General features: G+C 38.3%; 3 protein-coding genes and 1 long non-coding RNA gene across 15 annotated transcripts; 1 reads left to right on the top strand and 3 right to left on the bottom strand.

The window, feature by feature from the left end:
• Positions 1-34421: 34421 nt before the first annotated feature.
• LOC125270897 (interleukin-1 receptor type 1) lies at positions 34422-44566 on the bottom strand. Of its 2 annotated transcripts, none has more exons than XM_048194913.1 (11): positions 44402-44566; positions 43838-43970; positions 42742-42961; positions 41937-42099; positions 40425-40584; positions 39235-39291; positions 38926-39043; positions 37718-37854; positions 37497-37637; positions 36122-36280; positions 34422-35024 (listed from the first exon to the last, which is right to left on the bottom strand). In XM_048194913.1, exons 2-11 carry the CDS (start codon positions 43911-43913, stop codon positions 34648-34650), a joined length of 1608 nt encoding a protein of 535 aa, XP_048050870.1. In that variant the 5' UTR covers positions 43914-43970; positions 44402-44566; the 3' UTR covers positions 34422-34647. The 2 variants fall into 2 exon arrangements, with proteins under 2 accessions (XP_048050870.1, XP_048050871.1); XM_048194914.1 differs by lacking the exon at positions 44402-44566 and adding an exon at positions 44052-44328.
• Positions 44567-49288: 4722 nt separating this feature from the next.
• On the bottom strand, positions 49289-97893 carry LOC125270894 (interleukin-1 receptor type 1-like). 5 transcript variants are annotated; one of them, XM_048194904.1, is made up of 11 exons: positions 97537-97893; positions 61188-61259; positions 59150-59402; positions 56562-56742; positions 55063-55234; positions 54069-54131; positions 53533-53677; positions 52841-52986; positions 52125-52268; positions 51827-51991; positions 49289-50439 (listed from the first exon to the last, which is right to left on the bottom strand). In XM_048194904.1, the coding sequence occupies exons 2-11, from the start codon at positions 61255-61257 to the stop codon at positions 50048-50050; spliced, it is 1731 nt and encodes a 576-aa protein (XP_048050861.1). In that variant the 5' UTR covers positions 61258-61259; positions 97537-97893; the 3' UTR covers positions 49289-50047. The 5 variants fall into 5 exon arrangements, with proteins under 5 accessions (XP_048050861.1, XP_048050859.1, XP_048050858.1 ...); XM_048194902.1 differs by lacking the exon at positions 97537-97893 and adding an exon at positions 67142-67657; XM_048194901.1 differs by lacking the exon at positions 97537-97893 and adding an exon at positions 65527-65914.
• LOC125270896 (interleukin-1 receptor type 2-like) lies at positions 67800-97248 on the bottom strand. Of its 7 annotated transcripts, none has more exons than XR_007185492.1 (8): positions 97188-97248; positions 95626-95697; positions 93588-93840; positions 90997-91177; positions 89712-89883; positions 89439-89501; positions 69997-70266; positions 67800-68768 (listed from the first exon to the last, which is right to left on the bottom strand). XR_007185492.1 is itself a non-coding variant. In XM_048194906.1 (8 exons), exons 1-7 carry the CDS (start codon positions 97231-97233, stop codon positions 86298-86300), a joined length of 900 nt encoding a protein of 299 aa, XP_048050863.1. In that variant the 5' UTR covers positions 97234-97248; the 3' UTR covers positions 84327-85248; positions 86280-86297. The 7 variants fall into 7 exon arrangements, 6 of the variants coding, with proteins under 6 accessions (XP_048050867.1, XP_048050869.1, XP_048050863.1 ...); XM_048194906.1 differs by lacking the exons at positions 67800-68768; positions 69997-70266 and adding exons at positions 84327-85248; positions 86280-86410; XM_048194910.1 differs by lacking the exon at positions 69997-70266.
• Positions 97894-118507: 20614 nt separating the features above from the next.
• On the top strand, positions 118508-121334 carry LOC125270893. The gene is made up of 3 exons (XR_007185491.1): positions 118508-118823; positions 120020-120127; positions 120588-121334. It is a non-coding gene; the product is annotated as an uncharacterized LOC125270893 (long non-coding RNA).
• Positions 121335-144179: the final 22845 nt, after the last annotated feature.

Raw genomic sequence — 144179 nt, 5'->3', positions numbered from 1 at the left:
CACATGATGAGATGGGACCTTTACTTGATAGTACATTTTCTCCACATCAGCCATGATAGCGATGTTGTCAAGACGGAAACGGACTAAGACCCCAATTAAGCTGTTTGTAAGATTGGGACATTGAATGAGTTCGGTGTTCAGTGAGGCACCCTGATAAGATGCAGAGCAGTCAAATACCACACGCAAGCTCCCCTTCTTTGGGTGAAACACACCATGGTGTGGAATGTACCACACTTTCCCATTTTCCTGCATCAACTGGTCTTGGGGTACAGGTTCAGCATATCCGCATGATAGGACCATTTCCATGAATGCCCTATACTCATTATGAAAGTCACTACTCCTTTGCAACTTTCTTTTTAAAGACAATGCTCGTTGCTCTGCCATGTGACGGTTGTTTGGCATCATAGGATTATCCTTCTTGAATGGCAAAGGCAATTGATAATGTCCATCCAAAATTTCAACAGAGCTGTCAATAATCTGCATGAATTTGTGGTCTTCTACCGACATTTGTTTCTTCTCCTCAAAAGTCTTTTCTGGGAAATCATGGTTGTATTGCTGAATCAAAAGTTCACTCAGGTTATCAACAGAAATCCGATGTGCATGAACATATTTCTGACCTTGCTTGATGCATGCATCCTCATTGTGGAGTCCATTAAGTCCATTCACCACCCAACCTAGCAGTGTTTTAACAGCAAAGGGTCCATTACCCTGGCTATTGATAATTCTCTAAGGTTCCATCACTTTGGGTGCATTAATCCCAATCAGATGGTCAATCCCAGCATTAATGTTGGGAATATCAACGTCTTGAAGATAAGGCCATTTTCGAATATCTTCTTGTCTAGGGATATGTTCCCTGTTGACTGGAATTTCTTGCTGAGTGTGAACTTCGGGTAACTTTATGAATTCCTTTCCTTCCAAGCTACACACTTCCAGTCCTTTGACTACCAGGCTGTTAACAAATTTCTTTTGCCCCATAGTGCTTAAAAGTATTTGTTGATGTTTCCCATTAGCATTCAAGTTCCTCCCAAGTTGTTCTGTGCAGAATGTTGCGGAGCTCCCTGGGTCAAGGAAAAGCGTATGTCTGAACTACATGATTTGAATTACTCATTTTGACTTGAACTGGTATTATTGCAAGTGCACAGTGTTCATCACTACAATCAGGTGCTTCTGTTTTCAGTGAAACCAACCCGCTGCTCACTGCCCTTTTGTCTGAAGGACCTGCATTACTCTGCTCTTTCGATACGTTTTGAGGTATATGCAAGATAGTGGGATGTAATTTTGAACAAATTGAACAGGTTTGTCTGTTTTTGCAAGTCAAACTCATGTGTCCTTTAGCAAGACAACCAAAGCAGACACCTTTAGTCTTTAGCAGCTCAACTCGTTCGTTATGAGACTTCTTCATCAGCTCTTGACATGACACAATCTCATGCTCACCATTACAGACAGGACAGAGTTTTGATGAACTGTTTTTGGGCACATTGGATACTTGCATTGTGCTCTCTTTGTAGTTCTTTGGTGCAACTGATACTGTTGTGGCGAAACTGCTCCCTCTGCTCTTCTGCATGGAACTCATTGACTTGCTACTGTTAGCAGCTGCTTTTGGTGACCACCTGTTTGAGGAGCCGTCTTGGAGGTTACCAAAGACTGGGTCTTGTAGAATCCTGGCCTGCCTTTCCAGGAAGAGGACAAGATCAGAAAACGTGGCTCTTGCTCCTGTTTGTTCCATGATGTCAAAGGCATGTGATCTCCATTTTTCTTTCACTTTGTAAGGCACCTTGGAGATTAAGAGCCTCAGGTTTAATGGAAGGTTCAGCTCGTCCATGTACCTTAAGGTACGCATTACATTGCAGCATCCACGGAGGAAAAGAGCATAACTGTACAGAGCTTCTCCATTGTCTGATGGGATGTTATTCCAATTTAAGGCTTTATCCATATAAGCATTAGTAATTTTAAATTCATCTCCAAAATGAAGTTCCAATAGCCGTTTTGCCTCTGCATATCCTCTATCTGCATCCATATGAAGGCAACTTCTGACCAGTTCCTTAGGTTGGCCAGAGGTGTATTGCTCAAGGTAATACAGTCTGTCTTGGCTATTGCTGGTGTTTTTCTCAATAGAGTGTTCAAATGCCTGCATAAATGGTCTGAAGTTCAGAGGTTCACCGCTAAACATGGGTAGATGCCTAGTTGGAAGTAATGTCATTTTCTGTTGCTGTGCAATAAGATCAGCAACAGCACCCAGGTTACTGGTATCTGAGCTTAAAGGCGTATGTAAAAAGGAAGTACCTGTAGCTGCTTGACGGGTCGGATTGGCTTGAAAGGTCTGAACAAGCCTTTGCGACCTCCGCGGTCTTGTATCCTGTTAAAACCCTTTGCAATGGTGTTTTGGGAACAGTAGAAATTCTTGCGTACTCCACTGGTGAGAGTTGTGGATGAACATGTTCCTTGGTTCTTTCATAATTGCTCTCCAGATACGCATTCATGCCATTTCCTGGCAATTCTGAAACTTCTGTCGATATGACTTTAGAGTTCATAGATTCAGCATCAATGCTCTGTAACACTCGCACCTTTGCATTAGCTGCAGCCAACTCGGTTTCAAGTTCAATTCTTTCCATTGCATTTTGCACTTTAATTTTTTCCATTTCCAAGGTGTGTTTTTTCTTCAGTCCTTCAGTACGTTGCAATAGAGCTGCCTTTTCAGCTTCAGATTTTAAACTTGCGGAAGACACTGACGAAGATTTTGAGGCAACACTGGCACCAGAACGTGAAGGTTCTACTTTACTGGCATGTGCTGCCACAATGGATATACTGTCAAAAGGAAACACCACAGTTTGGGATTCATAGCTTTGAGCACTCTTCCACATTTCTACCACATTCAAAAATGTTTCAAAAGTTTGCATCTTTGGTTGATACCAATCATCGTCACTTTTCTTTTCCTCGTCCTCATACAACACTTGCACAGATTGATGCACATCTTTAAACTCGTCCAATGCCAAATGGAGCAGTTCAATGCCTGTATCAACAGCTTCAATATCTCCACCTTTTAATAATTCCTTTAATCCATTCATTTGCGTGTACACACGCCAAGTTTTCCTCTGCATGTTGCGCAAAGCTCTTTAAGTTTGTCATCAGCCATTTTTTTGAGAACAAACTTATTTTCCTTTTTCTTTTCAAAAAATTAAACACAGCACAGTTATCTTCAACTCAGTTGATTCTCATGGCTTCGTTTAAGCTGTATATGCATGAACAACAAAATCATGGTCCGCTCCAATAGCAAATCCAGTAACAAACGATAATGCACTCCAATAGTGAACTTGAAAAGGTAAATTCTCAAAAGATCCAAAACTTCAACTCCAAAGTATCAACAAAAAAAAAATATCTTCATTAGAAGTTAAACAAATGCTTCCATGGGTTCCAAACAATTCGACTGTGAAGCAGTGTAAACGGTTGCCAGTTCTTTACTAATGTAGTGGCGGACCACTCTTAGCTGGGACGTATTGCTTAGCTTCTTTGACAAGCTATCCAACTCATAGAAACTTAAATTGTACCTTTTTTGAGACGGGTTCCAGCCGTGGATGAACAGGGCAGGTGAGCAGAGCAAGACAGGCAGCAGACAGGTACGTAGGTTGGTAGTAGCAGACAAAGCATGGACTCCAGTAATCCAACAAACGATTGGTAAGTGGTTGAAAAGGGTGGTGGTTAAAGAAGGCACAACTTAATATAAAAAAATAATGTCCAAATAGTGTTCAACAGCGATTCAATTAATTCAATATAGATTCAAATAGCGATGTAAAGAACTGTATGCTTAATACGTTCCAACAGCTTCCTATGTTCCTTTGTTTGAGAAAGGTGAGAGGCGGCCATCTTTATCTTCAAACATTCTCACCGACTGTCAAAATAAAAGGACCCTAATCCAACAAAACGTACCCATGCTCCAATAGCAAAATAATTTAGATTTACCTAAACTCAAAAATGGCTCCTACAAACTTTTTTAATAGATTTTTTTCCCTGTATTTATTATTGTATGTAGTGCTGTTGTCCTGCATTGGTCTGTGCGAATCCTCCCAATGCTGCAGCAAATGTGCAGAGGATTGGAACTGAAGAGGTCAAACAAAACCAGCCTTTATTTCAGCCGTTATTTGTTCCTGGTCACTTTACAAGTGTTGTTGCTGCTTGCGTTTTTGTTGTTGTCATGATGGCTTTTGAGCTGTGTATAATAAAAGGTTTCTTTTATTCTGATGCAGATTTTCTCATGATGGCCCCGTCACCCCTTTTAAGTGAGGTGGGTTCAGTGAAGCGGCAGAGCAGATCAAGAACTGTGAACTACTTGCAGGACTTCATTCAAAGCCTTGAAGATGAAGGTAACATCATTACTCTTAATTCTTAAATTGCATCAGTTCAACAACCGACTGGGCCATGTGACCCGTTAGAGCAGAGAGGGCTTGCGGAAAGGTGTGATTTAGCAAGACTGAAGATTTGGATCGCTTCACTCTTTTGAATATAAACGTGTTGTAGGAGACCTCCAAAACCATTTTAAAATAGTATATTAGGGGCACTTTAAAAATGTCAGGTATTGTCAGTCCAAGTTGAGATATTAAGTAAGGTTGCAGACAGAGATGTGTGTGTTTCGTAGAAGAAGGGAGCAGCAGTCAGGAGAGCAGGGTTGAAGATGACGGCGAACAGGAGGATAAAACAAACTGCACAAAAGGAGATGCAGAACAAGACAAGATCACCGTCAGCAGTTTCATGCAGTGGATTACAGGTCAGGGGCATGTTCACATTACTTCTGCACAAAGAGAAACACTTAAAATACATGTTGAATTTGATGACTGTCAGCTTCGATGTGGTCAGCACAGTTTGTGTCTCTAGTAAATGCTTGTTCCTGTGCTGTGACCTTGCCTACACACTCCTAGAGACAAACATAGAGTTCCTCTGCATTATGAGGCCGGCTGAGAACAATAGCAGAGAATTTGGTCGGTCATGAAATTGATTCTTACTGTAGTTTACTCACTATACTGTTATGTCGCTAATATTATGTTAAAAGAATAGGGGTGCAGTAGCTTTTGGATATTTGACTGTAGTCTCTCTTTTTTTTTTTTATCATTGACATGTATTACAACAAAACTAGCCAAGATTGCTGCCAAATTGTTCCAAACTCTATTCAGATGTGAAAAAACTACATCAATACACAGTAAGCTTCAGAGCTAAATAAATTCATTATGCAGTTCAGGTCGTTATGCTTGTTTTTGTTTTTTTTGTTTTTATTTATAGACACAGTTTTTAAAGTAGTGAATGTTAATGAGCTGTTCAAAGATTGTTCTACTGGTTTGTTCATACGCTGTTTTAGTTGCAAATGGACATTAATGTCCTTTCGTCTTTGTGTAGATGCTCTTGTTGGCTCGGGGCTCACTGAGGATGAAGAAATCACACCAACATCAGTTCAGATGAGGCGGTAAGGGCAGGTGGACTGATGGAGGGTCTCGTCCATGGCTCTACACCATTTCCAGGATCTGCTGTGGCACTCTGTCACTCACTCAGTACAGAGCCACATCTGTCGCCACACCTCCTGTCACTCACTCAGAGCCACGCCTCCTGTCACTCACTCAGAGCCACGCCTCCTGTCACTCACTCAGTACAGAGCCACACCGGTCGCCACACCTCCTGTCACTCACTCAGAGCCACGCCTCCTGTCACTCACTCAGTACAGAGCCACACCTGTCACCACACCTCCTGTCACTCACTCAGTACAGAGCCACACCTGTCGCCACACCTCCTGTCACTCACTCAGAGCCACGCCTCCTGTCACTCACTCAGTACAGAGCCACACCTGTCGCCACACCTCCTGTCACTCACTCAGAGCCACGCCTCCTGTCGCTCACTCAGTAGAGCCACACCTGTCACCACACCTCCTGTCACTCACTCAGAGCCACGCCTCCTGTCGCTCACTCAGTACAGAGCCACACCTGTCACCACACCTCCTGTCACTCACTCAGAGCCACGCCTCCTGTCGCTCACTCAGTACAGAGCCACACCTGTCACCACACCTCCTGTCACTCACTCAGTACAGACCCACACCTGTCACCACACCTCCTGTCACTCACTCAGAGCCACGCCTCCTGTCGCTCACTTAGTACAGACCCACACCTGTCGCCACACCTCCTGTCACTCACTCAGTACAGAGCCACACCTGTCACCACACCTCCTGTCACTCACTCAGTACAGACCCACACCTGTCACCACACCTCCTGTCACTCACTCAGAGCCACGCCTCCTGTCGCTCACTCAGTACAGACCCACACCTGTCACCACACCTCCTGTCACTCACTCAGAGCCACGCCTCCTGTCGCTCACTCAGTACAGACCCACACCTGTCGCCACACCTCCTGTCACTCACTCAGAGCCACGCCTCCTGTCACTCACTCAGTAGAGCCACACCTGTCACTCACTCAGTACAGAGCCACACCTGTCGCCATACCTCCTGTCACTCACTCAGAGCCACGCCTCCTGTCACTCACTCAGTACAGAGCCACACCTGTCACCACACCTCCTGTCACTCACTCAGTACAGAGCCACACCTGTCACCACGCCTCCTGTCACTCACTCAGTACAGAGCCTCACCTGTCGCCACACCTCCTGTCACTCACTCAGAGCCACGCCTCTTGTCTCTCACTCAGTACAACATAATACGTCACTACTCAGTACAACATAATACGTCACTACTCATAATAACAACTGATATGACAAACTTTAGCACATTTGTCAGCTAAATTCATTCAGTGTTCCCATTAATGACCCAGTGCCAAACTGAAAATTGAAAACATACATAGCCTAAATGCTCTGTAATGTTGCATTTTGCCAACGAACTAAAATTAAAACCGTGATATGGCTTCGTGCCAGGCCCGGCGCCACGAGGGGCAAAAGGGGGCATTTCCCCCTCAGATCTGATTTGTGTCCCCTCAGTTTAAATTTTTCCCCCCATTCACTCCCAATTTTTCCCTTTAACGCGTGCGATCACACCGGTGTGATTAAACTTTCAGTGCGTCACTGCTAAATTCAAACCTGCTTTCGCGCTGCTGGCGCTGAGCCAGAGATGGACGCGCTCTGTGCTTTTCATATTTCACAACTATTCAGTGTTTTCAAACACATCATGTTTATTTGATATTTCAGACATTTAAAAGACATTTAAATTAAGTACTAGGCTATATATAAAAAATACATTTATAGTTTGTTCAATGCAAACTCCAAACACTGATATGAAAGCTGAAATAATCCTTTTGATTAAATTTTTTTTATATTCATATCAGATAGCCTACATTGCGTATGAAACAATAAAGTTCACTCTTTTCTCTTAGTTCACTTACATTTATGTATTTCGGGAAAAATTGATGAATTTACGTGATGTAAATCCGACTGATCCTCTGTTTTATCAACATGATCATTATAAACAACAAAACACATTCACTTTCCACATATTTGACAATCGGAATATATCATATAATTCATGATATAGTTAACAAGTTTTTATTTAAAATATTCACAAAGGAAAAACAAAATAAACGCGATAACCTATACATGTCGTAGTGTGGCTGACGTGTCGGCAACGGGACATTCTAAAACGCTTAACGTGGCTTGTAGCAGTGATATTAACAGACCGAACTCACTAAACATCGTACTAATAAATACTATAGGCCTACAAAAAAATCAGATAAGTCCTGAATGATCTCGTATAGAAAACAGTTACAGAAAACGCTTAAAGTGGCTTAATGTAGCCTATTAAGAAAGACAGTGATATTAACAGAGCAAACTCACTAAACATCATACTAATAAAGTAGCCTAGCCTACAGAAAAGCAGTTGAGCCCAGAATTTGAACGCAACGTGTTTAAATTCAAAAGCATTTTCCTCTGTTGGAAAACATTTAACGTTGCTTAATGTAGCATAGTGATATTAACCCTCAGGGGTCTGAGGCTGATTTGGGGCCTGGAGAAGTTTTGACATGCCCTGACATTTGTGCTTTTTTCAGTTGTTCATAAACATATTAATGGAAAAAGTGTCATTACACTGTATTCAGCACAAACTAGGCTACAATAATATGTAAGGAACATGTATGTACATGTTTGTATTTTTGAAGGAATTTTTGAAGGTTTATGCGTAGTTATTGAAAAAACAAAAACCTTAAGTCACTGAAATAAAGCCAAAAAAAAGTATATTAAATCTGTGTTCACAAGACTTCTGGGTATTGGAGGTTGTAGACTAGAGTTTTTACTTCAAAATTATGTAAAAATTATCATTCCTACTCCTTCATATAAAACAATAGAGAGATTTAAATTTTCTAAAACACCTTTGGTCAAGAAACACAGTATGCGTGGAGGCGTGAATCATCATGAATAATGGGTGATTCTCACCTGAGAAGACAAAAGATCTGCATAAAAGAGCTCTAATGACCTGCATAAATAATGAGGCCTTTCAGTCAGATAGGCTGTGAAAAAACCCTCTGTTGATCATGTCTCAGCTCATCATAATGTAAATCAAACATACAGAAAAAACAGCAATACTGTGAAATATTATTACAATTTAAAATAATGATATCCTATTATTAAAATATAATGCATTTCTATGATACAAAGTGTCTGAACAGTTATGTTACCTCTATGGCATTTCATATAGGCTTTTAGCTTAAAAGCATGCACATTTGGAGAAATATTGATGGATTCTCATGTTTATGTCAATTTTTCTATACAGAGGAGTATTTATTCATTATTTATTGTCGTCACTGTGAACGCTGGATACTGTGTTTACAATTCATACTTGCAGCCGGAGGGCGCTCTGTGCACTTTTAGTCCACAAATGCCAATGCTAAAGAAGAATAGGCAATCCAGGAAATAACTGAACTAACAGAGGACAGAGATCGCTAACTATGGCTATTCAAAACACTTTTCAAGACAATAAATACACGATTGAGACAATGAATGCATGTATTGACTCTGAATTTGCCTCTGAATAGCGCTGGCTCCGTGGGCGTAGCCGCATTAGCGGATAATGAGCTGAATAACGGACTTCTGACATGGCTCTCTTTTCATAAAGATTACATAAACACAGAAGGTTTGTTTTCGATTTGACTTACACGATTTAAAACCTGACATTTCAACGTTTTTTTAGACAGAAGTCTAATTTTTTTTGTGATTAGTATTCACTAAGTTACAGTTCATTTTCTGAGAACTATCAGATTGGAGTTCAGACGAGAGATCACGCATCATGTTAGTTTTCTTTATTTTACAAAAAGCACAGCATTTTGTTGTTACTCTGAGTGTACACAAATAAAAGAAGATATTCCACAGATTAAAATGGTGTATAGCTCTTAATTGTATGTGCAACATTGACAGAGTATTTTGAGTCTCTTTCACACTGGTTAGAAAAAAAACGCGGTGATCACGCCGGCGTGACCGCCGACCCGAGGGAGTTAAAAGATCAAATTCGGCACAAACGGGCGGATCTAGAAAATTATTTATAGGGTGGCAAAGGGGTGGCATGAGGTCTATGAGGGGTGGCAACACCAAAGCAAGCGCCCATGCATAGTTTTTGGAGATTTATGGCCTAACATACACAGTTGTGTTCAAAAACATTGCATTACTTATGCAATTAATATTACACAGGCTACTTTGATGGTATAAATCACGTTTTAGTGCAAGTTAAAGAGCAACAAAACAATTTTTGAGTTTCTGTTATTAACAGAGGTGGGAATGTCACCCAGAACACCCCATCAACTACATACTCTAGCAACACCCCAGCAACTGCATAGCAAGAGCCTAGCAACCACCCAGAATCTCCTAGCAACCACCTAGCAACACTTTAGCAATCACCCAGAACTTCTATATTCTGGCCTAACTGACCAAAGTTTTAACGTTTTTTAAACAAGACTAAGTTGCCTTTATAACAAGCCAGCATAAATTTGTCTTTCAAACTTTTCAGTCTTTATTGATTTTCTTGATTGTTAACGCACAATTCATGAAACAATTTAACATTTTCTCACAACAATAAACACAATCTCAAAACTATACAACAACTTGTACAAACCTCAAACTTCCAGGACAAAATAAAATGTTCTGGTCAAAAACTTATTCTTGTCTGACAAACTTTGGTATCAGATGACACAAAACGTAACTGTTACGTCCCCAGCTAGTCTAGGGTTTAGGGGACAAGTAACAGAATAAGTATGGTGTGATGTGCGGAGGCAGCAAGGTGCAATTCCCAACCCAAGGGCTTTAACAAAGACCAACGGCAACTCAATATCAAAAACAAGTTCATTTATTATACAGATGTGGGAGGATTAAGGCTTCAAGAGGGGGCAAGGCCAAAATAACAAACATAAACCCTCTAACTATTTAGGAAGAAACTAACTAATCTACAAAAGAAAAGAAACCAAAATACAATAATACGCTAACTCCCTAACTAGCTTAAACAAGAGAAAACAAGATATAAAGAAAATGGCACCCACCTCTCTACTAACCCTTCCCCAAATGATTAACAAGATAAACTTAGGTAGAGAAAAACAACAACAAGTATATACAAAAGGAAAGGACTTACAAAACATAAGGGTTTTCTGGTAGCACCAAAGTACAACAAAAAGTGTCAACACAATGACACTAAAGAAAAGAATCAATCAACAAGGTATAAGTAAAAAAAAATAAGGCTTTCTGGGTTGGGAAAAGAAGCCTCACGATGCAGCCTCCACACACACACACACCCAGCTCTGTGCAATGGTGCTGCTTAAATCCCCACAGCTTCCTCTCCTCCTCCAATCACATCAGATCACCAATCATTGGAGTCAGGTGGTAGCCATTACTTCCTGCTTATGGAAGTAGAAAGAGAAAAAAAAAAAAAAAACAACACAAAAACATACGTCCTTGGACGTAACACCCTCACCACAAAAGATTACAGCCAACAGGTTGTAATACAAATTATACAACTGGACAAGTTCTAGACAAAGCGTCTGCAACAACGTTATCAACTCCCTTTTTATGACGGATATCAATGTTGTATTCTTGCATAATAAGAGACCAGCGCATAAGACGTTGGTTGGAATTGGACATTCTCAAAAGAAACACCAGGGGGTTATGATCAGTGTAAACTGTAATGGGACCATTACTTCCACCCAAATACACCTCAAAATGTTGGAGTGCTAACAATAAAGCCAATGCCTCCTTCTCGATCGTACTGTAGTTCTGTTGACTCTTAGAAAACTTCTTAGAGAAAAAAGATACAGGATGTTCAATGCCCACTTGATCTTCCTGGAGCAGAACTGCACCGGCTCCGGTAGCGCTGGCATCCACCTGTAACAATCAAGTGGCTGATGGCTTCAAACTCACTTGCAGACAAATGGGAAAGGCATGTATTCAAGTTAGCCAACACAGCAGAATTCTGTAAACGGGCACACGAAGTTTGAGCATCTTTTGCCAGCAATCCATCTTCCTCGGGGCAATATGCCTGCTTTTACGCTTCCGGTCAGGAGTAGAGATGACATAGTTGGTATTACTTATCTTCCTCTCTACCGTGTAAGGTCCAGAGAACCTTACCTTGCCTTAAGAGTGCGAAGAGGAACCGCTTCTGGGTAACGCGTCGCCGCACACATAATGGTCAGGACATACTGATAACCTGACTTTGACCTAGGCAAGGGCCCTACGCAGTCAAGGATTAATCGCTCAAAAGGCTCACCAAGAACTGGAATCGGATTAAGTGGAGCAGGCTGAACGATTTGGTTTGGATTCCCTGCCAATTGACAAGTAGGACAGGAACGCACAAATTTGGACACAGATGACTTCAGACCCGGCCAAAAGAAATACTTGGAAATTCGATGAAAAGTTTTAGTCACGCCTAAATGGCCCGATAAAGCATTTTCATGAGCTAATTGCAACACTTGTGAACGATACCCAGAGGGTAGAACAATTTGGTGAACCTCTTGCCAATTCAAATCAGAACACTGAGGCTTCCACCTACGCTTCAGTACACCATCCTCCAAAAAGTAAGCTACACCAGCTTCAGGCACTTGCATAATGTCCACTACAGAATCCCTACAAGAGACTAAGGATGGGTCAGAAGTCTGAGCTGCAATCAAATCTTCCTTACAAACCTTTAAAGAAAGGTCTGGTGATGCACTTGATTCAGTAGGTTCTGGAATAATCTCAGGTACAACTCTCAGCTCACACTTTTCAGTCAGGCTGAGAGAAGAAAACAGTGTCAGATAAGTCAACAGTATTTTCAAATTTCTTTGACTGTGCACGGGTCACAACACAGGCAGGAAATACAGCAGAGAATTGGGTAGAGAGATCAGGCAACTTATCAACACTAGGTTGGTGTACTACAATGGGTCTAGGGAAAACCTTACCACCAGCCAGCTCGTTTCCCAGAATAAGACTGACACCATCTACAGGTAACTGTGAACACACTCCCAGAATAACTGGTCCTGTGACAAGGTCAGACTCCAAATACACCCTATGGAGAGGAACATTAACACATCCCATTTCACATCCACGGATTAACACATCACTACCTGTATATGACTCTGGTGAAAAACGTAACATTCCCTCCAGAATTAGTGACTGCATAGCTCCTGTGTCCCGTAAAATTCTGACTTGCTGTGTCTCAGAATCAGGTGAAAGAGAAACTGAGCCAAAGGAAAGAAAAGGCTGGTAAACAATAGCATCATCATTTAACTCTGGTACAGATTGTACTAGTGCTACATTTTTAGGCTTAACAACACTTTTATGTTTCCAAGCCTTACACTCCGAGATTAAGTGACTTGGATCGAGACAATAAAAACAGACCCGCTTGTCCCCTGCACGCTTAGGACTAGATTTACGTCTACCTCCAGCAGACATCTCTGATCTAGCAGAACGAACAGAAGCCTGAAAAGGTTCTGAGCCCTCCATAACTGAAGATTGATCTTTAGCCTGACATACAGAAGAAAACACATTACGATGGGTCAACACAAACTCATCCGCTACAACAGCAGCATCAGATAAGACTTGCACCTTCTGTTCATTCAAGTGAACAACAACATTTTCTGGGACACAATGAGCTAATTGCAACACTTTAGAAGATTTAAAATCTTCTAACAAGATCAACTCCTGGAGCTGCTCAAAAGTAGTAATCTTGCTAGAGAAGCACCACTTTTCAAAAAGTGCCTTTTTCTCTCGTGCAAATTCAACATAAGTTTGTCTGGCTGTTTTTGCGTGTGCTCTAAACGTTTGCAGATAAGCTTCTGGCACCAGCTCATATGCTCGTAACACAGACATTTTTATAGCATCATAATCTAAAGATTGTTCAATAGGTAATGCAGCCGTAACTTCCTGTGCCTTACCTGACAGATTGCATTGAAGTAGTGAAGCCCACATATCCCTAGGCCACCGCAGTTTAGCAGCAACACGTTCAAACGCTATGAAATAGGAGTCCACTTCAGTCTCTCTAAATGGCGGAACCAGTCTAATATATTTACTAACGTCAAAATCAGATTGTGACTCAGAAGATGAATCAGAGGAACTTTGATTAAGGGTCTGAGCAGAATCTGCTATTGGCATTACCGGTGAAGAAACTGAAGGTCTAGCACGAGGTGATGGAATAGGCCTACTACGTAACTTAAGAGCCTCCATCTCATTCCCATGCCGCTCACTATCCCGCGCTCGCTCAGCTTCTATCACTCGAAGCCTGATGCGTTGAGCCTCACATTCCTGACGTTTTAACTCAAGATCTAATTCTTTCAGCTTAATTGACAATATAGCATCAGAACCAGAATCTTTTGAGTCTATGTTGAGAACAGAATCAAAGCCAGCAATCTCTGCAGTCTCAGATTCTTTCCCAACAGCCCCATCTGATGCGGCCAAAATGCCAGCTTCTACCAGCTCCCCAAATAATTCCTCTTTGATAACCTGTTTACTCGCCTCTTTAGGTATGCTAATGTCAAAGAAGTCTGCTATGGAGATTAAATCCTTTTTACGACAACGGTTATATACTTCTACAGTGGGAAGTAAAGTAAACGAGATTAAATCAAACTCCATAACCCAAGCATTAACTTCTCCTCCCACGACAAAGAGCAAAAACAGCCAGGCAAAACAAAGAGAAAAAGGACACTTACCAATTAAAGATCCGATCACCCACCAATGGAGTAACTCAACGCTGTTGCAAACAACAGGATAACAATCTGTTACCACCTATTAGACGAGCCCCCAAATTCTGTTACGTCCCCAGTTAGTCTAGGGTTTAGGGGACAAGTAACAGAATAAGTATGGTGTGATGTGCGGAGGCAGCAAGGTGCAATTCCCAACCCAAGGGCTTTAACAAAGACCAAAGGCAACTCAATATCAAAAACAAGTTCATTTATTATACAGATGTGGGAGGATTAAGGCTTCAAGAGGGGGCAAGGCCAAAATAACAAACATAAACCCTCTAACTATTTAGGAAGAAACTAACTAATCTACAAAAGAAAAGAAACCAAAATACAATAATACGCTAACTCCCTAACTAGCTTAAACAAGAGAAAACAAGATATAAAGAAAATGGCACCCACCTCTCTACTAATCCTTCCCCAAATAATTAACAAGATAAACTTAGGTAGAGAAAAACAATAACAAAAGTATATACAAAAAGAAAGGACTTACAAAACATAAGGGTTTTCTGGTAGCACCAAAGTACAACAAAAAGTGTCACACAATGACACTAAAAAGAATCAATCAACAAGGTATAAGTCAAAAAAAACAAAACAAAAAAACAAACAAACAAACAACTGATAAGGCTTTCTGGGTTGGGAAAAGAAGCCTCACGATGCAGCCTACACCTACACCTACACTTACACTTACACTTACACCTACACCTACCTACACCTACACTTACACCTACACCTACACCTACCTACACCTACACCTACACCTACACACACACACACACACACACACACACACACACACACACACACACACACACACACACACACACACACACACACACACACACACACACACACACACACACACACACACACACACACACACACACACACACACACACACACACACACACACACACACACACCTCTGTGCAATGGTGCTGCTTAAAAACCCACAGCTTCCTCTCCTCCTCCAATCACATAAGATCACCAATCATTGGAGTCAGGTGGCAGCCATTACTTCCTGCTTATGGAAGTAGAAAGGAGAAAAAAAAAAAACAGAGAAAGGGAAAAACAAAAAAAACAAAAAAACAACAACACAAAAACATACGTCCTTGGACGTAACAGTAACAAATACACAGACTACTGCACTGCCCAGTGAACACTAGTGAGATCAATTCATACAGTATAACACTAACAAAAATACCTCTTACTGGGATTCAGGAATTATTTTGCAGCTCAATGTCTACTACACTATACAAAAATACATTTACAGATACAGATACAGTCAAATACAGCAATGAACTTTTGGAGGGATTATTTTTTCTTTTTTCATTTTACTATTATAAATTGATCTTGCAGTAGATGAAAAGCATGAGAAAAATAAGTATGACCTTGGTATGCACCACAATACAGTATACTGTCAACTGCAGTAAAAGTAAAATCAGCATCCTCTGCACATTTGGCCAAATTTCTTTACAGTATATAAAGTACTATAGCAGTGTATTGGTCTTCTGACACAAGAGTATATCCCTAGGCAGTCATTTCTCAGTTCTGCAAAAATACAGTACACATAACACATGGCTACAAAAAAGTTGTCAATCACAACATGGGTAATTGTACAGGTGTAGGCTACAATGCTACAGTTTACTGTAGTGAAATTTCCCTCATCTAAAGTACTGATACATAAACCCATGTAAATGATTCATTCAGCTCTCGCTCAGATTTTGACTGGTGTGTCATCAGTTTTGCTACCAAATGTAGTCATTGTTAAATGTTTTGAGAAATGTGTCTTTGTTTTGAGAACTGAACGAATGGTTTAGGGAAACTGGGCCAACTGAATCACTTATAATGTGTTAGCAAGAAAAGTTAAAATACATTTAGATTCTTACCTAACTCCGCTATTATTTTCTGTGATCGGAGTCTCCTTATTGATTTCATGTTATTGTTTCGTCGGATGACAAAAAGACCTTATCCACGATTAAAGTGGAGCGGGCGATCGGAGAATCATGTCGCCAAAAATTACGAAAATGAATCTCAGACATATTCGGATGGAATTACATTTCTCACAGAACTTCTGAGTTAGCCAGGAAGCAGTAATTTGTGAAAGTGAACTTGGCTGCGCTGTGTTTTTGACTCTTAAAGAACCGGTTCATAAGAGTCATTTGTTACTGAAGCTGACTACACATGGGCACGCTGCGTGCGCGTGCAACCATCATAGTTTATTGAAAGACGTGTTTTGTTGCCATTATTTTGTGTTACGCAGACTTTTATTTAGGACATCACATTGAAGCGCCACTGCTGAAAAGCAGTAATTGAAACACTGCTGACATTTATATTTAATTCTGTGATCATTTTGGGGTGGCAGATGGGGTGGCAAAGCTTTTTCTTAGGGTGGCAGTTGCCACCCCGTGCCACCCCGGTAGATCCGCCCCTGGGCACAAACCAATTTTTCTATACATTATGCATTAATATAGTGTTTACTAAGTTTGGTCTTTTAATGGCACTGTCTTTTTTATGGGAGGAAAACAATAAAATGTGTTGCGTTCATATTCTGGGCTCATCTTGTTTGGTTCGTTAATAGCACTGCGGGGGAATTCAATGCTCTAATGGACACCTTTGTGTCATGGACACCTAGATCATCCACTGTGAAGGCCTCATCAACACGACAGCCAGTGCCACAGTTCCTCAACAAACCGTCCATACCGGCGTGATGAATACGATCCTCAACTGGATGGAACTGAAATAAATACTTTGATTGTTGCGATCCTATCAGACTTATGATAGCAACCTGAATCGTAACAAAGCACTGTTCGCCAGAGGAGAACTGCCCCCCCCCCAGACTAAGCCTGGTTTCTCCCAAGGTTTTTTTCTCCATTTTAACACCTGTTTGCCACCTGATGTCACCTGTTGGAGTTTGGGTTCCTTGCCGCTGTCGCCTTTGGCTTGCTTAGTTGGGGACACTTGACATTCGATATTCAATAGTATTCTTGACATTTATTCAACAGTGCTTCTGATCTGCCTGCACTGACACTATTCTTTAAGAGCTGCTGTGCAGCAAAAATTATGTACCAGTTATCAATGTAAAGCTGCTTTGACACATTCTGCATTGTAAAAAGACTTGACTTGACCTTAATATAGGCTAATATATAATATATATATATATATATATATATATATATATATATATATATATATATATATATATATATATATATAATATATAAGCCCCCTCCAGAATTATGAATGCCCCCCCAGTTTGTGTGTCCTGGTGCTGGCCCTGCTTCGTGCCTTTATAAAACTGCAAAAGACAGTGATTATGTATATAGACCTATTTAATGTTTGTAAACATTCGGGATGCGCGCACATCATGGTTGCAGAAAACCCGGGAGTGATAACCAGTATGACTAGAGAGTTACGACGAAGCGGTTCAAAGTAGTTAAGATTTAGAAACATTATAGAATATTTTGATTTGTTATTTTTTTTAAATGTTGTCGGCATATCACAGCAGCTTCACCCAGCGATAAGCACTGTTATTATTTAAAAAAATTAACATTACCGAGTGGGATACAGCTTACGGATCCGTTTGCCATAGCACCTTGTCAGTGGTTAAATGACGAAACGAAATGGCCAAGCATCCAGTGGCCAGAGATGTATATTTAACTGATTGACACCTCAAGTGTAAAGCCTATACTCAGGAGAAGCTAAAAGCGTATGTCTCTTGACGCATACAACTTTGTTTTTTGTTTTGTTTAAGTCACGAATTAAAAGAATAAAAAGTTAATTTCGAGTTTATATCTCACAATTCTGACTTTTATTTCTCGCAAATCTGAGTTTATATCTCACATTTCTTACAAAGAAAAACAGAATTGTGAGATATACTCGTTATTCTGTCTTTTCTGAATTGCAATTTATCCCGCAATTCTGACTTTTTTCCCCTCAGAATTGTGAAATAAACTCACAATTGCGAGTAATAAAGTCCGAACTGGGAGTAATAAACACGCAAATGCAAGAAAAAAGTCAGAATTGTGAAATTAAAATTGTATAGACTGTTTAAAAGTTATCTATGTGAAATGTTATAGGTTTAAATATTATTTCAATGCTGTAACTGCTATGTATGTATGCCCTCTGAACTGCATGTGAATATTATGTAGACTTACTGTTTACATCAAATTCCTGCTTTAATAGTAGACTAATCCTTGCAGGTGTCATCAGTCCAGTCTGTGAAACGTCTCCGTTTAGCTTCAAAGGACGTTTTCAACGATGGTTTTCTTTAAAAATTAAGACTGTATTTTTTGCATTCCGATTCCAACATCCAGAGGCACAACAAAACATTTTTCTCTTATTCTGTGGATTTTGCACATTTTCCTCCAATTGCTACAGCTATTTTTCTGCAACCACTATGCGCGCGCAGCTGCAAGTGACGTAATTGTGACGTCTGCTCCAAAGTGGTCTATACAGTCTGTCTGTGCTGCTTGTTTTAAAGACAAGTGTGAGACATTCTGTGTGCCGCTCGTGCCATACATCATGTTCTCACGCAGTGAAAAATACGTTTGTCTCTTCCTACTAGTTAAGTTATAGTTTTAATCGCAGAAAGACGTCATCTTTTTTCAAGTTCAAGTCCACCTGACTGCTAACTCCCCTGAGTGACTGCTTTGTCGGACAATATGGTGGATTCTGTGTTTTGATTGGTTAGATAACCTGTCAATCAAACTCATGGCGAAGAAAGAACTGCAGCTACTCCAGAGTGAACGTGGTTGATCCTAAAGTCCGCCTGTAGTCAAATATTTTATCCCTTAAAACTCTTCATTGATCACCAAAATGACATATTTTAAAAAAATTCAAGTGAAAAAATTTCTTCATGCCTTAAAATAGTTAATCCTTGTCTCATTTAATATACACAGATCTATGAATATGCAAATTAGCCCCGCCTCCACTCCCTCAGTCGTTTTCCTCTGTGGACACGCTAATGGATGTTTGACAATTTCGTTGCTTTTAGTGTTCAGATTTAAAAAAAACATTCAGATGAAATCCTGCAGGCAGCCGTGTCTTCTTCGCACATGATACAAATGCACATCCTTGAATGAGCGCAAACTCCCATCATATTTTACTTGCACGTCAAGTTCAGAGAGCTATTCAGTCCATTATAAATTTTAGCCTACCTGATAAGTTCAAGGACACACTGACTGAATATACACACGAATCACGGTCACATGCACACGCTCAGAGCAATACTGTTTGAAATATAGTTTAATAAACAGCTAAAAGGACAAAAACATGCTTTATTGGTTTAGCCTACTTCAAGTCAGCTGTCACTTCACTGAGCGCGAGCCCCTATGTGCTCACACACTTGGCACAGCCCTTGCGACGGCTCTGACATTCATTAATGTGAACTTAGCCAACTTAACCTTTTGCTTGACTACGTTATCAAACAGCTAATAATGTGTTGCTAATGTTACACACACTGTTCCCATTCTTCATCTCAGAGTCAGACAGCCTTCTAACAATCAGTATCCTTACTCTGAACAACTCAGAACATCAGCGGAGAAAGGCATATAGTTCATCATAACATCGTAATAGACTCGCTATATTGATAAATCTACACAATTTTTCATATCCACAGAAAATATACCGGGATCACCTGGCTTCTCTCGAGACTTTCCTGCTTCAGAGCGGTCATAGTTACTAGGCTTGTTTACAGGGATGCCGCTAGCTATTTTGGGCCCTATGAAAGAATATGAGGTTGGGGCCCTACCGCTCCCATTCTGCACCAAACCAGTCAACCTAGCTATCCAAAATCTTTGTCTGCAATTTAATAATCATGACCTATTGCTTTTGACTACTAGGTTTTAGTATTTAGTCAGAAACCTCACATGGCTGGAGCTATAGCCCTAGCAGATGATGATTATTCAAATGTAAATGCAAGAGAAAAATACAGTAATCAAATACATGTTCATACATTCTTATACAAAACCACCTGTTTAGACAAAAACTCAAGAAGTTCCATATTTTAAAGCTCTTTCTAACTTGTACAGTGCCTTAAAATAACAGTTCTTGTAATTAACTATAGCATTTGTTACAATAAGGATATAATTACAGGTAAGACCTTTTTTTCTTTTTGTTATGAAAATAGTTAGAAACTATAGCTACAACATGCCACAGCTTTAATATAAATCTTTAGTGAAAAATCTATTCCCTTAACAGATTATCTATTATATCAGTATAAAATTCTACAACTAGTCAAAATTTGCCACAATAAATACAACAGAACGTGACAAATTCTAGTAAATGTGGTCATCATGAGTTTAAAAAGCTTGCAGGATGATATTTTCCCCTCTTTTCATGTTCGACTTTCTCCGTAGCGTGTTACTGTCCTCAATAGAATTCAAAGGAGTCGCACATTTTATCATCAGCGTCGCATAGGAACGGTTCGTGCAAATCTTAACACTTTTGGAGCGCGCTGGTGAACGCGCTTACTGTGATTCGCGCGCCACTCGTGCAAAATTAAACAATTGGGCTTCAGTCACAGTCATTTTGTGCAGACAATTGATCCGTTCAGTTCGTACAGCTTATAAAAGCTCCGAACGCGAGATGTAAACAATGAATTAATAGCCTGATGATTCTGTTCATCTGGCGCTCGACAACATGTGAGAAGTGGCGGTGCAAGAGAAGTGCATACCAGCCCACATCCCTCATCCTCGACCGCCACCGAGAGGATCTGCAGCATCTTCCCTTCACCACCAAACTCTGAATGTGCCAGAGAGTTCACATTAACTCATAAATGACCATTAAAATGACATCTGATAAACAAGGATGCTTTCATCTATATAGAGATAGTCGTTACAATTAAATAAATTTGATAAACGCAGTATTTAACTGGAAGCGTCCGGTTTGGATCTCAACCCAACAACAGATGGTCATTTGTCACCTGACACTTAATTGTACTGAACATAGTACTGTACTTCAAATCTTAAAAGTATATTTAAAAAAACGTACTTGCAAATAATGTGATATTAATGAAATAAAAGGCCACTTAAGAGTACAGTTGTGTTTCTTAAAAAGTGCATTTTGTAATTTATTTATTTATTTTATTAGTTTATTTAACAGGGACAATGCAGTATAACATTGCTACAATTTCAAGCAGCCGATGCTCCACATACAGGCTTCTAGCCAAAGGCTAATTTGCAGCCCCAGTCCCTGGTTAGGCTTTTTTTTTAACAACAGTTAAAAAAAACTAAACAAAAAATAAAAAATATAACAATAATAAAAAAGCTGAGACTGTGCATGACCATCAGTGTTCACAAACCTGCTGTTGTTTGAACCACTTTTTTAAATTTCTTTGAAAAATGTTTAACTCTGTTTGCATTTTCAGTTCAGCTGGCAGGCTATTCCAGAGCAGTACACCTTGAACTGAAAATGTGAATTGTGCAAATTTTGTTTTCCTTTTTGGTATTGTGCAATTTTGATTAGTTGCACCTCTTGTAGTGATCCCCTTACTCTGTTTTGATATTAATTGGCATATAATTTCTGGAGCAAGATTATGTACACATTTAAACACCATTTTAATAAGAGACAAATTTATTAAATTTTCAAAACTAAGCAAACTATATTTTTGTAAAACATTACAATGATGCCATCTATTTGATTTCTTGTCCAAAATGTTTAGTGTTTGTTTATATAGAGATCTAACAGGTTTGATAGTCAGTTGAGAAACCTGACTCCAGACAATCGCACAATAAGATAAATGTGAGAAGACCATTGCATGCATGTACAATGTAGCTGCTTTTAAAGATATATGTGGTCTAATCATATAAAAACAATTCAGGTTTGTTCTGATTGTTCTACACAGTCTCTTCACATGCACATCAAATTTCAAATGAGAATCTAAAGTAACACCTAAATATTTAAAATTGTTAACTACCTCTATTGTCTTTTGATTGATCTTAATTATAAAATCATTCATTTCCTTCCTCCTAATTGAAAAACACACTGAGACAGTTTTTGAACAATTCAAGGTCAAACAGTTGTTTTGCAGCCACTGTGACACGACAGTCATTTCATTTGTTAATATATCGGCCGCTAAGCGTGGATTCTGTGCTGATACATAAATGACTGTGTCATCTGCATATAGCTGACATTTAGATTCCTTACAACAATTTGGTAAATCATTGACATATAAGGAAAACAACAGTGGACCCAAAATTGACCCTTGAGGGAGAACCATCTCATTGTTTCGTAAAGCTGATCTTGAATTATTTATTTTAACACACTGATCACGAGATTCTAAATATGATCTAAACCAATTTATTGCCTGCTGAGAGAAGCTAAACAAATTTAATTTATTTAAGAGAATTTCATGATTCACAGTATCAAAAGCCTTTTTAAGGTCTAAAAACACTGCACCTACCACATTACCATTATCTAAAGCTCCCTTAATAAATTCTGTGAGAAAGCAGTTTGCCATTTCTGTGGAGTACTTAGGCCTAAAACCAAACTGTTTAGAGTGAAGTAGATTATGCTTTTCCAAATAATTTATAAGTTGTTCAGCTACCAACTTTTCCAAAATTTTTGAAATTGCAGGGAGTATAGAAATTGGTCTATAATTCTGAACCTCATTAACTGTCCCTTCCTTAAAAATTGGGGTTATAATAGAAGTTTTCCAATTTGAGGGGAATTTACTTTCTCTAATAGATAAGTTTATCAAATTTACCAAGGGCTTTAACAGACAAGCACTATATTTCTTAACAAATGCGGTATCCATTCCAAACATATCCTTAGCCCTTGAATTATTCAATTGATTAATAATTTGAAGTATCTTATCTTCATCAATCTCAGAAATATAAAAGGATGAGGAAGTGTCTTTTATTGCATATTGAGGTAGTTGTACAGGTTTAAAACATACAGCAAGTTCTTCCACAGACTCGATAAAATATTTATTAAATTCATTGGCAATTTCAGTGCTATCAGTACTAAGTCTTCCATTAATATTCAGCTCTAACACTGGTTTTCTTTGTATGCCTTCTCGTTTGGAAAGTTTGTTAATACACTTCCAAAGAGATGAGCTATTTCCTCCTGACTCTGCAATCAATTGCTCAAAATATACAGTTTTCGCCTTTCTAATTTCACTAACAACTTTATTTCTTAATGATTTAAAACTTAGGATATCTGTCTGTGTTTTTGTTAGCAAAGACTTTTTCAAAGCAAGATCTCTCTTTTTCATTAGTTGATGGATATCTAAATTTAACCATGGTAGGGATGCACTGTTTTGTCTACATTTTAATGGTTGTGTATACTTTAAAATATTGTTTTCAATAGTTCTCATCATAGTTTCACAGTTTTTGTCCAGGTCATCAATTAGTAATACATCATCCCAATTAATATTTTTTATGTCATTTTCAAATTTTGGAATTTTACTCTTAGGGATACCTACTACTCCTGGTTTAAAAGGTTGACGAAAATTACTCTGCAAACGTTTCTTTGTTAATTTTCTAACAACCAGAATCATGTTATGATCGGACAAACCTGTCAGAAGATTATATATTTTTATTACCCTTTCAGGTTTATTTGTAAATGCCAGATCAATAAGAGTTTTACTTGTTTTTGTTATCCTTGTTGGACCTTTTATTAACTGGTTGAATTTATGTTTAACTGTAATTGATTTCAGTTTATGCTTACTACGTTTGTCCACCCAATTTATTTTAAAATCTCCAAATAAAATAGTTTCAGTACGACAATTTAAAAACTTCAACAATTCCTCTAAATTATAATAAAAAGAAGAATCATGTGAAGGTGGATTATACAAAATCACAACATTAAAATTCATTTTTGGGGACATTATAACATTTAACGCCAAACATTCCAATCCAGCAATATCTAGTTTCACTTCAGCACATTTAAAAGTATCCTTAATATAAATCATGACTCCCCCTCCTCTTCGTGATGGTCTATCCTTTTTATATAACGGCTATAACCAGGAACATCAATCATGCATGTTGGTGTACTGGTAGACAACCAAGTTTCACTCAATGCTAAAAAGTCCAGGTTCGAGTTCATAAGCAGATGCTCAACTTGATCCATCTTTGATATGATACTTCAGATATTCAGGTGCCCCCCTAAAATACCCTTTGGTTTGAGTTTTGAATCCCAAATCACTCTGGCATGGTTTACAGTCTGAAATAATTTAAACTTTTTCTGTTTCTGTGCAGCATGGTTGATGGCTCCTTTTGTCTTTAAGCTTTCAGACAACACATTACTTTGTTCACAGATAAGGGATGGTTTTGACTCACCACAACTCTCTGAATCAAGGACAGCACTAATACAGAGCTCTGATGTTTCAAGCATGGACACATCATGTAAGATATCCAAGGGTAGTTTGGCCAAACACCCAACATCTCCCAGCTTACACCCTGATAGTCCACTGATCTCTGCACCACGGTTTACACCGCAGCCTGGATTACACTCAGTCAATCCACTTACTAGTTTAGCTGTATGTTGGTTTGTTGATGGTCCTGGATTCATCTGTATGTCACCGCTAAGCAGGAGAAGAATCAGTAAAACCTTTGGACCATACCATTTGCTTCTCTTGACATGATGATGACTTTCTTTTCCTTGATGATGATTATTTTGCCAGCAGTTAGAATAAATAATGTGGTATCCTTGGTTTTGGTCCATCAACCATGGGCATGAGTTCGACAAACGTAGTCCGAGTTTCATTTCCAGTAGCACTGAGAGCAAAACCACATGGACTTATCAGGAACCACAAACAAAGCAGCCATTTGCAACAAGACTCGTTATCCCTCTTTCCAATGTTTAAAGTCCATCCTTGGCCGAAGATTTCTTTAGTGTTGATAAGAAATTGTTGAAAAACTCCAAATAAGATCAAAAATGACTGTAAAAAAATATCAAACAAAGGGGCAAGTGTGGAGCCTAACAAACCACCCCTGCACTTGGCGGCCATCTTGGATGTACAATGTTGAAGTACACTTTAAATCATGTTTTGTTGTGTTGACGTAGTACGCTTGTTTTGATGTGTTGGCTAACATACTAACGCACATGTATAAGTACTTGATTATACTTTTAACCATAATTTGATATTGCATTTAAAAGTTAATATACTTTAAATGTACTACATTGCAACTTCAATTCAAATGTGTGAATAACATATTTAAACACACGTTTCAATAGAAATTACAATAACCATATTTAAAAAACAATAGAATTATAAAATTACAAAAAAATAGTAATTTGTATTTGTATTAAATTATAGAATTTTTATCGTAAAGAAGTGGCCAAATATTAAAGATTAAGTAAAGATTTGAATTAAACAAGGATTAGATCTGCTGTAAGGCCGTTAGCGCCCTCTGCAGGCATTTCGATTGTTTTTGATAATACCAAAAATACTTTATTTGAACCAAATATTATTGCCTCATTGTTATTATATATGTATTTTAAGTAATTTTAAAGGCTTAGGTCTATTTTTATGTGTGTGTGTGTGTGTGTGTGTGTGTGTGTGTGGGTGTGTGGGGGTGTGTGTGTGTGTGGGGTGTGTGTGTGTGGGGGTGTGTGTGTGTGTGTGTGTGTGTGGGGGGGGTGTGTGTGGGGGTGTGTGTGGGGTGTGTGTGTGTGTGTGTGTGTGTGTGTGTGTTTGTGTGTGGGTGTGGGTGTGGGTGTGGGTGTGTGTGTGGGTGGGTGTGTGGGGTGTGTGTGTGTGTGGGGGTGTGTGTGTGTGGGGGGTGTGTGTGTGTGTGTGTGTGGGGGGGGGGGTGTGTGTGGGGTGTGTGTGGGGTGTGTGTGTGTGTGTGTGTGTGTGTGTGTGTTTGTGTGTGGGTGTGGGTGTGGGTGTGGGTGTGTGTGTGTGTGGGTGTGTGGGGGTGTGTGTGTGTGTGGGGGTGTGTGTGTGGGGGGTGTGTGTGTGTGTGTGTGTGTGTGGGGGGGGTGTGTGTGGGGTGTGTGTGGGGTGTGTGTGTGTGTGTGTGTGTGTGTGTGTGTGTTTGTGTGTGGGTGTGGGTGTGGGTGTGGGTGTGTGTGTGGGTGGGTGTGTGTGTGTGTGTGGAGGCTGCATCGTGAGGTTTCTTTTCCCAACCCAGAAAGCCTTATCAGTTGTTTTTTTTTTTTTTTTTTTTTTTTTTTTTTGACTTATACCTTGTTGATTGATTCTTTTTAGTGTCATTGTGTGACACTTTTTGTTGTACTTTGGTGCTACCAGAAAACCCTTATGTTTTGTAAGTCCTTTCTTTTTGTATATACTTTTGTTATTGTTTTTCTCTACCTAAGTTTATCTTGTTAATCATTTGGGGAAGGATTAGTAGAGAGGTGGGTGCCATTTTCTTTATATCTTGTTTTCTCTTGTTTAAGCTAGTTAGGGAGTTAGTGTATTATTGTATTTTGGTTTCTTTTCTTTTGTAGATTAGTTAGTTTCTTCCTAAATAGTTAGAGGGTTTATGTTTGTTATTTTGGCCTTGCCCCCTCTTGAAGCCTTAATCCTCCCACATCTGTATAATAAATGAACTTGTTTTTGATATTGAGTTGCCGTTGGTCTTTGTTAAAGCCCTTGGGTTGGGAATTGCACCTTGCTGCCTCCGCACATCACACCATACTTATTCTGTTACTTGTCCCCTAAACCCTAGACTAACTGGGGACGTAACAAAGAGTATTTCACAAAGCATTTTAGCGCTAAAACTAGCTCCTAAATCTGTGAAACGTTAGGAGTAGTCAAGAGGACTCCTAAATCACTAAGAGCAAATCACAAACAGTCCTAATCCACCCAAAGACACTGAACACCATTGAGGCAATAGCAATAGAGCCTTGGGTGCTGAAACTTTTCTTCATAAATGCAATACATTTTGATTTATAGATTTAAATCTACGATGAGACGCAAAAAAAAAAAAAAAAAAAACTTTAACAAATAAATAAATATTGTCTGATTACCTGTGGCAGTGGTTTTCATGAGTTCACACTTACAAATGATTGAATAGAGTAAAAAAATATATATATATATATATAAGCGTATTTGGTGTGCTGTCCAAGGGGATTGAGGGCTCCGAGCTTGGAATTTAGCCCAAACCCAAAGTTATCTCCGTATCCCCAGCCGAGAGTGAGGAGCGGGGTGGAGGAGGGATGCAGAAAACTGTCGAAGTAACTATAGGCGAGTCGACTCTCATCTGTGTATATTCCTCCTCTCGAGCTGATTAGAAAAACTCTTCGAATGTGTTTCTCCCAAACTTTGTTTATAAAACATCATTTGTCGCTTGCAGACATCCAAGAGGTGGACAATTAACTGTATATTCTAGTTTAATTAGTGACACTTAGCCTATTTTAAAACCTTTATGGCAACAATATGGCAACATTTTATTTTGACTCTGGTAACATTTTTATTAAAAAATATTTACTTGAATAAGGCAACATTTGTATTTTAAAACCTTTATTTTAATGTGGAAACATGACACCTTATTCTACAATATTTCTATGATTAAATCGCTGACTCCTCCCCATCAGCCAATCACTGTGTGTTTACTCCATAGCAACGAGATCAACCCCGCCCTTACTCTTAGCTTAAGACTTCAGTCTCTTCCTTAGTAAAAGTTTGTCTCAGCAGCTTTGTGAATAGGTTTTAAGAGAAAACTCTTAGCTAAAAACTTTTACTGCTATTTAGGAGAACTCTTAGTGGTAAGATACAATGTTTTGTGAATACGGCCCCAGGTCTATAACTCTATAAATCCTCTTCTATGGCGAACATTAATAATTTCTTCTACAGCAAGCTTTTCTGAACAAATTACTTTTTATATATTTTTGAAGGGGAAAATAAATCATGTTCATGCAAAACTGTCATGTTTTATATTATTTTTTTTCTTAGAATATAGTATTCTAATAAACCTGCTTCACTTCTTAAAGGTGCCATAGAATTGAAAATTGAATTTACCTTGGCATAGTTGAATAATAAGAGTTCTATACATGGAAATTACATATAGTGTTTCCTCCGTCATGTGTACATCTCGTGCATTATGCAACAGTTGGGATCATTATTATTTACACAGCCAAAATTTGCATATACCAGCCCATGTTCAAGGCAAGCCTCATTCAGAATCGAATGTAAACAAAATACTGACGTGATCTGATGATCAACCTTCAACTTACTCTGCCACCACTCAGCCACCACTTCATGCACCGCTGAAAAAGAGTTTAGTGTCAAACACTCGTTTCTTAGTATGATCGCCTTACAATATACACTATCAATTTAATGCATCCTTGCTGTATACAAGTATTTAAAGTAAAGATAAAGTATGAAATAAAATAAAATAATATAATAAATAATAATATATATATATATGAGCTGGTATATGCAAATTTTGGGGGTGTAAATAATAATGATCCCGACTGTTGCGTTGGGATCTTTACAAACTGTTGTATTTTATATTTGCTATGTATTCCTACAACTTCTTCAGGATTTATGCAATGTTTAAAGGTGTAAAGCATTTAACGCATCAAACAGAGTTTATCATTGACTGAGTTCTGGACTCGCGCCAAAACTCCCGTTTTATTCAACGAATCTCTTAGTTACATCGTGTTTGCACTGTTAGTTGTTTCAGTAGATGAAAGCATTGGTTAGTGTGCAGAAACTGAGTTTCAATGACGAGATCACTGCTTTCATGTGCTCAACAATATGTCTGTGAACGACTACAGTGTTATATAATGTCATATCTAAATATAATCAACACTTTTCACGATTAATTAACCTATAAAGCTGTAATAGTAAAAATGTGCTAAAAAAAGAGAGTAATACTTAACTATTTAATATGTAAAGATGTCAGCCAATCACAGCAGTGGGCGTTTACACTGAAATCTCACACAGACACGCCCCTTAAAACAGAACTCTCAAATCAGAGGATAAAATCAGGGTTTTATTTCTAAATTATGACAATTTTTGATGTGAAAATCATACTTTAATATACTAAATTTGCTTTAACCAACATTAGACAACGCTGCAAAATCAAGCTGTTATATTCATATATTTAATGTCCAACATTCCCAATTTTTCTGATCCATGTCCTTAATTTAATTTCATATGTTGGTAATAATTCAGTGTTTATAAGTCTTTTAAAGAATTTTAACCCAAACTGACTGGGTTTCTAGAGTTTTGTGAAAAAAGTGGTAGACTTAAACACAAAGTGTGTAAAATAAACTGTTAAAAGGATTTGATGAGCACTAGTGATAGTATTTTATTCTGTGTTGTCATCATCATTCAGGTTGGATTTCACCTTTAATGTACTATTTTTTTTTTAACAGAGCAGCTGATATTGGCGCCGATGTTCCAATGGAACGTTCTATTAAGTGTCGTTTCTTGTTAGTGTATATTCTTTGCCGTAGATCTGCTCCGCGATGATTTAGATATGGTGCAGAAAACAAGTCTGACCACCAGATGTCACTAATGAACCATTTTTCGGCACAATTTGATGAAAGCCCCAAATGCTTCAGAAAGCCGGTTTCCCATCACTACATTCTATAATTCTCTCAGATTTCACTTAGTATCTAGAGATTAGATTTTTCACTTTACACTAGACTCAATGGATTTAAACCTTGACGCTGCTGAAATCTTATTTCTAATGACAAAAGAAAAATGCTGCATAACGAGACAAACAACATTCAAACAAACTTCTCACGCTCAATAATTCCAACCTTCAGTAGCTTCTTTACTCCTCAACTTCCATCACAGACTGACAATGCTGTGATAGTCCAGCTAGTGAGCATTAATACTCATGGGCACAACCATTGGCAGACATTCAAGCAACCAACCAACCAGAAATTAAGTTTCCCAAATAAAGAAACCAAGCTTTTAGTAGGCGCCCTAATAAAAAAAAAAAAATGCAACAACATATTTCACCATTGCAAAGCTTTTCAATAATAAAAAATACACTTCAATAAAAAAAAAATCCCATTCAACTCCCACTTTGGGTTTCTCCCACCTCCCATGATGCACCGCAGTGAAGACATAAAGTCCATTTCAGGAGCAGTTCTGGTTTTTCAACTGGCTCCAGCAAGCTGTCATGTGGGTTCTCAAACAGACATGATTTACGATGGAAAAAAAAAAATCAAACAAAAATCTGTTTTAACCAAAATGAACTATTTAAAAATTATGTTAAATTTTTGAAAGAGCAATGACCTGTTAGGACCTGAAAACCGGTTTATGGTTTAGTTAATTTTGTCATTACGATTGTAAAGGCAATATTATGATTAAAATGCTAAAATTTGTTTTATTTCCATATGCTGTTTTTTTAAATGATTGAATCTACATGTGGGAGCTCTCAGAAAACTCCCAGCTTACAAGTAATAATTACAAACTCTACGAGGACGTGAACGCTTTCAAAGAGCTTAGAACAGAAGAGGCGACACTTTGATACTTTTTGGGTAACAGCCACTAGATGGCGCTCCGGTAGCGCGGCCGCCATTATGGGGTTAAAATACTAACTGAAACCAAAGAAACCTTCACATCTTACGCACCCAAAATCGGCGAACAATTTTTTTTAAATTAAGTCACCAGTAAATTGTATGGCTCCCACTGTAAATGTTGTATTGTCTTGTATGTTTTATTTTACCAGTTGTGGAATCCAGCCATTCAACCATATCAATGCGTAATACATGATGCATCGCTGTGGACGTTATTTCTAGAGAGCAAAGGTTTTGTGAAAAAAGTGCAAGACTTAAACACACAAAGTGTATAAAATAAACTGTTAAAAGGATTTGATGATCACTAGTGATAGTATTTTATTCTGTGTTGTCATCATCAGGTTGGATTTCAGCTTTAAGGTACATTTTTTTTTATTTAACAAAGCAGCTGATATTGCCATAGAAACTAGTGGACTGCGACTCGCTTTCACCCCAAAATGGCGGAAATGCAGGGCGGCTGCTGGGCGCCGGTGTTACAATGGAACGTTCTATTGACTGTCGCTTCTTGTTGGTGTATATAGAGGGTATGCACGTGACGTCACCGTCATGACTGCGGTCACGTCCACTGAGTGGCAAAAGACTGAGTGGCAGCATTGGTTTTCAGTGTAAATGCCGCGAAAAACACACAAAACACATCCAAAACGGGAAAGAGCTTGTGATTGACTGTACAAATAGCTTTGACACAAAACCTGAGATATAATATTTAAAGACTGCCGAAAGCAGCAGAAAAAAAGGAGAAATGGATCACTGCAATTCACAGAAACAGCTGGACTCCAGCAGAGAAACATGGATTTGCAGTTATCATTATGTGTCGAATTGTTGGATTTTGAGGTAAAATCATACAGTATATATTGCTGTCACAGACACGCCAGGCTCATCACTCACCCAATCACGACGCACTCCCTCACCAGAGTACTGGGGCACGTTCAAGCTCAAACCGGTGCGCAACGTTTTGCTACGTTTTCGGGGTTGAACGACATGTTTCCTGGAAACGGTGTGCAACGGTGTGAAACAGGTTTGAGATGCGTTTTCTCTTGTTTGGTGGGCGTGTCAGAAATGTCAGCCCAATCAGCGCCAAGATGTATATAAACCACGCGGTATTAAAGAGACAGCTTGCACAATGGGTATTAATGAAACATAAAAATACTATAGGCCTACTTATATATTTTGCTGTTGTATTGTGAAGTGACACTTTAATAAACTATACTCCTCTGATTATATAATGGTAAATATTACAATATCATAGCACAACAACAGTGATCAGGAATAATGATAAGTCTAATACTCACAATAAAAATAATACAGATCAACACAGTCTCGGAGGTAAGAAATGGATTATCCTTCACCTGAAATGTTTGTCTTTTCATCCTGAAATGCAAGGCAAGTGTTGTATCACAGTAATTAGAAGTTTCCACAAATCCTTTCACTGGATTGGGATGTTCTCTTTTATTCTGGACAGCAGGGCAGTGACTGTAATATTGAGTGTATTTTGCAGTATTAAACACCTATTTATACCGACTTCATCAGGCTCCGAAAATTCTTCAAAAAGAACACAAAGAATGTCCTTCTCAGCTGCCATAGTTGCAACTCCTGCGTCATCAGATCAGGGTGTTCAACGCACCTCCGTTTCCGTTTAAAAAACGTTTTGCAACGTTTTGTCGGGGCTGAACGCAGCCCTGATCACGCACACCTGACACTCATCACCATCCCAGTCAGCAGCACTATAGAGGGTATGCACGTGACGTCACCGTCGACCGTTACGACTGCGGTCACGCCCACTGAGTGGCACAAAGACTGAGCGGCAGCATTGGTTTTCAGCGTGAATGCCGCGAAAAACACACAAAACACCTCCAAAACGGGACAGAGCTTTGCGACTGACTGTACAAATAGCTTTTACACAAAACCTGAGTTATATTTAAAGACTGCTGAAAGTAGCAGAAAGAAAAGCAAATGGATCACTGCAATTCACAGAAACAGCTGGACTCCAGCAGAGAAACATGGACTTGCAGGTATCATTTTGTGTCAACTTGTTGGATTTTGAGGTAAAATCATACCGTATATTTTGTATTGTTATATATTATGTTGACAAATCATCAATTAAATATTTTCCATTTTATATTCTGGATTGGGTGTTTTTAAATAAACAACACTGACAAAAACTATACTATAAAACTATATGTTTTAGGGCTGGTTAATATGACGATATAACAATGATATAAGTGATTACTCGGATTTAAACCTACCTATGTTGTAGTTATATAAAATATTCACAGGCAGATTTGCTTTATGTGTTTCCCCGGCGTCAAATCAGGCACATATAAATGTCAGGAAACACGACTCCAGGCTGCATGTCAATATCCATGGATTAGGTTTATTTGACAAGTTGTAAGAAACACTTTCCAGTCCAACCTTTAGTGTAATCGTTTGTTTTACTCGCGTTTTCGCAGTTTCCTCTATTAAATCCAGTCATGCAGTAGCTCTTTTGCCACTCAGTCCAGCTGAGGGAGCGCGTTCCGGCGGGAAAGTGACGTTGATGCTTACTCTCTATAGAGGGTATGCATCGACGCTGGCTTATCCTGTTGAACATGGAGAATGAAGACTGGTAAGCTAATATCTCACTCTCTTTGGAGTTAAACTGTGTGTTCATGACTGTTTGTGTAATTCGTGTTGTTATGTCAAGTTTTTCAGTGTGTAGAATCATGATTCGGATCGCGTGTCAAACCGCCAAACTGCTGAAATCACGTGACTTTGGCGCTCCGAACCGCTGATTCGACACAAAAGATTCATAACGCTCTGAAGCTTCCTGAAGCAGTGTTTTGAAATCGGCCATCACTATAAGTCATTATTTTGTTTTTTTGGTGCACCAAAAATATTCTCGTGGCTTTATAATATTAATATTGAACCACTGTACTCACATGAACTGATTTAAATATGTTTTTAGTACATTAATGGATCTTGAGAGAGGAAATGTCATTGCTGGCTATGCAGGCCTCACTGAGCCATCGGATTTCATCAAAAATATCTTAATTTGTGTTCTGAAGATGAACGAAGGTCTTACGGGTGTGGAACGACATGAGGGAGAGTAATTAATGACATTATTTTCATTTTTGGGTGAACTAACCCTTTAAGATGGATACTGACACAATTTTGTGCAGCCAAAATTATATACCAGTTATCTCTGTAAAGCTGCTTTGACACAAATTGTAAAAAGCGCTATATAAATAAAGGTGACTTGATCTGACTTCACCAGAGCTGCTGTATAGATAAATGAACTAATTTAATAATGATTTTTTCAATGGAAATGAATCAGTGAGCTTCCTTAAGGTGGACTATGACACAGTTTTCTTGTAGAGCTGCTGTGAAGCCAAAACGATTACTTTCCTGCTGTCTCTGTAAAGCTGCTGTGAAACAGATTGTATTGTAAACAGAGCTAAATAAATGAAGGCGACTTGACTTGGAAATCAAGAAAGATGAAAAATAAAAAGCCATGGACAGACATGAAGCAAGCAGAGCAACAACTTCCTGTTTTCTCTTAAGGGCAAAGAAGGTTTGTTACAAGAAAAGTGTGAAACGAACAGTGACGGTGGTAATTTCCAACGGGTGAGGCTGATCTTACATGACATTTAGTGTCAAAACCCCACTGAACTCTGATGAAATTCAATAGTTATATTTTTCATTATTATAATAAAAAATTTTATAAAAATAATTTTCAGCTGCCAAGCAACTAATATAGCTACATAAAACAGATTTTTGAGAAATTATTTAAATTTGCACCATATTAGATTAGGCTATGACATGTAAAAAAAAAAAAAAAAAAAAAAATCAGTGAATGTTTTTATTGCATTGTTTTTTATTTTCTGTAAAAATAATTAACAGTAACTTGTCTGAAACTAACTGTAGTTCAAAATAGAACTAATAAAATTTCACTGTTTTTTAATAAAAATAATTATAATTAATAACTAAAAACAATAACAAATAAAAGAGCCAGTTCTGGCTGTAAAAGTTCTGGCTGTTGTAAACACAAACAGTGCGGCTGCACTAGTTCATCACGCTGCGTTCAGCGCTTCTGAGCTGGAGGCATGTGGTAACGCACGTATTTCCAGAACCTTCTGTTTGCGTGATCTCCGCCGTTCTGCCTCCATCTCAGGATGCCTCTGGTGCGGCAGATGTACCGCAGAGACTCGGGCAGCAGAGCCTCCTCGACGCCGTCCTCCACCTGCACCAGGATGACCTTCAGACCCTGCTTCACCAGAGCGTCATAGAGACCCACTCGCTGCTCGTAGACCGAGGACGATTCTTCCAGTCGCACACCGTACTCTGATACGAGGGGTCTCTTGGTAGGGTCGGTCTGAGACGCCGCGCAGCTCTGTGATGTGAGAACGATGATCAGCCTTCGACTTCGGCTCATTCTGTCAGCCACCACTTCATGCACCGCTGAAAAAGAGTTTAGTGTCAAACACTCGTTTCTTAGTATGACTGCCTTACAATATACACAATATCAATTTAATGCATCCTTGCTGTATAAAAGTATTTAATTTCTTTCCAAAAAAAAAAAAAATTCTAAAAAAAAAAAAAAATCATATAAATGCTGTTCTATTTTATAGAATCCTAGAAAAAAAAGGTAATAAACATATGATATATATATATATATATATATATATAAACTGTTTTCAACACTGATAATAATCATTAATGTTTGTTGAGCAGGAAATAATCATATTAGAATGATTTCTGAAGGATCATGTGACACTGAAGACTGGAGTAATAAATTGTGTAAATTAAACTTTACAATATATTCACATAGAAACACTGTTTTCACTGTATTTGATCAAATAAATGCAGTTTGTTAAGAAGAGACTTTCAAACACATTAAAGCTTTAACAGATCCCTAACTTTTGAACGGCAGTGTATATGACTGACAAACACACACACCACAGTAAGTTTATGAGACTAATCCAAATAGATGGAAATTTTATATGCAATTCAAATCCATAAATCTTAGGCCTACAATTTATTTATTTAATTTGGAGTAGGCCTTCTGCTGCCACTTCCTCTCAGTGTTAGTGTAGTGATGGGTGATGTATTAAATATTCATTGTAAGCAACATTGTGAATATTACAGTGATTTTTTATGCAGTTTTTATTTGAAACATCTCTATTAATGCACATGATTTATTCCAAAACCCCAACATCCCTAAGATGTTCACTGATGTCTCCACATGGAAGTATTCATATATTTCAATATTTTAGTAGATGTATCTGTAGGTAAATATGACTGTTTATGACATGTGGTGCATGACAACGATTAAATATGATTATTTATCTTGTTCATTTAGTGAAAAACAGTGTGAAAACATACATTCATAATTTGAACAGGATTTTATTATTGACTGATTTGATGAAACGATTGAGGGAAATTAAGCTATTTCAGAGCAAATGCATAAATAGACACTCAGACTGAATTCAGTTTTTAGCTATAGAGCGACCAGCCCTTCAGTTTGTGTAGCAGCGTTCACGTGACAGGATGTTTACCTTCCCCAGGAAGCTCATCACGTCCACTGATGAACAGTTTGTAACCATAAAGATCTTCAAGCACCGCAGGAAGGAAACGCAGGGCAAAGGTCATTGCAGAAGATGAGCTGAGCTGATCACCATGGAGATAACTCACATACGCATCATATGACTTTCCATCTTAAATGAAGCATGAGAATAATCAAAACGCAATAAAAAAATAACTAAATTACTATATAATTTGATGAAAAATAATGATGAACAAGCAGTGCTCTGCAGTTTATGTCACTGATTAATTGGCCTTTTTGGAAAATGAAGTTTGTCAAAGAATTCCTGCTAATACTTTACAATAAGGTTCATTAATTAACATGAACTGATAATCAGCTGCACTTCTACCGAATTTTTAATCTTTGTTAAAGTTAATTTCAACATTTACAAATACATCATTAAACAAACAGTGAACTAACATGAACAACTGTATTTTCATGAACTAACGTTAACAAAAAATAGTAAATACAGTAACAAATGTATTGATCATGGTCAGTTCATGTTAATTAACTAATGTTTAACTAATGAACCTTATTGTAAAGTATTACCGATTTTCTTTCGTATCTGATTCATGCTTTTATTGAACAATCATGCAGTTCAAGTTTACATAATTAATGGCTCTATTTGTTGTAATGCCTTACATTTTTGCTGTATTACAGCAGAGATTTTTGTGAAAATCAAATAAGAAAGGAAAAAAAAAAAAAAAAAAACCCCATTCAGGTGCATTATGATCATTTTAAAATGCACTTGTAATAATGATCCCCTGAAGGCGAGCTTGAAGAACACAAGTGCAGTTTATTCATATCAAACATGAAACAAAGACTTACCGACAGCAGATTACAGTGAACAAAGACAGACAAGATACAACGGAAACACGAGGGCTATTTATACAAGACTAATGAAAGCAATCAACAAAGAACCAATCAGAACAAGACATGATCACATGATTGCAAGCTACAAAAGGAGCAAGGGAAGCACACGGAAAACAGGGAACATGATTAAATATTTCACAATAAAAGACATGAAACATTACAGTGCTTAATTGTCATGAAATTAATGCCACGATGCAGAAAAAAATGCAACATATATACCAAAATTAAACTGGTCAGCATTCACTGAGCCTCCTGTTGTTTCAAACCTCTTTGACTTTCTTTCTTTTGCAGAACATAAACAAAGATATTTAGATACTTGTAATATTTATAAGCAGTGCTGACCAGATAATGTTTGGCGTTGCTGTGAAATTCACCCACTTGTATTTCAGAATAAACATTAATGATCGAATCGGTTTGATCACTGGAGTCAGTCTAACTGACCGCATCTCTACAGAAACCAGTCGGTAAACACATACCACTGCGTCCGGCAGCAGACGGACACACACGCCTGTAGGCCAGAACCAGATCGACTCGACCGAGAAACGCCACGGCACCCAGTAAAAAGACAAGAGCCACCAGACCGAAACAGATCCAGAAATTACGCTCCTTCTGACTAGCTGGAGAGAAAAACAGAATGAAGCAGGCTGGAAAAGAGGACAATAATCCATCGTAATATACTATATAAGCTTGAGCTCACCTGGGATGAGTATGACTGTAACAGAATCTGAACCTGCGGAATGTTGAACCATACAGGTGAGATCAGTGTACAGATATTCAGCTGTGACTTCTGAGATGGACAAGACAGCCTGCATGTACTTCCGGCCGTCCTTAAAGCTGGAAAAACGAGACATGCAGAAGCAAAATGGTTTCTAGTCACATCATAGAGAAAACTCTCTCTCGTTATTTACATATAAAGAGCAAACGTTTCTATAAAGAGCATGCTTATAATGATTTTTTTAAGTATTACTATTCTATAAATATATTTATAAAGACCCATACTGCATTATAAGAACAGTTATAGATGCATTTATATTACTTTATAATAACTTATAAGTCATGCATTTGCTTTTTCAGTGTGCATGCTCACAATCCATTATACACTGATTTATGAATGATCAAATCCAGATACGTTGCTGTATCAATTAGTTATTAATAATTATGTCTTTAACAGCTAAAGTTCGCATTAGAGGTCATGAATGGTCATTTTGATTTGTTTAAATCTATGGTATTGCTTATAGCAGTTTGGAATAATACTTTAAAAACTATATTCTATATAACTATATAGTGTTCTGCTAGTACGTAACATTAAATAATATACTTTTTTTTCAACTGTTTGTATTAATTTATTTTTATTTTTTAAATTTTATTCCAGGAATTGTTGTTCATTAGTTACATTTATAAGTAAGCAACTAAATGTATAATGAGCACATCTTCATGATTTCTTAACATTTGCTTTAGGAAAATTGCATCCTGTGTTTTCAGTTTAGGGAAAGCCATCAATGATGCATTCATAATAAGTATTTATAAGAACACAACACTGCTATTAATAACAATATATTCATTAATTTGACAAATAAATCTGAATAAAACGTTATTGCAACTATAATATAATAACATTATAGCAATGCAAGTTACATTCATTGAACCATACGACGGACTAAACAGTACTTATAAATCAGTGTATATGAATTATGATGAACATGCATTGAAAAGGAAAATGCATGACTTATAAGTAATTATAAAACTAATATAAATGTAACTGTTCTTATAATGCAGTATGCCTTAATGAGTCTTTGTAAATATATTTATAGAATATTAATACTTCTAAATAAGTATAAATGGAGCTATAATTCATTATAAGCACGCTCTTCATAGAAAGTGTTACAACATTTCTTCAGTCCTTACGTGATGCTCTGGCTGTAGTTCACATCGAGAGAGTCAGAGTCACTATACCAGTATATCGAAGTCTCTCCCATGTCGTTCTTCCCAGCGAGAGCTTGGCAGCTCAGATTGAAACTTTTACCTGCGGTGACATGAATATTATTACACTTTTCAAAATGATTCGGTTTCACGACTTTCGCTGATATATTTTTGCACAACTCTTTTCACAGATCACAAAAACACATAAATAGCCTTTAGTGAAAACACGAACAAGTGCTTACTCTGTTTCACACGTACCGTAACAGAAGAGTTAAATATGTCATCATCACTCACCAAGTGTTACTGTGAAAGTTTCTTCTTTTGGGAGGAGGATTTCAGGCTTCGTCACCACTGTGAACAACATTAGCCACAAAAACACACACATCACATCAAAGCACAGAACAGCCATCTCTTCACTTCAGCTCTATACTGCCATCTACTGCCATACTGGATATTATTAGGGCGTTTCATTAGTGAACAATCTTTTTATTTCTCATGTCAGGCATCTTTATAACATCGCTAAACTGTTTAAAACCCATCACCTAAAACATCACCTACAGAGATTTAGTGTAACTGAGATATTAATATGGTTTTATTATTGTTTTGAATGACCTTTTTTTATATTTTCCATTTTTATTTTAAAGCTTTAGTAATTTTTTAATAGTTTGGTTTGCCTTTTTTTTTTTAAACATGTCTATTGTTTTTATTAATTTTTACGGCAAGGGTTTTTCATTTTAGTACATCAAGTTAAAGGTGCACTATGAAGGATTTTCAAACAATAAAAATAAAAATCATCACTCTTGATACACTAGAAGTGTGCCTTCTTTCTTTTTGAATTGCCATGGGACGTTTCTGACCTTAGGTCAGCGGGTGTGTCGCTTCAGCCAATAGCGATGCGCAGCACAGGTGAGGGCGGGACTTTATTATCTGTATCTGAAGCTGCACTAGGTTGTTGTGTCTTGACACAAATTTATTTCTCTAATGTTGTTGTTGCCTTATTGACGGCTGTCTGTAACTCGACAGATTACTAGACACTGAAATTAAGTTTTTATGAGCACTATATAATAATAGACATCTAATTATTAATGTAACTGTTCTTCATATAAACAAAAAACGCTATTTCTGCATGATGAACTCTATATTTGCGAAACAGTTCATTTTCCCGCAGGAACAGCATTCTCTTGACTCGTGTGTCAGGGGAAGAACATATTTAACACAAAATATATTTTGAGTGCTGCAGTTTTACTTTAAAACATGATATTATTTCTAAGTCTTCATGTTTATAAAAGAGAACACAACTAATTAAATCCAAAAACATTTCATTCATTCTTTCGTGTCTGTTCCAGCCTAGATAGGCAGCATGTTAAGGCATCATCATGCCTGATGCCAATAATTCAAGCTTTTGGACAAATTCTTCACACAGAAGAAAACACGTCAAATATGAACATAGTCAAATATAAATAGAGTTGTGAACTGTTATTTACCAAAATCTCGAGACCGGAAGTTGATTTCTGTAGTCTGGGCAGCAAAGTAGTTTTGCCCTTCAAAAGTAAAGTTCACAAAGCAAGTGTACTCTCCAGCGCTCTCCGGAGATCTGTTCACCGGGAAAAACTTACTGTACGTCACATTGAGAGGATGGCAGTGCTACAGAGGGAGAAAAAGAAAGAGATTACAGTGAGCATGTTCACACACGCACAGAAACATTCACATGTGAAAGTGAATCCTGTAAATGAGAGGACTGTGTACGTCTGCAACTTCAGAACCCACAATGCTCAACTTGCTGATGACTAAAGCAAAGTTTTCCCGTCTTACAGAAAAAACAACTTGCCTCATGTTTGCTATTTTTGACTAAAGTAATATTAGCCACCCGATGCATTAAAATCAAATGACTTTTAGTCATTTTCAGCAGGCTGGTGTGAGCTGGTTCACTTCAGTTCTGTTTATGCCACACAGATTTCATGTGGTCGCTAGTCTGCCCTCCAAAAGCTTGGAAACGGCCTAGAAAAGTGGGGTTTTGGACAATATTGGCATGATATATTGGCCTTTTTAATTTGTGATAATTTTGCACTGATAAGGGACAACACAAACTAAACATATTTTATTACATAAACAGTTTATACATAGAACAAACTTATCCAGCATTAGCAGCTATCTGACCTGAACTGGGTTCTGATTGGTTCATTGCATTCTAAACCTAATTGTTGAAGCTATTAAGGTGTGCTGACCCAAACTCTATTACAAACCCGGGCCAAGTTTAAACCAGTAACCAGCATCACAGCATGTCTGACTTTGACATCTATATATTGCCATTATTATCATATGTAATCAAAATGAAAATTATTATTGCTGGTCTTCAATGATAATGTCAAGTTACTGTAATGTATTTGCACCAAAAAATTATAAGGATTCATGCTGATATCGTCCAAACCACACTTTGCCAGGGGTGTTTCCAGTGTATAACTGAACTCAGTGTGAACAGAAGAAGAAGAAACGCTTAGACAGGAACCTACACCACATCCTAACCAGGCGCGATCCACACCTGAAGTGACCAATCAGAAGAGTGTGTGGGCGGAGTCTCTCTGCAAGCGCACTGAACTCTCGTATTAAACCACTTTAACATTATTAAAAATACATACTGAGTGACTGAAACAATCTGTCAGAGATCACAGCTTGTTCACAGTTTGAAAGTTTTCATTTATTTCCAAGATCTGAGGTGAGTTACCTATTAACACTTTCAGTGCTGCTGTAAATGATATTCAGACGCACTTTAGATGCCTTTAACATTAAAAAGCACATAATCAATACCTGAGATTATCACTGTCATACTGTGAGCTGTTGCTCCAGCCATGACACTGCAGAAACTGTCTAAACAGAAGTGGCATGTTGCGGCGTGTTCGGTCAGGACACTGTTACAACCGTATTTACCTGTGGCGTGAACATGGCATATGATCGCGGTGATATATGTGTGTCATTTACGGTTCGGCGTCACGTCTTACGTTTCTCCAGGTGACTTGAGCTCCAGGGTCCAACTCAAAGATGTGAGGGAGGAAACATTCAAGTTCCTTTGTGCTCATTACTTCTTGTTGTCTGTTCATAGGGGGGCATGTTTCATTCCGAACGGAGACGGTGTATATTGTTTCCCAGGTATCGTTGCCTTCTCTGCCACGGAGAACACAAGAAGAACAACAGTTGGGATGAAAGAACGGCCGGTATCCTGAACACAAATCATGCGGAGCCAGCGCAAAGTGTTTTTAATTTATGTTAGCATCTTTATGCTCTATGCCTTTAATTTTAATTTTCAATATTTGGTTCAAGGTTTTGTCTCTTAGTATGCAAGAATTATGCTGTATTTCAGTTTGAGTTTGAAGATCATGTCTTTAGGAATTAAATATCCTTGGATTTTCTTTAAATTTACTCTAAAACATAATGTATATTCAAAACTCAAAATCACCTACTGAAAAAAGAGCCTTTATAGAAACTAAACTGCAGAAATGGCTTGTTCTCAACAGACTAAACAATAAACAGCTGAACATGTCAATGATTTCAGAAGGTTCAGAAAGTCAGATGTTTCTGAAGAATCCTTTGTTAGAAACAAGAGGAGGATGTTTTGAATCCTGATTTCACTTTCATTTCAAAAGAGGCTTGTTAATGCCAAGAGTATTAAAATGACAGAATGAGCATTTTCAACTTTATTAAGATTGTAAATGGAAAAAACAACACGGTTTGTGGATAAAAACATTAATAAGTGTGTTCCAGCACGTGTCAAAACCAAATCAACAAAAACTTGAACTGAACCAATACCTTCTGAGGCACGAGTATTGTCCGCTGTGGACGGGCCGAGCCGGGAGGAACCAGAGCACATGGTCTTTAATGGTTATTCCACTGATGTTCTCCAAGCTCTGGCTGGGAACGCGACTCCAGCTCACATTCGGACTATCAGTGATGCATTCAAGTCTAGACGCAAGACCAGCAGTGAAGGCAAAGCTCTTACTCTCTGTCTTAATCTCTTCAAGAGGGAAACCTGGAAGGAAATGTGTTAGTGAGGGATTAAGTAATACATGTGCAGAGGACTGTGTTCAAATTACAGAAGTACTAGTTATTCCACATCATTTCATTTGACCTGTTTAACAATAACAACCATAAATAATTTTTGCAATTATGGTTAGTACATCATTAGACAATGAACATCAGGATTAGGACAAATGACAACACTTGCACACAGGGTTTCCCCGCATTTAAGACATCAGAGCTGTGTTAAACTTTGTCCCGGACAGGCAGAGCTGTGGTTTAAGGTATATGCTGTACACGAACACCTAGTTTTTACGTATGCACATCCTTTATATCTTAAGCAGCCCATACTAATTATCTAAGTAATCTGAAATATGAAAAATATGCATTTCATAAAACCCCAAAATTTTAGTTGTAATTTGTGAAAACACAGTGCGTTTACGTGCGCGTTTATGAAGTCTGACCTTTATACCTTCGTTTCAGAATGTGGTTGAAAGGAAACTAAAACAGGCATAGTCTTTACTGTCTGACCTGATTTCTAACCAATGTAGCATTTTTATCATCAGTTGAGGTTTTAAAAAGATCAGTATTCAACCACATCTGAGGAGAGTCAGACGCGTTTTTAGGTCAGTATGTAAACACTCACTAAACTTATGAACTGGGGAACTTGTAAAACATATATTTCTACATCTATCATGAAAAACTTTGGTAAATGATGCAATTGCTAGTCAAGTTCCGTCCAGTGCGTAGATATGAATCTTCACCTTATTCATTCTTTCGGTTGTTTGAACAGACAAACATGCACGAAGCAAATGACTTCGGACTCGAATGCAACTTTCCTCCTGAAGCCAACAATACCACAGGATTCACTGAAAACAGCGACTCTTACCTGCAACCCACAGGACGGGCAGGAAAATCCACCGCAAATAAAATGTGGAAAAGCTCATTTCTGGTGTTCGTGGCATTTGAGGCAGTTTAGTTTAGTTTCCCAGCAGCGGTCGGACCGGTTCCAACAACAGCGCCTGCGAGACCATTAAGAACAGAGGCAAACTTCAGAAAGAAAGAAAGAAAGAAAGAAAGAAACTTCATTCCTCGTGACTGACATCAGGTCGGGATACGAAACTCGACTACAAAGCCATCTAGCTGTCACATTTCCCGTTTTCTCCTGAGAAACATGACAAACACCTACAGAGAGGCATTCTGGGCGACTTCAACTCTTCACGCTATTTAAAGTCTCATAAATGATCACGGATGAAACCTTCAAAGTGATGCTCAGACACAACAATGACGTGCTGACTGTCGTGTGTTCTGCACGGAGATGTATGACATCATCATGTGAGGATGATCGTCTCAGTAAAGCGGATTTAGTTCGACTACAGAAACAGAAACGAATAGAAATACTTGTTTGTTTCGGCTATAGAGTAAAAACAGAAGAGCAGCAGAAGCGTCTTACCTCGTGTAGAGGATCGTGCAGTTTGACCTCAGCAACGATTTCTCGGAATTTCCTCCAGACTGACACGATTATAGTTTTTCTGCTGAACACTGCGGTTTGACAACTGTGGAGAGTACAGCTTCCCACCGGCCACCGCTGCTCCCGGAAACACGAGCGACGACAGGCGTCAGAGCATCACTGCTCCTCTGCACTACTCTTTCAGGCTCTTTCAGGCTCTTTATATATATATATATATATATATATATATATATATATATATATATATACACATACATACATACATATCATATATACAGTACAGTCCAAAAGTTTATATATATATATATATACAGTACCGTCCAAAAGTTTGGAACCACTAAGATTTTTAATGTTTTTAAAAGAAGTTTCGTCTGCTCACCAAGGCTACATTTATTTAATTAAAAATACAGTAAAAAACAGTAATATTGTGAAATATTATTACAGTTTAAAATAACTGTGTACTATTTAAATATATTTGACAAAGTAATTTATTCCTGTGATCAAAGCTGAATTTTCAGCATCGTTACTCCAGTCTTCAGTGTCACATGATCCTTCAGAAATCATTCTGATATGATGATCTGCTGCTCAATAAACATTTAATGTGTACAATTGTACAAAATATTTGTGTACAATATTTTTTTTTAGGATTATTTGATGAATAGAAAGTTCAAAAGAACAGTGTTTATCTGAAATCTAATCTTTTGTAACATTATATAACGAAAACTGATATATATATATATATCAGTTTATATGATATATATATATCTATCTATCAGTTTTCGTTAAGACAAGTCAAGTCACCTTTATTTAGCCTATATATCACTTCTTACAACATAGATTGTTTAAAAGCAGCTTTACAGTGAAAACAGAATGTTAGTTTCAGAAAATAGTGTCATTGTCCATCTTAACCCTTCAGGGTCTTTTTGCTCCAAATGACTTTTGATAAAAAAAAAGAATAAAAAAAAAGTTATCTTTGTCCAAATGACATGAGACTTTGTATGGTTATCAACACTTACTAGATCTACAACAACAACAAAAATATTTGGAAAGATATCTGTTGTTAGTGTGAAAAAAAAAAAAAGTCACACTCAGGGCCTTCAGAGACCAAAATCAGAAACAACACAGAACAGAAATGAAGTGGCACACTTCCAACAATGCAAAAAAACACCCACAATGCAAAATGATAATGCTCACGCGCAGACACACACACACACACACACACACACACACACACACACACACACACACACAATACATGTGCTTTATTTGCTCATTTTTGGTGTTCAGTTCATTGTATTTTGATGTTCATGTCGTGTTTTTGTTCTCATTGTGTAATATAACTGTTAATTTTGGTTCAGTTACAGTTAATAACTGAAGTGTAGATTAAATTTGTAGAATTATATGAAAAACAGATGTTTGAAATAAATGATAAACTCTAAAAACTTTTCTCTTTGTAACATCTTGGTTTGATTGTAATATTATTGGAAAAAAAAATCTCAGTACAAAAATGCTAAACTTTGACAAAAAGTAAGTTTTATTGTTATAATTGTAATTTCATAATATTTAGATATGAATCCAGCTGAAAATACTTGTAAAGATGTCTTTCAGTCAGTCAAACAGCAAATAGTGGAGCTCTGCAGCATCTACTGGATAAAGTGATCATTTTTTACTTTTAAAACTGCATTTTCCAAAAGATGGACAAAAATCTCACACTAAACCATGTCAAATTATCCATGTTATCCCCATGAATGAAAGTCAGAAATGTGGGTCTTTGATAAAGTGAATTTTACATAAAAAGCTGTTTTTGTATAAAAAAAATAAAAAAATTAATTTAATTATATAAATTTAAAAGATATCATAAATCCTCCAAAAACTGCACAAATGTGGAGGAAAAACATTAATAAACAGAGTAAAATTAAGTTTTTGTTTTTTTAAATTTTTGTTATAAAATTACATTTTGTTGCCTGTGGTCTCTGGAGACCCTGAGTGTGCTTCCCAAACGGGGAGCGGATAAGTGTTAAGTAAGTTCAGGATTGATTCAGTCCAGTTGTAAAAAAAAATTAGTTATTAAATCATAAATCATAATGAAGTGAACATAGGGTGAATTTGAAATCATTTTTCTCACTTGGTTGAGTGGAATATTTTATTTTTTTTAAATGGAGTGAGAATAAAGCAGCCTCTGATGGTACACATGTTCACAGATGGTGTATAATGTGAAGTCTCAGCACTGAACAGAATCCTGTGGAACAGTATCTGGGTCACTCTTTGTGGTTGTCACCTTTTCTGTAAATCTTCTGTGTCATTTCTGTACTTCTTGCGGCCAAACAGAATAGCAAAACAGTGACTGTTCTCAAACAGGGTTAGTTTTGCTATTAGTTCTGGCAAATGGGATGCAAAACAAACAGAGCAATGTTTCAACCTTAAGTGTTACACTTTTGAGAAAGTCAAACTACCAATGGATAAACCCAGTATTTTAAGATTAAAGTGTCCCTATTCTGCTATTTGTTAATGTTGTTTTGGAGTCTCCTTCACATTCATCCGAGGTCAAGGTCTCATAATATCCACTGCAGCATCAGCTCTTTCCTCTCAGTCTCTGAAACGCTTCAAAGAAGAATCCGGTCTCTCTAAACCCCGCCTTTCTGAGAGCTGCTCTGCTCTGATTGGACAGAAACCAAACGCTCATTATCATATCTGAATCTCAGCACACCTTCAGCACGTTAGGGTTAGGATTGGCAGGCAGCCAATGAAGACCATATTCTGGCATTATGCAAATGAGTGACAAACATATGTAGGTTTGAGCAGGAAGTGAGACTGACACCTCGTTTCAGGCAGTTCAGAATGGCTTCTTTCATTTGGGAGACAATGGCCCTGTCCCAAAGAGAACACGTGATCTCCTCCGAGTTCACTCATGTCATGCCGCTTTGACTGCTGGGTAGAAGACTGAACGCAGGGACCGGCGAAGGTGAACATCGAGGGCACGTATCAAAGGGGGCGCTCACGAGCAGTGTTTGGCAAGGTTACTTTTACAAGTAATGCATTACAATACTGTGTTTCTCCCTAAAAATTTAACTAATTGCATTACTTTTTATGTAAAGTAATGTGTCACGTTACTTTTGCTTCACTTTTTCTCATTTGGGCTTGGCTTGTTTGTATGTTTGGTTTTTAATAACAACAAAAAAGTTCTATTTTTGGCAAGGCCCTTTCACACCATAAGTGAAACAAATAATGAAATCCAAATTCACGCCTGTACAGTAGAGGGCGCAGCTCAGACAAGAAAGTTCAGCACTCTTCAAAAATAAAAACAAAGAATTAAACACAAATGCCATGTTTAGCTAATATTAGTATGGTTGAATTGGATCAATGAAGGACAGCAGCAAAGACATTGGTTAATAAAGTGAGATTAAATGCATAAAGTATATTTGTATTATTTAACATTTAATTATTGCAGGTTTGTGTAATATTCTGAGTTCACTGTTTTTATTCATTTTGAGAAATACTGAATCTGTTTTTGTGCTTGTGAGATGAGTAAATGCCTGCTCACATTTAGTCTAGACTACAATAACATCATGTTGACACACAACGCCTCGACACTTACTCACGGTTCCTCCCAACATGACAGGAGAGCTGTCCGTTAATAAACGGGGAAACAAATTAACTTGCATTACTTGTTTGGAAAAGTAACATTTCCTGTAAATTTAAAAGTAATGCATTCCATTCATTTGTTGCTAAAGGAGAGAAAGAATAACAGGTCTAAACTTGTTAAATCATCAAAATCAACAACATGTATGTTAGACCCTATACCGACTAAGCCAGTGGTCTCAAACTGCCGGCCCGCGGGCCATTTACGGCCCGCCCTCCCCCTCTACCCGGCCCGCAACTGATCTCAAAAATAAAACATAATCCGGCCCGCTAAATTATTATTATTCTCGAGTTGCTACCTGTCTGATATGCAAAGAAAAAGTCGCCGTTCTAGGGGCATTCACATATCGCGTCACATAAGCGGCCGCGCCGCATTCTCCTTCTTTCCAATGCGCTTTCGCTCCAGTGGCGTCTGTCGTTGCTATGCAACCATGAGCCGCGCTCTCAATCGCTTCTATTATGAGCGCTCTTGCCTAAATTACAGTAAAAGCACTCGACTTTAAGTCACGAGCGTCGATTTAAACCACCGAAACGCGTCTGATGCAGCCATTAAACGTTACCAATGCTCAAACTGCATCTTGGAGAAATGCGCTGCAGGTGTCTGTCAAGGAACAGAAGAGTGTACAAATGTATTCAGGGATTGTATTTGTTCAGTACAGTGTTGGTCAGTGCAAAATTTTAATGTTATTTAAGCTAACATAAAGTAAGGGAAAATACTTCCACTAAATATTAAAAACTAATAATGTATGTAACAATGAGAGATTTTTATTTTTTGGCAAAATAAAGTTGATTATATATATATATATATATATATATATAGCTCCAGCTTTTTGTTCATTTCTGACCCCTCCATGCCACAAGTGTTGATGGTTTTGTTCCTAAATTACTATATTTTTTTTATTCCATGCACCTTGCTGGATGTGAGAAGTTGCACCAGACTATTGCAATTAATAGTATATTAGTAGTATTATATTAGTAATAGTATTATATAATTATATTACACTCTGTAACAATGAGACACTGCTGTTTACATTTAGTATGGTAAATATTTATAGTATAGGTATAAAGATATTTTAGTAGGCAAATTTGATGTAAATGAGAAATAATGCAAGGGAAAGTAAATTTTCTGAAATGTTGCGCTTTCTTGCGCTTGAATGTTAATATGGCCCTCCTATGAGGTGTCAATCACAGAAACGGCCCCCCGCCAATTTGAGTTTGAGACCCCTGATCTACATTCACAAACAGCTTTATTACACACTGCATGAGAGGGAATATCTGAAAAAGCAGAACAGGGGCACTTAAAAAATGTCTTTCTCTGTCTCTTCATATTCACAGTACATACGCAATTCATACTGTACATTCAAAAAATTTAAAATATTTGGGGTAAAAATCATAAAAGTAAAATAAAAAAACAGAGCAAAAAACACATTACTGCACAACAGATTGTGTGTGAACCTAATTTTGCATTATAAACAGATGAGAGCAGAGTATGTATGCAGCGAAAAATCATAAAAAAATGTGTTTTTATATACATATCTTCTGTATGTACGTTTTTTTTTTGTTTGTTTTTTTGATTTTTTGTATACTTTACAAGCTGACATTGTATTTACAGCTTTTTATTTCGTGTCCACAGAACGACTCACTTTCACGCCCATATAAACCTGAGAACACTGAAGCACATCAGACCCGCTGTCATGTTCGATAGACCTCAGGTTAGATCAACTGGCTTCCAGAAGTAAAAATCAAAATCATTTTCCTCCATAAAATGAAGATAAGCATATATTTATGGCTAGTCCTGTCCTGGCCGAGGATGACAAAAAAATAAAAAATAAAGAGAAAAGATTGATGTCGGAGCTGACTGGTTTTGGCTGCTTATATTTCTGTACTGAAAAAGTGTCCGGTCACTGCTGTACTCTCTAGTGAAGATAAAGATCCAGATGTTTGACTGCATCACTTCAAGAAGCACAGCTCGACCCTGAGGAACCACGTTCAGAAACTAAACCAATTTCTCTCCTTGGCTTTGCCTCTGACAGGCATATGGTAGCGCACCTCCCTCCAGAAGCGTGCCGAAGGGTCGAGAGAGGTCAAACGGTCCTCCAACTTCCCGTCCCAGCCCATCCACCTCTTCCTTCTTTTCCAGGCTTGCAAAGCTCCCTGTTTTTCCTTGAGGAGACGCACAGAGGGAGGCAGCCGGTCGGCCTCACGGATCTCCTCCAGCTCCAGGAGAACGATGCTCATGGAGTCCTCCACGATGGCTCGGTACAGACCCGTCTGCTGCTCGGCCCATTCCTGCGCCTCGGGGCTGCACAGCGAAGACGCCGTGTAGAGCAGCAGAAGCCTGCGACAGCGGCTCAGAGCGTCCTGAACTACGTCCACCACGGCTGGAAAACACGGGAGGGAAGTACGTCATGATGGAAACGAGACACGGTTCACACCACTAAAGACTGGAGCGAGTTATTACACAGCTTTGGACATGAAATAACATGCACCAATGAATTATTTTACTTTTTTGTTTACTCAATTTCTTTTTTATTTTACAGTGAAATATTAAAATGGTAATATTTCTAATTTTGCTTAATATTTTTAGTAATATTCAAGAACAATAATATTAAAAAGTATCATTATCAGCCCCAACCCAGACTACATTATCGTAGGGCTGTCACTAACGATTATTTTGGTAATCGAGTAATCGGTCGATTATTTTGACGATTAATCGAGTAATAATCAGATCTTTTTTGTGGTAATAAAAATAGACCTAATAAAAACCAGTTAAAATTCATATATAATAACAATGAGGCAATCATTTTTGGTTCAAATAAAGTATCAAAAGCAAGTAATCACATGGTTTTATAGAACAACACTGTTCAAATACATGATATAATATACATTATATAAACAATCAACTTATGTGCATTATGTATTATAACTAAAGCCTGCAGAGGGCGCTAGAAGACTTGTGATTTTTATACTTGACAGCAGATCAAATCCTTGATTTAAAGATCTATAATGCTCCTTTCACAAGATGTAATATCAGTCTCTGGTGTCTCCAGAATGTGTCTGTGAAGTTTCAGCTCAAAATCCCCCACAGATCATTTATTATAGCTTGTCAAATTTGCCCCTATTTGGGTGTGAGCAAAAACACGCCGTTTTTGTGTGTGTCCCTTTAAATGCAAATGAGCTGCTGCTCCAGAAGAGGGCGGAGCTTTAACAGCTCAACAACAACAAAGCTGGAGAATCTCACGCAGCCAAAATGACGAAAGTGTTCAGCCTTACATTGTTCAAACCGGAGTCGACACTGATGGAGAGACTCAGGAAGAAGTTACAACTTTTAGACGTTTCTGAATGGTTAGTGGATAAATTGATGTAGTTGCTGTGGAGTTGATTCAACTCATCCACTAGCATGTGCCGTCATGTTCATCTTTTGTGTTGAATTGACCCTCGTTTGTGAAGCAGTCCGGCGTAAAATGACGGCATGACAACAACACTCTACTACAACAACTCTTCCTCTTCTCTAAAGCAGCCCAACATGGCCCCGCCCCCTTTGTTGCGTGTTCTCGGGGGCGGGGTTTATGTAAATTTTAGGGTAAGTGATGTCACTAACATGGGAAGAAGCTCGTTATATCAAAGAATTTTTAAAATCGAGAACTCGAATTTAATCGAGGAATTGTGACAGCCCTACTTTAATGTTTGTATTGATATTCAATTTGCAATTACAAGAACCACCACTGGTTCACATCACAGTGCTGTATTTTGTTGTAAGCGCTTTACCTTCTCCGGGTAGACCGTCCCGGCCCAGGATGAAAAGCTTATAACCGTACAGGCCCTCCAAGACCTGCGGCAGAGTACTCATCACAAACATCTCAGCCTTTTCACTTGAGCCTTCAAGGACTCTCGGATAGGCGATGTAGGCGTCATACTGCTTACCATCTCCATCTACAAGAAACAACCAAAGAAAAAAAAAACATGTTTAGCATGAGGAAGGTGTGAACTCTAGTTAAAGTAACCTGAGCGTTTCCAAGTAACTGTGCGCCACTGCTAACGTGCAACATCCTGTTTGTATGTGTACCTGTGGTTTTGTAGAGGAATGGAAACAGAGTCCGGACGCACAAGACCAGCTCCACCTTGAATATGGTGCACACGAGCACTCCAACCACGAAGAGAAACGCCAGCGAGCCCAGGAGGAGCCCGAGGAGCAAGAGCGGGTTCGGCCCTGTAGATGTGGAGAGAGAGAAGATCATACTGACATACGATCTTCAAAATCATTTGTCATTCTGAAAACACACTATTATTATTGAGAATTTAATAAATAAACAACAAGTGAAAACCATGCCTGTATCTGATATTTACATTGATTTGTTACATAAACTAGTTAATAAAACGGAGAAAATGGCATTCAAAATGTAATTTAAAAATGTAAATAAATTTAATTTAATAATAAAAATATTAAAAACATTAACACGTCGAGTCCCCTTATCTTTATGCAGAATCAACAATAAATGAGGTATAATTATTCATTTAATATGTTCAAAAATATGATTACATTTAAAGTCAACTATTAAAACTTTAGACAAACCGCTACATTTTCCTACAATAAAACCACAATAAAGCTGAAGGTTTGTGGGTTTGTTGTTCACGCACACAAATCTCAGGACTTCACGAGAAACGCCTCCGCTCTTTCCAGCTCAAAGTGAAAATGCTACACAGCAGCAGCAAGATTTTGGACCAATGAAATGTTGATGTTCTCTGTTTATGTCCTTCATCGATTGAGACAGACTGCCGTACCTGTGGGGACGAGGGTCATGTGACCGGTCAGGAGATCTTGGCCGCTGAACACCATACAGCAGAAGTCTGCATAGAAATCTTCCCTCGATACGTCTGACACGGACAGCGTGCGCACGAAAACATAACCGTCCTCCGTCGTGCTTTCACTTCAAGAGGAACACACACGGTCACACTTAAAACTCAAACACACAGTTATATGAATTATTATTCACCGATATAACAACACCAATATTTACCTACATTATTGTTTTAACTTGCTTACAGTCAGTATGCTTTTCCTGACAATAAAGTGTCATCTTTTATATGATCTATTTTCTTTGTGTCTGTTGTGAAGAAACTACATGAGATGATGTCTTCAGGTCCGTGTCGGGCACGACTGAAACCTTTTATCAAAGTAATATCGTATATATAATTGTGACAATTTTGACAGGGAAAAAATCAATGAAAATGTTTTATATATTAAATAATCGTGTGCTAACAGCTATTTTTGTATTATCTAATTGAAATACTTCACAAATAAAAGGTGCTTCGTTTATTTTGAGTATTTTCAGTTTTTTTTCTAGTAGGAACTTTATCAAAAGATTATTCATAATAATACATGCATAAGTCTAGTCTGTATAGTTTCAAGCAACAAATCATACCTTAAATTAAATGTAAAATTACTTTCACAAATAACTACATTCAGTACGCACTTCATGGGTTTCTGATGAACGCGATCCGACGTGTTTTTGGAGATGAAAAACATTTCGGTTTCCAAGGTAACTTTCCACAGCACTTCAACCATGGGAATGCCTTTTCCCGGCACAAAAACAACACAATCCTTCCTTACGGATGAACCTGAAAACAAACACACGGTGTATAATGTCCTGTGACTCTCACACCGAACAGTTTCAGCAGATAAAGTCCTATTAATTAACATTTAAATTACAGTTTAATTAATTAACATTATCTAATTCATTAACTAACATTAAATATCAATGAGCAACACACTTTTCACAGTATTTATTCATCTTTGTTACTGAAAATACAGCCGTTCATTGCTAGTTCTTGTTAAATGCTATTATCAGACACAACTTTAGATTTCAATAATGCATTAGTAAATGCTGAAATTTAGATTTAAGGAAAGCTTTAGAAGTATTGATCATCGTTAGTTCATGTTAACTCAACTAAAGTTCAGAAACGAACACAAAGATGAAGCAGAAATGAAGAGACGAAGCGTCCGGCTCACCGCTCTCGACTCTGATGATCTCATCGACCGGCTCGATCACTCGCGGTTTCTCTAGATATTCATCTGCAATAATAATAATAATAATAAAACAAAACTTTAAAAAAGCAAATTGAGAAAATACTTTAGTTTTAGTTTTTATTAATTAAACTGAGATTAAGTCAACAAAGCATTTTTTGCAGCAGTTGTGCACGAGTTCTTGTTTTTAATATTTATAAAGGATAAAGTTGTTTAAGCAAATGTGATATTAATTTTATACAACAGTTCAATAAACAATAAGTTAATATTAGGTGACTCAGAAAATTGTCTGTTTTTGCTCTATTTCACCAAAGAAAATAATTGCAAATAATGCACATTGTGTTTGTGAACGAATCTTTCTAATGAATCACTGTTTCTCTGATACGGCTCTGGTGATGTTCTCAACAATTTAAACAAGAAAAGAAAACGGGATTAAAGTTTTTCACCTCCAAAAAAAGAAAGCACTTTAAAACGTACTTCTTTTCTCTATTAACATCCTTTCCTGAAGGTTTCGTAAGGAAACACAGAGTGATGGAAAGCATTTTGTCAGATTATGGAGTTAATGCACCTCTTGTGTCATACACTGTATTACCAAAAGTTTTGGGACGCCTGTCTTTACGTGCACATGACCTTTAACGACGTCCCATTCCTAATCCGTAGGGTTTAATATGGAGTTGGCCCTTTGCAGCTATAACAGCCTCAACTCTTCTGGGAAGGCTTTCCACGAGGTTTAGGAGTGTGTTTATGGGAATTTTTATGTACATTTTGAATTTTATACACCTGTGGCCATGGAAGTGATTTGGAGGAGTGTCCCAATACTTTTGGCATTATAGTGTATGTAAGAGTCGATCTGCATTTTGAACTCTGATCACACTAGAGAAGCATTGGAGTGAAGGTGTAAATGCAACCTGGATATGAAATGGTTTAAACAGAGCCTAGATGTACACAAATAACCACACAAAATACCCATAATGCTCACCGTGAACTAAACACTCTATGCTTTCAGCCATTTCACCGACGACTCCATCCAAACTAAAGGTCATTTTGCAGGTGTAGAATCCAGCGTCATCCAGATGTACTTTGCGTATGTTTAGCATATCCTTATCCGTGTTTAGAGCAAACTTCTCATCTTCCGGAAGAGGCTCACAGTTCTGGGAATGAGAGGACAGGACAGCAGACAGAAACAGAGTTCACATTACTCCTTCATTCAGAGGTTAAAGGAGAGATCCAAATACAAATGATGAAATTTGTTGTCATTTTCTGAACTAAAACAACGGCAAACAGATCAACAGATTTTCCAGTGTGGAGAGAGAGCGTGGGTTGCCAGATTGCAAAGATCATGTAATACACTGGGCAGAAATTGTTTCCTTTTAACAGAAAACGTTGGTGTCTTATTCATGGAAAAACAGTCAAGTTTTCATTAGCGAATAAACACTATTTGGCAGAAGCTTTTATTCACTGCGTTGAAAGCGTAAATGTTTTATGGGTTCATGCCGGGAACTGAACCCATGATCTGGTGTTTTCCTTCGGTCTGATCAGCTCAGTTTTTGTCGTCTCTTGCGTTTGTTGTGTTGGTGCATGTGGTTTTGTTTTGACAGGTGGTCATGTGATCCGCTTCACGTTATCAATCATTATCATTCACTGCTCTCACCTGTCATTGGCCGTAATCTCTCGTCTTGAGTTAAATGTTTGTGTTTCTGTGTTGTTTTCTCCTCTCTCTCTCCGTCTAGACTGAATTCACCCTCAGCTCCTGCCCAGACTTACTGATTTAATTATTTTCTGTCGACTGCTTTCGCCCATTACTGTGCAAATGATCTATAAATTCATGGAGGTCTCGTTGTGTCCAGCTGAATCTCGTCCTGAATTACAGTGGAATTGACCGGAAAACAGAACGATCCTAGAATTTCTCTTTCAGAACAAGGATTCATCTGTTCCTTAAACATCTGCCATTTCACTGAAGAACCAGCGTTCCTGCATTTATGAATTTGTATAAAATTTCCATCCATTCAGATCACAGTTTTAATATAAACAAATACTTAATATTTGGTAAATAATAAAACTTATGATGATGCATATTTGTCAGTCAAGCATAAATGAAACTAAATAAATAAAAAAATCAAGGCATAGTTTATTATTAACCACTTACATCTGTTGAGTTGTTTAAATAATCATATTTTAAAAATGCATTTGTTCAAGAACCAGCACTGTGAAAAGTAAATCTATTCAGTTAATTAGTAAGAACGGTTCAATATGGAAACATTATGTAAGATTTTCACATTAATCAGTTTATCTGTTAAAACTGTGTAATCCAAATGAACTGAACTTTTATATACAGTTCAAATGGATACATTTATTTATTCATGGGAATGTTTAGAATGAATCTGAATTTTGTTCAACAGAAAACAACAACATGAGAGGCGAGTAAATGATGGCAGAAGTTTCATTCTTGTGTATGGAGATAAAGGATGTGTTTTCTACCTTGTACCACTGGATGGAGGGATGATCCACGCTCTTGAGATATCTCCTCAGAGGGCAGGAGAGGACGTCGTTCACACGAGCGCTGATCTGCTGGATTCCCCACTGCGGTCGCTCACAGCGTCCTGACGTCATCTCGCTCACCACCAGCACCGCCGTCTGTCTGAAGCACCGGCTCGGAGTCCTGACGAGAAACCACACCATGACCGCTTTAAATCAACATACAAAACTATCGCATGTTATCCTTGTATTCTTCATTACCCTTATATGTATACTGTGACTGAAAGGCTTATTAATACTTTTGTGTTTTCAACGTGTGCACTTCCTCCTCATATCAGAGATGCACAGAATTTAAATATTTTTAAATCATATTTAAAAACTCATTTTTTTTGGGTAGCTTTTTCCTGATTGTCTTGATTTTTATTTTTTGTATGTGTATATATATGTATATGGATAACTTGTATTGCTTTGTGTGTGTTGTATTCTTATTTGCTTGTTTTATGTAAAGCGCCTTGAGAAGCTACTTTATTAAAAAACTAAATTATTGTTATTCATCAGGAGCTCAAGTTCACTGTGTAGCTGGCAGTGTAACTAATGCTGCCCTCTGCTGGCAGTTCAAGCTCTACTTCAGTATTTCTCAGTCTTTTATGTGGCTAGTCGTTCCTCACAGTCCATCAGTAACAGAAAAAGAAGCAAACTCATTGCATTTGCTTTCAGAGAGCAGTTCACTGGAAATCTGTTAAAAAAAGCACCTGAAAGTGTTTCTTTTCTTTCTTTTTTTTGCTGAAACACTTTTGAGTCACTGTGTGTAAACGAAGACAGCGGTGTTTGTAGGTGATGCACTTTTATGTAATGTTTGACCACATTACACACGGGAACAGTCAAGCACATCTTCACCCTTTATTCTCCATTAAACTAACGAGTTGATCATGTTTCTGTCGCTCACGGCGTGTTTAAAGGTCAGGATCTTCAACATCTGTTCAACACTGAACTGAAGCTCTTCTCACCGTCCTGGAAACTCCTCACATCCCGATCTTTCCATCCATTTATTTCTGCAGTCAACAGAGCGCTGAAGCTCGACTGAACCTCACCAAAACATCGAGCTCACGCCGGAAAATCTCAATGTCTTGGCGTTAAAAACAGGCTTCTGGTTCTTCAAGGAAAGCGACAGCTGATATTTCTTCAGCGGCGCGGGAGGCCCTTCACCCCGACTTCAACAGATTCACCACATCCTCTGCTCAGGCTTTTCTAAAAACATTCCACTTCCAGTTGTTTGTGACAATAAACCTCATCCTGCAGCTCGTTTCAACACAGTTACAGTAACTCCAGAGTATACAGAGAGCAAAGTGAACAAAGCAGTGAGTCTCGTTCACTAACCGTGCGTCTGTGTACACAGATCATGATCCATCAACTCTTGCACTAAAATGTATTCTACATTTACAAAAAATAATATAATAATATAATGTCATTTAAATGAATAATTATTATATCAAGTTTCAGACCTTTCCAATGATGTGTGTTTTAAAATAGAGCAGTAAATGTTGTAATATGAAACACGACACCGTCCACTAGAGGGAGAAGCTGCTAAAAAGACTGACAGCACTGTTTCCATGGTAACACAATGTCCAGTTCAAAACAGTTTTCACAGGAGGAAGTTTCAGTGATTCTATGATACATTTGAATGAATCAGTTAAATGAATGACTCATCCAATGAGAAAGTGACTTTAGTTTCATATTTAAAGTACTTTAAAAAAAAAAAATCATATTTCAATATCTAAAATATTATTTTTAAATCATTAATGAAAGTGTTACTTGCAGTGTGCAGTTGTGTTTGTGTGACTTCTGCAGTGCAAACGTGGATTTTACTGATACTGATTTCATTTGATTGGCAACAGGTTATAGTTTCTTATTATTCTGATTGAATTCATTGATTTAATGTAAGAATTTGACATAAAAGACAATGAATACATCTGGTCAGGAGGAAAATTACCTTATAAAGTTAACAATTTCCCTGGAAATCAATTTAGAGGCAAATATCACGCTTAATAAAAAAAGTACATTTCTGTCACCGAACAGAATATGAAGAATATGAACAGCTCAGGAGACAGGACAGGCCTGGACCAGTCAAAACCTGCCAAATATTGTTGAATTATCATTAGCGTCAAAATGTGATCTTCTGTCACACCCTTAATTCCTGCTGTAAGCAGCTGTAGAAGAAATTTCAATGCGATTTTCATGTCAAGAGCTGAGTTACAAGTTACACAAGAGTTGCATACATATAATATATATATAAACAGAAAAATACAGCAGTTTAAAATTACACAAGATGTTTTACATTTACATATGATCAAATACTTTAGCTGGTAAAAGAGAGCTCACTAAATGAAAATGTCCAATAATATATATTTAATTAAAAAACAGCAGAAACGACACCCGGTGAACTCATCAAACCTCCTTCTGAAAGGGAATAAAGCTCTGCTGGGGATTTTAGGATGGATTTCGTGTAATTTATCCCTACTATGAAGAAAACGCTCAATGCCAGTGAACCGGTTTGGTGCATTATGGATAAACATAAAGAACTGGGCTCATACCGGACCACACATGTGTACGTTCCCTGCTGCTCCATGCTGATGTTGGGGAACCACAGCGATTGCTCTCTGACCACGACGCTCGGCTGACCCTCCGTGACCTCGGAGCCGTTCCTCCCCTCCAGCCATGTGACGTTGTACGGCGTTTCTGCGGTATCGAAGAGATACTGGATCTGCAACGGACACTCCAATAGCGGCGATTCCCCCGGAACTGCGAACATCCGTTCAAACGCCTGTCCGAAGTCCTTGCAGGAGTCTGTGGAGAGACACGACGATGACCGGAAGTGACCAAGACAGAACGTACAGAATAATGACCTGTGAAGAAACGAGGCTCTGAGGCCACAATTTTATCATTTTTTAAATCGACAAATTATGTTTCTGTTTTTACAAACCATTTGCTGCTAAAGGGTTAGTTCACCCAAAAATGTAATTTCTGTCATTTATTACTCGCCCTCATGTCGTTCCACACCCGTAAAGACCTTCGTTCATCTTCAGAACACAAATTAAGATATTTTTGATGAAATCTGAGAGACTCGTCCATAGACAGCAATATAATCAACACTTTCAAGGTCCAGAAAGGTACTAAAGACATCGTTAAAACAGTCATGTGACTGCAGTGGTTCAACCTTGATGTCACGAAGAGACGAGAATACTTTTTGTGCGCAAAAACAAAACAAAAATAACCACTTTATTCAACAATCTCTTCTCTTCTGTGTCATTCTCATATGAAAGGTGCCCTTTCCGGACTTTGAATGTGGTAATTTCGTTGCTTTCTATGGGATAAAAAACCTCTCGGATTTCATCAAAAATATCTTAATTTGTGTTCTGAAGATGAATGAAGGTCTTACGGGTGTGGAACGACATGAGGGCGAGTAATAAATGACAGAAATTTCATTTTTAAGTGAACTAACCCTTTAATAAAAGCCTATTACTGGTGTTATTTATTGCTATAACTTTTTGGCTAAGAAATATTTAGCATTTTTTATTTTATTTTATATTATTAGGATGTGTTTAAGATAAGTTTGTACAATATTTGCCTTCATATTTCATGCATATTTTCTGAAAAAATATTTAACAAGTAAGTTGTTTGTTTTACATGTTGATCACTTCAGATGTGGCGCTCTTGGAACAGGACTTTTGGTCACATTTTAGTTTAGGGTCCAATTCTCACTATTAATTAACTACTAATTATGACTTTTGCATCAATAAACCCCTAATTACTGCTCATTAATAGTTAGTAAGGTGGTTGTTAAGTTTAGGTATTGATTGCAGAATAAGGCATTAATATGTACTTTATAAGTACTAATAATCAGCCAATATTCTAGTAATATACATGATAATAAACAACTAGTTAATAATGAGAATCGAACCCTAAACTAAACTTTTTTTAACCAAATGGTTAATAAAGAGAATGTTACCTGGATCATATTGTAGTCACATTTTGAAGTCGACTAGTAAAACATTAAAAAAAAAATGAAATTGGTCAATCGTTCTGAAAAAAATTGAGATTTTTTTTTTTGCCCTATCGCCCAGCCCTGATATAATCAAAATTAAGATATTAACAAAAACTATAACAGCATATCAATGATACTAAAACTGACGTCAACTACGCAGGTGTAAAATAATGCTGAAAAAATTCAAACTGTTTCAAAACGCAGAAAAAATACTTTTCTACAACTTTTTTTTTTCTACAACTGTGTGTTACTAAATGAATTTCAGCAGAAACATTCAGTTCAGAAACATTCGTGGTAAATTTCATCATTCAGCAGCGAGGGAAATATTTTTTTCTAGAAATGAAACTCCAATCAGGTCTAGATATTTATGTCGCTTGTTCAGAAATATAATATACAGATTTGTGACCCACTTTGGGAGGATCAATATTCCTTATGTAGAGAACGTAAAGCCTCAGTACAGCACCATGAACCGTACGAATAATAACTCACAAAAAAGAGTTTATGAGCTACAGTAAATCAAACATCTTTCTATTTCATTTTCAAGCATCAGTGTATCAGTAAAGATAATGAGGGAAACTGATTCTCACCTGAAGGGTCCTCGTTAGATATTACGGCCCGAAGAAAAGCCAGCAGAAAAACGAGGGACAACAGACCCATTTCTGAGACAGAGAGAGTCGAGAATTAATAACCACTAGAATAAATGTGTGACATTCAGAAATGAGCTAAACTACTGAATGTGAACTGAGATAGCAAACACAATACATACTGGTTGAATTTAAGAAATCATAATTAAAATATTCATAACCTGTTATCACAAACACAGATTTAGAACATCACAGTAGATGATATTCATAAACAATATCAAGAGCAATAACTGATCACAGGAAATAATCTGAGCATGAATAGAAAATATGTGCTTAAATATCAGCCTTCAATCACAACTTTAAATTTCCTTGTTATTTGCAATTTCCTGTATATAATCTTAGAGAACCCTATAAATAATATTCAGGCCCTCTTGAGCTTTTATGGTGTTGTTAGTCATGTTTGATGATCTTTGAGCCTCATGTTTACTGGAACACTGGAATCAAAGGTCAACCCTGATCCGGCCCAGGAAAAAAACACCGACATGATATTTTCTCACTATATTTATCAAATGTACTGTATATTCTCGACACAAATACATGTCAAACAGAATTATGTATTGAATCTTGCACTGTCAGATCAAGAAAGCAGCAAATAAAGGTTCAAATGAACAGAGGGTCCGCGCACCTTCATGCTCAGGCCCTGACTACAAAACACACATTTATGAAAATAAGATTGCAAAATCTTGAATTTCTGCTCTCGCTTCCCTCTTCTCCGTCCAGATCCACGGGAACTGCTGACTAAAGCTGAAGCGATCCAGCGTTCGACTGGTTAAAACTGAGCTGTCATTCTTACACAAGAGTTTTTCTTCTTTAAAGAGCAGACGTTCAGAGGAACTTCATGTGCTTGCTCAGCCTAAAAACTGGGAATTTGAGGAATGAAAGTAAGAGAAAAAGGGAACGCTCCACAATTAAACAGGATCTAAGAGTACGTGCCCTAAATTAACCCTGATCTAAACTAACCAGCCAAACCTTCTTCATCCACATCTCTCCTGCACTCATAAATATTTACTTCACCATTAGTCAATTGTTTTTAATGAGCAATGACGTCAACCGAGTCCACTACACAGTGTTTACATCATCCACAATCAATCACAGCTGTTTTGTCCCTTTTTCTAATCAATAAACACTTTTTTAATATGTTCTAGAGGGTGATGACAAGAGGTCAATTTTACATTTTACTTAAGATGACCAGGGGTCTAAAACTTATGATGTTTGTATGATGTAGATTTCATCCTACAGAGTTAAATCAGCTCTGCTCAGAGTGCATATGGTCCCATCTCTACATAGAGTTAAAATAACACTGAAGCAGAGTTAAAGTTAATGAGATAATTAAGCAATTCATTAAGTGATGATTGTGCATTAGTGATGAACGCCTGCTGTTAACAAGCAGAATCACTGAAGAAAAGAGAAACACAAGAACTACAACTGACTTCAGCCACAGCCTTATTAATTGCTTAATTATCTCATTAACTTTAACTCTTCTTCAGTGTTACTTTAACACTATTTAGAGAGGGACCATATGCGCTCTGGGGATTTTGCTGTGTACATTGTAAAAAATATTTGTATGATTTATTTTCACAACATTTTTTTCTTTTGTCAGATCAACTAATTAATGTGGTTCAGATAACATAATATTTTGAGTTTCTGTTGATTAAACCAATCGCCTTCATTGTATTAACTCAAATTTTTAATTTTGAAATTTTGAAATTTTTAATTTCAATGAACTCTATTACTTTTTTAAGTTAAACCAACAGTTCTTTTTACAGTGTAAAAGTGTGAGTACGCACAAAAAAACAGATTCCCTCAGTCAGCGGAAGATGAGCGTACCTGCGTCTCCAGCCGTCTCCTCCGGAAATAACCGATTACAACATTTAGCTTAAACCCTATCCTCATCTGCATATCATTTCCATATGCATATCCACATGATAACATGTTTAACAGAACAAGACATTAGGAAAATATACGGACTATAAATGTCTGTGCCGTCAGAACACATTACTAAAAATCATTCGGTACCCTCGTCATGTTTTAGGATAAATATATCAAAATATCCGTAAAAGCAAAACTGTAGTAAATAATTCTCAGAGACATATGAGAGAAGAGAAGAGTTATTCTCATTCTTTTCCACTGGCTAAATAGTATTTTTAATTGTTTTAAACCACTAATATGTATGCAATTTAGGATGTTTATACAGAATATATTTATTGGAAACAGATCTTATTTATTTCAGTGTAAATACAATTATCTGACGAAACATTTTAAAAATAAAATGTGCAAATCGTACGGTTTCCTTCAAATACAATGGTATTCAAAATCAAATATTGCTAAATTCATATCATTTTCGTTTAACTTCTGGATAATGAGTTCATGTAATTTGAGTGCTTAACTCCAATATTTAAAAGATTCTGTTAATTTCATTACTTCACTCCAGTAAAAGAGTTTGTGGACGTTTTATTTATTATGAATCCAGATATGTGACCCTGGACCACAAAACCAGTCATAAGGGTCATACATCATACAAAGATTTATACATCATCTGAAAGCTGAACAAATAATCTTTCCATTGATGTTTGGTTGTAATGATAGGATAATATTTGCTTGAGATACAACTATTTGAAAATCTGGAATCTGAGGATGCAAAATAATCTAAATATTGAGAAAAACACCTTTAAAGTTGATCAAACGAAGTCCTTAGACACGCATATCCACTTTATATATATTTATATATTTATGGTAGGAATTTTACTAAATATCTTTATGGGACATGATCTTTACTCAATATCATAATGATTTTTGGCATAAAAAAAAAATTATAATTTTGACCCATACGGTGTATTGTTGGCTATTGCTACAAATATACCCATGTGACTTATGACTGGATTTGTGCTCCAAAATGTGTGTGGAAAAGTGTTTACATCAGACGCCTGCAGGTCAATAACACCCTGTGACTGTTGAAGGTGTGTTGCATAATTTGGCGTTGATTCACATAAATATTTGTTATCCGGTTTGACAATTTCTGCTGAGAACTGTAAAAAGTAAAAAGAGCAGCTCTAATGATGGATGAGCAGAATCAACCTGATTGTCAAGTACAGCAAACTGCAGTTTGGGCGGCGCTGGTTTAAAGAAACAACAGTGAAGCGTGTCATCTGTGAAACTCTTTCCAAGTTCAACAGCTTCCTGACAGGGTGAAGCTCAAGTCAACAGCATTTCCATCTCAGAGAAACCCGCCGGAGCTCGTCTGATTCAGTCACACACACGTGAGGACATGCTGTACTACGCAAACGCTTCATTGCACCATCTTCATGTTACACAAGGGGCTTTCTATAAAGCGGCCTTTTCCATCTTGTTTTGGTGTTTTCAAAGCAATTGCCGCAAGATTTGAAACTTTCTGTCACATAAACTGTGTTTAAGATTGCTTAATAAATACAAATAACACGCTTGTATTTGGGATTTTAAAATGTTATTATATCAAAGCCATTTAAAGCCAGAAGATAAATGAACAAAAAGTATGTGCATAAAATGAATTGATTGTGTTAGTGTGTTTGTTTTTCATTCTAATGGAGTCTGCTAATAGTTGAAATGAAGTTTAATGAGGATGTGGAAGAGGTGTATAAGAACTCTGATGACATCAAAACCACAGAGAACGAGTTCATCTTTCCATAACTCCTGTGCTGAGTCAGTTTAATAACTAGAGCCAATCTAATAAACACTGTCAAAGCCACGCATCTACAGTGACTGACCGCTCTACTGTCCATCTTAGAGATCTGAAACGAGTGTGTTTAATGTATTTTTTCATGCAACTCAAATCACAAGCATCAGAAGTGCAGAAAACATGAAACATGTTCCTAAAGCATCCCATGATGCACCTCATGAAGATGATGATGAAGAAGGAACAGAGCTTGAATATAGACAGCTTTTATTTGTTTAAACTGGAATTTTTCCATTCTTTTTTTTTTCCTCATACACATTTCCCATAACTGCATATATGACACATCTTTTTCGGCTTCACTGTAATTCTAATATGTTGGGAAAGGTCGTAATAAGAATGAATAAGCGAGTCCAGACTTCTGAATCCCAGTTGAGATTTTTCCAGATCTAAAAACAGACAGGAATCCGCTGAACAAACATGAACATCAGGTTAAATGGTGAGGATTTGTCCTGACCGCATGTTTACAGAGGAAATCTGGGAAAAGTTCTCAGCAGAACAGAAGTTCGGGCATGGATAACTGAATCAGATGGAGTCAGTCACAGACCGGGATTATAGAGTAAAGTCGAGTCTTACCTACAGTCCTTCCCAAGGCATCATGATTCCCTTCAGTGAGTCTCTCTGTCTGCTCCTGTCATGTTCATTTCTCTCACTTAAAGAGTGTCTTCAGCAGACCCGTGTACCTCAGAAGCGTCGAGCCACTTCTCCATATTCACAGGAAAGGCTCGTTTTGCAATATCCTTCGAGCGTTTGGGAAGCTTCCTCTCCAACGCCTCCGAATTGCGCAATGAATGAACGAGGCGGAGAATGGATTTGATTTGATTTGATGCTGCTTTCACTGAAACTGAACCATTCTGTCACTTTGACTAAAACTGCTTCTTCTTTTTAACAACCTAATGTTTTAAGGGTTGAGGTACTGGAGTTAACTTTAACCTCACATGCGATTCAATCCCGGTCAAATCACCTCCTAGAAATCACGTGTGCAGTTACTGCCTCCGTCCTGCAGGGGCAGCAGAAGCGCTGTCGGGTCAATGAAGTGAACCTGAGCTGGTGTTACAACCTTACAAACAGGTCAACAACAACTGAAGGCTTTGCCAAACCAATCAGACATTGTACAGAGTAAAATACAGCGAATATAAAATACAACGAACAATAGTGCTAACAAATTAACATTTCTGCTAAATGCATTAAAAATACTGGGTTAAAAACAACACAAGTTGGGTTGAAAAAGGACAAACACAGCAATTGGGTTAAATGTTTTATTTAACTCAACTATTGTTTAAAAATCACTAAATGTCTGGATTAAAATAAACCCAAAATATGTTGGAAATTAAAAATCAGACACATAATCACTAGAGGAAACAATAATAATCAAAAGGTGAACATTTATTAATAACTATTTAATAAATGTTAATTGTTTAATTATTTTTTTTAATTAAATGTATCAATAAATGTTAGTTTCCAACATATTTTGGATTCATTTTAATCCAGAAATACAGTAATTTTTAAACAATAGTTGAGTTAAATGAAATTACCCAGCAGGTTGATCAAAACAACCCAATCGCCGAGTTTGTCCATTTTCAACCCAAGTTGTGTTGTTTTACCCAGTATTTTTAGATTGTAGCAACATGTAAAATTTTCACTTATTCATTTGTTTTATTAAAATACTGTAAATATATAATATATAAAATACAATGGACAATAGTGAAAATAAACAAGCAATAAAAAGAAATGAAGTGAAAAATAAAATGTGCAGTAAATCAATAATTCAAAGTGTAAAAGAGAATACTTGAATAAGCAATATTAATAAAACAGAAACTAAACAGATTAAGTAAATATAAAGCAAAGTTTGGTATGTGAGAAAAAAAAGCCTTTTTCTGTAAATAAAAATCCAAATAAAAATAGGAATGTGTTTCAGGAGCAAAAAGAGAAACAGAATTTAGATTCTAGATCATGATGTCTGAGTTCAATGAAAATGTTGAAGTTCTGTTATTATTTGGGGTCAAACTTCACTTTACAGCCTGTAAAATAATAACAGTAGAAGAAGAAACACTAGTTTATCCAGCAGAGTCCTGAATATTATCCAGGATGATCCCTGTGGAATCGAGCTTCAGATACACTGAATGAGGATTTTAGCTGTTCTTGTTCAGCTGAAACGATCTCAATGTAAGAATTGATGTTCTTGACTGACCTTCATCCACTTCTGCTGTTCTTCAGGAGTCTCATGTTTCTTCTGTCGCTCAGAATGTAATCATCAGCAGGGATTCATCAGATCCTGATGCCTGGGAAAAGAGCCTCCCACTTCCTGTTCTTATATAATACAGAAATAAATCATTTTTTCCTTCATATTTTGCCCTCTATCTTTCATCTTCTGCAGGGACACATCATGGCCAAGGACTCTGTTCCTCTTCCCATGATTCCTCACTCTGTGTCTGAACGGCTGTGGGAAAATACTGCTCAAGTCAAACCAGATGACGAAAATATGATCTATTTGCTGATGTTCCCATTAAGTTATAAGAAGAATTGCTGAATGTTCCATTTTAAAGTGTTTTGTTTTATGCAAACATTAAGGAAATGTTACATTTGATCATTCTGCACGTAACATTTAATGTATAAATAATGTTTTTGCACAAATTATTAAAGACCAAATAACTTTGAATGAATGTTCTCTTAATGTTGCTGTGAGAACGTTTGTTCAGAACTTTGAGGGAACCTTGAGAGAACGTTCATGTTCGCTGGGAAGAAGAATAAACGGCAGTCCATCTGCGCTTTATAACACGCTTCTGTTCTGAGTTTCAGGACACTGATGCAACAAAATGTGACAAAATTAGTCATAAAATAAGAATAAATATTTGAGATTTGGTTGTATTTGTCAGATGTAAGTAAATCAGTGATCATGTGACTGTACAGTTCTTCTGCTGAAGCTCTTTAGATCATCTCGAATCATCTCCAGTTCTGCTGAAACACTCATTCTCACATCCATCTTCACTTTCATTCAGATCATCACACTGATTCATTTTGCATTAAACAAGACAGGAATGCCAAACAGAAATGTTTTTAGACCCCAAAATCTGCTACACATAAATTTGATGTGTCCACTAGAGGGCGAAAACCTTCATCTGTCCACTTTAGTGTCGTTCAGTAACTTTGTCTCACTGTCTGCTTGTCTTGATGAACACACATGCTCAGCATTATGATCGGATTAAAACTTGAGTTAAAAACTGGATCAGAAAACAGCAATAGTCCGGTTGAATTGAGAAATGAAGGAATAATATTGTACTTCTTTACTGTTTTTGTGCTTGTATTCAGAGTCACTGTCAGTAAGAATGTAAAACGATGGAAAGTTTATGTGTTATAGTTTATATAAAGTGTTTGTTTTCAAACAAGTAGTTTGATTCAGAGGTTCATCAGAGTCACAGAGTGATGAATCACAATGAAACAGAAAATCTGCTGAGAAATATAATAATAACTGCATCAAGAGTGTGATTGTGTTGAACTGCTTCACTGTGAGTTCAGGAGAATATTACAGAATGACCTGCTTCCACAAGTCAAAAGCTGTTCTGTACGGAGGAATGATCAGATGTTATTTTTGCTCAAACTGGAAACAGAAGCAAGAAGTGGCTTGAGAACGAGTCCATCAGGCTCATGTCTGTCCAGATCTGAACCTACCGTGGATATTTGGTCTCAGATTAAACTCGAATCAACTGGGAGAATCTTTCAGCTGCTCATGAACAGTCTGAAGCCGTTAACATTGAGGGGAAAAACTGACTCTTCTTCTGTAAAAAGCTGTCTGCAGTTTTCTCACACGGCTTACACATCTGAAGAAAACAAAGGAGAGGGTTGTTCAGTGCAGTTATCTTATCTACAGCGTCTGTGCAATTCTTCATCATTTCCTGACCAGCGATTTGTGATTGAAATCAGAGTTGCCAACTGCCTTCAGTTGAAATCAGCTAAAACTGGCCACTAAATGACACACTGACGAGTCTTATTAATGTAAATATAGATCAGTGAGCGAGAATCCAAGAAGTTGCTAGATTATTCTGTAGGCTTTTGTAATAAGTCTCAAAAGCAGCACTGATACAAAGGAGAAGTTTATTCAGCGCTGTGACTTTATCTACAGTGTTTGTGCAATTCTTGATCATTTCCTGACCAGCCATTTGTGATTAAAATGGTTAAGACCATTAAAACACCACTAAATATTTGGCCATTTTTGGCTTGGCCTATTTATTTATTTATTTACCCAGGAGAGAGAGAGAGAGAGAGAGATAGAGAGAGTATATATATATTCACTCTCTTCCAGCACGGTGTTGGTTTGTTTGCGACCACATCTCTGGTGTCTCTTAACCGCTTCTGTGAATCTATACTGCATGTTTATAGGCACTTCTTGGAAATCACCAGAACATAACATATCTTTGCAGAAGTTACGGGAGAGCGATTGCTCAAAAATCACACAAAATTATGCATTTCAGCTCCTTTTCAAATCACACAGAATGTTGAATAAGAACGACAGAAAATGTAAAGAAATTCAACAGTCACACAACAGAGAGATTTCACGAGTCGAACACAGGTTTGCAATGCAACAAATCATTAATTACTATAATTAATACAACAAATAATTAACATTGTTAATTTAAAGGGGTGGTTGATTATGATTTCACTTTTTTAACTTTAGTTAGTGTGTAATGTTGCTGTTTGATCATAAACAACATCTGCAAAGTTATGACGCTCAAAGTTCAATGCAAAGAGAGATATTTTCTTTTACAGAAATCACTTTTTAAACGGCTGGTAGGGACTACAACGAGCTTCTTCCCGGGTTAGTGACATCACAAACCCTAAAATTTACATAAACCCCGCCCCCGAGAACACACAACAAAGGGGGCGGGGCCATGTTGGACTTATATTACATCTTGTGAAAGGAGCATTATAGGTGCTCTTTAAATATACTAAAAATAATACTAAACATTTATTAAAACTGCACTTTTTTCAGTTCAGTTCTGAAAGCCACATAATCCTGATGTAGTGGAAATAATGCTGTTTTTCATTCACCTTCGCAGCAGCTGGACCCTGAGCTCATTTACGCAGGTGAGAGTTGAAGCCAATCCGCCTGTTCATTGTGTCTCCCAAATTCCCATCAGCCGCTCCTGAGCAGATCCGGGGCTTTGGAAAGTCATTCTTCAAGAACAGCGTCTCAATGGTCCAGTCGGCCTCATCTGAACCGCTTGTTTCTCGTTTCCTCAAACGTTCCTGGAAAAATCTGCTACCTTCAAGACTCACCTTTCCATTCTTCCCATTACATCTCAGTGAAATCTCCCAGTCCTTGAGGAGAGAAGCTTTAGAAGTGGACAGAATAAAGTCTCCGTATGTTTTGGTTGAATCAGTAACTACAGTGAGAACTATATTGTTGATTGTTTGCAGCTTCTTTTTGGTATAAGCTGCGTTTTGTAATCAACATACTGTATAACACATGAATATATAGATGTGCTGCAGCGAAACAGATGTGAGTGTTACAGATAGAGTTATTATCCTCAACTACAACTAAAATCATCAAACATTCTTAAAATATTTAAAAAACATTATATTTCAGCTAGTTGCCAAAGCAAAAAGTATTAAAACTAAAACTAAATAAACTAAAACTAACAAATAAAAACAATAATATCTATTCATTTTTTTTTTTGGTTAAAAAACAAAAGCTAATAAAAATGATAATGGAAAAATGCACAACAAAACTACTAACACGGAACATATAAAAATAAAAAAATTACAAAATATTAACAAAAACCATAAATGATAATAAAATAACTGGCAGACAGTTCTGATTTAGTGTGATCAGTCACATGACATTTAATGAACTGTTTCAAAAAATAATAAAATGTTTTTTTTCTACCACTAGAGGGCACAATTTCACAGATTTCTGAGTTCAGTACAAACAAAAAACTAGTGATGCTTTGCAAAGTCTGATTCATTTCCGTGAACCGGATCTTTTCGGACTGTTCGGCTCAATGAACCGTCTCTGCATTTCCTTTCAATCAACCCAGTGTCATGTTATATCAAGGAAACATTCAAATAAAGAAATCTGTGTATAGAAACATTCAAATAAAGTTATCTGTGTGAATTCATTTTGATGATTATTGTCCTTCATTCACTTTAGTTAATGTTTGTGTTCACAGTTTAATTTCTATTCACCTATACGCCTTGGATAAGTTTCCTAAATGTTGTGCACCTACAGTACAAAGTTCTTAATGTATGAAGTATACAGTATAAAACGAGTAATTCATCTGAACTGCTTGATTACTGTCCTTTGATTTAAAATATTGTGGCATTTTGCACTGTCCCAGGAGAAACAGACAAGGAGACGAGAATCCAGTTTGAAAGCACCCAACGGGCTGTGATTTATTTCCTGAACGTTTACAAACTAAAATGCGGGTATCAGGAGGTGTCTTAACTTCCCCAAAAATCATCAAACTCAGAAAGAGCTTGACTAACGTTTCTTCTGCTCGACTAACGTCCAACTCAGTTCTTCTTTTCTCCCCTGAACACCTCCGCCCAACAGCAGGTCAATATTTAAATTGTCATGAACTGTACATAAAAATGTGTGAGTGTAAAGGACGTGGGGCGGTAAGAGCTGTGCGTGTCAAAAATATGTCAAAACGCACATCCTAGTGAGTATTTATGCAGTGTTTCCCACAGGATTTTGTGAGACTGTGGTGGGTGGACATCCGTTCCTCTAGGGGGGTCTGGGGGCATGCCCCCCCGGAGGAAAATTTTGTACATTTTAAATTTAAATGGATAAATCTGGTGCATTCTGAGAGCAAAATTAAGTGACTAGATCAATGAAGAAATTTTTTTCTCTTGTAAACAATTTTGTGCTCTAAAAGTAATTTATTTATTGGTGATGGTAGAACACATTAGTCACGTACACAGCATGTAGTAGGCTAAATGATCGGTCATAAGTGGTCAAACATGTAGAGTACACATTTAAACCATTAAAAATATGTAGCAAAAGAGGTTACTTTTGTTGAATTAAGTTATTAGTGGGAGCCTGTATCTATACATCTGTATTTGTGGAACTAATGGTCACTCTTTGATTTGTTAAACAATCCAGAATGCAGTAAACACCACTTCATTATAGAGAAAAAATAACAATAGAAATATATAATCATAAGCTGACCAATAAATACATAGTAAACTAGGTGAGTAGCCTAATTCAGTAGCAAAAAGCATGCTAGCCTAATTCTTGAAAAAAAAAACTTTGCTCAGTAATTTTATAAATCCAAATGTTAATAAAAAATTTAAAATTACTGTTTGTATTCTTATGAAATGAAAAAAACAATTTATATTAGATTTATATGTAAAGAATTATATGTATTTATATTAATGTAAGATTAAAAGACAATATTTTAAATGTATTGTGCAGATTTTTAATGGGGCAACAAGCTATAGATACGACAGAACAAAATAGGCTATTAATAATCTTTCAGTGTGCAAAACCATTATAATATGAAACGCTTCAAAACAGCAGCAAAAAACCGCTAATGCGCATCCCGGGTGCAGAATGATGTGCTTGAAGCAATATAAAGTTACAACTCGCAGTTGTGCTGCGCATTGAAAAGTTCACGGCACAAAGAGAATCCCTGTGTATATCCGCTCCTACAGTTTATTAATCATATGTTTCTTCTCACTTTTAAATTCCAGTTATTGTGCATGTGACGCCAATTCATAGTCCTTGTGTTGTGCGATCTAACAGACACCCTGTATGTAGCCAGTATAATAACATCGTTCAGAAACGCCAATAAACTCCTGCAAGATATAGTCATTTTATGCAAATCCACAGCCCTTTGTCTATATAGCAAGTATTATAATGGGAATATATCATATTGGAGAGTTTTACCGTGCTGACTGTCGTTACCAAACGCGACGCGCTCTTTGAGTGCTGATTGACAGCTGTAGCTGAGGGAAGACGAGTTTCTGACCGTGAACTTAACGATGTACATATCCTTCTGTCCCTCACATGAAGCTATGGAATGGCTTCAGATGACTTTGAATATAGTGCACGAAAACTTAAAGGTGCCCTAGATTGTTTTTTTACAAGATGTAATATAAGTCTAAGGTGTCTCCTGAATGTGTCTGTGAAGTTTCAGCTCAAAATACCCCATAGATTTTTTTTAATTAATTTTTGTAACTGCCTATTTTGGGGCATCATTAACTATGCACTGATTTACACTGGGCGCGGCCCCTTTAATTCATGCGCTCCCTGCCACACGAGCTCTCGACTATATTATGGTGCATTTACAAAGTTCACACAGCTAATATAACCCTCAAATGGATCTTTACAAGATGTTCGTCATGCATGCTGTATGCATGCTTCGAATTATGTGAGTAAAGTATTTATTTAGATGGTTACGTTTGATTCTGTGTGAGTTTGAGGCTATGCTCTGTGGCTAACGGCTAATGCTACACTGTTGGAGAGATTTATAAAGAATGAAGTTGTGTTTATGAATTATACAGACTGCAAGTGTTTAAAAATGAAAATAGCGACGGCTCTTGTCTCTGTGAATACAGTAAGAAACGATAGTAACTTTAACCAGATTTAACAGTACATTAGCAACATGCTAACGAAACATTTAGAAAGACAATTTACAAATATCACTAAAAATATCATGCTATCATGGATCATGTCAGTTATTATTGCTCCATCTGCCATTTTTCGCTGTTGTTCTTGCTGGCTTACCTTGTCTGATGATTCAGCTGTGCACAGATCCAGACGTTAATACTGCCTTTCCTTGTCTAATGCCTTAAACATGGGCTGGCATTATGCAAATATTGGGGTCGTACATATTAATGATCCCGACTGTTACGTAACAGTCGGTGTTATGTTGAGATCCGCGTGTTTTCCAGAAGTCTTTTAAACAAATGAGATTTACATAAGAAAGAGGAAGCAATGGAGTTTGAAACTCAATGTTTGTCTTTTCCATGTACTGAACTCTTGTTATTCAACTATGCCGAGGTAAATTAAATTTTTGAATCTAGGGCACCTTTAATTGGTGCTAGTCTTGGTGCGCGTACTTATTTTGCTCTATGACTCCCACGTTTGCTATAAAAGAGCTCAATTTTCAGACAGTTATTTAAATATCACTGTCTTTACTAGTGAACAAAACAGTTGAGAAGGAAATCGGATGTGTTCTAGTGTATTGGGTCTGTGCAGCTCTTAAATTGACAGTAGCCTAATGCAGTGGTTCTCAAACCTGTCCTGGGGACCCCTTACCACTGCACATTTTTAATGTCTCCCTCATTAGACACCCAATTCAAGTCTTGCAGTCTCTACTAATGAGCTAATGAGTTGAATCAGGTGTGCTAGATAAGGGAGACATGCAAAACGTGCAGTGGTGGGGGGTCCCCAGGACAGGTTTGAGAACCACTGGCCTAATAAACCAGCTTCTCAGTGATTTTAGTCCCGTCAGAATGGGTAATCTCAGTAATCATTACGGAGAATATCAGTTAAGATTACGACAACTTTTACCTTCTGTAAAAAGGTTCGTAAAAGTTACCTCAGGTAAAACTAATCCCATCCGAATAGGGCTTTTGGACGGCAGTTTGCAGGGAGGGTGGGATTGTATGCTTTAAAGCTAGCAGGCTAAAGTTAGCATTTTCCAATTACACCTTGAGCGGGAGCAGTCTCGGCCGATAGCCGGCTCCTCAGCACACAGAGCGCAACAAAAAGCCAGTGTTGCCACCCGTGCTCCCCCGCAGAAAGCTTCAGGACCAGGGCGGTCGACACAGGCGAAGCCTTCCGGAGGTAGGACGGATCTGAGGACCATCATTATCTCCCGGAAGACTTCAAAGAAGAAGAAGTCCTGACGCCAGGCATCTGTGACTCATGAGGGCAGCCCCCTCCGGGGGGGTTCGGGTATTAAAAAATCTGATGCCAGTTCCCCTTCGGTGCCCTCAGGGGGCCGTTCTGCCAACCCTGCCACCCAGTGTGCGATAGATCTGAAAGACGCATACTTTCATGTACCCATCCACCCTTCTCACAGGAAGTTCCTCAGGTTTGCTTTTGGGGGGCGAAGCTTACCAATACAGGGTTCTTCCTTTTGGCCTATCTCTATCACCCCGCACATTCACGAAGTGCGTGGATGCAGCGCTGGCTCCACTGAGACTCCAGGGCATCCGCGTGCTGAACTATATTGACGATTGGTTGATATTAGCTCAAACAGAACAATTGGCAGTTCAACATCGAGATGAAACATGAAATAGCTTGGGCTGAGGCTCAATGCCAAAAAGAGTGTGCTGGTTCCGAGTCAGACTGCCAACTACCTAGGGGTAATCTGGGATTCTACCATGATGCAGGCACGTCTGTCTCCTGCTCGTGTGAGTTCCATTCTTGGAGCCATGAATGGGGTGAAGTTAGGCCAGTCACTCACTGTAAAACAGTTTCAGAGACTGTTGGGTCTGATGGCAGCTGCGTCCAACGTGATTACTCGATTCTCCATCCCCGGCCAGAAATGTGGAAGCTGTGGGCCTGGCCTCTGAGGGGGCAAGGCTCAAAGAATCTGGTCTCCCAACTGAGGTTGTGGAGACCATTCTTCAATCCAGAGCTCCCTCCACGAGGAAGTTATATATGTATAAATGGAAACTGTTTTCTACATGGTGTAGTCAACGTAATATGAACCCTGTCCAGTCACCTATCAGCCTTGTGCTCCAGTTCCTTCAGGAAAAATTCTCAGAAGGTTTAACCCCTTCAACACTGAAGGTTTATATTGCAGCCATTTCTGCTTATCATGTTCCTGTGGGTGGTTCCTCGTGGGTCGAGACCCCCTGGTCATACGCTTCCTCCATGGTGCACTGAGGCTGAGGCCTGCAGTGCGTACAAGAACTCTGACCAGGGACCTAGCCATAGTGTTACAAGGGCTAGCTGAGGCTCCCTTTGAACCACTAGAAGAAGTGTCAGATAAATTTCTAACACTAAAAACAGTGTCTCTACTGGCAATTTCATCCCTGAAAAGGATAGGAGATCTGCAAGCACTTTCGGTTGCTCCATCATTTGCGCCTGGTATGATCAAGGCTTTCCTGCATACTAGACCTGGCTATGTGCCAAAGGTCCCCACAAGGGTCCCGGGTCCCATTGTACTTCAGGCTTTTTGTCCTCCTCCATTTGAAAATGCGGATCAGGAAAAACGCAATCTGCTTTGCTGCCTTAGGGAAGTACGCTTACTCGGGGGTGTCGGAACGGCCTATTTCGCACTCCGTGGCCCGCCGTTCTTGGACACTCGGCATCGCCCCCTACCGGTTGCGCTCCGTACAGGAACATCCTATCTGTCCAGTTTCGTCTTATTATGCACACCGCGTACGGCCGTTCGTGGACACTCGACGTCGCCCCCTAGCGTTGGCACCCCGTACAGGAACGTCCTTTCTGTCCCCTTTCGGCCTATGCCAGAGGTAAGGGTGAAAATGTACACTTGGCCGCTCATTTAAGAAGGAAATGGGCGTCCATTTGTTGCAGCGCTCCCTCCGACTGACTAGAAGTACAGTGGCAACTTATATGAATAGGGTTTTTCCCACCAACGACCTAAATTCCCTTCACTGCCTTAGGGAAGTGCCCTTACTCTGGGGTGTCGCAACGGCCTATTTTGCACACCGTGGACCGCCATTTGTGGACACTCCGCACCGCCCCCTAGCGTTCGCAATCCGTACAGGAAAGTCCTATATGTCCCCTTTCGGCCTATTTTGCACTCCGTGTATGGCCGTTCGTGGACACTCGACGTCGCCCCCTAGTGTTGGCACCCTGTACAGGAACGTCCTTTCTGTCCCCTTTCGGCCTATGCCAGGGGTAAGGGGAAAAACGTACACTTGGCCGCTCATTTAAGAAGAAAACGGGCGTCCATTTGTTACAACGCTCCCTCCAACTTACTAGAAGTACAATGGCCACTTAAACGAATGTGGTTTTTTCCACCAATGACCTAATTCCCCTTACTTTATGTTAGCTTAAATAACATTAAAATCTTGCACTGAACAACACTGTACTGAACAAATACAAATACAAATTTAAATCGACGCTCGTGACTTAAAGTCGAGTGCTTTTACTGTGATTTAGGCAAGCGCGCTCATAATAGAAGTGACGCGGTTGATAGCGCGGCTCATGGTTGCATAGCAATGACAGACGCCACTGGAGCGAAAGCGCATTGGAAAGAAGAATGCGGCGCGGCCGCTTATGTGACGCGATATGTGAATGCCCCCAGAAATGGTGACTTTTTCTTTGCATATCAGACAGGTAGCAACTACAGAATAATAATAATAATAATTTAGCAGGCCAGATTATGTTTTATTTTTGAGATAAGTTGCGGGCCGGGTAGAGAGGGAGGGCGGGCCGTAAATGTGGCAGTTTGAGACCACTGATTTAAAGGGGACACGCACAGAATCAGATCATTTTTAATCCCACCCCAAAACAGGCAGTTAAAACATGCTATAATAAATGATCTGTGGGGTATTTTGAGCTGAAACTTCACAGACACATTCTAGGGACACCAGAGACCTATTACATCTTGTGAAATAGTGTTTTAGGGAACCTTTAAAGTGTACTTCATCTCTGACCGGACGACTTATGTCTGCTCAATATCCACCGGCACCCACACATGTCTACCCTACAGTCTGTGACAATATCAATGAGTGCTTTTTTTCAGCAACCCAAGCTTTATCATTTCTTGTTTGTTTTGTGTAGGCTATTTATATATATATATATTTATATATATATATATATATATATATATATATATATATATATATATATATATATATATATTTTTTTTTTTTTTTTTTTGAACACCAATAAAAAATGTTACCTTTCAATGGGTTCAGGAGTTTTTTGTATTTACTAATTCGGGGTACATGAGCGCTGAGTGTCCGGTGATCGCCTGGATCTCACAACTCCGACAACGTCAGATCATATTTTAAAATAGGTCCTAGCTTTATCAATAAACCACAGATTTGAGCTTTAAACAACTATTCTTGCCTGAAAAACTCTTAAAACTCCACTTCATTACATAATAACAGTAGTATTTTTAAATTACATGGGTTTTCTCCTCTGCTATTGACACTTGCTTGTAAGTGAAAGATGCATTCTGGGATATCTGGCTGTCTATGGTCACATGTCCACACAAGTCACCTCTCAATGCATCCTCGATGAAAGGGGCGGATCAAGAACACATCCGGGAATTTGAACTGTACTTGGCTAGATGTGAACTTTGAAAAGGATCAGTACTTGGACAGCGACTGGGAGTTTCACAAGTCCACAAGAACACAAGTACAGACAAGAACGCATATTGGGAAACGGCCAGTCACTCCAGTGTTTGCTGGATAAACAGGTGAGGCAGGGGATCATAGTGCGATACATAAACCTCTAAAATCACTACTTAAAATAGGAGTGTGAAGCGAATGCATGTAAACTTTATGAATGAAATGAGCGCAAACCAAATAACCGTGATGCTGTTGCGTCTCTCTGAAATCAGAGCTTGACAAGAGTAATATCGACTATAATAGACTACTACATTATACACATGTTCAATATGTTTATTTAATTGATGTAAACCTTGCACGAATTAATTAAATTTGCACTGGCAGTTTAGTTCGAAACGGTTCGCATGAAAAATCGTTAATATGAAAGCTGTCATGCGAACCCGGGCACGCACATACCGAACCTGAAGGAGATGGTCTGAGTTCGGCGCAGTTCGTGTGAATATGAAAACAACACGGACTCTGGTGCGCACTTGTTCAGGAAGTAAAGTAACCTGCGCATGTATTTTAGCCGATTATGATTACTTTAATAAAACACATAAGAGATGATAGTGTTGATGATTATCTTGGGTTCGAGCAGGAGTGAGCATTTATTTGTATATTGCGAGTGCAATCGAAGCGGCAAATGAATGGAAATCAGCTGTCTCCTCAATAGTCTGTTTGCAATCAGCCGAAAGCCATACATGAGACACACATACAGTAAGCACAAGTGTCGTCTACTAAACTGCACATAATAGCACCAAGTTAATAAAAAACACAATTTATCGATCTGCATTCTGTTTTCTATCATGCGCCGCACGCGTCTGTGATGACGTAAGATGAACGCAAACGCACCAGGTTTTGATAGAATAAATAACCTCTGGACTGAAAATTTAAAAAAATGACCATTACTCCTTTGTATTCCTCCTTGACCAGGAATACTGATGCCTCATACATGTTTTGTCCATGTAATATTCCAATTAGCATATCTGCATGATTGATAAGTGATTACAAGTACAATTATATATTCAAGCAATTGGTTACAAGCATATTTATGCAAAAAATAAGTACAATTTCCCTTAAGTAATTGCATATTTCTCCTTTCTCATATCGATTTACCTAGTGTTGGTGGTTTCTGTGGTTCATAACCATTCTTTTGATTCAAATAAAGAATTAATTCATTAGAACGGTGTGGTACTGTAAAATTACTCAAAACAGGGCTGCCACGTGAGGGCTCAGTACCGCTAACCCCTTTTATTTTTTATTTTATTTTTTATATATTTTTAAAATATTTTTTATAATGCATTTTTTTTTGCCTTTTTTAGATTTTTTAATACTTTTCTTATTTATACATATGTTTTTGAATTTCTTCAGTTGTTTCCTCTTATTCTGGTTTATTTTTTATACTTTTTTGCACTGTGACCTTCACTAGATTTACCATTAGTCGTCTCACTCTTCCTCCCATAGAGTTTGATTATAGTGATTCTCACAATTCCCAACTTGACATGGTCCACAAGCAGGCATGCATGGTAGTCCATATGCCCTGCAACTGCACCGTTGTGTTCGGCAGGCAGTTGTGCAATTACAGTGGATCATCTGCAGGAGTCTTTCTGGGGCAGCAGTCTTACTGGTCATAACTGGCAGGAACCGGTTGTCCACCAGTTTCCATTGCCTGTCCACTGTGTTCGTGTCATGTTCCTTTCCAATCCACACCATGATCTGGAAGTAAACTCTTTGGCAGTGGTATTTGGTAGAGGACTCAATTGGAGGCAGACTGCTGGGGTAACAAATGATTTAGCGGTAATGATTTTCTTGCTAAAATGTTTGTAGCACAAAGAGGCAAGTGAACCAGTACTCTTTCTGCCAAACAACACTGCCATTGCCTTGATCCCATGGTCCTCTATGACATTCCTTGCTTGATGTGGGAGCAGAAACACATTTGCACAGGACTGGATGGTTGATTTTCCATTCACAGGTTTCTGGAATGCTGTCTGTTTGCCAACACTAAAAATGCGTGAAGTTGTATCATGAAGGCGTGAATAAACAGCAACTGGGAACTCAAGTCACTACCCATGACTTGTTTCATCTCACTGATGATGTACACTTTAGTAGCTTTGGACTTGTCTGAATGAAAACAGAGGCCTCTATTGTTCGTCCCAGCATAGTAGAGGAGAAGAATGAGTAAGTCTGTATCCTCCCCTATCAAGGTTGTGGGCTGATGTTCTGAGGCCTTGACTGCAGCTTTTGTCCACGTCTGCATCACCTGATGCATTGATAACAGTGCAGCCCTTCTTCTCCAGCTCCTTGGTCATAAGATTGATAAGTCCTTGTTTGTTTCAAAATCTGAAAAGGAAATCATCCTTTCTTCCCTTGAAGGAAGGACCTTCGCTATAACCATCAAAAACGACTGATGCTTTACCATAATGGCGTAAGGTAAAGTCTGCATATGACTGTGCAATGGCACCATAACTGTCACCCTTTTTCCATGCCAAGCCATGAACCAGGGAGCCACCGTCAAGGACATAATGCTCAGTTGGTGCGATGGAATCCAGGACAGTTTTGTTAGATTTCTTGCTTGAGAACTCAGTGACTGCCTGCACTAGTTGGGGCTTGTTGGCTTTACGGAAGATTTCCTTGCCTTCGAACAGGCTTATTACATCTTGCAGTGAAAACTGTTCAGTTTTCGACATGATCAGGAACCGCTGGAACAGCAAAGCAGGATCAATGGTTTGGTTTTGGGCAACTTTGATGGTGGAGTCATCTGCAAGGATTTTTGCCCGGTTGAAGGATATTCTAAAAACAGGTTTTCCAATCATCTTTTCAATGATCTCATTGCCAACAGTCTCAAACTCATGCACATTCACCTCCTCTTTGGCAACAAAACCAGTTACAATGTTTCTGAGAGATGCGTCTGGAGAGAATGGTGTGCAAATGCTAAGCTTTTCCGTGATCTTCTCTAGATCAGAGTGATCTCTTTTCATCCTTGCTTCTGAGGATTCTCGGTGCTGCTCGCTGGTCGTGTGAGGTCATTGAATTACTGCATAGCGTTGTTGTATTCAGATGTGATGGGTGTAGACATGGTCCACAATGATTGCATTTCTTCAGTCATTCCACTTCCATGGGTTTAGCCTCCACTGATTTTCAAGGATTGCATCAATGTCTGCTCAATGACAAGGTCAGAGCTAAGGCCTGTCCAGCACTGCTTGGTGCGGCGGATCACATGGAAACCCCTGGAAAACTTGTCATGTACATCAGGGTGTCTGGTCTCGAGTTGGCACATTTCTTGGAGGTAGAAATATGCCGATTTCAGGTAGTTGTAGTGCCCAGTGGTGGCAAATATTGGTAGACAGTCCAACATGGTGCACAAAGCAGTTATGAAAATATATTATGTACATTTTGTAACATCTCCAGAGAATGCTTTTTTTTTTTGCTTGCAAATACTCGTGTCTTCAGGGACAAAGTGTAATTACGGTTAAAAGAGAGAGATGTGTCTGAACTAACTGGAACTAACTGAAACACTACTGCCAACCAGCGGGACATTAAAGTGAAAGTGTTTGTTCGAGCTCACAACAGGTTTTGCAAGGGAAAGATAATATCTTAGTGAGGGTATGCAAAAGATTTGAATAAAACATTTTTTTCCTCCCATCCCAAATGTTTTCCACCACCACATCCCTTTACCACATGTCCTAACCAGACGCGATGCGATAAAATTCCAGCGATGAGCTGTTTGACTGTCCACACTAGATGCGACGCGACAATGAGAAGCGAAAAAATCAATCAAAAACCACAGCCAATCAGAAGAGAGTGTGGGCGGGCTCAATGAAATGGGCAAGTACTTAGTAAAATTCATAAATATTACACCATTTAAACTTTATTTAAAGTACACACGGAGTGACTGAACCAATCTTTGTCATAGAATACACTTGTTTGTTCACATTGAGTTGACAGTTTGAACGTTCTTTTGCCCATTTATTTATTTTCAAGATCTGAGGTGAATTAGCCAGTATTGTTTTCATTAGAGCTGGGAACACAGAATGATATTCAAACTCACGCTTTTAATATTAAATAGAGTACATAAACAGTACCTGATATTATCATTGCCATAATTTGTGTTGCTGTTCCAGCTGTGACGTCGCAGAAAAATACACCATGTCCTAACTAGACGTGATGCGCCCCCGCGACAAGCGATAAAGTTTTTGTCCTATTTTAGAATATAATATTTCTATTTCTCCGCAACATCACGGCAACACAAAGTATGGCAATGATAATATCAGGTATTGTTTATGTGCTTTATTTAATGTTAAAAGCATCTAATGTGAGTTTGAAATGCTTATCGCGGGAATCTTATCGCATCGCGTCTGGTTAGGACACGGTGAAAGAAACGTTTTTTAAAATAGAATATTCGCATGTCGCCGTCGCGGCTGGTTAGGACAAAAACTCTGATTAACATGGAAAAGATACCTTTTATATATTTTTAACACGTCAACAACACATTAAATACATGCGAAATACACATATTTAATGTGTTGTTGACGTGTTAAAAATATATAAAAGGTATCTTTTATATATTTGCGTGAAAAATGAGTTTGAACAGGTCAGCGTCATTGGCTGCTGAAAACTTGGGTCAAACCATTTCTGTGAGCTTAAGGGGGTGTACCATTCATTTACTAGGATGCCACCATTTAACATGCTAGATCAGCTTATTCAGCCCTTTTATTTTGTCTTTTTTGTATAACCTATAGAAATAATATATTTAATTTTTATAAAAAAATGATTTAATTTTTCTACTTATGCCTTTTTTTCCTAACTCCCTTACCCTTACTGACAATAAAATGCGGCATTATAAGCTCACTGAATGTGAGTATGCTCTCTCTCATGACCTGCACAGTTTTTTTCTCTGGTGTGTGTTGGGGAGGGACACAAGCTAACTGAAGTGTGTGACTAGAGATGACAGACCTGCTGCACAGTTTTGTTCTAAAGAAATACTGTAGGTTTATGGAATTACATTTGATCCAAAAATAATGAACGTAACTTTTCAAAAAAACTAATAAAAATATAAATTGAAACTGAATAAAATGTCTTTGAAACTTAAAAAAATAAATCGCAGGCAAAATGTTTGACTTTGTTTTTAACACACTGCATGTTTTGCTAACAGTTTTTCTTTCTTTCACTGATCTTTACTTACAAAAGCATTTCCAGAGTTTTCATTTATGCTTGTGAAGTTTTCGTTTACAATCCCAGAGTTTTCGTTTGTCTTTCTGGCACAAACTCTCGCGGGGGCGGGGCCAGCAGTGGTGTGTTTTCATTGGCTACTGAGTTTTTGATTGACAGCTTCTTCTTGACCTGGAAGTGAAGACGTCAGTGTTGTGTTTACAATTACATGTGTGGAGGTGAGTGTCTGTAAGCGGCTTCTTATTTCATTTAAAGATATGAGTTTTGTTTTTGAATTTTATCTGTATTTATCTGCGGCTTCTACTTTGTCGACATAAAATTTTAGAAGCGTGAGAGATCAAACGCGAGAGAAAATGAATGTCTTGAGGTTTAATTGTACATTAAAGGTTATAATACTGAAAATATTGCATAATGTCCAATGTTTTTGGAGAATATTTGATTATTTCTGATGATTCTTCTCTATTGTTGGGTCTGATTAGGTTGTGCTGTTACAATTTAAAGAGAATACTAGTATCATATACATGTATATATTCAGCCGTCAAGAGTAAAGTAATATTAAAGTAGTATTAAAGTAATATTCAGCCGTCTCACTCCAACCAGGTAATCAAGGTTGGCAACCATGGCCATCACTCTACCCATTGTTAGCACATACACCATCACAATTAATGATCACTCAATTCTGAAGGATTCAAACAATATGAAAATAACAGTCGTGGCTTGCTGTAAGACGGTATAGACCTCAAAGGGCATTTCAGTACTCCACACAAAGAATGATCTTGTTGCCATTTTTTATCATTCTATTAATTTTATTTTATTTAGTTAACATTAGCATCTAACATATAAAAGTAGATTTTTAAACAATCATCAAAAGTTTCAATTGTGACTTACATAAAAAAAAAAACAGTTGAATAAATGTAAATGAAAATATGAATCAATTCAAATCAATTTAAATTCTTTATTGTCACTACAGCATACACACATCAAAGTGAAAGTGTTGGATGCAATTATGTTGTGAAAGGAATGACCAGAATCCACAAAACACTAACTGCATATTCATGATATACAGTACATTACTATAAAAATGCACAAGCACCTATTATAGAATACATGTGTCAAATTTATAAAATTCATTTTATTACCATTTTTTAAAACTATAGTGAATAAACTTAATGAATGGAATGAAATGTTCATGTTGTCTGAATACATTTTGGTTTGACTGTATGACTTTCATTCTCCACATAAGCACAAATATCTTTAAGAAAATAGTCCATCTCTGTGAGCCCATAAGTGGACTGTAACCCATACACGTATGATGGTTGGTGGGAAACGATTGTTAATAATTAAAACAGTTTAAATTATTAGTATTTTTCTCATCTATTGTTTCACTTCAGAAGACATTGATTCATCCACTGGGGTCGCATGGATTACGGTGTCTTTAGGACTCGAAGACATGTATGATTTTCCTAAAAATCCTAATTCATGTTTATCTGTAGAAAGAAAGTAATATGCATCATGGACGGCATGAGGGTGAGTAAAATATATGAGATTTTTTTTGGGGTGAACTATCACTTTAACATTCATATGTTGTTGGTATGCTAATCCAAGATCAGTATGGACTAATAAGAATAAAGTACAGCCTCCTGTGTGTTTGTGAACTGTGTCTTGTTTTAATCTAGAGCTCCAAAAAAATTAAAATATTTGCATAATATCAGGTGTCTGAAGATCAAGATCCCAGTCAGTCAAAGGTGATGTGTCTGAACAAAATAAGATTCTTGTCTGATGGGGACAGTGGATCTCTGGGGCTACCACTCCCTCCTCTGGGTCAGCATCAGAATTTTGTTCATGGAAAAGTTGCTCCACTCCCTGGAAAATAAGAAATCAGATGTATTATAATCTAACAATACAAACTGCTTTGAATTCCCACATAACAAATTATGCAGACTTAAAATATTTATTTCATACAAATTATATATAATTTCAGCCGTAATTACTGTCATGTATTAGGTTTTGCATTTGGCCATACAGTACTGTGCAAAAGTCTTAGCTTTGTTGTTTTAGCAATGTTTTAATGACCACCCATGTTTATTTTATGGTCTTTATTACAATGCAAACAGAAAATACAGGAAATATGCACACAAAAAAATCAGAACAAAATGGATTCTATAAGCAAAAATCAGTATTTAACGTGACCTCCTAGACTTCCAGTTTTTTCAAAGGAGAAACTTCTAAACAGATTTTGAAAGTTTTCTTGGCCTTCCAGTCATTTTCCATTCCATTTAGGTTTGAGAGAGCCAGGTTCTCACTATTACTCAAGTGTTAGGAGAGGTCACTAAATACTTGCCACTTCAGCCTGTAGAAGTCTTTTTTCTGTTTTTTAATAATGCTTACAAATTTAAAGTATTTCCTGGTCATGTTCTAATAAGAAGTCTGAAAAAAAATTATATGGTCACTATACCATTGCTAAAACAACATCTAATGGTGTCCTAAGACTTTTGCACAGTACTTTATATGTATTATTAATAAAGACTACCTTTTCCCCTTTAAATATGATCTAATCCAAGGCTGTATTTACAGTACCATAACCAGATCCTGTAATGATTGGGTTAAATCAAGACAACACTGCTGTATAAAGTGGGCTCTAAATGAGCTCTAAAATACCTCTCCATCTGAAAAAGCAAAAGCAAGTAATGTTACTTATATTGATTTTGTAAACGTAAAAAATACTGACTTACCGCGAGTATCCAGATAACGACGATGATTGATGATTAAGAATGATTATATCATTCGTCTGTGCTAGGCCTAAGAAATCATCTCACTATAGTAGCAGCAGCTACAGATGAAATAATAAAGACGCCTATCTTTACATCACTAAAATGAAATAAGAAGCCGCTTACAGACGCTCACTGACGTCTTCACTTCCAGGTCAAGTAGAAGCTGTCAATCAAAAACTCAGTAGCCAATGAGAACACACCACTGCTGGCCCCGCCCCCGTGAGAGATTTGTGCCAGAAAGACGAACGAAAACTCTGGGATTGTAAACGAAAACTTCAGAAGCATAAATGAAAACTCTGGAAATGCTTTTGTAAGTAAATATCAGTGAAAGAAAGAAAATGAACTGTTAGCAAAACATGCAGTGTATTAAAAACAAAGTCAAACATTTTGCCTGCGATTTATTTTTTTAAGTTTCAAAGACATTTTATTCAGTTTCAATTTATATTTTTATTAGTTTTTTTGAAAAGTTACGTTCATTATTTTTGGATCAAATGTAATTCCATACAGGTTAGTCATACACAAATACAATTTTAAACTGATGATAATAATGTACATTGCTCTCTCTGTGTTTGTGTCAGAACATGGGAGCGGAGCTCAAACCTTTATGAGAATACCACGTGATTGACGACGTTTGAAGCTTCGAACATCATGCAGTATCGGAAAGTCGAGACAACTGGTTTGAAAAAATTGGTGCTTCAGCTGATGCATAAAGGAAAATGCATTTAATCATGTTTTATCATTTAGGTTTGATGATAAGGGTTAACATTTACATTTTAAATTTATGCATTTGGCAGACGCTTTTATCCAAAGCGACTTACATTGCATTATAATATACATTTGTATCTGAGTATGTGCAATCCCTGGGATCAATTATTGATCAATATGTGAATATGTTTACTAGGCTACACATGACACAAGTTGTGGTCTCTTTGTCACAAATTTAGATGAGATTACATCAGATTAGATAGAACTGATTCAAGACAAGAGTGATTCCATATGTCAAGGCCCGTGTACGTTTTGATAGTTTGTTTTCCAATTTAAACAATAAATTTTTCAAAAAACAAAAAGTCTCAAGTCTACTTTATTTATAGAGCCCTTTCCACTACAAAGTAGACCAAAGGACTGTACAGCAACACAACAAACAAAAACGAAAACTATACAATAACAGAAAAACATTTAAAGTCCCTGTAAAGTCATTTTAAAGTATGTGTTCTGAGTTTGTCACACCATAGAAAAATGTGTTATTAACCACCCAGCCAAATTTGAATGATTAAAAAAATCTGCAAGTAAATGAAATAAGTTATCAAAATCTCTAAAAAATAGGCAGCGCTCTCTGCTCTCAAACGCTGGGGGCGTGTCCGCTATCGGCGCTGAAACCACACCCACTCGCGAGAGCTGCCGTCTCAACTTACTTGTCTAATGAGTAAACATACTGATGCATATAAACAAAAGAATCACGTTAGAGGGTTGCACTTTTTAGTAGAGTTACTGTGGACTACCTACTAATTATAACATAAGCACACACGACAACTTACACTCATTGGGCACGTACTGCCGGACTGTTGTCGAGTCGACAAATGACGGCGCCGCGAGACGGGAGGATGAAGGTCGGGACGGGAGAGATTCTGTCCGGCCCTCTGTCGGTTATCGGTGGGACGGTAGGAAGGCCGAGGCGGGAGGGGGTCCGAGGTCTGTTCAGTCACATTCACCAAAAACAGCGGATTATCTGTGAATCCCAGCTGTCTGATGAAGGTTTGTAAAATTATCCGGTGTAGAACGATCACTTTAGAATCCTTCATATCATCGTTTTAGGAAATTTAAATAAGGAGATCGAGCATATTATATATTATAACAACCATGTAATATGCATTTGAGTGAGGAAGGCATTACTAGCTAAATGTGCAAAGGGCTGTATGACTAATGGCACTCGAGATTGAGCGAGTGAACCGCTGTAGAGTTAGAGGCGGCGCCACGCTCGGTGCGTCATCGACAGTTATATAGTGTTAGGGGAGGGGCTATGCTCGGGGGACGATGTGCGTCATTAGACCCCCGTTTTAGCTCCGCCCAAAAAATCCTGAGTAGAGACTTGGTGAAAAATTGTTTAACGCTCTAACTTCACAATTAAGCATTACACAATTCACAGACTTTGTAATGTGTTTCAGCAATACATTAGTAACATTTATAAAGTGTTTAGAAAGAATTCTCAGAATTGACTTTACAGGGACTTTAAAACAATATACATCATCCAAAAGTCAACAGTTAAAAGCCATAGAAAACAGATACGTTTTCACGCAAGATTTAAAAACATTAACTGAGGGTGCAGATCTGATGTCAGGTGGAAGGGTATTCTAGAGTCTTGGGACAGCAACCGGAAATGCATGATCCCCTTTGGTTTTCAGACGTGTTTTCGGAACTGAGAGCAGTAAGCAACTAGATAAAAAAGTTTGAGGACAAACTTTAAGTTGGCTTGAAAAAGCCGGTCCAGAAAGTTTGAAGTAGTTTTAAAAGTGTGAAGTTTGAGAGTTTTCAGTTTAAAAGTTTAAGTTTTAGTTTAGTAGTTTTAATAGATAGATAGATAGATAGATAGATAGAGTCAGGGTACTCAAGGCGGTTGCTAGGGTGTTGTGTGGTTGCTAGGGTACTTGGGGTGGTTGCTAAGATGTTGCTATGTGGTTGCTAGGGTAGTCGGGGTGGTTGCTAGGGTGTTGGTATGTGGTTGCTAAGGTACTCGGGCTGGTTGCTAGGCTGTTGCTATGCGGTTGCTAGGGTACTCAAGGCGGTTGCTAGGGTGTTGCTATGCGGTTGCTAGGGTACTCGGGGTGGTTGTTAAGATGTTGCTATGTGGTTGCTAGGGTACTCGGGGTGGTTGCTAGGCTGTTGCTATGCGGTTGCTAGGGTACTCAAGGCGGTTGCTATGGTGTTGCTATGCGGTTGCTAGGGTACTTGGGGTGGTTGCTAAGATTTAATTAACATTTAAATTACAGTTTAATTAATTAACATTATCTAATTCATTAACTAACATTAAATATCAATGAGCAACACACTTTTCACAGTATTTATTCATCTTTGTTACTGAAAATACAGCCGTTCATTGCTAGTTCTTGTTAAATGCTATTATCAGACACAACTTTAGATTTCAATAATGCATTAGTAAATGCTGAAATTTAGATTTAAGGAAAGCTTTAGAAGTATTGATCATCGTTAGTTCATGTTAACTCAACTAAAGTTCAGAAACGAACACAAAGATGAAGCAGAAATGAAGAGACGAAGCGTCCGGCTAACCGCTCTCGACTCTGATGATCTCATCGGCCGGCTCGATCACTCGCGGTTTCTCTAGATATTCATCTGCAATAATAATAATAATAATAAAACAAAACTTTAAAAAAGCAAATTGAGAAAATACTTTAGTTTTAGTTTTTATTAATTAAATTGAGATTAAGTCAACAAAGTATTTTTTGCAGCAGTTATCTGTTGTAAATGCAACCTGGATATGAAATGGTTTAAACAGAGCCTAGATGTACACAAATATCCGCACAAAATACCCATAATGCTCACCGTGAACTAAACACTCGATGCTTTCAGCCATTTCACCGACGACTCCATCCAAACTAAAGGTCATTTTGCAGGTGTAGAATCCAGCGTCATCCAGATGTACTTTGCGTATGTTTAGCATATCCTTATCCGTGTTTAGAGCAAACTTCTCATCTTCCGGAAGAGGCTCACAGTTCTGGGAATGAGAGGACAGGACAGCAGACAGAAACAGAGTTCACATTACTCCTTCATTCAGAGGATAAAGGAGAGATCCAAATACAAATGATGAAATTTGTTGTCATTTTCTGAACTAAAACAACGGCAAACAGATCAACAGATTTTCCAGTGTGGAGAGAGAGCGTGGGTTGCCAGATTGCAAAGATCATGTAATACACTGGGCAGAAAATGTTTCCTTTTAACAGAAAACGTTGGTGTCTTATTCATGGAAAAACAGTCAAGTTTTCATTAGCGAATAAACACTATTTGGCAGAAGCTTTTATTCACTGCGTTGAAAGCGTAAATGTTTTATGGGTTCATGCCGGGAACTGAACCCATGATCTGGTGTTTTCCTTTGGTCTGATCAGCTCAGTTTTTGTCGTCTCTTGCGTTTGTTGTGTTGGTGCATGTGGTTTTGTTTTGACAGGTGGTCATGTGATCCGCTTCACGTTATCAATCATTATCATTCTCGTCCTGAATTACAGTGGAATTGACCGGAAAACAGAACGATCCTAGAATTTCTCTTACAGAACAAGGATTCATCTGTTCCTTAAACATCTGCCATTTCACTGAAGAACCAGCGTTCCTGCATTTATGAATTTGTATAAAATTTCCATCCATTCAGATCACAGTTTTAATATAAACAAATACTTAATATTTGGTAACTAATAAAACTTATGATGATGCATATTTGTCAGTCAAGCATAAATGAAACTAAATAAATAAAAAAATCAAGGCATAGTTTATTATTAACCACTTACATCTGTTGAGTTGTTTAAATAATCATATTTTAAAAATGCATTTGTTCAAGAACCAGCACTGTGAAAAGTAAATCTATTCAGTTAATTAGTAAGAACGGTTCAATATGGAAACATTATGTAAGATTTTCACATTAATCAGTTTATCTGTTAAAACTGTGTAATCCAAATGAACTGAACTTTTATATACAGTTCAAATGGATACATTTATTTATTCATGGGAATGTTTAGAATGAATCTGAATTTTGTTCAACAGAAAACAACAACATGAGAGGCGAGTAAATGATGGCAGAAGGTTGATTCTTGTGTATGGAGATGAAGGATGTGTTTTCTACCTTGTACCACTGGATGGAGGGATGATCCACGCTCTTGAGATATCTCCTCAGAGGGCAGGAGAGGACGTCGTTCACACGAGCGCTGATCTGCTGGATTACCCACTGCGGTCGCTCACAGCGTCCTGACGTCATCTCGCTCACCACCAGCACCGCCGTCTGTCTGAAGCACCGGCTCGGAGTCCTGACGGGAAACCACACCACGACCGCTTTAAATCAACATACAAAACTATCGCATGTTATCCTTGTATTCTTCATTACCCTTATATGTATACTGTGACTGAAAGGCTTATTAATACTTTTGTGTTTTCAACGTGTGCACTTCCTCCTCATATCAGAGATGCACAGAATTTAAATATTTTTAAATCATATTTAAAAACTCATTTTTTTTTGGGTAGCTTTTTCCTGATTGTCTTGATTTTTATTTTTTGTATGTGTATATATATGTATATGGATAACTTGTATTGCTTTGTGTGTGTTGTATTCTTATTTGCTTGTTTTATGTAAAGCGCCTTGAGAAGCTACTTTATTAAAAAACTAAATTATTGTTATTCATCAGGAGCTCAAGTTCACTGTGTAGCTGGCAGTGTAACTAATGCTGCCCTCTGCTGGCAGTTCAAGCTCTACTTCAGTATTTCTCAGTCTTTTATGTGGCTAGTCGTTCCTCACAGTCCATCAGTAACAGAAAAAGAAGCAAACTCATTGCATTTGCTTTCAGAGAGCAGTTCACTGGAAATCTGTTAAAAAAAGCAGCTGAAAGTGTTTCTTTTCTTTCTTTTTTTTGCTGAAACACTTTTGAGTCACTGTGTGTAAACGAAGACAGCGGTGTTTGTAGGTGATGCACTTTTATGTAATGTTTGACCACATTACACACGAGAACAGTCAAGCACATCTTCACCCTTTATTCTCCATTAAACTAACGAGTTGATCATGTTTCTGTCGCTCACGGCGTGTTTAAAGGTCAGGATCTTCAACATCTGTTCAACACTGAACTGAAGCTCTTCTCACCGTCCTGGAAACTCCTCACATCCCGATCTTTCCATCCATTTATTTCTGCAGTCAACAGAGCGCTGAAGCTCGACTGAACCTCACCAAAACATCGAGCTCACGCCGGAAAATCTCAATGTCTTGGCGTTAAAAACAGGCTTCTGGTTCTTCAAGGAAAGCGACAGCTGATATTTCTTCAGCGGCGCGGGAGGCCCTTCACCCCGACTTCAACAGATTCACCACATCCTCTGCTCAGGCTTTTCTAAAAACATTCCACTTCCAGTTGTTTGTGACAATAAACCTCATCCTGCAGCTCGTTTCAACACAGTTACAGTAACTCCAGAGTATACAGAGAGCAAAGTGAACAAAGCAGTGAGTCTCGTTCACTAACCGTGCGTCTGTGTACACAGATCATGATCCATCAACAACTCTTGCACTAAAATGTATTCTACATTTACAAAAAATAATATAATAATATAATGTCATTTAAATGAATAATTATTATATCAAGTTTCAGACCTTTCCAATGATGTGTGTTTTAAAATAGAGCAGTAAATGTTGTAATATGAAACACGACACCGTCCACTAGAGGGAGAAGCTGCTAAAAAGACTGACAGCACTGTTTCCATGGTAACACAATGTCCAGTTCAAAACAGTTTTCACAGGAGGAAGTTTCAGTGATTCTATGATACATTTGAATGAATCAGTTAAATGAATGACTCATCCAATGAGAAAGTGACTTTAGTTTCATATTTAAAGTACTTTAAAAAAAAAAATCATATTTCAATATCTAAAATATTATTTTTAAATCATTAATGAAAGTGTTACTTGCAGTGTGCAGTTGTGTTTGTGTGACTTCTGCAGTGCAAACGTGGATTTTACTGATACTGATTTCATTTGATTGGCAACAGGTTATAGTTTCTTATTATTCTGATTGAATTCATTGATTTAATGTAAGAATTTGACATAAAAGACAATGAATACATCTGGTCAGGAGGAAAATTACCTTATAAAGTTAACAATTTCCTTGGAAATCAATTTAGAGGCAAATATCACGCTTAATAAAAAAAGTACATTTCTGTCACCGAACAGAATATGAAGAATATGAACAGCTCAGGAGACAGGACAGGCCTGGACCAGTCAAAACCTGCCAAATATTGTTGAATTATCATTAGCGTCAAAATGTGATCTTCTGTCACACCCTTAATTCCTGCTGTAAGCAGCTGTAGAAGAAATTTCAATGCGATTTTCATGTCAAGAGCTGAGTTACAAGTTACACAAGAGTTGCATACATATAATATATATATAAACAGAAAAATACAGCAGTTTAAAATTACACAAGATGTTTTACATTTACATATGATCAAATACTTTAGCTGGTAAAAGAGAGCTCACTAAATGAAAATGTCCAATAATATATATTTAATTAAAAAACAGCAGAAACGACACCCGGTGAACTCATCAAACCTCCTTCTGAAAGGGAATAAAGCTCTGCTGGGGATTTTAGGATGGATTTCGTGTAATTTATCCCTACTATGAAGAAAACGCTCAATGCCAGTGAACCGGTTTGGTGCATTATGGATAAACATAAAGAACTGGGCTCATACCGGACCACACATGTGTACGTTCCCTGCTGCTCCATGCTGATGTTGGGGAACCACAGCGATTGCTCTCTGACCACGACGCTCGGCTGACCCTCTGTGACCTCGGAGCCGTTCCTCCCCTCCAGCCATGTGACGTTGTACGGCGTTTCTGCGGTATCGAAGAGATACTGGATCTGCAACGGACACTCCAATAGCGGCGATTCCCCCGGAACTGCGAACATCCGTTCAAACGCCTGTCCGAAGTCCTTGCAGGAGTCTGTGGAGAGACACGACGATGACCGGAAGTGACCAAGACAGAACGTACAGAATAATGACCTGTGAAGAAACGAGGCTCTGAGGCCACAATTTTATTATTTTTTAAATCGACAAATTATGTTTCTGTTTTTACAAACCATTTGCTGCTAAAGGGTTAGTTCACCCAAAAATGTAATTTCTGTCATTTATTACTCGCCCTCATGTCGTTCCACACCCGTAAAGACCTTCGTTCATCTTCAGAACACAAATTAAGATATTTTTGATGAAATCTGAGAGACTCGTCCATAGACAGCAATATAATCAACACTTTCAAGGTCCAGAAAGGTACTAAAGACATCGTTAAAACAGTCATGTGACTGCAGTGGTTCAACCTTGATGTTATGAAGAGACGAGAATACTTTTTGTGCGCAAAAACAAAACAAAAATAACCACTTTATTCAACAATCTCTTCTCTTCTGTGTCATTCTCATATGAAAGGTGCCCTTTCCGGACTTTGAATGTGGTAATTTCGTTGCTTTCTATGGGATAAAAAACCTCTCGGATTTCATCAAAAATATCTTAATTTGTGTTTTGAAGATGAATGAAGGTCTTACGGGTGTGGAACGACATGAGGGCGAGTAATAAATGACAGAAATTTCATTTTTAAGTGAACTAACCCTTTAATAAAAGCCTATTACTGGTGTTATTTATTGCTATAACTTTTTGGCTAAGAAATATTTAGCATTTTTTATTTTATTTTATATTATTAGGATGTGTTTAAGATAAGTTTGTACAATATTTGCCTTCATATTTCATGCATATTTTCTGAAAAAATATTTAACAAGTAAGTCGTTTGTTTTACATGTTGATCACTTCAGATGTGGCGCTCTTGGAACAGGACTTTTGGTCACATTTTAGTTTAGGGTCCAATTCTCACTATTAATTAACTACTAATTATGACTTTTGCATCAATAAACCCCTAATTACTGCTCATTAATAGTTAGTAAGGTGGTTGTTAAGTTTAGGTATTGATTGCAGAATAAGGCATTAATATGTGCTTTATAATTACTAATAATCAGCCAATATTCTAGTAATATACATGATAATAAACAACTAGTTAATAATGAGAATCGAACCCTAAACTAAACTTTTTTTAACCAAATGGTTAATAAAGAGAATGTTACCTGGATCATATTGTAGTCACATTTTGAAGTCGACTAGTAAAACATTAAAAAAAAAATGAAATTGGTCAATCGTTCTGAAAAAAATTGAGATTTTTTTTTTTGCCCTATCGCCCAGCCCTGATATAATCAAAATTAAGATATTAACAAAAACTATAACAGCATATCAATGATACTAAAACTGACGTCAACTACGCAGGTGTAAAATAATGCTGAAAAAATTCAAACTGTTTCAAAACGCAGAAAAAATACTTTTCTACAACTTTTTTTTTTCTACAACTGTGTGTTACTAAATGAATTTCAGCAGAAACATTCAGTTCAGAAACATTTGTGGTAAATTTCATCATTCAGCAGCGAGGGAAATATTTTTTTCTAGAAATGAAACTCCAATCAGGTCTAGATATTTATGTCGCTTGTTCAGAAATATAATATACAGATTTGTGACCCACTTTGGGAGGATCAATATTCCTTATGTAGAGAATGTAAAGCCTCAGTACAGCACCATGAACCGTACGAATAATAACTCACAAAAAAGAGTTTATGAGCTACAGTAAATCAAACATCTTTCTATTTCATTTTCAAGCATCAGTGTATCAGTAAAGATAATGAGGGAAACTGATTCTCACCTGAAGGGTCCTCGTTAGATATTACGGCCCGAAGAAAAGCCAGCAGAAAAACGAGGCACAACAGACCCATTTCTGAGACAGAGAGAGTCGAGAATTAATAACCACTAGAATAAATGTGTGACATTCAGAAATGAGCTAAACTACTGAATGTGAACTGAGATAGCAAACACAATACATACTGGTTGAATTTAAGAAATCATAATTAAAATATTCATAACCTGTTATCACAAACACAGATCTAGAACATCACAGTAGATGATATTCATAAACAACATCAAGAGCAATAACTGATCACAGGAAATAATCTGAGCATGACTATAAAATATGTGCTTAAATATCAGCCTTCAATCACAACTTTAAATTTCCTTGTTATTTGCAATTTCCTGTATATAATCTTAGAGAACCCTATAAATAATATTCAGGCCCTCTTGAGCTTTTATGGTGTTGTTAGTCATGTTTGATGATCTTTGAGCCTCATGTTTACTGGAACACTGGAGTCAAAGGTCAACCCTGATCCGGCCCAGGAAAAAAACACCGACATGATATTTTCTCACTATATTTATCAAATGTACTGTATATTCTCGACACAAATACATGTCAAACAGAATTATGTATTGAATCTTGCACTGTCAGATCAAGAAAGCAGCAAATAAAGGTTCAAATGAACAGAGGGTCCGCGCACCTTCATGCTCAGGCCCTGACAACAAAACACACATTTATGAAAATAAGATTGCAAAATCTTGAATTTCTGCTCTCGCTTCCCTCTTCTCCGTCCAGATCCACGGGAACTGCTGACTAAAGCTGAAGCGATCCAGCGTTCGACTGGTTAAAACTGAGCTGTCATTCTTACACAAGAGTTTTTCTTCTTTAAAGAGCAGACGTTCAGAGGAACTTCATGTGCTTGCTCAGCCTAAAAACTGGGAATTTGAGGAATGAAAGTAAGAGAAAAAGGGAACGCTCCACAATTAAACAGGATCTAAGAGTACGTGCCCTAAATTAACCCTGATCTAAACTAACCAGCCAAACCTTCTTCATCCACATCTCTCCTGCACTCATAAATATTTACTTCACCATTAGTCAATTGTTTTTAATGAGCGATGACGTCAACTGAGTCCACTACACAGTGTTTACATCATCCACAATCAATCACAGCTGTTTTGTCCCTTTTTCTAATCAATAAACACTTTTTTAATATGTTCTAGAGGGTGATGACAAGAGGTCAATTTTACATTTTACTTAAGATGACCAGGGGTCTAAAACTTATGATGTTTGTATGATGTAGATTTCATCCCTCACAGCAAAATCCCCAGAGTTTATTTTCACAACATTTTTTTCTTTTGTCAGATCAACTAATTAATGTGGTTCAGATAACATAATATTTTGAGTTTCTGTTGATTAAACCAATCGCCTTCATTGTATTAACTCAAATTTTTAATTTTGAAATTTTTAATTTCAATGAACTCTATTACTTTAAGTTAAACCAACAGTTCTTTTTACAGTGTAAAAGTGTGAGTACGCACAAAAAAAAACAGATTCCCTCAGTCAGCGGAAGATGAGCGTACCTGCGTCTCCAGCCGTCTCCTCCGGAAATAACCGATTACAACGCATAGCTTAAACCCAATCCTCATCTGCATATCATTTACATATGCATATCCACATGATAACATGTTTAACAGAACAAGACATTAGGAAAATATACGGACTATAAATGTCTGTGCCGTCAGAACACATTACTAAAAATCATTCGGTACCCTCGTCATGTTTTAGGATAAATATATCAAAATATCCGTAAAAGCAAAACTGTAGTAAATAATTCTCAGAGACATATTGTAATGAAGTGTCAACAGAGTGTGGATCCATTCGCAGCTTTATTGTTCACAACAATAATACAGACAAGGAGCAGAGCAATACCGTAAACAGGGACAGGCAAGGATCGGGGCTGGCAGCAGAGAATCGGAGTCGGGTCACAGGCAGAGTTCAGGACAGGCGGCAAACAATCACAGAACGGTAGGCAGGCTAAGATCTGGGCAAGCGGCAGAGGTTCGTGAGAGATAAACAGTCCAGGTAACAACAAGAGATCAATCAACAAAAACGCTCAGAAATGACCACCATAGCAAATCAAGACTTCGCGATCTGTGTGTGTGTGTGAGCGTGTTAAATAGTGTGTGAGTGATGCAGTGCAGGTGGGCGCGTAATCAGTCCCAGGAATGAGGGCCTATGGGAAATGGAGTCCGGATGGTAGCGGGTCAATATTCCGGTGATGGCTCCCTCCGGCGGCCGGGAGGATGAACCGGAGGAGCTTCACTCGTGACACATATGAGAGAAGAGAAGAGTTATTCTCATTCTTTTCCACTGGCTAAATAGTATTTTTAATTGTTTTAAACCACTAATATGTATGCAATTTAGGATGTTTATACAGAATATATTTATTGGAAACAGATCTTATTTATTATTTGTAAATACAATTATCTGACGAAACATTTTAAAAATAAAATGTACAAATCGTACGGTTTCCTTCAAATACAATGGTATTCAAAATCAAATATTGCTAAATTCATATCATTTTCGTTTAACTTCTGGATAATGAGTTCATGTAATTTGAGTGCTTAACTCCAATATTTAAAAGATTCTGTTAATTTCATTACTTCACTCCAGTAAAAGAGTTTGTGGACGTTTTATTTATTATGAATCCAGATATGTGACCCTGGACCACAAAACCAGTCATAAGGGTCATACATCATACAAAGATTTATACATCATCTGAAAGCTGAACAAATAATCTTTCCATTGATGTTTGGTTGTAATGATAGGATAATATTTGCTTGAGATACAACTATTTGAAAATCTGGAATCTGAGGATGCAAAATAATCTAAATATTGAGAAAAACACCTTTAAAGTTGATCAAACGAAGTCCTCAGACACGCATATCCACTTTATATATATTTATATATTTATGGTAGGAATTTTACTAAATATCTTTATGGGACATGATCTTTACTCAATATCATAATGATTTTTGGCATAAAAAAAAAAATTATAATTTTGACCCATACGGTGTATTGTTGGCTATTGCTACAAATATACCCATGTGACTTATGACTGGATTTGTGCTCCAAAATGTGTGTGGAAAAGTGTTTACATCAGACGCCTGCAGGTCAATAACACCCTGTGACTGTTGAAGGTGTGTTGCATAATTTGGCGTTGATTCACATAAATATTTGTTATCCGGTTTGACAATTTCTGCTGAGAACTGTAAAAAGTAAAAAGAGCAGCTCTAATGATGGATGAGCAGAATCAACCTGATTGTCAAGTACAGCAAACTGCAGTTTGGGTGGCGCTGGTTTAAAGAAACAACAGTGAAGCGTGTCATCTGTGAAACTCTTTCCAACATTATTATCGAAGTTCAACAGCATTTCCATCTCAGAGAAACCCGCCGGAGCTCGTCTGATTCAGTCACACACACGTGAGGACATGCTGTACTACGCAAACGCTTCATTGCACCATCTTCATGTTACACAAGGGGCTTTCTATAAAGCGGCCTTTTCCATCTTGTTTTGGTGTTTTCAAAGCAATTGCCGCAAGATTTGAAACTTTCTGTCACATAAACTGTGTTTAAGATTGCTCAATAAATACAAATAACACGCTTGTATTTGGGATTTTAAAATGTTATTATATCAAAGCCATTTAAAGCCAGAAGATAAATGAACAAAAAGTATGTGCATAAAATGAATTGATTGTGTTAGTGTGTTTGTTTTTCATTCTAATGGAGTCTGCTAATAGTTGAAATGAAGTTTAATGAGGATGTGGAAGAGGTGTATAAGAACTCTGATGACATCAAAACCACAGAGAACGAGTTCATCTTTCCATAACTCCTGTGCTGAGTCAGTTTAATAACTAGAGCCAATCTAATAAACACTGTCAAAGCCACGCATCTACAGTGACTGACCGCTCTACTGTCCATCTTAAAGATCTGAAACGAGTGTGTTTAATGTATTTTTTCATGCAACTCAAATCACAAGCATCAGAAGTGCAGAAAACATGAAACATGTTCCTAAAGCATCCCATGATGCACCTCATGAAGATGATGATGAAGGAACAGAGCTTGAATATAGACAGCTTTTATTTGTTTAAACTGGAATTTTTCCTTTCTTTTTTTTTTTCCTCATACACATTTCCCATAACTGCATATATGACACATCTTTTTCGGCTTCACTGTAATTCTAATATGTTGGGAAAGGTCGTAATAAGAATGAATAAGCGTGTCCAGACTTCTGAATCCCAGTTGAGATTTTTCCAGATCTAAAAACAGACAGGAATCCGCTGAACAAACATGAACAGTCATCAGGTTAAATGGTGAGGATTTGTCCTGACCGCATGTTTACAGAGGAAATCTGGGAAAAGTTCTCAGCAGAACAGAAGTTCGGGCATGGATAACTGAATCAGATGGAGTCAGTCACAGACCGGGATTATAGAGTAAAGTCGAGTCTTACCTACAGTCCTTCCCAAGGCATCATGATTCCCTTCAGTGAGTCTCTCTGTCTGCTCCTGTCATGTTCATTTCTCTCACTTAAAGAGTGTCTTCAGCAGACCCGTGTACCTCAGAAGCGTCGAGCCACTTCTCCATATTCACAGGAAAGGCTCGTTTTGCAATATCCTTCGAGCGTTTGGGAAGCTTCCTCTCCAACGCCTCCGAATTGCGCAATGAATGAACGAGGCGGAGAATGGATTTGATTTGATTTGATGCTGCTTTCACTGAAACTGAACCATTCTGTCACTTTGACTAAAACTGCTTCTTCTTTTTAACAACCTAATGTTTTAAGGGTTGAGGTACTGGAGTTAACTTTAACCTCACATGCGATTCAATCCCGGTCAAATCACCTCACAGAAATCACGTGTGCAGTTACTGCCTCCGTCCTGCAGGGGCAGCAGAAGCGCTGTCGGGTCAATGAAGTGAACCAGAGCTGGTCAACAACAACTGAAGGCTTTGCCAAACCAATCAGACATTGTACAGAGTAAAATACAGCGAATATAAAATACAACGAACAATAGTGCTAACAAATTAACATTTTACATTTCTGCTAAATGCATAAAATACTGGGTTAAAAACAACACAAGTTGGGTTGAAAAAGGACAAACACAGCAATTGGGTTAAATGTATTATTTAACTCAACTATTGTTTAAAAATCACTAAATGTCTGGATTAAAATAAACCCAAAATATGTTGGAAATTAAAAATCAGACACATAATCACTAGAGGAAACAATAATAATCAAAAGGTGAACATTTATTAATAACTATTTAATAAATGTTAATTGTTTAATTATTTTTTTTAATTAAATGTATCAATAAATGTTTGTTTCCAACATATTTTGGATTCATTTTAATCCAGAAATACAGTAATTTTTAAACAATAGTTGAGTTAAATGAAATTACCCAGCAGGTTGATCAAAACAACCCAATCGCCGAGTTTGTCCATTTTCAACCCAAGTTGTGTTGTTTTACCCAGTATTTTTAGATTGTAGCAACATGTAAAATTGTCACTTATTCATTTGTTTTATTAAAATACTGTAAATATATAATATATAAAATACAATGGACAATAGTGAAAATAAACAAGCAATAAAAAGAAATGAAGTGAAAAATAAAATGTGCAGTAAATCAATAATTCAAAGTGTAAAAGAGAATACTTGAATAAGCAATATTAATAAAACAGAAACTAAACAGATTAAGTAAATATAAAGCAAAGTTTGGTATGTGAGAAAAAAAAGCCTTTTTCTGTAAATAAAAATCCAAATAAAAATAGGAATGTGTTTCAGGAGCAAAAAGAGAAACAGAATTTAGATTCTAGATCATGATGTCTGAGTTCAATGAAAATGTTGCAGTTCTGTTATTATTTGGGGTCAATCTTCACTTTACAGGCTGTAAAATAATAACAGTAGAAGAAGAAACACTAGTTTATCCAGCAGAGTCCTGAATATTATCCAGGATGATCCCTGTGGAATTGAGCTTCAGAAACACTGAATGAGGATTTTAGCTGTTCTTGTTCAGCTGAAACGATCTCAATGTAAGAATTGATGTTCTCGACTGACCTTCATCCACTTCTGCTGTTCTTCAGGAGTCTCATGTTTCTTCTGTCGCTCAGAATGTGATCATCAGCAGGGATTCATCAGATCCTGATGCCTGGGAAAAGAGCCTCCCACTTCCTGTTCTTATATAATACAGAAATAAATCATTTTTTCCTTCATATTTTGCCCTCTATCTTTCATCTTCTGCAGGGACACATCATGGCCAAGGACTCTGTTCCTCTTCCCATGATTCCTCACTCTGTGTCTGAACGGCTGTGGGAAAATACTGCTCAAGTCAAACCAGATGACAAAAATATGATCTATTTGCTGATGTTCCCATTAAGTTATAAGAAGAATTGCTGAATGTTCCATTTTAAAGTGTTTTGTTTTATGCAAACATTAAGGAAATGTTACATTTGATCATTCTGCAAGTAACATTTAATGTATAAATAATGTTTTTGCACAAATTATTAAAGACCAAATAACTTTGAATGAATGTTCTCTTAATGTTGCTGTGAGAACGTTTTTTCAGAACTTTGAGGGAACCTTGAGAGAACGTTCATGTTCGCTGGGAAGAAGAATAAACGGCAGTCCATCTGCGCTTTATAACACGCTTCTGTTCTGAGTTTCAGGACACTGATGCAACAAAATGTGACAAAATTAGTCATAAAATAAGAAGAAATATTTGAGATTTGGTTGTATTTGTCAGAAGTAAGTAAATCAGTGATCATGTGACTGTACAGTTCTTCTGCTGAAGCTCTTTAGATCATCTCGGATCAGCTCCAGTTCTGCTGAAACACTCGTTCTCACATCCATCTTCACTTTCATTCAGATCATCACACTGATTCATTTTGCATTAAACAAGACAGGAATGCCAAACAGAAATGTTTTTAGACCCCAAAATCTGCTACACATAAATTTGATGTGTCCACTAGAGGGCGAAAACCTTCATCTGTCCACTTTAGTGTCGTTCAGTAACTTTGTCTCACTGTCTGCTTGTCTTGATGAACACACACTGCTCAGCATTATGATCGAAATAAAACTTGAGTTAAAAACTGGATCAGAAAACAGCAATAGTCCGGTTGAATTGAGAAATGAAGGAATAATATTGTACTTCTTTACTGTTTTTGTGCTTGTATTCAGAGTCACTGTCAGTAAGAATGTAAAACGATGGAAAGTTTATGTGTTATAGTTTATATAAAGTGTTTGTTTTCAAACAAGTAGCTTGATTCAGAGGTTCATCAGAGTCACAGAGTGATGAATCACAATGAAACAGAAAATCTGCTGAGAAATATAATAATAACTGCATCAAGAGTGTGATTGTGTTGAACTGCTTCACTGTGAGTTCAGGAGAATATTACAGAATGACCTGCTTCCACAAGTCAAAAGCTGTTCTGTACGGAGGAATGATCAGATGTTATTTTTGCTCAAACTGGAAACAGAAGCAAGAAGTGGCTTGAGAACGAGTCCATCAGGCTCATGTCTGTCCAGATCTGAACCTACCGTGGATATTTGGTCTCAGATTAAACTCGAATCAACTGGGAGAATCTTTCAGCTGCTCATGAACAGTTTGAAGCCGTTAACATTGAGGGGAAAAACTGACTCTTCTTCTGTAAAAAGCTGTCTGCAGTTTTCTCACACGGCTTACACATCTGAAGAAAACAAAGGAGAGGGTTGTTCAGTGCAGTTATCTTATCTACAGCGTCTGTGCAATTCTTCATCATTTCCTGACCAGCGATTTGTGATTGAAATCAGAGTTGCCAACTGCCTTCAGTTGAAATCAGCTAAAACTGGCCACTAAATGACACACTGACGAGTCTTATTAATGTAAATATAGATCAGTGAGCGAGAATCCAAGAAGTTGCTAGATTATTCTGTAGGCTTTTGTAATAAGTCTCAAAAGCAGCACTGATACAAAGGAGAAGTTTATTCAGCGCTGTGACTTTATCTACAGTGTTTGTGCAATTCTTGATCATTTCCTGACCAGCCATTTGTGATTAAAATGGTTAAGACCATTAAAACACCACTAAATATTTGGCCATTTTTGGCTTGGCCTATTTATTTATTTATTTACCCAGGAGAGAGAGAGAGAGAGAGAGATAGAGAGAGTATATATATATTCACTCTCTTCCAGCACGGTGTTGGTTTTTTTGCGACCACATCTCTGGTGTCTCTTAACCGCTTCTGTGAATCTATACTGCATGTTTATAGGCACTTCTTGGAAATCACCAGAACATAACATGATATCTTTGCAGAAGTTACGGGAGAGCGATTGCTCAAAAATCACACAAAATTATGCATTTCAGCTCCTTTTCAAATCACACAGAATGTTGAATAAGAACGACAGAAAATGTAAAGAAATTCAACAGTCACACAACAGAGAGATTTCACGAGTCGAACACAGGTTTGCAATGCAACAAATCATTAATTACTATAATTAATACAACAAATAATTAACATTGTTAATTTAAAGGGGTGGTTGATTATGATTTCACTTTTTTAACTTTAGTTAGTGTGTAATGTTGCTGTTTGATCATAAACAACATCTGCAAAGTTATGACGCTCAAAGTTCAATGCAAAGAGAGATATTTTCTTTTACAGAAATCACTTTTTAAACGGCTGGTAGGGACGACAACGAGCTTCTTCCCGGGTTAGTGACATCACAAACCCTAACATTTACATAAACCCCGCCCCCGAGAACACACCACAAAGGGGGCGGGGCCATGTTGGACTTATATTACATCTTGTGAAAGGAGCATTATAGGTGCTCTTTAAATATACTAAAAATAATACTAACCATTTATTAAAACTGCACTTTTTTCAGTTCAGTTCTGAAAGCCACATAATCCTGATGTAGAGGAAATAATGCTGTTTTTCATTCACCTTCGCAGCAGCTGGACCCTGAGCTCATTTACACAGGTGAGAGTTGAAGCCAATCCGCCTGTTCATTGTGTCTCCCAAATTCCCATCAGCCGCTCCTGAGCAGATCCGGGGCTTTGGAAAGTCATTCTTCAAGAACAGCGTCTCAATGGTCCAGTCGGCCTCATCTGAACCACTTGTTTCTCGTTTCCTCAAACGTTCCTGGAAAAATCTGCTACCTTCAAGACTCACCTTTCCATTCTTCCCATTACATCTCAGTGAAATCTCCCAGTCCTTGAGGAGAGAAGAGCTTTAGAAGTGGACAGAATAAAGTCTCCGTATGTTTTGGTTGAATCAGTAATTACAGTGAGAACTATATTGTTGATTGTTTGCAGCTTCTTTTTGGTATAAGCTGCGTTTTGTAATCAACATACTGTATAACACATGAATATATAGATGTGCTGCAGCGAAACAGATGTGAGTGTTACAGATAGAGTTATTATCCTCAACTACAACTAAAATCATCAAACATTCTTAAAATATTTAAAAAACATTATATTTCAGCTAGTTGCAAAGGCAACATTTCTCATTTTAGTTTGAAAAGTTTTAAAAGTATTAAAACTAAAACTAATAAATAAAAACTATCTATTCACATATTTTTTATTAAAAGAAACAAAAGCTAATAAAATGATAATGGAAAAAATGCACAACAAAATTACTAAAACAGAACATATAAAAATAAAAATTTACAAAATATTAACAAAAACCAGACAGTTCTGATTTAGTGTGATCAGTCACATGACATTTAATGAACTGTTTAAAAAATAATAATGTTTTTTTTTTCTACCACTAGAGGGCACAATTTCACTGATTTCTGAGTTCAGTACAAACAAAAAACTAGTGATGCTTTGCAAAGTCTGATTCATTTCCGTGAAATGGATCCGTGAACCGGTTCAAAATGCTGTTTCACGCGTTATTTAAAGGTATTTGAGTATCGAATACCAAATTCAGTGATAAATGTCCGTGTTTTCCTCTGTTTCTGGAATCAGCTGGTTCAAACACACAGATGATGATCCAGAACAGAACAAAGAAGAATCAAGAGATCCAGCACTCAATAGAGCTGAGAAAGAGTGAAAAATGATTACAATCATAATATTTCACTGTGCTCAATAACGGTGTTGAATAAAAAATAAATTAAATAAAAAAATCGTCAATAAATGATGATAGAATTTTCATTTCCATTTCTTAACAGCTTCATCAGATTATTTCCATTCCTCAAGTACCTGAATATTACCTTACTGGGATGGATCATTAGATCAGATTAGATATACTATTGATCTCCCAAGGGGCGTTTCATCTGTAACACTTCACAATAAGGTTCATTAGTTAAACATTAGTTTATGTATTAACTAACCTGAACTAACCATGAGCAATACATTTGTTACTGTATTTACTAATCCTTGAACTAGGGATGTGAGGTGTACCTGTTAATTGACGTGTGACGGCTTTAAATCGCTAATTCAAAAGTGAAAGCACAATGCTCACGGCCGCACGGGCATCAGAACGGCTGATGGACACGCACTGTTATGAACGCCGTGAACGCATTTTAATGACAGCCTCATTATTCTTTTTTTTTTTATTATTATTATTATTATTATTTTGACGCAGCAGCATCACCGACAGTACATCATTTCAAAACAGATGCAATTACACTGTTCTCTGCTGTCACAGAAACAAGATGTTAGGATCCAGTTGCAGCATTTATTGGGTAATCCAAAGTCGAAATCAGGCAGGCAAAGGTCAAACTCCACAGAAAACAGTCCACAAAACAAAAAGCCAGAGAGAGAGAGAGAGAGAGAGAGAGAGAGAGACAGACAGACAGACAGACAGACAGACAGACAGACAGACAGACAGACAGACAGACAGACAGACAGACAGACAGACAGACAGACAGACAGACAGACAGACAGACAGACAGACAGACAGACAGACCCCCCCCCCCCCCCATAGTAAAAAAAAAAAAAAGTGCACGTAACAATACAACAAACCACAACCAAGGACAGAAACAACCGAGTATAAATAGACAGACACTAATGAACAAACACAAAACAGCTGAGTGCAATGACATGGGATAATGAGTCCAGGAGGTGAGTTATGGGTAATGTAGTCTAAGGTGAACAATGTCCATGTTGGAGTGCCCTCTGGTGGCTAAACATGGCACTCCAACTCATGATCATGATCTGCACATCGATTTTCTCTTTTTTAACATAAACCAAAACTCAACAACAAACAAACAAAACAAACAAACAAAATAAATAAATAATAATAATAATAAAAATAAATAACAACAATCATTTCTACAATTCGGGGGAGGGCAGATAAAAACTCAATATTCATATTCCATACTGAACAATGTCAAGTGTTTGTTCCTGGTCCATGAGGAACCTTGGGAGAAAGTCCGCTGGCCTCCAATGTGGAAAAGGCACACCACAGAGATCACAACACCATTACTCACTCAGGAAAGAAGGGTCAATTGTTTTATATCTCTACAAAGTCTGGCTGTAATGGCTTTACATATTCGACCCATTTAGACCAGACTTTTCTGAACACATTCTTCTGAAGTCGAAGGGAAAAAGTAATCTTTTCCATAAAATAAATATCATTTACTAAATCTATCCACTCTTGTATTGTCGGGGGTTCAGAAAACAACCAACGCCTTGTAAGCGCTTTTGTACCAGCAGATGTCAAAATAGGTATCTCTCAGAGGATCTTGTCTGGAAATCTGCATTTCCTAAAAATAATGTGGAAAACTGCAAAAGCATTGCAGTTTTAAGTATGCTTTCCATTGCGTTATGAAGCTCCACCCAGAAAGGTTTTATCACTGGACACTCCCAAAATATATGCCAATGAAACCCACACTGTCTCCAACATTTGGCGTCCCCTCCCTCAGTGTGTGCTTTCTGTTTTGGTGTAATAAAAAAATCTGATACGGCACTTCCACCCGAACTCCCGCCATATGTGAGAGTTAGTACGTTTCCATGGAAATTTACATACATCAAGCCACTCCTCATTCGATATCAAAAAATGACCTTCTTTTTCCCATTTTTCTTTAATGTATTCTGTAGAATGATTTTTTTTAACCTGAGACCTTTGTAAAATTTAGAAATGGCACCCTTATTTGAAACACCTTGGTAAGCACCTATAAATATTGAGTCATCAAAGTCTGTCTTATTTTTAATGTTGTTTTCAAAATGATTGAGTAGCTGGAGATATCTATAAAAATCAGATTTCTCAAGACAATATTCTTTCTTCAAACTTTCAAAATCTTTCAATTCACCCTTTTCCGTAAGAGAATATGAATGTCGTTATTCCTTTTGAGACCCAAGATTTGAATCTATGATCCAATCTATTTGGCTTAAATTCAGGGTCATAAGCACCCCAATGTATTATTTGTAATTTACAATCCAGTTTATATTTTTCCTTTATTGTATTCCAGATTTTTAGTTGGGCTTTAATCCATGAGTTTTGCACCTTATCAATAAATCTTCCCAAGTTTTTATGTGCCAATACTGCTTGAGTTGGGGGATCATTCATTATTGAAAGTTCAATATCTTTCCACCTAGCTTGATTTGTTGGGTTACATATGTTAATTAAATATTTAGTCTGGGCTGCATAAAAATAATCCCTAAAATTGGGTAATGCCAAACCTCCTTCCTCCGTTTGAAGTTGTAATGTTTTGAGTTTGACCCTGGGTTTTTACCTCTGCTAGGGTTGAAATTTCTTTCGTTAAATATATTCCTAAATATTTCAATGAAATCTGATCCCAATTGAGATGAAATTTATCTCTAATTTGTTTTGGAGTTGAATAATTCAAAGTCAAAGTTTGCGTTTTTTGTATATTTAATTTGTATCCTGCATATCTGCCAAATTTTTCCAAAAGATTCATTAATTCAGGAAATGAGTTAGTGGGTTTACTTAAGTAAATCAAGATATCATCTGCATGTAATGCCAATTTGTGGTCTTCCCCGTTTATACAGATGCCTTTGATGTTTTCAGTCTGCCGTATCCACTGTGCGAGAGGTTCTATATAGAGCGCAAAAAGCAGTGGTGAAATTGGGCACCCCTGTCTTGATCCACGTTCTAATATAATGGTATCTGAAAGGAACACGTTTATTTTTATTCGGGCAGATGGTTTTTTATATAGTGAGCGGATGCCCCTAACAAAAATGTGTGAATACCAAATCTTTCAAGAGCTTTGTATAAGAAAGGCCAGCTTACGGAATCAAAAGCCTTTTCCATGTCTAAACTAATTAAAAGAGCTTCAAGTTTGTCTTGTTGAATACGACTTAATATATGCAGAGATCGTCTTATATTGTCATGAGTTTGTCTTTGAAAGATAAACCCAGGCTGATCATTATGTATTAGTTGGGGGAGAATCTAGTCTTATGGCAAGGATGCTTGTATATAATTTGTAATCAACGTTAGGATCGAGATTGGTCTGTATGAACTGCATTCTAGTTTATCTTTTCCCTCTTTTGGGATAACTGAGATCACTGCCTCACTCCATGATGGAGGCATTTTTGGCCTCCATTAAAGATGTATTGCAAGCCCGAAGAAGACTCGGTATTAATTCAGATCGAAAAGTCTTATACCACTCTGACGGAAAGCCATCAGGGCTAGGCGACTTATTCGCCTTGAGCCTGGAGATGGCGTTTTTTAGTTCTGTCTCACTTATCTCAGTTATTAATGTTTGATTTTGTTTCTCTGTCATAACTGGTATATTGAGGGAATCGAGGAATTGTCCAATCAGTTGCTCGTTTTCTAGGCAGGTTTTGTGTATACAAAAACTTGTAATATTTTTCAAACGTTTTTTGTATTTCATTTTGTTTATATTGAATTCAGATCCCTTATTTTATATATTGTATTATCTGTTTGTTGTTTTTGTAGCTTCCTTGCTTAAAAGCTTAGTTGATTTAGAGCCTGATTCATAGTATTTCTGTTTCGTAAATACCATCTTTCTTTCAATTTCTTGAGAGTACATTATATTTATTTCATTCCTTATTACGGCCTTCCATTAAGCCGCTGGTGTCAGTGGCAAGTAAGCACGTTAAGCACGCGTGCCCATGAAGTCCATACACGCATATGTTAAAATGCAAACTGTCTCTTTATTTTGTTCCAGTCAATAAACACTGCTTCCAATCAGTTTCCTGTGAGCTCTCGTTCTTATACTGTTCTTAAGCATAAAGTTCATACCTTGCGGACAGAACACTTTATCCATAATCCAGGTCAACATGTAAGCAATCATCTGTGCATTAAAAACAATGTATGGCTTAGCACGTTCAAAAACCGTTTGCCTCTCAGCCACCAAACACACCTGTTATCTCATTAACCCCGTGCTCTAAATATACAGCCACATTAGAGTGACACCCAATGGACAAGACATGAATTACATTAAAATGGCTCCTACACACCGGCCCTTTAATTGCTTATGGCAGACAGACATAACAATTACACAAAATATATAAAGGAGCCATAATTCAACATTTGATAAATTGTGACATTGTTACAACCACAAACTCTTAGTCCCCTTAATCAATTGTCTTCAATAAAAGAAAGCTTTTAACGAGTCTAAAACACTACCAGTAGTTTTAATCTTTACTCCATGTACTAGACCTTTCGAAAAGTTTCATTACTTGATCTACTTGTCATGGCAGCTTAAAGGAGTTTTTACAATGACAAACCCATCTATGTGGATATAGTAGCTTTGCAACTCTTTTCAGTGCCAGCAGTTCTTCCCTTTTGAAACGCAGCCTATTCAGCAGTTTTCTCAACTTGATCATCCAACCAACTAACGCTTCTAGTATTTTACACTCTGAGAAGTATGTGATAAAGTGATTGTTAGGATTTGGTGTATCTTTTAGATCTCTTGACTTTGATTCCTGATCTGCATTTTCCAGACATAGGTTCTCTTGAGTCTGGTCCTCATCCTTGATATTACTTTGACATTCCTGGCTTGCTTGTGCATTTTCCTTTAACAAAGCAAAGTTCACCTTTGGTTGGTCGAAACAGTTTCTTAAGAGCATAAAATGCCGCCTTAAAATCCATTTCATCAGAATCAAACGATTCTCCTTCCTTCTCATCTTCCTTAAACCTTTGAACAACACAACCTGACTTTATCAGGATGTCTTCACCAACTTCAGCCATTTGCACAAGAGTAGCTTGATCTTGGATTGATCTTTCCACCTTTTTTACCTTAAGTTCTTGTTTAGAAGCCTTTGACTCTACAAGTGATTGTTGTGCTGCTTCATTGTCAAACAGGTGATCTTCCTGTATATCCTGAATCTTAAAGGACTTGTCCATTATTTCCACAAGCCTCTGATCCTCTCTGGACATTTCCTTCTCCACCATGTTTTCATTGAAGTCATGTTTAGACTGATATTGAAGCAATTCCTCGAGCCTTCCAATAGAGATCCTGTTAACAGTAACAGAAGGTGTGCCAATACCTTTCCTGCAGTCACTGCTCTTCTCTGAAAGTCCATTAACAACCCACCCCAATAGGGTTCTAATGGCATATGGTCCATTACCACAGCTGTTTATTACCTCCAATGGCTCCAACACTTGGGACGCATTAACTCCAATAAGCAAATCAACATTAGCCTCAATGTGTGAGATTTTTACTCTGTCCAAATATGGCCATTTGGATATTTCCTCCTATAAGGTTGTCTGAGTTGACAGGCATTCTCTTCTGAGTATACACTTCAGGAAGGGAAAAGAAATGGTTGTGCAACACTGAAGGATGTGTCTGATTGCACACTTTACACAAAAGGCGGTTGTCACATTCCTTGCTTACATGACCAGTCTCCAAACAGCTGAAACAAAAAACTCCTTTTGCTTTCAAAAAGTCAAGCTTTTCTTGTTGTGACCTTCTTTCAAAAGCATCACACCTTTGCAACCCATGATTGCCAGAACAGAACAAGCAAGATCTTTTGTCCTTTGTCTCATACACTGAATGATCCTTCTGTTGTGGTGTTACATGTTACTTCAGGTCCAAGGAGACAACATTTATAGCAAAACTATTTATTTTATATAGTTTGCTTGGATTTACAGCAGTTGGTTGTTTGTCCTGAATACATCCAAAGACAGGATCTGATGCCATCTTTGCCTGTCGTTCAATAAACTCCACAACATGGGAGAACTTGGCTCTACCTTGATTCAGCTCCATAATCTCACAAGCTCTTTCTCTCCAACGTTCTCTCAACTTGAAAGGTAGCTTCATTACCATGGTTCTCATATTGTTTGGCATGTTAAGCTCTTGCATATAAGAATTCTCTTCAATTACATTACTGCATGCACATAAAAACAATGAATATGCATGTAAACCTTGTGCATCCTCATTCTTTATTAACGGCCAACTCAAAGCCTTTTCCATATATGAAGCAGCTATCTTAAACTTGTTACCGAATTGCTCTTTCAAAAGTTTCTTGGCTAAAGAATAGCCCACATCTGGATCACAATGCTGGCAACTCCGAACCAGCTCTCTAGGTTGTCCTACAGTGAATTGCTCCAGAAAATAAAAGCAGTCTCTTTTATTGCGAGTCTTTTCTCTCAAAAGCTCGAATGAATGGTACATACTGAAGTGGATTACCATCAAAGATTGGGATCTCTCTTCTAGGAAGCATGTTAGGTTAGGTTGAGCATGATGTACCAGATATGTAGTTAATTCCTCCTGTCTTTTCAGAATCTCATACAAAGGTTCACCTTGAGATGGAAGACAGTTCAAAGCTTGAGATGTTGCCATATTACCTCTGGAGTTTTGATCAAAGGATTGCAAGTCATGTTGTTGGTAAGTACTGCTTTCTTGAGTGGTCAATACTCCTCTAGGCTGCTTAAATGTTGATCGTGTTGTGACATTACAAGAAGCACCAACTGATCGTGATGGAACGCTGCTGATATCTCCAGCTGTATCCATTGATTTTTGACTCTTAGGCACATATTCAGTAGCTTGTGGGTTCAACACCTTTGGTCTTGTAGAATCAAGAACTTCATTTCCTGTCACATCCTTTGAAATCTGAGACTTTGTTAACCTTTTTCCTTTCGAATGTGAGCTACTAGCATGTGAACATTTGCTATGCCCATCAATGGTACTCAAAACAGCAATTTTTGCAGTAGATGCTGCAATCTCAGTGTCTAATTCAAGTTGTTCCATTTTTCTTCTCAATTCCTCCTGCTGTGTTTCAAGTGCATGTTTAGTCTTTAATGCAGTGGCACGTGCTACAAGTGCAGCTCTCTCTGCTTCGGCCTGTATATGTGCTGATACAGTGGATGAACTACTGCTGCTTGAACTACGCTTACTAAAAACAGTGGTAACCTCTGATACATTTGAAACACTGTCCTCTGGAACAACATCATCATTCACATTTACATCAACCCCTTCAGATATTACAGGTTTAGACAGCCATACATTCACATATTCAGTAAACTCATTAATTGGAATCATTTTTGCCTTGAACCATATATCATGTTTTTCAATTTCACTGTCAGGTAACACAGTTAACAATGATTCATGTGCTTCCTTAGCCTCTAAACACAACTCATTGAAGTTCATATACATGTTTTGTACCTCAGACTCATATTCTTTGTCATCTTGCATCAACCTTTTAATAGTCTCAATCAATTTGTGTGCTTTGTTCAGTTTTGCTTTTCTCAGTTTTTGTAATCAGTCAAGTTTTTCCACCAAAGCCTTTGCTGTAAGTTTAGTTAGCCTCTTTTGCCTTTCAGGCTCATTTTCATTACAAGGCTGTTGTTCTGTCACAGCGGATTCCTCTGCGGCAAAACACTGTTCATCCATTTTACACACGTTTACACCAAGCAGGAGAAAGAAATGTTTTTAACCCTTTGCCACCAATGCATTGGATTTACGCGAACTTTGTGTGCACACAGAAAGAATGGCCATTAAACATTTTGTTGCAACAGTACCTTTAAATTGAGTGCGATGCAATATTCCAACGGCAGCTAACTATTCCAACAGGAACAACGAACCAAATCCACCAGGAACAACGAATCGAATCCACCAGGAACCGCGAAGCAATCCACCACGAACCACAGCTCGTCCTCAGGTTTCCACAACGAAATCCAATGTCCATGAAGCAGGTACACGTTGCATTGAAATTCATACTCAACGAAGCCTCCGTATTCAAAGTGTCGTCCACGTCCAGCTCACAGTTTGCTTGCAGTGAATTCGAGCAGATCCATTAACTAATATGCTCACTTACTTGTGAAGCACAGTTTTTGATTAATATTACGGCCTTCCATTAAGCCGCTGGTGTCGGTGGCAACTCAGCACATTAAGCACGCGTGCATGAAGTCCATACACGCAGATGTTAAAATGCAAACTGTCTCTTTATTTGTTCCAGTCAATAAACACTGCTTCCAATCAGTTTCCTGTGAGCGCTCATTCTTATACTGTTCTTAAGCATAAAGTTCATATCTTGCAGACAGAACACTTTATCCATATCAACATGTAAGCAATCATCTGTGCATTAAAACAATGTATGGCTTAACACGGTTAGCACGGTCAAAAACTGTTTGCCTCTCAGCCACCAAACACACCTGTTATCTCATTAACCCCGTGCTCTAAATATACAGCCACATTAGAGTGACACCCAATGGACAAAACAGGAATTACATTAAAATGGCTCCTACAGTCCCAGTTGGGGGCATATATGGAAGCTAAGATTACTGGAACGTTGTGGAGCTTGCCCAAGATGATGACAAAAAGACCATTCGGGTCAATAATAGTCTCGGTGAGTTCAAACATAACTCTTTTATGAATAATGATAGCAGCCCCGCGAGCTCTCTGAGAGAATTTAGAGCAGTGTTCTCAAACTCAATTCCTGGAGGGCCACAGCTCTGCACAGTTTTGCTCCAACCCTAATCAAACACACCTGATCCAGATAATCAAGGTCTTCAGGATTACTAGAAACTTCCAAGCAGGTGTGAGTTGGAGCTGGTTGGAGCTAAACTGTGCAGAGCTGTGGCCCTACAGGAACTGAGTTTGAGACCACTGATTTAGTGTGAAACAAGTGACCCATCCAAGCCCTCTTAATATGAAGAACATCTACTGTTTGTAAGTGAGTTTCTTGTAGAAACATAATATCTGCCTTAAGATCCCGTAAGTGCATTAAAATCTTATATCTCAAAATAGCACGGTTGAGTACACTTAGATGTACTTAAGATTATCTTAAGTAGTACTAAAGAAGAATTTTTAGTATATTAAGTACAAAATTAGTGCACGAAAATAGAGCACTTGAAGTACATTATAGAAGTATGCTTTTTTTTTCACCTGGGGTGTCTCTCATCTTCCTCTCATAGATTCTCTATGGCGTTCAGGTCAGGTGAGTTTGCTGGCCAATCAAGCACAGTAACACCATGGTCATTGACTGGCTTTTGGTACCTTTGGCGGTGTGGGCAGGTGCCAAATCCTGCTGGAAAATGAAATCAGGATCTCCATAAAGCTTGTCAGCAGGTATGTGGAATGGGACAGTTGTAGCTCATTTCCTGAAGACGTCTGTGTGTGGTGGCTCTTGATGCTCTGACTCCAGCTTCAGTCCACTCCTTTTGAAGCTCTCCTAAGTTCTTAAATCGGCTTTGCCTGACAATCTTCTCAAGCCTGCGGTCATTACTTTCACTTGTACACCTTTTCCTTCCAGTCATCTTTCCATGAATATGCATTGGCACAGCACTCTGAACAGCTCTTTCAGCAGTGCCCCTCTGTGGCTTACCCTCACTGTAGAGGCTCTTGATGATCGTCTTCTGGACAACTGTCAGGTCAGCAGACTTCCCCATGACTGCTTTATACCCTGAGAATGGTCATTTAATAGAACTTGAAATTAAATATTCTAATCATTTGAGATACTGTTTTTTGATTTTGTTGAGCAGCAAGCTGTAATCATCAAAATGAAAACAAAAAAGTCTGGAAATATTTTACTTTGTCTAATAAATCTGAACTCCACAAGACCTCTGAATGAGTCCTGTGGCTCCAAGACATTAGCAGAAGATCCTTTAAGACCTCCATGGGTCAGATTTGTTGGGCAGGAGCATTATCCTGCTGAAAGAGGCCACTTCCATCAGGAAACACCACTGTGATGAAGGGTGTATCTGGTCTGTGACAAACTTTGGGAAGATGTCTTGTGTCCAAATAACATCTACATGACTGCCAGGATTTTACCAGTTGCCATCAGTTCTGCAGGTAAACGACACACACACATCCACCTGATCTAAAAGAACACGTGATTCATCAGACCAGGCCACCTTCTTCCACTGCTCCATTGGTCAGTTCTGCCACTCAAGTGCCCACTGGAGGTGCTTTCACTGGAGGACAGATGCCATCATGCCATCAAACTGCGATGATCTGTGTGTTCTGACACCTTTCTTTAAGTTTTCATCAGCTTAAGCTCCAGTAGCTCTTCTGTGTGACCAATCCTTCTCTATCCATATAACAGATTTGATGCCTTATTTTGATTTCATGCTAGTTACTGATACAGGAAGAATATTAGCAAGAGGGGAATATGTGATGTACTTACATTTCAGCTCCACTAGATGGCCCTCTAGTTCCTTACATAGTGTGTGTGTAAAAGAAGAGAAGATGAGAATGAAATAGAGAGAGTGAATGGAGAAGGTAACCGAGAGAATGGGGTGCATGTGAGTTATCATGCTAGTTTAATAAGTTATAAACAGAAATGCAAGGGGGGCAAACATTATTTATTTCTCAAAACAAGTTTTGATTTTTAGGTGAACTAATTATGTACAGGAGTTTCACACATGATCATTGGGTGTAGTTCATTAGGAAACGAGATATTTAAAAACAGTGTTTCCCAAATGAAACACAAGAGCTGTTAGTTTTGATTGACGTGTCTAATGTGTTCAGAGTTCTGCAAAAAGTTTGTTTTACATTTGCAATCTGAGTGTAAATCATGTAATGTGCTTGTGGTTTGAAGATTTGGTACACGAGTGAATGTTTCAGTGAGTGGCCCTCGAGTAACACTTTTAGTGTCCAAGCAATTTAAAAACAAAAACTGTAAATCATAAAACGCTGTGTAGAGAACGCTGGTGTTTACATTCAGAGTAACATCTGGTAATGGGACAAAATCAGTGTGACCTTAAGAGATGAAAGTTGTTTTTTACATCCTATTACTCACCATTGACTCTATATAATATATGTGCTGGACATCATCAAATACAAAATTCTATGCTTCTGTGTTTCCTCACAAAACTTTTGCATTTTTCCTCCCATTTTTGTATCTCTAAATTTTGTGAGCAAACACAACGTTTCTTAGGGGAACACAAGTGCTTTGCTAGTGAATGCCATTTTATCTCTTCATGATGATTATTGAATCATCTCTTTGTGAATTCACTGAATACTGAATTCATCTCTTCGTGATTAATTATTGATGTAGTCAAGCATCGTATCAGAGTCATAATTTCGGTATCGTGATCACACAAATATCAAGCACTATTTAAAGCAGAACTTCCTTGTCTGACACACATTCAGGAGCAGAAGGTGTGAGAAGAAGGTACGATTATTTGCTTCAGTAATCTTATTTAAAATGACATGAATGAATGTGTGTGTGTGTGTGTGTGTGTGTGTGTGTGTGTGTGAAGGTGTAGAGAAGCCTTTATGAAGTTTTTTTTTTGCATGTTCAGAAATTCAGTTTTCATTTTGTTTCCTCAGGGCAAAGTTGTGTGATAAGAGGAGCTTTTCAAGGTGCGTTTGGACTTCATCACATATTATCATGAATTATTGTCTCTGTCCTGCACTGAAGGAGAACACAGGAATCACAACACTGTTCCTATAGAGGTGTGTGTGTGTGTGTGTGTGTGTGTGTGTGTGTGTGTGTGTGTGTGTGTGTGTGTGTGTGTGTGTGTGTGTGTGTGTGTGTGTGTGTGTGTGTGTGTGTGTGTGTGTGTGTGTGTGTGTGTGTGTGTGTGTGTGTGTGTGTGTGTGTGTGTGTGTGTGTGTGTGTGTGTGTGTGTGTGTGTGTGTGTGTGTGTGTGTGTGTGTGTGTGTGTGTGTGTGTGTGTGTGTGTGTGTGTGTGTGTGTGTGTGTGTGTGTGTGTGTGTGTGTGTGTGTGTGTGTGTGTGTGTGTGTGTGTGTGTGTGTGTGTGTGTGTGTGTGTGTGTGTGTGTGTGTGTGTGTGTGTGTGTGTGTGTGTGTGTGTGTGTGTGTGTGTGTGTGTGTGTGTGTGTGTGTGTGTGTGTGTGTGTGTGTGTGTGTGTGTGTGTGTGTGTGTGTGTGTGTGTGTGTGTGTGTGTGTGTGTGTGTGTGTGTGTGTGTGTGTGTGTGTGTGTGTGTGTGTGTGTGTGTGTGTGTGTGTGTGTGTGTGTGTGTGTGTGTGTGTGTGTGTGTGTGTGTGTGTGTGTGTGTGTGTGTGTGTGTGTGTGTGTGTGTGTGTGTGTGTGTGTGTGTGTGTGTGTGTGTGTGTGTGTGTGTGTGTGTGTGTGTGTGTGTGTGTGTGTGTGTGTGTGTGTGTGTGTGTGTGTGTGTGTGTGTGTGTGTGTGTGTGTGTGTGTGTGTGTGTGTGTGTGTGTGTGTGTGTGTGTGTGTGTGTGTGTGTGTGTGTGTGTGTGTGTGTGTGTGTGTGTGTGTGTGTGTGTGTGTGTGTGTGTGTGTGTGTGTGTGTGTGTGTGTGTGTGTGTGTGTGTGTGTGTGTGTGTGTGTGTGTGTGTGTGTGTGTGTGTGTGTGTGTGTGTGTGTGTGTGTGTGTGTGTGTGTGTGTGTGTGTGTGTGTGTGTGTGTGTGTGTGTGTGTGTGTGTGTGTGTGTGTGTGTGTGTGTGTGTGTGTGTGTGTGTGTGTGTGTGTGTGTGTGTGTGTGTGTGTGTGTGTGTGTGTGTGTGTGTGTGTGTGTGTGTGTGTGTGTGTGTGTGTGTGTGTGTGTGGTGTGTGTGTGTGTGGTGTGTGTGGTGTGTGTGTTGACATTAGTGCAGCTCATGATGAAGGGATTTTCCCTTCTTTTTAAAGTTTTTGAGCACACAACACATTACCTTCAAAGCAGACAGACATGGACTAAAGAAGACTAAAATATTGAATTCATGAGGTCTTTCATTCATTATTCAGAGAAGTATTTGAGTATCAAATACCAAATTCAGTGATAAATGTGCGTGTTTTCCTGTTTCTAGAAAAGGCTGGTTCAGACACAGACAGACACACAGAAGATGATCCAGATCAGAAAAAACAATCAAGAGATCCAGTACTCAGTAGAGCTGAGACAAGAGGTGATTGAAAAAATGATTACAATATTTCACTGTGCTTAAAGTGATAGTTCACCCAAAAATGAAAATTACCTCATGATTTACTCACCCTCAAGTCATTCTAGGTGTATATGATTATATTCTTTCAGATGAACACAGTCAGAGTTATAATAGAAATATCCTGGTTCTTCCAAGCTTTATAATGGGAGTGATTGGAGGATGAGATTTTGAAGTCCAAGTAAAATAAGCTTCAGGTGCAACAGCCATGTGACTTCTGTTGACAAAGCATTAACTGAGTACACAATGACATGACGTTCTCTGCGTTATATTATGGGACAGGGGTGTGGAGAGCAACGGTCCTGCAGATTTCAGCTCCAGCCCCAGTCAAACACACCTGAAGCAGCTTCTCAAGGTGTTCAGGGCTGATCATTACAGACAGGAGCAGGGCTGGATCTGGAGTCTGCAGGACAGTAGCTCTCCAGGAGCAGGGCTGGACACCCCTGATGTAGGACATCATGGCATTGTGTACTACGTCACAGAAATAAACACTTTTTGGACTCAAGTCGAATGTGTAAGCACTGGAAGCTTGTTATTTTACTTTATAAAGTTTTAAATAAGGATATTTGTCTTACACAAACACATTGATTTTCTTCAGAAGGCCTTTATTAAAACCCCAGAGCCGTGTGGAGTACGTTTATGATCGATGGATGCACTTTTTTGGACTTCAGAAACATCCTCCAATCGCTCACATTATAAAGCTTGTATGAGCCAGAATATTTCTTATATAACTCTGATTGTGTTCGTCTGAAAGAAGATAGTCATATACACCTAGGATGGCTTGAGGATGAGTAAATTATGGGGTAAATTTCATTTTTGGGTGAACTATCCCTTTAATAATGGTGCAGAATAAAAAAGGTCAATAAATGATGATAGAATTTTCATTTCTTAAACAGCTTCATCTGATTATTTCCATTTGATGAACACAAACCTAATATTAGTATAAGTACCTGAATATTACCTTACTGGGATCATTAGATTAGATTAGATGTACTTTATTGATCTCCCAAGGGGTAATTCATCAAATACAAGTAAACTCTGGTCAGAAAAGCCCTTTTTCCATATTTTTTCCGGCTTCTTGAACTTTGAGTCACAACTTCCCACAGGCTTTGTGATCTTCCCTTGAGAGGTGTTTCTTCAAATGAATGTTCCTCTTTTTGCAGACTCACACCTCCATAAATTATTTATTTATTTCATCTCAAACATTCCTCAAACCAAACTGGATGACTATTGTTCTGGTGATGTTGGTAGCAATTATCTTTGCCAAAGAGGTAAGGATTCCAGCCACTGTTTCTCTAATGACTTCTTTTTCTGGGAGGCTGATTATTCTGCTAGTGTAGTACGATTTTTAGTCATTGATCTTGTTTGTCAAATCTTCTGAATTACATGAATCACGTAAATTAAAATTTAAACTCAAAACAACAAAATATGACAAAAAGTCTAGTTTGTGAAAGATTGTGTATTTCAGGCCCTGTTCACACCTGGTGTTAAGATGCGTTTGATCGATCGGATCACAGTTAGACGAGGGAGACACATATCCCTTTACTCCTGGTGTAACAGGGCTTCAGATAATAACTAAACATGTTAAAACATGTTGAAAATATGTTTTTTCACTTGACAAACTATTAATTAATTAATAATAATAGCTTATTAGCTGAATAACTGGACACTGTTAAACAAAGATTTACGTGAACAACTGAACATCATTACATTGCTCTTTTTCTAACGCAGGCGGAGATCACTGAGCTGAAGAGGAGAATCACTGAGCTGGAGAGAAGAGAGCTATACATTCATTCATTGGAAAGTTTTTTCTTTTTGTTTTTTCTTTTTGTTGTTTTTGTTGTTTTTTGTTATGCAAACAGACACTGATACAAACAGACAAAATTGCAATATTTCAGATGAGAAATTAAATGCAAAATACAAAGACCATCAAAACAAACATAAGTGTAATTCGGTGTGGAAATATATGAACAAAGGAGCATGTAGGGAAGTACAAAAGACATGAATAAAAAAAAAAATGAATAAAAAAAAAATATATAAATGAAATAAAGAAAAAGAAAAAAACTTTAATGACAATAATAACGATGATGATAATAATGCAATAAATTATTCCTGCGGACTAGAGAGGAAAATCATTGAGCAGAAGAGTGAAAACATTGAGCTAAACAATCAGTTGGAGGAGGTCTGACATTTAAAAATAATTGTGGATTATTTAAAAAAATATATGTTTTCATTCCTTACAGAAGAAAATCCTAAATGATGAAACACATGACTGCAGTGAAAACGAATCTGTAACTGCATGAGAGGATAATATGAGAGCTGTGAGATTCCTGCTGACATGTTGATGGTTTTACTTTAGTTTTATTTTCCCTCTCTTTGACGTATTAGAAAAGATTTGTGATTTTGATTTTTCTTGTGATTTATATTTTTTATGATATGTGAATAAACCTCTGATTCTGTATATTAATGAAAAAAAGTGTCTAAAAATGTTTTAATAAAATTTTCAGTGTGAACAGTGTGGCAGAGTGCATTATCCTGCCGAAAGAGGCAAAACTCCAACTACTCTGGGTGAGAGGCTGTTATAAATCTGAAATTTGGGTGGACTCAATAACTAACCATAAACATTAATGAGACAGTTTGAAACCAAGCAATTAAACGTCATGAATAGTGTATATATCATATGAAAATATAGCACCAAAAACCAACAACCGAAACATAAATAAAAAATAAATAAATACCAAATCTTTGAATCAAATATAAATGAAGAATTAATTCAGATAAGGAGTTATATTAGGAGTATGATGACTGCAAGACAATTTGTTAAATAAGAATATAAGAAATTGTCCCTTGTAGTTGAGGTAAGGCAAAAATCCGTGCATGTAGAAAAAACCAAGAAGGAAAATAATCTCCCAAAAATCCATCAAAAAAAATCACATAGAAAGAAGCTGATCTTAAAGGTGCCCTAGAATCCATTTTCACAAGATGTAATATAAGTCTAAGGTGTCCCCTGAATGTGTCTGTGAAGTTTCAGTTCAAAATACCCCATAGATTTTTTTTTTATTAATTTTTTTACTGCCTATTTTGGGGCATCATTAAATATGCGCAGATTCAGCGCGTGGCCCCTTTAAATTCTCGTGCTCCCCGCCCCCGAGCTCTCGACTCTATCATTGCATAAACAAAGTAGGTATAGTAGTATAGTAAGTATAGTGTTTATTTGGATGTTTACATTTGATTCTGAATGAGTTTGATAGTGCTTCATGGCTAAAGCTAACATTACACACTGTTGGAGAGAACCGGCAAAAGTAATGATTATGAGTGTGACAAAAACAGCAAGGAGACATTTTTATTGTTTATTAATAAAGTAATGTTTTCTGAATCAGTGTCGGCTGCAAAGATGAAGTTGACATTGCTGATTCTCATTGCTGATCATCTGCTCATATGGACGCGCCTAGAGAGATAACGCACATTTCATTCGGATTAGGCTATATAATCAGAGTAGCCTCTTTCTTTTCGTTTTTAATTACTTCATTTTCGTTAAAGTAGATATTTCAAGCATTCTATAGATATATTTCTCATGTCTGCGAGGCAAGCAGCCTCTGAGTTTCGGTTCATTTAGCCTATAAGACGCGCTCCAGTTCACGCGCCAGTGATCGCGCCCGCGCCTCCATGTCATGATTTTACTGTCTGCTATATTTGCTTGTTATATATTAAATCCAAGCAATTGGTTGATGAAACATTGATTAAAATTAAGATACAATTTTTACAAAACGAAATTCACTTTAAAGAGAGGATTTCTATAAAACAAAACTTAATGAAGTGTTTAAAATCATGTCTGACCCACTCCATGTCTCCCGATATATTTGCGCATCTTATGATGCATCTTACTCATGCTGTTCACATTTCATAATCGAATAAATGGATTTAAAACATAACATAGGACTATTTAAAAATAAATATGAAACTACGTTTTCTTTAATGGCTACCAACACAGTACAGAGAAATTTCATGTCGTGAGCAAGAGCGGATCATGAGTCAGGAGTCGCATCTAGAATAATTTATTCTTAGACTTATATGTAATATTGGGGGCATTCAATTTATTTGGCATATTTTTTTTATTATTTTTTTTTAAAGTAACGCAATAGTTACTTTCCCTGGTAATTAGTTACTTTTATAATGATGTAACTCAGTTACTAACTCCGTTACTATTTGTGAGAAGTAACTAGTAACTATAACTAATTACTTTTTTAAAGTAACGAGCCCAACACTGTTTATGAATTATACAGACTGCAAGTGTTTAAAAATGAAAATAGCGACGGCTCTTGTCTCCGTGAATACAGTAATAAACGATGGTAACTTTAACCACATTTAACAGTACATTAGCAACATGCTAACGAAACATTTAGAAAGACAGTTTACAAATATCACTAAAAATATCATGATATCATGGATCATGTCAGTTATTATTGCTCCATCTGCCATTTTTCGCTGTTGTTCTTGCTTGCTTACCTAGTCTGATGATTCAGCTGTGCACAGATCCAGACGTTAATACTGGCTGCCCTTGTCTAATGCCTTGAACATGGGCTGGCATATGCAAATATTGGGGTCATACATATTAATGATCCCGACTGTTACGTAACAGTTGGTGTTATGTTGAGATTCGCCTGTTGTTTGGAGGTCTTTTAAACAAATGAGATTTATATAAGAAGGAGGAAACAATGGAGTTTGAGACTCACTGTATGTCATTTCCATGTACTGAACTCTTGCTATTCAACTATGCCGAGGTAAATTCAATTTTCAATTCTAGGGCACCTTTAATCCTTGCGTGCCAAATCCCACAGGATCCACAAGCGATGCCAACAAAGTTCAGGATAGAACAGAAATCCACTTGATCTCTGCTTCCAATGAATTACACCATAATTTACATACAATGTTCAAGAAGTCCTTCTATAAACACAGATGAACTAACATCAGAAAAATGGCATGATCGCAAACACAAACACAATAGCTATGAAAAACACATAAAATAACATCAGCAAACACATTGCTGGAATTACCCTGCACAGATAAAACAAAATAATGTCTTACTTCGATTGAGCAGGAAACCAAAAGTTTCTCAATCAGAACATCTAGACTTGAGGCGATGCAGCAAGTAAGCCATGCTTCCCTCCGCTCAAACAAATCCATCTTCCTCTACTACGTACCTGGATTTAAACCTCATACTTGAGTATACTAGCGCCCCCTTTTGGGGCGTAGTAGAAAACCATAACAGAGTTGTGTATGTTATAAGGCCACTTCCACCAGGGAACACCACTGTGATGAAGGGTGTATCTGGTCTGTGACAAACTTAAGGTGGATGTCTTGTGTCCAAGTAACATCTACATGAATGCCAGGACCCGAGGTTTTCCAGCAGAACATAAGACATGCATGTACCTGGCCATCCACCTGATCTAAAAGAACACGTGATTCATCAGACCAGGCCACCTTCTTCCACTGCTCCATTGGTCAGTTCTGCCGCTCAAGTGCCCACTGCAGGTGCTTTCACTGGTGGACAGATGCCATCATGGTTCTGTGCAGCACAATAACCAGCAAACTGTGATGATCTGTGTGTTCTGACACCTTTCTTTAAGTTTTCATCAGCTTGAGCTGCAGTAGCTCTTCTGTGTGACCAATCCTTCTCCATCCACACATGACCCTGACACCAGTTCATTTTCTCCAACACACACAATTCAAGAACTGACCGCTCCCTTTCTGCCTAAATCATCTGACCCATTGACAGTCGCTATTGTACAATATGATCAGTGTTATTCACTGCAGCTGTCAGTGTTTAATGGTGATCAGTGTATAAGCGTCCTCAAATCTGACAGTCCTGGAATAAAAGCCACAAAAGTAAAAAGCTGAATTCATGGAGTCATTCAGTGGTTTTCAAATAGTAAACGATGAGATGTCATATCAATCACAAGTTAAATATGGAGTACCGCAAGGCTCAGTACTAGGACCGTTGCTTTTCACTCTGTACATGCTACCCTTGGGAGATATCATTAGGAAGCATGGCATTAGTTTTCACTGTTACGCTGATGATACTCAGCTCTATATTTCTTCACCTGACGAAACTTACCAATTCGCTAAATTAACAGAATGTATAGCTGATATAAAAAACTGGATGACCAGTAATTTCCTACTACTAAATTCAGGAAAAACAGAGATTCTAATTTTTGGACCAAAAACTTCTTCACGCAATAATCTAGAATACTGTCTAACACTTGATGGCTGCTCTGTTAAGTCTTCGTCGTCAGTTAGGAACCTGGGTGTGCTCTTTGTTACCAATCTTTCATTTGAAAGCCATGTTACTAGCATCTGTAAAACCGCATTCTTCCATCTTAAAAATATATCTAAACTACGACATATGCTCTCAATGACAAATGCAGAACAGTTAGTTCATGCGTTCATTACCTCAAGGCTAGATTACTGTAACGCTCTACTGGGTGGTTGTTCTGCTCGCTTGATAAATAAACTACAGCTCGTACAAAATGCAGCAGCTAGAGTCCTTACTAGAACTAGGAAGTACGACCATATTAGCCCAGTTCTGTCATCACTGCATTGGCTTCCTGTTAAACATCGTATAGATTTTAAAATCTTGCTAATTACTTATAAAGCTCTAAATGGTTTAGCCCCCCAGTACCTAAGTGAGCTCTTAATGCATTATAGTCCTTCACGTTTATTGCGATCTCAGAATTCAGGCCAGCAGATAATACCTAGAATATCAAAATCAACCGCAGGCGGTAGATCCTTCTCCTATTTGGCACCTAAACTCTGGAATAATCTTCCTAGCATTGTTCGGGAAGCAGACACACTCTATCAGTTTAAATCTAGACTAAAAACGCATCTCTTTAACCTGGCATACACATAACACATTATCAATTTATATTTTCAAATCCGTTAAAGGATTATTAGGCTGCATAAATTAGGTCAGCCGGTACCGGGAACACTTCCTATAACACCAGATGTACTCGTTACATCAGAAGAAGAATGGCATCTACGCTAATATTAGTCTTTCTGTTTATCCCGAGGTTTACCGTAGTCAACCGGATCTGGGCCGTATCCAGCTGAGACCAAGGACCTGCGCCTTGACACGACCACAATGCAGCCCTGAAGTATCAGCAGAGATCGAGTCAACTGGATCATCCATTGTGAAGGCCTCATCGACACGACAGCCAGTGCCACAGTTCCTCAACAGACCGTCCATACCGGCGTGATGAATATGATCCTCAACTGGATGGAACTGAAATAAATACTTTGATTGTTGCGATCCTATCAGACTTATGATAGCAACCTGAATCGTAACAAAGCACTGTTCGCCAGAGGAGAACTGGCCCGCCGACTAAGCCTGGTTTCTCACAAGGTTTTTTTTTCTCCATTTTAACACCTATTTGCCACCTGATGTCACCTGATGGAGTTTGGGTTCCTTGCCGCTGTCGCCTTTGGCTTGCTTAGTTGGGGACACTTGACATTTGATATTCAATAGTATTCTTGACATTTATTCAACAGTGCTTCTGATCTGCCTGCATTGACACTATTCTTTAAGAGCTGCTGTGCAGCCAAATTATGTACCAGTTATCAATGTAAAGCTGCTTTGACACAATCTGCATTGTAAAAAGTGCTATATAAATAAAGGTGACTTGACTTGACTTGACTTCAAATCATTATTCAAAAAAAGATTTTTCATATGATGGAAAGTTGCTTTTCTCTGTCTGGGAATTCTGTCTTCTGATATTTGCTCAAGAGAGAAACACCAAATACGGGAACCAGTTTGGTTAAAGGATTATGTTCATTAATCATCTCTTAGTAAACCATCTGAACTGCTTTGATTATTGTCCTTATAAACTCTTTGATTTTAAATATAATATGCACGCACAATAAGCCACAGTAAAATGTAGTTTTTTTCATGTTTCAATAAAAATAAAGGTCTATTTAATAAAACCAGTTATAAGCATATTTCTGTTAAAGAAGCTTATATTGCACAACTCACTCGTCAGGATCCTCATAATCATTCAACGATTCATTCAGAGCCGAACATGGTGTGAGAAGAAGGTAAGATTATTTACTTTAGTAATCTCATTTAAAATGACATGAACTGTACATAGAAATGTGTGAGTAACTGTAGGCCGGTAAGAGCTGTGTGTGCAAGAGTCGCGTCTTTAGTCTTCTTGTTAGAGCGCCCGACTCACACGCCCCGGACCCGGATTCGAGTCCCGCTTAGAGTCGGCAGTTCAAACAGGACGGGTTACGAGTGTTACGTTGTGCGATAATGAGAACTTTTAAGGAAAGTCTTTAGTGTCAGTCAGTGTGTTTGACATTATCACAAGTTTTAGAGCACACAGTCGATGCAAATGCATAAAAGATGCCAGGAAGAGAGAGCAAACCAGTGGTGGATTTTCCCAACAGTATGAGGAAAAGAAGAGGAAGCAAGAGCCCACAGCTCCCATCCCTAACCATACAATAACCCTAACTCACACTGGCAAATAATGTGTGACAAGAAGAGAAGATGCAGGTTCATGGTGCACAGGAACACTCAAAGCATTGTGTCCGTCAGAGTGAAGAATATGCTTTTTTTTTTTTTTTTTTTTACATTAGATTATTTAATTTCTTACTTGAATGCTGTTAATTAGACCTACTGTACCCTACCTGAAAAATTGAGTTTATTTAATTTGTATCTCTTATATAGAATGTGACATATTAATGCAGATAAAGAAAGATATTGATAAAATTAAATTAAATTATGTTGTGATTATAACCTTACATTTTAAATTACTCATAATGAAATAAGATTTTGCTGATGTCACCCACCCCTATCCCAACCTACAGAATGTAACAATGATTGATAATGTGTAACAAACATCTGTAAGAATGTTCACATGTAATTATTATTTTTCAAATAAAGGGGCGGGAAGTCAAGAAGCAGGAACACTCTGAACACGTGATTAAAAAAACAAACAATGAATAAAACCTTGAATTTTAAGTTCTATCGTATTCAATTACTTTTACTGTTTTTTGTTGTTGTTTTGCCATAATATCTATTCAGTATCAATGTACTTTAGTCAGGCATCATATCAGAGTCATAATTTCGGTATCATGATCACACTATTATCAAGCACTATTTAAAGCAGAACTTCCTTTTCTGACACACATTCAGGAGCAGAAGGTGTGAGAAGAAGGTACGATTATTTGCTTCAGTAAGCTTATTTAAAATTACATGAATGTGTGTGTGTGTGTGTGTGTGTGTGTGTGTGTGTAGGTGTAGAGAAGCCTTTATGAAGTTTTTATTTTTATTTTTCATGTTCAGAAATTCAGTTTTCCTTTTGTTTCCTCAGGGCAAAGTTGTGTGATAAGAGGAGCTTTTCAAGGTGTGTTTGGACTTTATCACATATTATCATGAATTATTGTCTCTGTCCTGCACTGAAGGAGAACACAGGAATCACAGCAGTGTTCCTATAGAGGTGTGTGTGTGTGTGTGTGTGTGTGTGTGTGTGTGTGTGTGTGTGTGTGTGTGTGTGACATTAGTGCAGCTCATGATGAAGGGATTTTCCTTTTTTTTTTTTTAAAACAACCAAAAAATTGTCAGTTTTTGAGCACACAACACGTTACCTTCAAAGCAGACAAACATGGAGTTAAAGCCAGAAGACTAAAATACTGAATTCATGAGGTCTTTCATTCATTATTCAGAGAAGTATTTCAGTATCAAATACCAAATTCCACTATAAATACCAAAATTTATCACTATAAATGTCCGTGTTTATCTGTTTCTGGAATCAGCTGGTTCAGACACAGACAAACACACAGAAGATGATCCAGATCGTAACACAGAAGGATCAGGAGGTCAAGCCTAGAGAGGTGAGAGAAAAAATGATTACAATATTTCACTGTGCTTAAAGTGATAGTTCACCCAAAAATGAAAATTACCTCATGATTTACTCACCCTCAAGCCACCCTAGGTGTATATGACTATATTCTTTCAGAAAAACAGAGTTATAATAGAAATATCCTGGTTCTTCCAAGCTTTATAATGGGAGTGATTGGAGGATGAGATTTTGAAGTCCAAGTAAAATAAGCTTCAGGTGCAACAGCCATGTGACTTCTGTCGAAAAAGCATTAACTGAGTACACAATGACATGACGTTCTCTGCGTTATATTATGGGACAGGGGTGTGGAGAGCAACGGTCCTGCAGATTTCAGCTCCAGCCCCAGTCAAACACACCTGAAGCAGCTTCTCAAGGTGTTCAGGGCTGATCATTACAGACAGGAGCAGGGCTGGATCTGGAGTCTGCAGGACAGTAGCTCTCCAGGAGCAGGGCTGGACACCCCTGATGTAGAACGTCATTGTGTACTACGTCACAGAAATGAACACTTTTTGGACTCAAGTCCAATGCGTAAGCACTGGAAGCTCATTATTTTACTTTATAAAGTTTTAAATAAGGATATTTGTCTTACAAAAAAACACATCATTTTTCTTCAGAAGGCCTTTATTAAAACCCCAGAGCCGTGTGGAGTACGTTTATGATCGATGGATGCACTTTTTTGGATTTCAAAAACTCTTCAAAAACTTAATTCACTCCCTGTTACGTTGCTTGCGCAGGAAACACACGATGAAGGAGATAAGATACAAAATAAGTCTTTACTTGATAGATCCAACAGGTACAGGCAGAAACGAAAGACGAGACCGGACAATGAACATAGGGAACTTAAATACAGAGCAATTAACCAAAGTGACAAACAGCTGTGATAATCTAGTTAGAGTGCATGGTGACTGATGATGGCGGGAAAACAGGACAAAGGAGATCATGTGACATATGACAACAAACAGAACGTGACCGAGTCTGTAACACTCCCATTATAAACCTTGGAAGAGCCAGGATATTTCTAATATAACTCTGATTGTGTTCGTCTGAAGGAAGATAGTCATATACTTGAGGGTCTGTAAATTATGGGGTAATTTTCATTTTTGGGTGAATTATCCCTTTAGGAATTGTGCCACATAAAAAAGGTCAATAAATAATGATAGAATTTTCATTTCCATTTCTTAAACAGCTTCATCAGATTATTTCCATTTGAACAAAACCTAGTATTCTTAAAGTACCTGAATATTACCTTACTGGATCATTAGATTAGATTAGATATACTTTATTGATCTGCCAAGGGGTAATTCATCAAATACAACAGGCTTTGTGATCTTCCCTTGAGAGGTGTTTCTTCAACTGAATGATCCTCTTTTTGCAGACTCACACCTCCAGTGATAGTTTCCTCACTTCGCTGCGAACAGTCCACAAACAAACCTGGATTATTATTGGTCTGGGGATCATGTTGGCAGCAATTATCTTTATCAACCAGGTAAGGATTCCCAGACACTATTTCTCTAATGACTTCTTTTTCTGGGAGGCTGGTTATTCTGCTAGTGTAGTACGATTTTTTGTTTGTCGAATCTTCTGAATTACATGAATCACGTAAATTAAAATTAAAACTCAAAACTAAATTTGACAAAAAAAAGTCTATTTCAGGCCCTCACACCTGGTGTTAAGAGTGTTTTGGTCGATCGGATCACAGTTAGACGAGGGAGACACATATCCCTTTACTCCTGGTGTTTTATCCGTCTCTTCTGTCCACTTTTAACACTTCTGTCCTGATTTCTTCGAGGGGAGAGTCTATGGGTGGGTAAATGATCTTTCGATCTAATGGATGAAATAAATAAACGAAAGCAATTTACATCTGAAGACAACCGGAATCGACAGAAAAACACACAGTTTGTTTCTGCTCCGGCCGAACGCTGTGAGTGTGTGTTAGAAATCAGGAATGAAGAGAGAACATTGTGCTTGGTACATTTTTAGTCTTCAGTCCTACAGTAACACGGGTCTGTACAGTCGTCAGAGTTTAAATCCCGTCTAGTTAACACACTCCCCATTATGTTTCACATTATTTCAGTAGATGAAGAGTAAGTGAGTCTTTTGTGGCTGTTCAAACACATTCACTTCTGCACTACGAAAGCAATCCGGTCGAATGTGTTTTCTTTACCTCTAGAAGTGGTGGAAAGTGATCAAGCTCAAAATGATTTAGACCCGTTTACACCTGTGATTAGAGTCGACTGTCATCCGATCGACCAAAACACATCTTAAAACCAGGTGTAACAGGACTTCAGATAATAACTAAAAATATGTATGTCTTACAATATAGTGCCTAATAAAACATACTGAATTTTTCACTTGACAAACTATTAATTCATTAATAATAATAGCTTATTAGCTGAATAACTGGACACTGTTAAACAAAGATTTACATGAACAACTGAACATCATTACATTGCTCTTTTTATAACGCAGGAGGAGATCACTGCGCTGAAGAGGAGAAACTCTGAGCTGAACATTCAGTTGGAGAATTTCTCATACATTGAAAAGGGACTTGAATTTCTAAGACTCGTACACGATTACATTTCCTTATGTAAAAAATTCTGAAAGACGAAATACACGACTGCAGCATTTGCATTAAAGGAAAAATGAAATACATCACAAATGCAGACACCTCGATGGCCCATAAAATGATAAAAATGTGTTCTCTCTCATGCAGCTGAAGTATATTTCAGTCAAAATGCAGTATCCAAAAAAATGTTTTGTCAATAAAATGTTCTCAAATGTATCCTCAACTTGACCCTACCTGTGATCGGTGTAAAACAGCAGAGGCCACTCTAATACACATGTTCTGGTATTGTCCTAAACTACAACAATTTTGGGGAGGTATCTGTGAAGCACTGACTTGTGTACTTGGAGTCAAAATAACACTGAATCCATTACTATTTCTTTTTGGGGTCAATACTGAGGGTTTAGCATTACCTGCTGGGGGTCTGAGGCTCTTTGTTTTTTCAACTTTGTTGGCTCGACGCTTGATCCTTTTGAAGTGGAAGGATGCTGCCCCACCCACGATGTCACATTGGATCAAAGATGTGTTGTTCCATCTAAAACTGGAGAGGATTAGATTTGTCTTGAGGGGTTCAGAAAAGAAATTTAATCAGGTTTGGAGGCCTTTCTTAAACTTTTTTGATCAACCATCTACAAAGGTGAAAGAGTAACTTAGTTTTGTATAGTATATTCTGGCTGACTTTATTACTGTGGGTCTGTTCTTTTTGTTTATTTGTATTTTTGTCTGTGTGTGATTGACAGCGGGCGCAGGGGATTGTGCTTTTTGTGGGAGGGTATTGTTTTGTTTTTGTATGTATAAATTTAAAATTCAATAAATATATTAAACACCTAAAATGTTCTCAAATGAACCAAGAGATTATGTGGAATCATTTTTATCATGTACCATCAAAATGTTTGCAGTAGAGGGTTTTGTGAATTCAGTGTTATTATAGATGTCACATCTTACAGCTCTTTATTTAGTAGGTTATTTAGTAGGTAAAAATACACTTCCACTCTTTGCTCTGTTGTCTTTTATAAAAGACCTTTTCATGATTGTATTAAAACTGTTATCTCTGCTATGTTTCACCCATTTCGCTTTTATACGGGCCTCACAACAGAAGGGACCTCCGCTTCTGCTCGAAAAAGAGCCCACCATCACACCAGGGTCAGAAATGATCGGGGCTTGGGCAAAAATGCCATTTTAAATTAATAAAAATGCTCCTGAAATTCAAGATGTATAGGGCAAAAATGTTGCTGTATGAGCTTTTAATATTTATAATATCCCATATTTATATGTTTATATTGTGTTGTTTTGAACATCAACACTATTGCAAACGTGAAGCTTACTGATTTTATACAACAGTGCAGAGCTAAATATACATAGGCTATATATATATATATATGGTTGTGTGCCTACATTTTTTTTTACCAACTTTTTCCGAGAATTTTTCGCAAGAATTTTAAATATTTGATCAGTAATCACTAACACTTGTTCTGTTTTGTTGTCGATAGGCCTAATTAAACCATTATGCTGCCTCAGATGTCTGTCTGAATTCATTTTCATGATGTACTTTGTGCACAAACACTGCCTGACAGGACAGTGAGGAAACAGCTTTCTGACACAGTCCCTGAATGAATCGGCCGTTTGACTGAATGATTGAATGATTCACTCGTTAAGACAATGACATGCTGCCACATACAGGCAGTTTTAATTTAATTTCTTTTTCCCCCAATCATTTCATTTTTCTACATTTATATCTCGCGCCTGCAATAAATCATTCCTGCGGACTGGAGCTGAAGAGTGAAAACACTGAGCTAAACAATCAGTTGGAGGTCTTATATTTAAAAATAATTGTGGATTATTAAAAAAAAAAAAAAAAAAAAAAGATCAAAAATATGTTTTCATTCCTTACATAAGGAAATCCTAAATGATGAAATACAGTGAAAACGCATCTGTAACTGCATGAGAGGATAATATGAGAGCTGTGAGATTCCCGCTGACATGTTGATGCTTTTACTTTAGTTTTATTTTACATCCCTTTGACGTATTAGAAAAGATTTGTGATTTTTCGTATGATTTGTATTTTTATGATATGTGAATAATTTTATTTATTCTTTATAATTTTATTTTTTAAGTTTTAATAAAATGTTCCCAAATGAACCAAGAAATTATGTGGAATAACTTGTATCATGTATCATCAAAATGATGTCTGTCATGGTAAACTTTAATCAAAATCTGAAAGTTTGCTTCTGCTCTGCAATGGCGTTTCCTCTCTGATGACGTCTGAATATCTTTAGCCACTCTTCTATGAGCGAGGGATGGAGAGGAGGAGCGCGAGAGTAAACCTGCTCTATATTCAATATTCAGTTTCACTTGGAAACACGTCACAACTTCAAGATCTTTATTGTCTTTGTTGTCTTTATTGTACTACATACAATGAAATTCTTATTTATTTGTAGAGTTACAACTGAAACACTTTAAACACCCAGTGAAATGCAGTGTGTTGACATTAGTGCAGCTCATGATGAAGGGATTTTTCCTTTATTTCAGCCAGTTTGACTGAACTGACACTTGTGTAAAATTAGACGAGTCATTAATATTTTATATCTCTTTTCCATAAGAGAAAGATTATAAATGTATAGGTGTACTGTAGACTGAAAGTAAATTTTAGCCACAACATTAAAAGCACTTGTCTAATGGTGTCATTTGAGCTGCAGTAGCTCTTCTGTGGGTCAGACGGCAATCCTTCTCCATCCACACATGACCCTGACACCAGTTCGTTTTCTCCAACACAGTTCAAGAACTGACTGCTCCCTTTCTGCCTAAATCATCTGACCCATTGACAGTCACTATTGTACAGTATGATCAGTGTTATTCACTGCAGCTGTTTAATGTTGTGTTGATCAGTGTATAAGCGTCCTCAAATCTGACAGTCCTGGATTAAAAGCTGCGAAAGTGAAAAGCTGAATTCATGGAGTCGTTCAGTGGTTTTCAAATCCTTATTCAAAAAATATTTTTCATATGATGGAAAGTTGTTTTTCTCTGTCTGGAAATTCTGTCTTCTGATATTTGCTCAAGAGAGAAACGGCAAAGATTATGTTCATTAGGTACAGAAATTGACATGGACTTCTGCAAATACACACAAACTCAGGAACTAACAGTGATTTAGTAGTTTGGTTCATATTGCTTATTATTTTAAATGATTTATTTGCATTCATTCTGCTTAGTGTGTGTCAGACACGTGTGAATTGTGGATATATAACAGATTTGATGCCTTATTTTGATTTCATTCTAGTTACTGATACAGGAAGAATTAATATTAGCAAGAGGGGAATATGTGATGTACTTACATTTCAGCTCCACTAGATGGCCCTCTAGCTCCTTACATAGTGTGTGTGTAAAAGAAGAGAAGATGAGAATGAAATAGAATTTTAGTGTCTAAGCAATTTAAAAACAAAAACTGTGAATCATAAAACCCTGTGTAGAGAACGCTGGTGTTTACATTCAGAGTAACATCAGGTAATGAGACGAAATCAGTGTGACCTTTAGGAGATGACAGAACAAAACTTGTTTTTTACATCCTATTACTCACCATTGACTCTATGAATCATTTTTGGTTCTAATCAATCAATCAATCAATCAATGTACGATAATATATGTGCTGGACAACATCAAATACAATGCTTCTGTGTTTCCTCACAAAACTTTAGCATTTTTTTCTCCCATTTTTGTATCTGTAAATTTTGTGAGCAAACACAACGTTTCTTAGGGGAACACAAGTGCTTTGCCAGTGAACGCCATTTTATCTCTTCATGATGATTATTGAATTATTATTTTTCCTCCCATCTCTTTTATTTCCCTTCATCATGTCCCTTTAGAAGCTCCATAATACGCCGCTTACACCATCTCATTAAGGGTATTTTTACACGACAACGATGTACTAAAAACAGAAAAGTTTTTGTGTTTTTTCTCGTACAGACAGCAGCGTTGTCAAACTGATCCCCGTTCACACGGATCTGAGTAAAATCGCTGTATTCTGCTGCCAGGCCAGTAGATGCCGATGTCTCTTTGTAAAGAAACGCTACACACCTATAGACTGAACACGTAACACACAAGACCTCTCCGTTTCACACGTGTGTGTTTTTGTAGTTTACACAGAGACGATTACGGTATCGCTTTCGAAAACCCTTGAAGGCCCTCAAAACGCCATTGTCATGTAAATGAACGGCCAAAAAGCAAAAAAGTTTTAGTTAAACTGTGTAACAAAGTTATTTTGTGAATGCATTTTGATGATTATTGGCCTTCATTCACTGAAGTTAATGTTTGTGTTCAGAAGTTGATTTCATGAGTATGTGCTAAAAGTTGAAACAGGACGGGTTACGAGTGTGTGAAGGTGTAGAAAAGTGTTTTGTCAGGTTTTATTTATTCATTTATTTATTTTTGCATGTTCAGAAATTCCTTTCTTTTCACATTGTGCGATAATGAGAACTTTTAAAGAAAGTCTTTAGTGTCAGTGTGTTTGACATTATCACATGTTTTAGAGCACACAGTCGATGCAAATCCATAAAAGATGCCAGGAAGAGAGAGCAAACCAGTGGTGGATTTTCCCAACAATATGAGGAGAAGAAGAGGAAACTGGAGTCCACAGCTCCGATCCCTAACCATACAATAACAATAACTCACACTGGCAAATAATGTGAGACCAGAAGAGAAGAAGCAGGTTCATGGTGCACAGGAACACTCAAAGCATTGGGTCTGTTAGCGTGAAGAATATGCTTTTACTCATAATGAAATAAGATTTTGCTGATGTCACCCACCCCTATCCCAACCTACAGAATGTAACAATGATTGATAATGTGTAACAAACATCTGTAAGAATGTTCACATGTAATTATTATTTTTCAAATAAAGGGGCGGAAAGTCAAGAAGCAGGAACACTCTGAACACGTGATTAAAAAACAATAACAATGAATTAAACAATGCATTTTAAGTTCTGTTATATTATTCAATTACTTTTAGTGTTTTTTTTGTTGTTGTTTTTTGCCATAATATCTATTCAGTATCAATGTACTTTAGTCAGGCATCATATCAGAGTCATAATTTCGGTATCGTGACCACACTATTATCAAGCACTATTTAAAGCAGAACTTCCTTTTCTGACACACATTCAGGAGCAGAAGGTGTGAGAAGAAGGTACGATTATTTGCTTTAGTAATCTTATTTAAAATGACTTGACCTGCACATAAAAATGTGTGTTTGTGTCTGGAGGTGAGAAGCCTTTATGAAGGTTTTATGTTTATCTTTAAGTTTTTTTTTTTTTTTTTGCATGTTCAGAAATTCAGTTTTCCTTTTGTTTCCTCAGGGCAAAGTTGTGTGATAAGAGGAGCTTTTCAAGGTGTGTTTGGACTTTATCACATATTATCATGAATTATTGTCTCTGTCCTGCACTGAAGGAGAACACAGGAATCACAACACTGTTCCTATAGAGGTGTGTGTGTGTGTGTGTGTGTGTGTGTGTTGACATTAGTGCAGGTCATGATGAAGGGATTTTCCCTTTTTTTAAAACAACCAAAAATATTTAGTCAGTTTTTGAGAACACAACACATTACCTTCATTACCTTCAGACAGACATGGAGTTAAAGCCAGAAGACTAAAATATTGAATTCATGAGGTCTTTCATTCTGTCACAGACACGCCAGGCTCTATCTCACCCAATCACGACGCACTCCCTCACCAGAGTACTAACCATGCACACCTGACACTCATCAGCTGCACTACAAAAGACACTCACAGGCACTGTCCGGTCTCGTTAACCCATACCTCAAGGACTCCTCTAATGACTACTTACCTGTCTCCAGCGTTCTCCGAGATCCCTAGTGTTCTCCTCGTCTTCTGTGAGTGTCTCTGTGTCTCGTCTGCTCCACGATCCCTGGAAAAACAAGACAAGTATCAGTTACACGAATATCATCTGCTACGAACTTTACCTGCATTCATTTACAGGTACCTGCACTCTGCTATCACATCTGGTTGTTCAATAAAAGATCATTAACATTATACCTGTGTCTCCGTCCCCTTCTGTACGTAACGCATTCATTATTCAGAGAAGTATTTAATTAATATTTAATTTAATTAATATCATTATTTAATAATAATGATTGTTACAAATCCTGTCAGTTCCCAGACTACATTTCCCATCATCTCCCCTGTCAATCACATGCACTCACTCCACCAATCACCTGTTGCCACATACAGCCATGCACACTCCACACTAATCACCACACCCAGCTGATACGCATTACCTGGACTATAAAGGACTCATACACACACCACCTCACCGCGAAGTCTTGATTCCTTGTGACAATTCTGAGCGTTATTTCCCTGTCTGCCTGCCTGCCTGCCTGCCTGCCTGCCTGCCTGCCTGCCTGCCTGCCTGCCTGCCTGCCTGCCTGCCTGCCTGCCTGCCTGCCTGCCTGCCTGCCTGCCTGCCTGCCTGTCTGCCTGTCTGCCTGTCTGCCTGCCTGCCTGTCTGCCTGCCTGCCTGCCTGTCTGCCTGTCTGCCTGTCTGCCTGTCTGTTCCTGTTTATTGACCCATTGCTGCCTGTCCTGACCCTTGCCTTGTATACTGTTCTGTGAATGATAGCCGCCTGTCCTCGATCCACCGCCTGTACTCTGACCACGACTCTGCATGTCCCTTGCTGTTCCTGTTTGCCCCTGATCGACCCAGCCTGTACAACTATGCTCTCTGTAAATAAAAGCTTGCAGATGGATCTTACCATGAGTCCCGCCTCGTTACAGAAGACTTCGCCACCACCACGATCCAGCAGCTTTCCCGGAGGACCTTTATACGGTATGGACATTGATCAATCGTTGTTGTGGAGTACGCAGGGCACTCGATCTCTGGAGGATTACATCACAGAATATCTGAACCTAGCATATTATTCGGATCTGGCTGACTGCGCACTCATTGACTTTTTCTGTGATGGAGTGAACCAGCCACTCAAAGAACAATTAGTTCGCAATGGACCCCGTTCCAACCTCAGTCATTTTTTGTATTATGCTTTGTTGACTGTTGGCTCTCCGTTTACTGGGGGTGTCGCGGAGGAACGCGATGCCTCGTCTGGTTGTGTAATGGCCGCCGCGCCAGATGACACTCACAAGATGGCGGTCACCACAATAACAACACCAAATCAAGTCAGCACTGATTACCTTGAACCAAGTCACGTCTCCGCCGATCGCCCAGAGCCACGTCACGCCTTTGCTGATCGCCCAGAGCCAAGTCACGTCTCCGCTGATCGCCCAGAGCCAAGTCACGTCTCCGCTGATCGCCCAGAGCCAAGTCACGTCTGCGCAGATCGCCCAGAGCCAAGTAACGTCTCCGCCGATCGCCCAGAGCCACGTCACGCCTTTGCTGATCGCCCAGAGCCACGTCACGCCTTTGCTGATCGCCCAGAGCCAAGTCACGTCTCCGCCGATCGCCCAGAGCCACGTCACGTCTCCGCTGATCGCCCAGAGCCAAGTAACGTCTCCGCTGATCGCCCAGAGCCAAGTAACGTCTCCGCCGATCGCCCAGAGCCACGTCACGCCTTTGCTGATCGCCCAGAGCCAAGTCACGTCTGCGCAGATCGCCCAGAGCCAAGTCACGTCTCCGCCGATCGCCCAGAGCCACGTCACGCCTTTGCTGATCGCCCAGAGCCAAGTCACGTCTCCGCTGATCGCCCAGAGCCAAGTCACGTCTCCACTGATCGCCCAGAGCCAAGTCACGTCTCCACTGATCGCCCAGAGCCAAGTCACGTCTCCGCTGATCGCCCAGAGCCAAGTCACGTCTCCGCCGATCGCCCAGAGCAACGTCACGCCTTCGCCGATCGCCCAGAGCCACGTCACGTCTCCGCTGATCGCCCAGAGCCAAGTCACGTCTCCGCTGATCGCCCAGAGCCAAGTCACGTCTCCGCCGATCGCCCAGAGCCAAGTCACGTCTCCGCCGATCGCCCAGAGCCAAGTCACGTCTCCGCTGATCGCCCAGAGCCAAGTAACGTCTCCGCCGATCGCCCAGAGCCACGTCACGCCTTTGCTGATCGCCCAGAGCCAAGTCACGTCTGCGCAGATCGCCCAGAGCCAAGTCACGTCTCCGCCGATCGCCCAGAGCCACGTCACGCCTTTGCTGATCGCCCAGAGCCAAGTCACGTCTCCGCTGATCGCCCAGAGCCAAGTCACGTCTCCACTGATCGCCCAGAGCCAAGTCACGTCTCCACTGATCGCCCAGAGCCAAGTCACGTCTCCGCTGATCGCCCAGAGCCAAGTCACGTCTCCGCCGATCGCCCAGAGCAACGTCACGCCTTCGCCGATCGCCCAGAGCCACGTCACGTCTCCGCTGATCGCCCAGAGCCAAGTCACGTCTCCGCTGATCGCCCAGAGCCAAGTCACGTCTCCGCCGATCGCCCAGAGCCAAGTCACGTCTCCGCCGATCGCCCAGAGCCAAGTCACGTCTCCGCTGATCGCCCAGAGCCAAGTCACGCCTTCGCTGATCACCCAGAGCCACGTCACGCCTTTGCTGATCGCCCAGAGCCAAGTCACGTCTCCGCTGATCGCCCAGAGCCAAGTCACGTCTCCGCTGATCGCCCAGAGCCAAGTCACGTCTCCGCTGATCGCCCAGAGCCAAGTCACGTCTCCGCTGATCGCCCAGAGCCAAGTCACGTCTCCGCCGATCGCCCAGAGCCAAGTCACGTCTCCGCCGATCGCCCAGAGCCAAGTCACGTCTCCGCTGATCGCCCAGAGCCAAGTCACGCCTTCGCTGATCACCCAGAGCCACGTCACGCCTTTGCTGATCGCCCAGAGCCACGTCACGCCTTCGCTGATCACCCAGAGCCACGTCACGCCTTTGCTGATCGCCCAGAGCCACGTCACGCCTTTGCTGATCGCCCAGAGCCAAGTCACGTCTCCGCTGATCGCCCAGAGCCAAGTCACGTCTCCGCTGATCGCCCAGAGCCACATCACGCCTTCGCCGATCGCCCAGAGCCACGTCACGCCTTTGCTGATCGCCCAGAGCCACATCACGCCTTCGCCGATCGCCCAGAGCCAAGTCACGTCTCCGCCGATCGCCCAGAGCCAAGTCACGTCTCCGCCGATCGCCCAGAGCCAAGTCACGTCTCCGCCGATCGCCCAGAGCCACGTCACGCCTTTGCTGATCGCCTACAGCAACGTCACGCCTCCGCTGATCGCCCAGAGCCACGTCACGTCTCCGCTGATCGCCTACAGCAACGTCACGTCTCCGCTGATCGCCCAGAGCAACGTCACGTCTCCGCTGATCGCCTACAGCAACGTCACGCCTCCGCTGATCGCCCAGAGCAACGTCACGCCTCCGCTGATCGCCCAGAGCAACGTCACGTCTCCGCCGATCGCCCAGAGCCACGTCACGTCTCCGCTGATCGCCTACAGCAACGTCACGTCTCCGCTGATCGCCCAGAGCAACGTCACGTCTCCGCTGATCGCCTACAGCAACGTCACGCCTCCGCTGATCGCCCAGAGCAACGTCACGCCTCCGCTGATCGCCCAGAGCCAAGTCACGTCTCCGTTGATTGCCCAGAGCCACGTCACGCCTTCGCTGATCGCCCAGAGCCACGTCACGCCTTCGCTGATCGCCTAGAGCCACGTCACGCCTTCGCTGATCGCCCAGAGCCACGTCACGTCTCTGGATCAGTCAGAAAGCGGCTAGGATTGCGTTCCAGTGTGGCTGATCCACCTCTGATTTCAGCGCGAGCAGCTGGAATTCCCAAGCATCAGCCGGCCGCTTCGCACTCCAGCCAGCCGGCCGCTCCGCTCTCAAGCCCGGTGGCCGCTTCGCTCTCAAGCCAGCCGGCCGCTTCGCTCTCAAGCCCGGTGGCCGCTTCGCACTCCAGCCAGCCGGCCGCTCCGCTCTCAAGCCTGCCAGACGCTTTACACGTGAGGTCGTCGGTTGCAATGCACGCAAATTCATCGGTTGCAACGCACTCAAAGTTGCCGATGGCAACGTACTCAAATTCACCGGTTTCAACGCACTCAAGCACCCTGGACGCGATGGACAAGATGGCTGCTTTGCCAGTGCCTACGGGACTACGGGCCATCCACCGTGGCTTCCTGACACTCCTGACCCGCCATGGTTACCTGTGGCACCTGACCCACCGTGGCTGCCTGAGTTCCTGGGGCTGCATTGGATATCCAGTTCCCGTCTGCCTACGAATCCAATGCACCCACCCCCCCTCCCCGTTTGTACCATCTACGGCGCGAGGACGCGCCTTCCGGGAGGGGGACATTCTGTTACAAATCCTGTCAGTTCCCAGACTACATTTCCCATCATCTCCCCTGTCAATCACATGCACTCACTCCACCAATCACCTGTTGCCACATACAGCCATGCACACTCCACACTAATCACCACACCCAGCTGATACGCATTACCTGGACTATAAAGGACTCATACACACACCACCTCACCGCGAAGTCTTGATTCCTTGTGACAATTCTGAGCGTTATTTCCCTGTCTGCCTGCTCCTGTTTATTGACCCATTGCTGCCTGTCCTGACCCTTGCCTTGTATACTGTTCTGTGAATGATATCCGCCTGTCCTCGATCCACCGCCTGTACTCTGACCACGACTCTGCATGTCCCTTGCTGTTCCTGTTTGCCCCTGATCGACCCAGCCTGTACAACAATGCTCTCTGTAAATAAAAGCTTGCAGATGGATCTTACCATGAGTCCCGCCTCGTTACAATGATAAATGTGCATGTTTTCCTCTGTTTCTGGAATCAGCTGATTCAGATAGAGACAGACGCAGAGATGATGAACAGAACAGAACAGAAGGTGAGCGAAAAAATGATTACAATCATAATATTTCACTGTGCTCAACAGTGCTGAATAAAAAATAAAATAAAAAACAAGGTCAATAAATAATGATAGAACTTTCATTTCTATTTCTTAAACAGCTTCATCAGATTATTTCCATTTGATAAACACAAAACCTAGTATTCTTAAAGTCCCTGAATATTACCTTACTGGATCATTAGATTAGATTAGATATACTTTATTGATCTCCCAAGGGGCAATTAATCAAATACAAGTAAACTCTGTCAGAAAAGCCCTTTTCACATATTTGAGTCACAACTTCCCACAGGCTTTGTGATCTTCCCTTGAGAGGCGTTTCTTCAACTGAATGTTCCTCTTTTTACAGATGCACACCTCCAGTGATAGTTTCCTCACTTTGTATCAAATGATCCGCATACAAAACTGGATGATCATTGGTCTGGGGATCATGTTGGCAATTATATTCTATATCCTGATCACCCAGGTAAGGATTCCCAGCCACTATTTCTCTCATGACTTCTTTTTCTTTTTCTGTAAGGCTGATTCAGTCTTGTATTTGGCTTGCTATAATACACTGTCTCTATGAGCCATTATTCTTTCTCAGGTCCACAATCTTAACTTCCTTTTTGGAGATTTCCACTTTAATCTCTTTTACTGTAATATGATTTTTAGTCACTGATCTTGTTTGTCAAATCTCCTGCATTACATGAATCATGTAAATTAAAATTTAAACTCAAAACAACAAAATTTGACACAAAAAAGTCTAGTTAGTGAAAGATTATGTGTATTTCAGGCCCTGTTCACACCTGGTGTTAAGAGTGTTTTGGTCGATCGGATCACAGTTAGACGAGGGAGACACATATCCCTTTACTCCTGGTGTTTCATCCGTCTCTTCTGTCCACTTTTAACCCCTAGTGAAAAAAAAGTATACTTTATTGTATTTTAAATATATTCCCTTTTTCTATAGTACACTGCAAATATACTAACAAAAAATGTACTATCATTAAATATATAAAAAGTATATTAGTATCATATTTTCACAATGCAACTTTTAACACACTTTAAGATAAGTTCAGTTTATTTTTTAAAAGTGTATTTATTTGCACTTTATAAAAATATATTTGAGGTATATTTTAACAGTGTGCTGAAAATGATCATTGTAACAATGCACTGAAAGTATATTTAAAAAATACATTATTTAATATCCTGAAGTTGTAGTGTATCTAATGTTAAATTTGAGTATATTTTTTAAGTTTACTTCTTCATCCTTGGAATTCATTATATTACTTGTGCTTATTTATTTCAGTATGAATGCATTACAAGCCCATTTAGTATATGTAGTGTAGTCTATGCAATTTCCAAATATGTGTAAATGTTTATTAAGTTTACACTGGCAGAATCATTTTACAATCGTACACACAAATCTATATTAAACAACACACCAGCAGCACAAGTAATGCGAAAAAATATGTCGAGTGGTTAAACTTATCGGAATTCAAATGTCTCTTCAACTTGGTCTGTGACCAATCAGATTTTGTTGCTCACTGCCTTCAGCCAATCAGAGCTGCTGACGTCACGGTCGTCGTCTGAATCCCCTCGCTCAGTCACTCAGGTGAATTATATTGTTGCAATGTATAATTTATTTAATAAAACACTGAAAGCGCAATACATCGCTCAATCTTGGGAATTCTGACCAGTTCAATCAAGTGACATCGCAGACTGACCGTGATGGCGACGACAACCGGCTAATCTAATGGCCTACGCGATCCTGAAAGAACCGGAGAAAAGTGCTGCTATTGGGAGGTGAATTGTAGTCTACCAGTTAACAAACTTTATTTTATTTTCTTTAACAAACGGAGAGCGATATTTCGGCTTGATATCTCCTTTTTGAGTTTTTGTGTGGTGTTTTATGGCACATGTTTGTATGCAGCACCAAAACATTCATATGATTGGTCAAATCGGCCCGTATTCTGTACGATATTAATTCATAAAGTGTTTTATGCTTGACTATGTACTGAAAACAATATCGACATGCCATTCTGATACAGTTCCC

This window comes from Megalobrama amblycephala, linkage group LG6, assembly GCF_018812025.1.
Source record: "Megalobrama amblycephala isolate DHTTF-2021 linkage group LG6, ASM1881202v1, whole genome shotgun sequence".
Classification (NCBI taxonomy): Eukaryota; Metazoa; Chordata; class Actinopteri; order Cypriniformes; family Xenocyprididae; genus Megalobrama; species Megalobrama amblycephala.
The sequence above is the reverse complement of the archived record's forward strand: the minus strand, read 5'-3'. Positions and strand labels throughout refer to the sequence as shown.

What these genes read in the sequence shown, in the direction of transcription:
- LOC125270897 (XM_048194913.1), bottom strand. Translation starts at nt 43,913, where the DNA reads ATGCCACGAACACCAGAAATGAGCTTTTCCACATTTTATTTGCGGTGG. An exon ending in GCCCGTCCTGTGGGTTGCAG is followed by an intron (nt 42,962 to 43,837) that starts GTAAGAGTCGCT and finishes ATTTCCTTCCAG; the next exon opens with GTTTCCCTCTTGAAGAGATT. An exon ending in CAATACTCGTGCCTCAGAAG is followed by an intron (nt 42,100 to 42,741) that starts GTATTGGTTCAG and finishes TCTCCGTGGCAG; the next exon opens with AGAAGGCAACGATACCTGGG.
- LOC125270896 (XM_048194906.1), bottom strand. Translation starts at nt 97,233, where the DNA reads ATGCGTTGTAATCGGTTATTTCCGGAGGAGACGGCTGGAGACGCAG. An exon ending in ACGTACACATGTGTGGTCCG is followed by an intron (nt 91,178 to 93,587) that starts GTATGAGCCCAG and finishes GTTTCCCGTCAG; the next exon opens with GACTCCGAGCCGGTGCTTCA. An exon ending in CATCGAGTGTTTAGTTCACG is followed by an intron (nt 89,502 to 89,711) that starts GTGAGCATTATG and finishes TTATTATTGCAG; the next exon opens with ATGAATATCTAGAGAAACCG.
- LOC125270894 (XM_048194904.1), bottom strand. Translation starts at nt 61,257, where the DNA reads ATGGGTCTGTTGTCCCTCGTTTTTCTGCTGGCTTTTCTTCGGGCCGTA. An exon ending in CCTCCATCCAGTGGTACAAG is followed by an intron (nt 55,235 to 56,561) that starts GTAGAAAACACA and finishes TCTCATTCCCAG; the next exon opens with AACTGTGAGCCTCTTCCGGA. An exon ending in GTTCATCAGAAACCCATGAA is followed by an intron (nt 52,987 to 53,532) that starts GTGCGTACTGAA and finishes TTCCTCTTGAAG; the next exon opens with TGAAAGCACGACGGAGGACG.